We start from the raw sequence: 144179 nt of genomic DNA, 5'->3' as shown, positions 1-144179 counted from the left end.
CGACAACGCACGAAATTTGGCTCCTTTTTCTTAGACTGCCACCGCTACTGAGAACCAGAAGCCCAGATCCAGGCGGGCCTCAGGGCCTCTTTAGCGCCCCCTAAGTCATTGTGATTTTGGCCTCCCGCATAAAGGTGCCTGGTTGCCATGTAGTTTGTAGTAGTGGCATGCCATTTGGTACGCATATGTATCTCACTAAGCCGGACAAAAATGTAGTGCCAATGCATTAGCCACGCCCAACGGGATGTGAGGTAATTTCACTTTTGTGCGAAATGCATGGCCACGAAGACGGCGCAACTCCTCCTAGGCCGTTCATAGGAATGTCACCAAAATTGATAGACATCATCTACAGACATGGCTGACAAAAGTTCCTAAATACGTTTCACGTAGGATAAGCCGTTCAGAAGTTATACGTCAATCAATTTTCAATGCAAAATTTTACATGCTTAAAAATTCATAACAAATCTCCTAATTGCTCAAAGCTGCTCATACTTCACACGCAAATCACTCATTGGGCTTCTGACATGCTACCCAAATTCTGTGATATTTCGCCACTGGGGGCGCTATTTTTGGGCAAAAAATCCAATCTTTCCTCAAATTTGGTCAAACTTCACGGCCACCCTCTTACTACCTCCCATGTCATGTATACCCCATTTTGGGAATTTTCGTCCATGGGGGGCGCTGTTTTTGGCCGACGCAATTGCTCCAAAACGGGTTTTTGGTAAATAATTCCTTAATGCTTTTCCTTCACACCACTACCTTGTGATAGTACGTTGCTGTTGTAGACACTTATTTTTCCAACTCATAATCGCTCATGTACAGCATAGCGCCACCTACTGACATGGGAAAAACCAGAACATTTTTTCTTCAAAAATCAATATCTCATCTTCTATTTACTCAATCTTGATCAAACTTGATACGCACACTCTTAACAGGTCACCTGACATATCTCCCAAATTTTGTAAACTTTTGCCACTGGGGGCGCTGTTTTCAGGCAACATTTTATATCTCGGCTTCTGATTGGTCAAACTTGATCAAACTTGACACAACAACTCTTCATAGGTCCCTTGACATGTCTACCAAATTTGGTGAACTTTCACCACTGGGGGCGCTCATTGCGCTGTATCAGTTGCAGGAGAGGTGTTTACAATCATGAGGCACCAGGAGTATGTTGTTTTGGTTGCCTTAAACACACATGACTTGTGGGGAATGGGTAGGCAGTCGGGAGCAAGTGTTGTAGCGTTACATACAGACTAATAGATGTCTAACAGAAGACAATCCTATGTAGCTATAGCTTGGTGACTGATGAGGTAAATACATTAATTTGGTTCGGAAGCCATGGCATAAAATTTTCTGTCCATGACAACATCTCAGCGCACCGTGTACTCTGTGTCCGATTCTGTGCTTTGTCGCCATTGTGGGAGTAATGTCTCTTGCCGAAGAAGCTGTGGAAGGTATTTCGCGGGGACGCATGCCCCCGCCCCCCTTGGCCGCTGGCGCGAGGGCCCGTCGAGGCCGCTTGCGGCTTTAATTAGGGCCCGAGCCCTATAGGGCGAAGGCCCTATTGTTCTTGTAAGAGTTCACTATTATTAGGGCCCGAGCCCTATGGGCGAAGGCCCTATTGTTCTTGTAAGAGTTCACTATTATTATTCTTCCGTCTTCCTCTTCTTCTTCTTCTTCCGTCTTCTTCTTCTTCTTTATTTTTCTCCGCTGTTGGGCCATTTTCGGGGCACTTGCCATGGGCGAAAACGCACGAAATTTGGCGCCAGTTCCGAGAATTGCCACCGCTACTCAGAACCAGAATCCCAAACTTGGCCGGGGCTCAGGGCCTCTATAGCGCCCCCTAAGTTGTTGTGATTTTGGCCTCCCGCATTAAGGTGCCTGGGTGCCATGTAGTTTGTAGTAGTGGCATGCCATTTGGTACGCATATGTATCTGTCTAAGCCGGACAAAAATCTAATGCCAATGCATTAGCCACGCCCAACAGGAAGTGAGGTAATTTCACTTTTGTGCGAAATGCATGGCCACGAAGACGGCACAACTCCTCCTAGACCGTTCATAGGAATGTCACCAAAATTGATACACATCATCTACAGACATGGCTGACAAAAGTTACTAAATAAGTTTCACGTAGGATAAACCGTTCAGAAGTTATACGTCAATCAATTTTCGATGCAAAATTTTACATGCTTTAAAATTCATAACAAATCTTCTGATTGATCAAAACTGCTCATACTTGACAAGCAAATCACTCATTGGGCTTCTGACATGTTACCCAATTTCTGTGATTTTTCGCCACTGGGGGCGCTATTTTTGGGCAAAAATTCCAATCTTTCCTCAAATTTGGTCAAACTTCACGGCCACCCTCTTACTACCTCCCATGTCATGTACACCACGTTTTGGAAATTTTCGTCCATGGGGGGCGCTGTTTTTGGCCGACGCAATTGCTCCAAAATGGGTTTTTGGTAAATAATTCCATAATGCTTTTCCTTCACACCACTACCTTGTGAGAGTGCATTGCTGTTGTAGACACTTATTTTTCCAACTCATAATCGCTCGTGTACAGCATAGCGCCACCTACTGACATGGGAAAAACCAAAAAATTTATTCTTCAAAAATCTATATCTCATCTTCTATTTACTCAATTGTCATCAAACTTCATAGGCAAACTCTTCATAGCTCACCTGACATCTACGCCAAATTTTGTGCACTTTCGCCCCTGGGGGTGCTGGTTATGGCAAAAATGATATTGCAGCTTCTGATTTGTCAAACTTGCCAAGCAAACTCTTTACAAGACCCTTATTGGGGCGCTTGCCATGGTCGACAACGCACGAAATTTGGCTCCTTTTTCTTGGACTGCCACCGCTACTGAGAACCAGAAGCCCAGATCCAGGCGGGCCTCAGGGCCCCTATAGCGCCCCCTAACTCGTTGTGATTTTGGCCTCCCGCATTAAGGTGCCTGGTTGCCATGTAGTTTGTAGTAGTGGCATGCCATTTGGTACGCATATGTATCTCACTAAGCCGGACAAAAATGTAATGCCAATGCATTAGCCACGCCCAACAGGAAGTGAGGTAATTTCACTTTTGTGCGAAATGCATGGCCACGAAGACGGCGCAACTCCTCCTAGACCGTTCATAGGAATGTCACCAAAATTGATACACATCATCTACAAACATGGCTGACAAAAGTTTCTAAATACCTTTCACGTAGCATAAACCGTTCAGAAGTTATAAGTCAATCAATTTTCAATGCAAAATTTTACATGCTTAAAAATTCATAGCAAATCTTCTACTTGCTCAAAACTGCTCATACTTCACACGCAGATCACTCATTGGGCTTCTGACATGTTTTCCACTTTCTGTGATATTTCGCCACTGGGGGCGCTATTTTTGGACAAAATTTCCAATCTTTCCTCAAATTTGGTCAAACTTCACGGCCCCCCTCTTTCTACCTCCCATGTCTAATGTCTCTTGCCGAAGAAGCTGTGGAAGGTTTTTCGCGGGGACGCATGCCCCCGCCCCCCTTGGCCGCTGGCGCGAGGGCCCGTCGAGGCCGCTTGCGGCTTTAATTAGGGCCCGAGCCCTATGGGCGAAGGCCCTATTGTTCTTGTAAGAGTTCACTATTATTAGGGCCCGAGCCCTATGGGCGAAGGCCCTATTGTTCTTGTAAGAGTTCACTATTATTATTCTTCCGTCTTCTTCTTTATTTTTCTCCGCTGTTGGGCCATTTTCGGGGCGCTTGCCATGGGCGAAAACGCACGAAATTTGGCACCAGTTCCGAGAATTGCCACCGCTACTCAGAACCAAAAGCTCAAACTTGGCCGGGGCTCAGGGCCTCTATAGCGCCCCCTAAGTCGTTGTGATTTTGGCCTCCCGCATTATGGTGCCTGGGTGCCATGTAGTTTGTAGTAGTGGCATGCCCTTTGGTACGCATATGTATCTCACTAAGCCGGACAAAAATGTAATGCCAATGCATTAGCCACGCCCAACAGGAAGTGAGGTAATTTCACTTTTGTGCGAAATGCATGGCCCCGAAGACGGCGCAACTCCTCCTAGACCGTTCATAGGAATGTCACCAAAATTGATACACTTCATCTACAGACATGGCTGACAAAAGTTACTAAATACGTTTCACGCAGGATAAACCGTTCAGAAGTTATACGTCAATCAATTTTCGATGCAAAATTTTACTTGCTTAAAAATTCATAACAAATCTTCTGATTGCTCAAAACGGCTCATACTTCACACGCAAATCACTCTTTGGGCTTCTGACATGTTACCCAATTTCTGTGATATTTCGCCACTGGGGGCGCTATTTTTGGGCAAAAAATCCAATCTTTCCTCAAATTTGGTCAAACTTCACGGCCACCCTCTTACTACCTCCCATGTCATGTGTGCCACGTTTTGGGAATTTTCGTCCATGGGGGGCGCTGTTTTTGGCCGACGCAATTGCTCCAAAACGGGTTTTTGGTAAATAATTCCATAATGCTTTTCCTTCACACCACTACCTTGTGATAGTACGTTGCCGTTGTAGACACTTATTTTTCCAACTCATCATCGCTCATGTACAGCATAGCGCCACCTACTGACATGGGAAAAACCAAAAAATTTATTCTTCAAAAATCTATATCTCATCTTATATTTACTCAATTGTCATCAAACTTCATACGCAAACTCTTCATAGCTCACCTGACGTCTACGCCAAATTTTGTGCACTTTCGCCCCTGGGGGTGCTGGTTATGGCGAAAATGATATTGCAGCTTCTGATTTGTCAAACTTGCCAAGCAAAGTCTTTACAAGACCCTTATTGGGGCGCTTGCCATGGTCGACAACGCACGAAATTTGGCTCCTTTTTCTTAGACTGGCACCGCTACTGAGAACCAGAAGCCCAGATCCAGGCGGGCCTCAGGGCCTCTACAGCGCCCCCTAACTCGTTGTGATTTTGGCCTCCCGCATTAAGGTGCCTGGTTGCCATGTAGTTTGTAGTAGTGGTATGCCATTTGGTACGCATATGTATCTCACTAAGCCAGACAAAAATGTAATGCCAATGCATTAGCCACGCCCAACAGGACGTGAGGTAATTTCACTTTTGTGCGAAATGCATGGCCACGAAGACGGCGCAACTCCTCCTAGACCGTTCATAGGAATGTCACCAAAATTGATACACATCATCTACAGACATGGCTGACAAAAGTTCCTAAATACGTTTGACGTAGCATAAAACGTTCAGAAGTTATACGTCAATCAATTTTCAATGCAAAATTTTACATGCTTAAAAATTCATAACAAATCTTCTACTTGCTCAAAACTGCTCATACTTCACCCGCAGATCACTCATTGGGCTTCTGACATGTTACCCACTTTCTGTGATATTTCGCCACTGGGGGCGCTATTTTTGGGCAAAAATTCCAATCTTTCCTCAAATTTGGTCAAGCTTCACGGCCACCCTCTTACTACCTCCCATGTCATGTATACCACATTTTGGGAATTTTCGTCCATGGGGGGCGCTGTTTTTTGGCCGTCGCAATTGCTCCAAAACGGGTTTTTGGTAAATAATTCCATAATGCTTTTCCTTCACACCACTAATCTCATCTTCTATTTACTCAATTGTCATCAAACTTCATACGCAAACTCTTCATAGCTCACCTGACATGTACGCCAAATTTTGTGCACTTTCGCCCCTGGGGGTGCTGGTTATGGCAGAAATGATATTGCAGCTTCTGATTTGTCAAACTTGGCAAGCAAACTCTTTACAAGACCCTTATTGGGGCGCTATTATTATTAGGGCCCGAGCACCGTACAGTGCGAGACCCTATCGTTGCCATGTGTCCAATTCTGTGCTTTGTCGCCATTGCGGGAGTAATGTCTCTTGCCGAAGAAGCTGTGGAAGGTGTTTCGCGGGGACGCATGCCCCCGCCCCCCTTGGCCGCTGGCGCGAGGGCCCGTCGAGGCCGCTTGCGGCTTTAATTATTCTTCCGTCTTCTTCTTCTTCTTTATTTTTCTCCGCTGTTGGGCCATTTTCGGGGCACTTGCCATGGGCGAAAACGCACGAAATTTGGCAGCCCTTCCGAGAATTGCCACCGCTACTCAGAACCAAAAGCCCAAACTTGTCCGGGTCTCGGGGCCTATATAGCGCCCCCTAAGTTGTTGTGATTTTGGCCTCCCGCATTAAGGTGCCTGGTTGCCATATAGTTTGTAGTACTGGCATGCCATTTGGTACGCATATGTATCTCACTAAGCCGGACAAAAATGTATTGCCAATGCATTAGCCACGCCCAACAGAAAGTGAGGTAATTTCACTTTTGTGCGAAATGCATGGCCACGAAGACGGCGCAACTCCTCCTAGACCGTTCATAGGAATGTCACCAAAATTGATTCACATCATCTACAGACATGGCTGACAAAAGTTACTAAATACGTTTCACGTAGGATAAACCGTTCAGAAGTTATACGTCAATCAATTTTCACTTCAAAATTTTACATGCTAAAAAATTCATTACAAATCTGCTAATTGCTCAAAACTGCTCATACTTCACACGCTAATCACTCATTGGGCTTCTGACATGTTACCCAATTTCTGTGATATTTCGCCACTGGGGGCGCTATTTTTGGGCAAAAAATCCAATCTTTCCTCAAATTTGGTCAAACTTCACGGCCACCCTCTTACTACCTCCCATGTCATGTATACCACATTTTGGGAATTTTCGTCCATGGGGGGCGCTGTTTTTGGCCGACGCAATTTCTCCAAAATGGGTTTTTGGTTAATAATTCCATAATGCTTTTCCTTCACACCACTACCTTGTGATAGTACATTGCTGTTGTAGACACTTATTTTTCCAACTCATAATCGCTCATGTACAGCATAGCGCCACCTACTGACATGGGAAAAACCAAAAAATTTATTCTTCAAAAATCTATATCTCATCTTCTATTTACTCAATTGTCATCAAACTTCATAGGCAAACTCTTCATAGCTCACCTGACATGTACGCCAAATTTTGTGCACTTTTGCCCCTGGGGGTGCTGGTTATGGCAGAAATGATATTGCAGCTTCTGATTTGTCAAACTTGGCAAGGTAACTCTTTACAAGACCCTTATTGGGGCGCTTGCCATGGTCGACAACGCACGAAATTTGGCTCCTTTTTCTTAGACTGCCACCGCTACTGAGAACCAGAAGCCCAGATCCAGGCGGGCCTCAGGGCCTCTATAGCGCCCCCGAACTCGTTGTGATTTTGACCTACTGACATGGGAGAAACCAAAAAATTTATTCTTCAAAAATCAATATCTCATCTTCTATTTGCTCAATCTTGATCAAACTTGATACGCACACTCTTAACAGGTCACCTGACATATGTGCCAAATTTTGTGAACTTTTGCCACTGGGGGCGCTGTTTTCAGGCAACAATTTATATCTCGGCTTCTGATTGGTCAAACTTGATCAAACTTTACAAAACAACTCTTCATAGGTCCCTTGACATGTATACCAAATTTGGTGAACTTACACCACTGGGGGCGCTCATTGCACTGTAGCAGTTGCAGGAGAGGTGTTTACAATCATGAGGCACCAGGAGTATGTTGTTTTGGTTGCCTTAAACACACATGACTTGTGGACCACTGGGGGCGCTCATTGCACTGTAGCAGTTGCAGGAGAGGTGTTTACAATCATGAGGCACCAGGAGTATGTTGTTTTGGTTGCCTTACACACACATGACTTGTGGGGAATGGGTAGGCAGTCGGGAGCAAGTGTTGTAGCGTTACATACAGACTAATAGATGTCTAACAGAAGACAATCCTATGTAGCTATAGCTTGGTGACTGATGAGGTAAATACATTAATTTGGTTGGGAAGCCATGGCATAAAATGTTCTGTCCATGACAACATCTCAGCGCACCGTGTACTCTGTGTCCAATTCTGTGCTTTGTCACCATTGTGGGAGTAATGTCTCTTGCCAAAGAAGCTGTGGAAGGTATTTCGCGGGGACGCATGCCCCCGCCCCCCTTGGCCTCTGGCGCGAGGGCCCGTCGAGGCCGCTTGCGGCTTTAATTAGGGCCCGAGCCCTATAAGGCGAAGGCCCTATTGTTCTTGTAAGAGTTCACGATTATTATTCTTCCGTCTTCTTTTTCTCCGCTGTTGGGCCATTTTCGGGGCACTTGCCATGGGCGAAAACGCACGAAATTTGGAGCCAGTTCCGAGAATTGCCACCGCTACTCAGAACCAAAAGCCCAAACTTGGCCGGGGCTCAGGGCCTCTATAGCGCCCCCTAAGTCGTTGTGATTTTGGTCTCCCGCATTAAGGTGCCTGGTTGCCATGTAGTTTGTAGTAGTCGGATGCCATTTGGTACGCATATGTATCTCACTTAGCCGGACAAAAATGTAATGCCAATGCATTAGCCACGCCCAACAGGAAGTGAGGTAATTTCACTTTTGTGCGAAATGCATGGCCACGAACACGGCGCAACTCCTCCTAGACCGTTCATAGGAATGTCACCAAAATTGATACACATCATCTCCAGACATGGCTGACAAAAGTTACTAAATACGTTTCACGTAGGATAAACCGTTCAGAAGTTATACGTCAATCAATTTTCGATGCAAAATTTTACATGCTTAAAAATTCATAACAAATCTTCTGCTTGCTCAAAACTGCTCATACTTCACACGCAAATCACTCATTGGGCTTCTGACATGTTACCCAATTTCTGTGATATTTCGCCACTGGGGGCGCTATTTTGGGGCAAAAATTCCAATCTTTCCTCAAATTTGGTCAAACTTCACGGCCACCCTCTTACTACCTCCCATGTCATGTATACCACGTTTTGGAAATTTTCGTCCATGGGGGGCGCTGTTTTTGGCCAACGCAATTGCTCCAAAACGGGTTTTTGGTAAATAATTCCATAATGCTTTTCCTTCACACCACTACCTTGTGATAGTACGTTGCTGTTGTAGACACTTATTTTTCCAACTCATAATCGCTCATGTACAGCATAGCGCCACCTACTGACATGGGAAAAACCAAAAAATTTATTCTTCATAAATCTATATCTCATCTTCTATTTACTCAATTGTCATCAAACTTCATAAGCAAACTATTCATAGCTCACCTGACGTCTACGCCAAATTTTGTGCACTTTCGCCCCTGGGGGTGCTGGTTATGGTGGAAATGATATTGCAGCTTCGGATTTGTCAAAATAGGCAAGCAAACTCTTTACAAGACCCTTTTTGGGGCGCTTGCCATGGTCGACAACGCACGCAATTTGGCTCCTTTTTCTTAGACTCCCGCCGCTACTGAGAACCAGAAGCCCAGATCCAGGCGGGCCTCAGGGCCTCTATAGCGCCCCCTAACTCGTTGTGATTTTGGCCTCCCGCATTAAGGTGCCTGGTTGCCATGTAGTTTGTAGTAGTGGCATGCCATTCGGTACGCATATGTATCTCACTAAGCTGGACAAAAATGTAATGCCAATGCATTAGCCACGCCCAACAGGAAGTGAGGTAATTTCACTTTTGTGCGAAATGCATGGCCACGAAGACGGCGCAACTCCTCCTAGACCGTTCATAGGAATGTCACCAAAATTGATACACATCCTCTACTGACATGGCTGACAAAAGTTCCTAAATACTTTTCATGCAGCATAAACCGTTCAGAAGTTATACGTCAATCAATTTTCAATGCAAAATTTTACATGCTTAAAAATTCATAACAAATCTTCTGCTTGCTCAAAACTGCTCATACTTCACACGCAAATCCCTCATTGGGCTTCTGACATGTTACCCAATTTCTGTGATATTTTGCCACTGGGGGCGCTATTTTTGGGCAAAAATTCCAATCTTTCCTCAAATTTGGTCAAACTTCACGGCCACCCTCTTACTACCTCCCATGTCATGTATTCCACATTTTGGGAATTTTCGTCCATGGGGGGCGCTGTTTTTGGCCGACACAATTGCTCCAAAATGGGTTTTTGGTAAATAATTCCATAATGGTTTTCCTTCACACCACTACCTTCTGATAGTGCGTTGCTGTTGTAGTCACTTATTTCTCCAACTCATAATCGCTCATGTACAGCATTGCGCCACCTACTGACATGGGAAAAACCAAAAAATTTATTCTTCAAAAATCTATGTCTCATCTTCTATTTACTCAATTGTCATCAAACTTCATACGCAACCTCTTCATAGCTCACCTGACATATACGCCAAATTTTGTGCACTTTCGCCCCTGGGGGTGCTGGTTATGGCAAAAATGATATTGCAGCTTCTGATTTGTCAAACTTGGCAAGCAAACTCTTTACGGTATTTCGCGGGGACGCATGCCCCCGCCCCCCTTGGCCGCTGGCGCGAGGGCCCGCCGAGGCCGCTTGCGGCTTTAATTAGGGCCCGAGCCCTATAGGGCGAAGGCCCTATTGTTCTTGTAAGAGTTCACTATTATTATTCTTCCGTCTTCTTCTTCTTCTTCTTCTTCTTCCGTCTTCTTCTTCTTCTTTATTTTTCTCCGCTGTTGGGCCATTTTCGGGGCGCTTGCCATGGGCGAAAACGCACGACATTTAGCACCAGTTCCGAGAATTGCCACCGCTACTCAGACCCAGAAGCCCAAACTTGGCCGGGGCTCCGGGCCTCTATAGCGCCCCCTAAGTCGTTGTGATTTTGGCCTCCCGCATTAAGGTGCCTGCGTGCCATGTAGTTTGTAGTAGTGGCGTGCCATTTGGTACGCATATGTATCTCACTAAGCCGGACAAAAATGTAATGCCAATGCATTAGCCACGCCCAACAGGAAGTGAGGTAATTTCACTTTTGTGCGAAATGCATGGCCACGAAGACGGCGCAACTCCTCCTAGACCGTTCATAGGAATGTCACCAGAATTGATACACATCATCTACAGACATGGCTGACAAAAGTTACTAAATACGTTTCACGTAGGATTAACCGTTCAGAAGTTATACGTCAATCAATTTTCGATGCAAAATTTTACATGCTTAAAAATTCATAACAAATCTTCTGATTGCTCAAAACTGCTCATACTTCACACGCAACTCACTCATTGGGCTTCTGACATGTTACCCAATTTCTGTGATATTTCGCCACTGGGGGCGCTATTTTTGGGCAAAATTTCCAATCTTTCCTCAAATTTGGTCAAACTTCACGGCCACCCTCTTACTACCTCCCATATCATGTATACCACATTTTGGAAATTTTCGTCCATGGGGGGCGCTGTTTTTGGCCGACGCAATTGCTCCAAAACGGGTTTTTGGTAAATAATTCCATAATGCTTTTCCTTCACACCACTACCTTGTGATAGTACGTTGCTGTTGTAGACACTTATTTTTCCAACTCATAATCGCTCATGTACAGCATAGCGCCACCTACTGACATGGGAAAAACCAAAAAATTTATTCTTCAAAAATCTATATCTCATCTTCTATTTACTCAATTGTCATCAAACTTCATACTCAAACTCTTCATAGCTCACCTGACATCTACACCAAATTTTGTGCACTTTCGCCCCTGGGGGTGCTGGTTATGGCAAAAATGATATTGCAGCTTCTGATCTGTCAAACTTGCCAAGCAAACTCTTTACAAGACCCTTATTGGGGCGCTTGCCATGGTCGACAACGCACGAAATTTGGCTCCTTTTTCTTAGACTGCCACCGCTACTGAGAACCAGAAGCCCAGATCCAGGCGGGCCTCAGGGCCTCTATAGCGCCCCCTAACTCGTTGTGATTTTGGCCTCCCGCAATAAGGTGCCTGGTTGCCATGTAGTTTGTAGTAGTGGCATGCCATTTGGTACGCATATGTATCTCACTAAGCCGGACAACTATGTAATGCCAATGCATTAGCCACGCCCAGCAGGAAGTGAGGTAATTTCACTTTTGTGCGAAATGCATGGCCACGAAGACGGCGCAACTCCTCCTAGACAGTTCATAGGAATGTCACCAAAATTGATACACATGATCTACACACATGGCTGACAAAAGTTTCTAAATACGTTTCACGTAGCATAAACCGTTCAGAAGTTATACGTCAATCAATTTTCACTGCAAAATTTTACATGCTTAAAAATTCATAACAAATCTTCTAATTGCTCATAACTGCTCATACTTCACACGCAAATCACTCATTGGGCTTCTGACATGTTACCCAATTTCTGTGATATTTCGCCACTGGGGGCGCTATTTTTGGGCAAAAAATCCAATCTTTCCTCAAATTTGGTCAAACTTTACGGCCACCCTCTTACTACCTCCCATGTCATGTATACCACATTTTGGGAATTTTCGTCCATGGGGGGCGCTGTTTTTGGCCGACGCATTTGCTCCAACACGGGTTTTTGGTAAATAATTCCATTATGCTTTTCCTTCACACCACTACCTTGTGGTTATGTCTCTTGCCGAAGAAGCTGTGGAAGGTATTTCGCGGGGACGCATGCCCCCGCCCCCCTTGGCCGCTGGCGCGAGGGCCCGTCGAGGCCGCTTGCGGCTTTAATTAGGGCCCGAGCCCTATGGGCGAAGGCCCTATTGTTCTTGTAAGAGTTCACTATTATTATTCTTCCGTCGTCTTCTTCTTCTTCTTCTTTATTTTTCTCCGCTGTTGGGCCATTTTCGGGGCGCTTGCCATGGGCGAAAACGCACGAAATTTGGCACCACTTCCGAGAATTGCCACCGCTACTCAGAACCAAAAGCCCAAACTTGGCCGGGGCTCAGGGCCTCTATAGCGCCCCCTAAGTCGTTGTGATTTTGTCCTCCCGCATTAAGGTGCCTGGTTGCCATATAGTTTGTAGTACTGGCATGCCATTTGGTACGCATATGTATCTCACTAAGCCGGACAAAAATATAATGCCAATGCATTAGCCACGCCCAACAGGAAGTGAGGTAATTTCACTTCTGTGCGAAATGCATGGCCACGAAGACGGCGCAACTCCTCCTACACCGTTCATAGGAATGTCACCAAAATTGATACACATCATCTACAGACATGGCTGACAAAAGTTACTAAATAAGTTTCACGTAGGATAAACCGTTCAGAAGTTATACGTCAATCAATTTTCACTTCAAAATTTTACATGCTAAAAAATTCATAACAAATCTTCTAATTGCTCAAAACTGCTCATACTTCACACGCTAATCACTCATTGGGCTTCTGACATGTTACCCAATTTCTGTGATATTTCGCCACTGGGGGCGCTATTTTTGGGCAAAAAATCCAATCTTTCCTCAAATTCGGTCAAACTTCACGGCCACCCTCTTACTACCTCCCATGTCATGTATACCACATTTTGGGAATTTTCGTACATGGGGGGCGCTGTTTTTGGCCGACGCAATTTCTCCAAAATGGGTTTTTGGTTAATAATTCCATAATGCTTTTCCTTCACACCACTACCTTGTGAAAGTACGTTGCTGTTGTAGACACTTATTTTTCCAACTCATAATCGCTCATGTACAGCATAGCGCCACCTACTGACATGGGAAAAACCAAAAAATTTATTCATCAAAAATCTATATCTCATCTTCTATTTACTCAATTTTCATCACACTTCATACGCAAACTCTTCATAGCTCACCTGACATATACGCCAAATTTTGTGCACTTTCGCCCCTGGGGGTGCTGGTTATGGTAGAAATGATATTGCAGCTTCTGATTTGTCAACCTTGGCAAGCAAACTCTTTACAAGACCCTTATTGGGGCGCTTGCCTTGGTCGACAACGCTCGAAATTTGGCTCCTTTTTCTTAGACTGCCACCGCTTCTGAGACCCAGAAGCCCAGATCCAGGCGGGCCTCAGGGCCTCTATAGCGCCCCCTAACGTGTTGTGATTTTTGCCTCTCGCATTAAGGTGCCTGGTTGCCATGTAGTTTGTAGTAGTGGCCTGCCCTTTGGTACGCATATGTATCTCACCAAGCCGGACAAAAATGTAATGCCAATGCATTAGCCACGCCCTACAGGAAGTGAGGTAATTTCACTTTTGTGCGAAATGCATGGCCACGAAGACGGCGCAACTCCTCCTAGACCGTTCATTGGAACGTCACCATAATTGATACACATCATCTACAGACATGGCTGACAAAAGCAGCTAAATACGTTTCACGTAGCCTAAACCGTTCAGACGTTATACGTCTATCATTTTTCAATGCAGAATTTTACATGCTTAAAAATTCATAACAAATCTTCTAATTGCTCAACACTGCTCATACTTCACACGCAGATCACGCATGGGGCTTCTGACATGTTACCCAATTTCTGTGATGTTTCGCCACTGGGGGCGCTATTTTTGGGCTAAAACTCCAATCTTTCCTCAAATTTGGTCAAACTTCACGGCCACCCTCTTACTACCTCCCATGTCATGTATACCACATTTTGGGAATTTTCGTCCATGGGGGGGCGCTGTTTTTGGCCCACGCAATTGCTCCAAAACGGGTTTTTGGTAAATAATTCCATAATGCTTTTCCTTCACACCACTACCTTGTGATTGTACGTTGCTGTTGTAGACACTTATTTTTCCAACTCATAATCGCTCATGTACAGCATAGCGCCACCTACTGACATGGGAAAAACCAAAAAATTTATTCTTCAAAAATCTATATCTCATCTTCTATTTACTCAATTGTCATCAAACTTCATACGCAAACTCTTCATAGCTCACCTGACATATACGCCAAATTTTGTGCACTTTCGCCCCTGGGGGTGCTGATTATGGCAAAAATGATATTGCAGCTTCTGATTTGTCAAACTTGGCAAGCAAACTCTTTTCAAGACCCTTATTGAGTCGCTTGCCATCGTCGACGTCGCACGAAGTGCGAGACCCTATTGTTGCCATGTGTCCAATTCTGTGCTTTGTCGCCATTGTGAGAGTAATGTCTCTTGCCGCAGAAGCTGTGGAAGGTTTTTCGCAGGGACGCATGCCCCCGCCCCCCTTGGCCGCTGGCGCGAGGGCCCGTCGAGGCCGCTTGCGGCTTTAATTATTCTTCTTCTTTATTTTTCTCCGCTGTTGGGCCATTTTCGGGGCGCTTGCCATGGGCGAAAACGCGCGAAATTTGGCGCCACTTCCGAGAATTGCCACCGCTACTCAGAACCAAAAGCCCACACTTGGCCGGGGCTCAGGGCCTCTATAGCGCCCCCTAAGTCGTTGTGATTTTGGCCTCCCGCATTAAGGTGCCTGGTTGCCATATAGTTTGTAGTAGTGGCATGCCATTTGGTATGCATATGTATCTCACTAAGCCGGACAAAAATGTAATGCCAATGCATTAGCCACGCCCAACAGGAAGTGAGGTAATTTCACTTTTGTGTGAAATGCATGGCCACGAAGACGGCGCAACTCCTCCTAGACCGTTCATAGAAATGTCACCAAAATTGATACACATCATCTACAGACATGGCTGACAAAAGTTACTAAATACGTTTCACGTAGGATAAACCGTTCAGAAGTTATACGTCAATCAATTTTCACTTCAAAATTTTACATGCTAAAAAATTCATAACAAATCTTCTAATTGCTCAACACTGCTCATACTTCACACGCTAATCACTCATTGGGCTTCTGACATGTTACCCAATTTCTGTGATATTTCGCCACTGGGGGCGCTATTTTTGGGCAAAAAATCCAATCTTTCCTCAAATTTGGTCAAACTTCACGGCCACCCTCTTACTACCTCCCATGTGATGTATACCACATTTTGGGAATTTTCGTCCATGGGGGGCGCTGTTTTTGGCCGACGCAATTTCTCCAAAACGGGTTTTTGGTAAATTATTCCATAATGCTTTTCCTTTACACCACTACCTTGTGACAGTGCGTTGCTGTTGTGGACACTTATTTTTCCATCTCATAATCACTCATGTACAGCATAGCGCCACCTACTGACATGGGAAAAAACAAAAAATTTATTCTTCAAAAATCTATATCTCATCTTCTGTTTACTCAATTGTCATCAAACTTGATACGCAAACTCTTCATAGCTCACCTGACATGTACGCCAAATTTTGTGCACTTTTGCCCCTGGGGGTGCGGGTTATGGCAGAAATGATATTGCAGCTTCTGATTTGTCAAACTTGGCAAGCAAACTCTTTACAAGACCCTTTTTGGCGCGCTTGCCATGGTCGACATTGCACGAAATTTGGCTCCTTTTTCTTAGACTCCCACCGCTACTGAGAACCAGAAGCCCAGATCCAGGCGGGCCTCAGGGCCTCTATAGCGCCCCCTAACTCATTGTGATTTTGGCCTCCCGCATTAAGGTGCCTGGTTGCCATGTAGTTTGTAGTAGTGGCATGCCATTTGGTACGCATATGTATCTCACTAAGCCGGACAAAAATGTAATGCCAATGCATTAGCCACGCCCAACAGGAAGTAAGGTAATTTCACTTTTGTGCGAAATGCATGGCCACGAAAACGGCGCAACTCCTCCTAGACCGTTCATAGGAATGTCACCAAAATTGATACTCATCATCTACAGACATGGCTGACAAAAGTTCCTAAATACGTTTCACGTAGAATTAACCGTTCAGAAGTTATACGTCAATCAATTTTCAATGCAAAATTTTACATGCTTAAAAATTCATAACATATCTTCAAATTGCTCAAAACTGCTCATACTTCACACGCTAATCACTCATTGGGCATCTGACATGTTACCCAATATCTGTGATATTTCGCCACTGGGGGCGCTATTTTTGGGCAAAAAATCCAATCTTTCCTCAAATTTGGTCAAACTTCACGGCCACCCTCTTACTACCTCCCATGTCATGTACACCTCATTTTGGGAATTTTCGTCCATGGGGGGTGCTGTTTTTGGCCATCGCAATTGCTCCAAAACAGGTTTTTGGTAAATAATTCCATAATGCTTCTCCTTCACACCACTACCTTGTGATAGTACGTTGCTGTTGTAGACACTTATTTTTCCAACTCATAATCGCTCATGTGCAGCATAGCGCCACCTACTGACATGGGAGAAACCAAAAAATTTATTCTTCAAAAATCAATATCTCATCTTCTATTTTCTCAATCTTGATCAAACTTGATATGCACACTCTTAACCGGTCACCTGACATATGTGCCAAATTTTGTGAACTTTTGCCACTGGGGGCGCTGTTTTCAGGCAACAATTTATATCTCGGCTTCTGATTGGTCAAACTTGATCAAACTTTACAAAACAACTCTTCATAGGTCCCTTGACATGTATACCAAATTTGGTGAACTTTCACCACTGGGGGCGCTCATTGCGCTGTAGCAGTTGCAGGAGAGGTGTTTACAATCATGAGGCACCAGGAGTATGTTGTTTTGGTTGCCTTAAACACACATGACTTGTGGGGAATGGGTAGGCAGTCGGGAGCAAGTGTTGTAGCATAGCGCCACCTACTGACATGGGAGAAACCAAAAAATTTATTCTTCAAAAATCAATATCTCATCTTCTATTTTCTCAATCTTGATCAAACTTGATACGCACACTCTTAACAGGTCACCTGACATATGTCCCAAATTTTGTGAACTTTTGCCACTGGGGGCGCTGTTTTCAGGCAACAATTTATATCTCGGCTTCTGATTGGTCAAACTTGATCAAACTTTACAAAACAACTCTTCATAGGTCCCTTGACATGTATACCAAATTTGGTGAACTTTCACCACTGGGGGCGCTCATTGCGCTGTAGCAGTTGCAGGAGAGGTGTTTACAATCATGAGGCACCAGGAGTATGTTGTTTTGGATGCCTTAAACACACATGACTTGTGGGGAATGGGTAGGTAGTCGGGAGCAAGTGTTGTAGGATAGCGCCACCTACTGACATGGGAGAAACCAAAAAATTTATTCTTCAAAAATCAATATCTCATCTTCTATTTTCTCAATCTTGATCAAACTTGATACGCACACTCTTAACAGGTCACCTGACATATGTCCCAAATTTTGTGAACTTTTGCCACTGGGGGCGCTGTTTTCAGGCAACAATTTATATCTCGGCTTCTGATTGGTCAAACTTTACAAAACAACTCTTCATAGGTCCCTTGACATGTATACCAAATTTGGTGAACTTTCACCACTGGGGGCGCTCATTGCGCTGTAGCAGTTGCAGGAGAGGTGTTTACAATCATGAGGCACCAGGAGTATGTTGTTTTGGTTGCCTTAAACACACATGACTTGTGGACCACTGGGGGCACTCATTGCACTGTAGCAGTTGCAGGAGAGGTGTTTACAATCATGAGGCGCCAGGAGTATGTTGTTTTGGTTGCCTTAAACACACATGACTTGTGGGGAATGGGTAGGCAGTCGGGAGCAAGTGTTGTAGCATAGCGCCACCTACTGACATGGGAGAAACCAAAAAATTTATTCTTCAAAAATCAATATCTCATCTTCTATTTTCTCAATCTTGATCAAACTTGATACGCACACTCTTAACAGGTCACCTGACATATGTCCCAAATTTTGTGAACTTTTGCCACTGGGGGCGCTGTTTTCAGGCAACAATTTATATCTCGGCTTCTGAATGGTCAAACTTGATCAAACTTTACAAAACAACTCTTCATAGGTCCCTTGACATGTGTACCAAATTTGGTGAACTTTCACCACTGGGGGCGCTCATTGCGCTGTAGCAGTTGCAGGAGAGGTGTTTACAATCATGAGGCACCAGGAGTATGTTGTTTTGGTTGCCTTAAACACACATGACTTGTGGACCACTGGGGGCGCTCATTGCACTGTAGCAGTTGCAGGAGAGGTGTTTACAATCATGAGGCACCAGGAGTATGTTGTTTTGGTTGCCTTAAACACACATGACTTGTGGAGCACTGGGGGCGCTCATTGCACTGTAGCAGTTGCAGGAGAGCTCTTTACAATCATGAGGCACCAGGAGTATGTTGTTTTGGTTGCCTTAAACACACATGACTTGTGGGGAATGGGTAGGCAGTCGGGAGCAAGTGTTGTAGCGTTACATACAGACTAATAGATGTCTAACAGAAGACAATCCTATGTAGCTATAGCTTGGTGACTGATGAGGTAAATACATTAATTTGGTTGGGAAGCCATGGCATAAAATGTTCTGTCCATGACAACATCTCAGCGCACCGTGTACTCTGTGTCCAATTCTGTGCTTTGTCACCATTGTGGGAGTAATGTCTCTTGCCAAAGAAGCTGTGGAAGGTATTTCGCGGGGACGCATGCCCCCGCCCCCCTTGGCCGCTGGCGCGAGGGCCCGTCGAGGCCGCTTGCGGCTTTAATTATTCTTCCGTCTTCTTCTTCTTCTTCCGTCTTCTTCTTCTTCTTTATTTTTCTCCGCTGTTGGGCCACTTTCGGGGCGCTTGCCATGGGCGAAAACGCACGAAATTTGGCACCAGTTCCGAGAATTGCCACCGCTACTCAGAACCAGAAGCCCAAACTTGGCCGGGGCTCAGGGCCTCTATAGCGCCCCCTAAGTCGTTGTGATTTTGGCCTCCCGCATTAAGGTGCCTGGGTGCCATGTAGTTTGTAGTAGTGGCATGCCATTTGGTACGCATATGTATCTCACTAACCAGGACAAAAATGTAATGCCAATGCATTAGCCACGCCCAACAGGAAGTGAGGTAATTTCACTTTTGTGCGAAATGCATGGCCACGAAGACGGCGCAACTCCTCCTAGACCGTTCATAGGAATGTCACCAAAATTGATACTCATCATCTACAGACATGGCTGACAAAAGTTACTAAATACGTTTCACGTAGGATAAACCGTTCACAAGTTATACGTCAATCAATTTTCGATGCAAAATTTTACATGCTTAAAAATTCATAACAAATCTTCTGATTGCTCAAAACTGCTCATACTTCACATGCAAGTCACTCATTGGGCTTCTGACATGTTACCCCCTTTCTGTGATATTTCGCCACTGGGGGCGCTATTTTTGGGCAAAAAATCCAATCTTTCCTCAAATTTGGTCAAACTTCACGGCCACCCTCTTACTACCTCCCATGTCATGTATACCACATTTTGGGAATTTTCGTCCATGGGGGGCGCTGTTTTTGGCCGACGCAATTGCTCCAAAACGGGTCTTTGGTAAATAATTCCATTAATGCTTTTCCTTCACACCACTACCTTGTGATAGTACGTTGCTGTTGTCGACACTTATTTTTCCAACTCATTATCGCTCATGTACAGCATAGCGCCACCTACTGACATGGGAAAAACCAAAAAATTTATTCTTCAAAAATCTATATCTCATCTTCTATTTACTCAATTGTCATCAAACTTCATACGCAAACTCTTCATAGCTCACCTGACATGTACGCCAAATTTTGTGCACTTTCGCCCCTGGGGGTGCTGGTTATGGCAGAAATGATATTGCAGCTTCTGATTTGTCAAACTTGGCAAGCAAACTCTTTACAAGACCCTTATTGGGGCGCTTGCCATGGTCGACAACGCACGAAATTTGGCTCCTTTTTCTTAGACTGCCACCGCTACTGAGAACCAGAAGCCCAGATCCAGGCGAGCCTCAGGGCCTCTATAGCGCCCCCTAACTCGTTGTGATTTTGGCCTCCCGCATTACGGTGCCTGGTTGCCATGTAGTTTGTAGTAGTGGCATGCCATTTGGTACGCATATGTATCTCACTAAGCCGGACAAAAATGTAATGCCAATGCATTAGCCACGCCCAACAGGAAGTGAGGTAATTTCACTTTTGTGCAAAATGCATGGCCACGAAGACGGCGCAACTCCTCCTAGACCGTTCATAGGAATGTCACCAAAATTGATACACATCATCTACAGACATGGCTGACAAAAGTTACTAAATACGTTTCACGTAGCATACACCGTTCAGAAGTTATACGTCAATCAATTTTCAATGCAAAATTTTACCTGCTTAAAAATTCATAACAAATCTTCTATTTGCTCAAAACTGCTCATACTTCACACGCAAATCACTCATTGGGCTTCTGACATGTTACCCAATTTCTGTGATATTTCGCCACTGGGGGCGCTATTTTTGGGCAAAAAATCCAATCTTTCCTCAAATTTGGTCAAACTTCACGGCCACCCTCTTACTAGGTGCCTGCTTGGCATATAGTTTCTAGTTAGGGCCCGAGCCCTACTGGGCGAAGGCCCTATTGTTCTTGTAAGAGTTCACTATTCTTCTTCTTCTTCTTCTTTATTTTTCTCCGCTGTTGGGCCATTTTCGGGGCGCTTGCCATGGGCGAAAACGCGCGAAATTTGGCACCAGTTCCGAGAATTGCCACCGCTACTCAGAACCAAAAGCCCAAACTTGGCCGGGGCTCAGGGCCTCTATAGCGCCCCCTAAGTCGTTGTGATTTTGGCCTCCCGCTTTAAGGTGCCTGGTTGCCATATAGTTTGTAGTTGTGGCATGCCATTTGGTACGCATATGTATCTCACTAAGCCGGACAAAAATGTAATGCCAATGCATTAGCCACGCCCAACAGGAAGTGAGGTAATTTCACTTTTGTGCGAAATGCCTGGCCACGAAGAGGGCGCAACTCCTCCTAGACCGTTCATGGGAATGTCACCAAAATTGATACACATCATCTACAGACATGGCTGACAAAAGTTACTAAATACGTTTCACGTAGGATAAACCGTTCAGAAGTTGTACGTCAATCAATTTTCACTTCAAAATTTTACATGCTTAAAAATTCATAACAAATCTTCTAATTGCTCAAAACTGCTCATACTTCACACGCACATCACGCATTGGGCTTCTGACATGTTACCCAATTTCTCTGATATTTCGCCACTGGGGGCGCTATTTTTGGGCAAAAATTCCAGTCTTTCCTCAAATTTGATCAAACTTCACGGCCACCCTCTTTCTACCTCCCATGTCATGTATACCACATTTTGGGAATTTTCGTCCATGGGGGGCGCTGTTTTTGGCCGACGCAATTTCTCCAAAACGGGTTTTTGGTAAATTATTCCATAATCCTTTTCCTTCACACCACTACCTTGTGATAGTACGTTGCTGTTGTAGACACTTATTTTTGCATCTCATAATCGCTCATGTACAGCATAGCGCCACCTACTGACATGGGAAAAACCAAAAAATTTATTCTTCAAAAATCTATATCTCATCTTCTATTTACTCAATTGTCATCAAACTTCATACGCAAACTCTTCGTAGCTCACCTGACATATACGCCAAATTTTGTGCACTTTCGCCCCTGGGGGTGCTGGTTATGGCAGAAATGATATTGCAGCTTCTGATTTGTCAAGCTTGGCAAGCAAACTCTTTACAAGACCCTTATTGGGGCGCTTGCCATGGTCGACTACGCTCGAAATTTTGCCCCTTTTTCTTGGACTGCCACCGCTTCTGAGAACCATTATTATTAGGCCCCGAGCACCGTACAGTGCGAGACCCTATTGTTGCCATGTGTCCAATTCTGTGCTTTGTCGCCATTGTGGGTGTAATGTCTCTTGCCGAAGAAGCTGTGGAAGGTTTTTCGCGGGGACGCATGCCCCCGCCCCCCTTGGCCGCTGGCGCGAGGGCCCGTCGAGGCCGCTTGCGGCTTTAATTAATACATTTCTACTTTTTTTAATATTAATTTCAATTGTTAAACATTCTAATAAGTTATCAATCACCGTTGTCATGCCATCTATTAGCTTATAATTCAAATTACAGTCCACATACACCGCCACTCCTCCTCCACCTTTATTTTTCCTGTTTAATTAAATTCATATCCAGTCAGTTCGAAATCCACTCTTTTATCCATGTCAATCCAGGTCTCCGATATGGCAATTATGCTGAATGGATGGGTAAACTGACTTAAGTATTTCTTGATGTGTTTGAAGTTAGCATACATGCTTCTGCTGTTGAAGTGTATTATTGATAATTTTCCCGCAGCCTTAGTGGACTGATTGTACTGTTCCTCTGTGTAATAGTGGCAATTGTCATTAATGGTTGAGAAAAAGTTATTGTCCGGGTCTATGTCATTATCTATATCCAATAGTTTATGGTCAGTGAATTCATGTAGTTTCAGTTCCAGGTTTTCATAATCAACAAGCATTTGCATTAGCCGAGTAGCGTTCCGAGTAATGGATGAAAGAGTTATTTCGGTGTGTGTCATGGTTGAGTTTGGTGTAGTGTTACATCGGTATTGATTACCATACAGTCCTGATAGCAGTCACTGGTATTTGTCCAAGTCCTCAATGTTTTGTATGACCAGAACTCTCGCCTCCTCCGGTGTACCGTTCAGCTTAATGAATACTTTGCAGCTGGTGATCCATGTAGATTGAATTTTATTTTCTTTCTTGAGATGACTTGCTTTTCTGGCGATGTCCGCATTGCGTTTTGTCAGGTGCTCGTTGATAGACATTTGTACCTTTCAGTTTCCTTCCTTGTTTCAGCAATGCAGCTTTATGTTTCCGATTGATGGATCTCATGATGATGGCGGTGTTTTCCTTGTCTCTCCTGGGTAGAATGTAGCAGGCCTCGACGTTGCTGCAATCAATATCGATTCCCTTTGGGTGTAGGAATGCCGACACTTGTTGCTCCACAGAGTTGCCGCCCAGTGTGTCAGATTCTCCCTCCCTTATCACCGCTTTTGCATATGACCGGGGTTTAATCTGAACCCCAGTGACGATGACGTCGTTCATCCTGGTGTACTGTTCCAGTTCAGCAACTCTGCTTTCCAGGTGGGTGAGACACCAGTCCTTCTCAGCAATCTGCGGCCTGAGCGACTTCACTTCCGTCACCAGGTCCATGATGGTTTTCTGTTGTTGGTTAATAACAGAAACTTCTTCCGCCAGAAAGTCGAGTAACTTTTTAATGTCCTCGCCTTCTTCGGCTGTAAAGTTCCCTTTTGGGGTGGCATAATTAATCAATAAAGCCATCCAATTCGGTAAAATGTTTGGAGAGTCGTTTCCTCACCACACAATAACTGTAACTAAACATTTCTGGTAACTGTTGATCAGTCCTGCACACCGGCTTGGAGGAATTTTAGCCCATTCCTCCGTACAGAACAGCTTTCTGGGATGTTGGTGGGTTTCCTCACATGAACTGCTCGCTTCAGGTCCTTCCACAACATTTCCATTGGCTTAAGGTCAGGACTTTGACTTGGCCATTCCAAAACATTAACTTTATTCTTCTTTAACCATTCTTTGGTAGAACGACTTGTGTGCTTAGGGTCGTTGTCTTGCTGCATGACCCATCTTCTCTTGAGATTCAGTTCATGGACAGATGTCCTGACATTTTCCTTTAGAATTCACTGGTATAATTCAGAATTCATTGTTCCATCAATGATGGCAAGCTGTCCTGGCCCAGATGCAGCAAAACAGGCCCAAACCATGATATTACCACCACCATGTTTCACAGATGGAATAAGGTTCTTATGCTGGAATGCAGTGTTTTCCTTTCTCCAAACATAACGCTTCTCATTTAAACCAATAAGTTCTATTCTGGTCTCACCCATCCACAAAACATTTTTCCAATAGCCTTCTGGCTTGTCCACGCGAACTTTAGCAAACTGCAGACGAGCAGCAATGTTCTTTTTGGAGAGCAGTGGCTTTCTCCTTGCAACCCTGCCATGTACACCATTGTTGTTCAGTGTTCTCCTGATGGTGGACTCATGAACATTAATATTAGCCAATGTGAGAGAGGCCTTCAGTTGCTTAGAAGTTACCCTGGGGTCCTTTGTGACCTCGCCGACTATTACGCACCTTGTTCTTGGAGTGATCTTTGTTGGTCGACCACTCCTGGGGAGGGTAACAATGGTCTTGAATTTCCTCCATTTGTACACAATCTGTCTGACTGTGGATTGGTGGAGTCCAAACTCTTTAGAGATGGTTTTGTAACCTTTTCCAGCCTGATGAGCATCAGCAACGCTTTTTCTGAGGTCCTCAGAAATCTCCTTTGTTCGTGCCATGATACACTTCCACAAACATGTGTTGTGAAGATCAGACTTTAATAGATCCCTGTTCTTTAAATAAAACAGGGTGCCCACTCACACCTGATTGTCATCCCATTGATTGAAAACACCTGACTCTAATTTCACCTTCAAATTAACTGCTAGTCCTAGATGTTCACATACTTTTGCCACTCACAGATATGTAATATTGGATCATTTTCCTCAATATAGTATAATATTTTTGTCTCATTTGTTTAACTGGGTTCTCTTTATCTACTTTTAGGACTTGTGTGAAAATCTGATGATGTTTTAGGTCATATTTATGCAGAAATATAGAAAATTCTAAAGGGTTCACAAACTTTCAAGCACCACTGTACTAAAAAAAAGTTATGTCCATAATGAATCACACACACACACACACACACACACACACACACACACACAAAAAAATCCGGGCAACGCCTGGGTAACCTGCTAGTCCAAAAATAAAACCCTTCATGAAAATAAATAGTACTCATTCGCATTTATTTGATATTTTAGTAGTATTCAAAAATGTACATATTCAAACACAAAAGCCATGTTCCACAAATTAGCATAAAAATAAATGTCATGGAAAATCATATAACAATCATATAACATTTTTATGTGATTTCTTTATTGTGTTAAACTAGAACATTTTCTACTTGAAATCAGAAGAGTTTTTGAGTTATTTTTGCATTAGACATTTGAGAATGTGTTCTACATTCATATCTGAAAAGCATGCTCTTACAGTCTGCAACATTTTAAGGGGTTGTCAGTGTTGTAGGCAGCTAAAATGATTTATATTTGAAACACCCATTTTCTGAATATATATATGACATTCAGTATTTTTTACATAAATAACTTAAAATTAAACAACTGACAACACTGATCAATGAAAATCCAAAAGGCAAAATAGTATAACAAGACGTTTGCAAGAAAAAAAGATCGACATCATAAGAAAGTAAATGCATGATTAAAACTTTGTGCTTTTAAAGTTTTCCCTGTAATTTTGATGTTTATTTATTCTGTGTTGAAACAAAAGTATGTCGCTGCTATTACAGTTAGTCTCTCAGTTCAGAGATTACATTAGTAACAGAGATCATAATGTGAGCAGTAAAGTTTCTGTAAGTGTAAAAGACATTCAAAAGTCTGGAGGAAGACAAGTACTTATAGTATCAGACATATCATTTTGAAATAACTTTATGTATAATCACATAACAAAATGGTTAATCATATCGCCACATTCATTATCTTTAAAGTAACTAGTCATAATTATTATTTTGAAAATTATTATTCATAGGAAGAGTATTAACACTGCCCTCTAAGGGATAAACATGGCACTACAATTTAGTGAGTATTAAACTGAAAAGAACTAGGAAAGAGCAAAGGACAAGTTTTTTTGATTGTGTGTGTGTGTGTGTGTGTGTGTGTGTGTGTGTGTGTGTGTGTGTGTGTGTGTACTTTATTCCAACCCTCTGCCCCTCTACTACATACAATCAGTCCAAATTTTAACGATGATGTTGAAGGAAACCACAGAGAGCAAGATTTGTGCAAATTGAATGAAATTGACACAAAAATGCTCAAACAGTGGACTTAATATGCAGTGGCTTTAGATTGGCTGGAGGGAGACAGTTCTAACACCTGGTCCAAAACATGGTTATATGGTTGGGGAAATGTTGCAGTATTTCCTAGATGGCTATAAGATACCGAAAGTGTTTTAAGGGTGTTATAGGCACAGATTTCATCACAGGGTTATCAAGGGTTAAAAGCTGTTACCCTAGATCCTCTCTTTTTCTCTAGCATTTATCTTACACTACAGTAACTATACATTATTTTAAAAAAGTAATGTGAATAACCAGAGAGAGTTTGAACAGTTAGAGACATTTTGTACGCCTCCACTGATATTTTGCCATAAGACAGTTTATGACAACAGGCTGACAGCGTAATTGGAGTCTTGATAAAATACTGTCCAATGTTGAAATGTAAGGATTTATAAGGATAAATGGAACATAAAATGGGTTTATATTTACTGTATAAAAGTCACAAATATTTCTTTGGGTTTTCTTTTTTTAATTTACAAAGAAAACTGAATTGACTCTGAAACACCTAAGTTTAAAAAATAGGATTAAATCTATGATGCAACAAATCTAATTTGAGTTTTAGCTATGTACATTTAAATATACCTTTCAGCATTTAGCATGTACTAGTACATAACCGGTTTTGAGTAATCAGGCCCTATATTCGGTAATGTGTTTTTGAAAATGATTCAGGAATATGTAAACTAAGTATCAACTGTGACAGATACTGGGATGTTACAGACTTTGTCACCTGTTTTTCTTTTAATATCTGTATTTTTCAGCATGCCTGGATTGAAATCATCTTTGCAAGAGTATCATACAGGTGCCGCAGCACAATCACCAGAGAAATGGAAAGTCCTTAAAAATATTGTTAGCGTTAGATATGCAAATGACTTGACTACAAAGAAGCAGCTCTGCTCAATGCTAGATACCCTCCAAGAATATTCTTATTTTTTCAATTGGGTGGAAAATCATCTGTGCTAAAGATACAAAAATGAGTAAATACTGAATTGCCAAAAAAAAAACCTCATACAAATGCATGAATTACCATGCACATGAATTCACATTACATACCTGATTAAAACCACAGACTACAAATTATTTTGAACTCACAGCCTTCATTTTTAACCCTTCCTTGGAAAATGTTCCATTTTAAATGGAAGACATTGTAGGATGCTGAAATGCTTCCATTTTTTACACGTTGTCTATAAGATCTCAAAGGCTCAGATCAATAACAATGTGCTCAAATATCTGTGTGCTCCCCTTGAAGCTGGAAGCAAAGATGAAGTCCCTGCGGGATGTGGAGACCACGGTAAAAGAGCGTGGGGCCTGAATATAGACCTCTTTGAAGCGCTCAAACACCTTGTCCTCTGCATTCCACAGGTAGACCTGTGAGAATGTGTAGTCACTACCTAAAGCTAGATAATACCAATCTTTAAAGGAAAATGGCTGAAGGATCATGGAACCTCTTGAAGGAAGGGCCTGAACCTCAGAGAAATGTTTGGCAGTCCAGTGTAGGACTTTGGAGTCACCGATATATCGCGTCATAGCCAGATACAGGTCCTCTTGAATCCAGAACGTTTTGACAGCGACTACATCCTCCATATTGGGGATTTCGCCCTGCAACACAAACTTCTGTGCAGCCTTGCTCCATTGGTAGATGACTGGAACTTGGGAACGACTGGCCAGAATGAGGTGAGCCTTACCATCCAGGTTCACAAACTCTGCATCAGTATCACGGAACCACTCATGCAGTGATTGATAGGAATAGAAGCCTTTGTCATTCCACTTATAAAGGGTTGAAAGACCAGCTTTTGAGCTGTCAGCAATGATAAAGAACCATTCATCACCAATTTGGAAGGTCTCTATGTCATTGGGCTTGGAGATCTTGGAAACTTCAATGTCCTGAAACTTGGTGAATTTGCTTTGGTCTTCATCAAACTTATAGATGTGAGAACCACCAAACAGCTGGGCAACAATCATAAATACCAGGTTCTGGATTATCACTGACTTGCAGCCAACGATGGACTGACCTGAGGATTGATAGAGGCATAAAGTTATGACTTTACGACAGACCTCAAATGCTCAAAAAGTTTGGAAACAAAAGTATAGCTCTTTGAGGAAAGGTCTACCCTGAAGCACAATAAATATGTTTATACTGACAAATGTGTGATGTGTTTAGAGATTCTGCCACTAGTATGTTAGTTGGTGCTATATTTTCCTTATTCTTCCGGGATGTTAGCATGTCGATGTTACATTGCATGCTCGGGTACAATGGCTTTTAATAGGAGAAAAAATTTCAGTGATCACAAACATAAGTGATAACAGTCAGGTTTTGCTGTTAGCTCTTCAAGAAAGTACAATTTTTTTCTCGCACCTCATTTTATCAATATTCAATGTCAATGCGAAATCCAATGGAGAAATAGTGGCAAACATTAGCAAACACTGGACTCCAGGTACCAGAATGCATTGCAGCTATACAACACAATTGTGCTGAGGTTACAGCAGACACTCAGCTTGACTAGTTAACATTCTTTATGATAGTAGCAAGATGGTGTTGACGGCAGTCTTAGCATCATAGCTGATGCTTTGGAACCTGATCTGTTTGAGTAGAGTGTGCAGATAAGGAGGTGAGAGAGCTGGACAGGCCAAAGAACTATAGCTCTGCTGATGGACTGGTTGTTTTAGGTAGAGAGGATATGCGAGGGCCAACTCCCTTTGATACCACAGTGGGCAGTTGATTGGCAGTGTGGTTAATGTAGGATATCATTCGCCAAAGTGAAAACAGACTAACTTGTTGATTTAAATAGTAAAAAAAAATCTTGTGAAACACTATCACATATTGACAGCTGCAAAAATATTATGTCACATGTTTGCTCCTTAAAATTTTAGTGCCCCCAGTGTAAAAGTCCTTGCATATTGATTCCAAATATTGACATACAAGACATTCAGGGAGATTTTTTTTTTCTTTTAGTCTGTTACACACTGTTGTGTTTGCAGTATACTTTAGAACACTTTTGTGGGGGTGGAGTTGAGATGAGGTCAGATACAGAATGATAGGTTGTATTAATGGAAATACAAATTTAGGTTTTTTGAAATATTAGTGCTCTTAATTGCTAAGGTTAAAGGGGCCAGCTCACCCTTCCCAGAACCTTCTGCACCAAGAAGCGAGTTTCCATTTTCTATGCAAGCAATATTCCAAAAACAATCTGCAACAATCCGGCAACATTCTAGGCCGGTCATCCATCCATTCATTATCTGTAGCCGCTTTATCCTGTCCTACAGGGTCGCAGGCAAGCTGGAGCCTATCCCAGCTGACTATGGGCGAGAGGCAGGGTACACCCTGGACAAGTCACCAGGTCATCACAGGGCTGACATAGACAACCATTCACGCTCACATTCACACCTACGGACAATTTAGAGCCACCAATTAGCCTAACCTGCATGTCTTTGGACTGTGGGGGAAACCTACACGGACACAGGGAGAACATGTAAACTCCACACAGAAAGGCCCTCGTCGGCCACTGGGCTCGAACCCAGTACCTTCTTGCTGTGAGGCGACAGTGCTAACCATTACACCACTGTGCTGCCCCGATTCTAGGCCATGAATCTTAAATTGTAATGTGAAATTGAAGATATTTTGTCAAAGTATCTATATTTAAATTCTTTTGACCGATCCATTCTGTTTTCATATGGCTATTCTTTTGTAATGGACCCCATTTGGCTTCGGCTGTCTCGCACATGGCTGTGAAGGACAGCAAAGATAAGGAATATTTTGTGCAAAGCTTCCATATATGAAACATAGATAAAGAAAAAGTTTGAGATGGGTTTCAAAGAGATAATTAACAGTCAATTTGAATGGTTTTTTTTTTTTTTTGGACTGTGCTTATTTAACTTCTCCCACCTGTAATGTTGTCATAACTCCTGAAGTTCATTTCGATGTGGTCCCACTGAAGCACCATGCAGCTCTCTATATTAGGAGCAGCGATGGTCACATAAACATCATTCTTATGGGAGAACGTGTCCACAGAAAGAGACTCGGTGGTCACAGACTGAAGTGGAATGAAATCTGTATAAACAATGTTAGCACAGGATGGGAGATGTTAGCTTAAAATGGGATTTCCAGTGCTTAGCATATTAGAAAGTTTGCATTTTTCAGTAAATCTGATTAAAACTCCTTGCACCTGAATGTGGGTCAGTGGTCAAGACACTCAGCTACAGATTTGAGGTTGTGAGAGCAAATGCTAGCATCTCTACATGCCACTTTTGGGCCCTTGAACAAGGTCCTAAACCTTTTCTAAACTGTAAATCACTTTGAATGAAAGAATCGGCGAAATGCGTCCAATAAAAATGTGAATCAATGTCAGTCAAACAACAGAATTGAGATCTCAGTGTATGTATCAAAACTCAAGCAAGATATCTATTGTTCCAGCTAAATTTGGAAATCTCTCTTTTCCATAAGCACAAACACAACACAACCTGTGGAGATGCACTCATCATGGAGGCTCGTCATGTCATTGAGCCGCTTGCCCTTCATCTCCTCTGGGCCGGCACACAGGATATCTGATACTGAGGCGTTGGTGTTTTTCAGCCATGTCATCAGCCATTTAGCTCGGCAGTCACACTCAAACGCATTGCCCCTCAGGTCTCTGTTGAAGAAGACAGTTAACCAGAGGTGATTCTGAAAGGACGAACGAAAGGGTTGGGACTAAAACCCTTTTTTGAACCAGCAATATCAAAAATGCTAACAAAGCACTGAATGCACACTTTCTTAAAAATTGATCACGATGTGAGAGGAATAATTTTAAGAAAATCCTTTCATGTAGAATTATACTTTGGCCTCAGAAGGTTCATGTAAAAGTTCTCACACGTCGTCTCAGCTGCAAAACCCAGCTTTAAATGCTGTGTAGAAATTTGACCTTTCGAAGCAATTACACACATAAACTATTTACTTAAAAACCAATTTCTTTCATCCAGATCCAAACACTGTATCTAGAGGCAAGAAGATTTATGACACACAATAAATTTCAAAAATTAAAAAAAATTGAAATGTACGCTCACAGCTCTATTAGCGAGTCCAGATCACTGAAGAGATCTCTGGGCAAGGCTTTTATGTTGTTGTTTGCCAAAGACCTGTGGGGGATACGGGCATACGTAGTAACATCAGAATCAGATCGATAACCATGTAAATAGGAAAATAAGATAAGTAATGATATAAACTTACAGATGGGTCAGATCCCTGAGTCCTCTGAAGGAATATTTTGATGTGGTCTCAATCTTATTGTTTTCAATAAACCTAGAAGATTACAGATTTAGACAGATTGTACAGTATAAGTAAGGACAGCACAAATAGGAAAAGAAAATGTATGTGTAAAATTGTGGTCGAATGTAATATCTTAAAAATTCTGTACATTAGCAGTAATATGATACTGTGGCTGTTTAAAGCAATAATCGGATAGGAGGTATATTATTATACTAGGAGAGGAAGAGGAGGATGGACTGACATCATGAAAAAAGGAAATGTATTTCCTGCAACCTCAGCAGTGATGTTTCACTGTGGTATAGCTGTTGAATGACATAAAGATGATTTGACTTACAAATATTCAAGGTGTGGTAGACCAGAGAATGCATCATCTTTAATTGTGGTAAGAGCATTTGAATTAAGTAATCTGTAGAACACAATAGAGAGCATAAAGAACATAAAGCACTGCATCAGTAATAGATAACTGAAGTGACCTCAGACTGCATCATAATTTCAGTGAATCAGTTGCACTGTACTGTCCAGAACTGACGCAGAAATATGAGTTATAATTGTATCCCTTTAATAAATTATTTATTAAATACAAGAACGTATGAGTGAACATATCTCCTAACCAGTGCAAGATATGATATTAATGCAGATTCTATGTTATCCTTTATACAGTAAGTCAAAGCTGGCATCATGTCTCCAGCTGACAGTCAACAATGGCATCGTCCTCCATAAGTCACAGACAGATCGTATCACTTTTCAAGCGAGAAAGGGACAGTTACGCTGATTGTCCCTTCACCCGGACCCCTGTTCTACAGGTTTAGTGCAAGTTATTAACCTGCCCCGAAATGACATCCTTATTTCCATTGTACATCAGTTCATTTGAACACAATAATATTCTCTGGCCACTTTATGAGACTAATGCAAAAATAAGGAGCAATGCTTTAAAAATGTAATCAGATACAGTACCACATCCATCAGCGATATATGGTCGAGGTGGATGACTCCCTGAGCAAGTTCACTTTATTCTCTTGATGTTCAAAGCACACATTTAGAGATTTTTTTTGAGAATCTTGGCTCTGGTTTGCACATCCTATACTATAATGATTATCAACAGTGTACACTATGCCCCCATTACTACAAATGATCAGCAATTTATTCCCTTGACAGGCTACATCTCTAATACTTTTCAACTAACAGAAAGCAGATGAGAGGTGGTTGAAGATTCAGAGTTTGGACTTACAGCAGCTGGAGAGATGGCATGTGTGCGAACATGGCTTCCCTGACCTCAGAGAAAGTCCCATTCACGATGCTCCTGGAAAACGGAGGACATGAGGGACACGTGAAACTGACACATATGATGACTAACAACGTGAAACAGGCTATCTCTTCCAGTTGCAGCATGGAGAAATGACAGATCATGGCTGTGTGTACCTGTGATTATTACTCCTGTATTAGTCTCCCAAAAATGCATTATGCTGTACGCTGTGTTCTTTGTAACAGCATCACACAGGTAGTCTATTAATGGATTTCTAATGTGCAGATCTCAAGTGGAAATCTTGTTTTTATCTTGCGATAAATGGAAACACTTACAGTGAGTTGACATCGTTCGGTGTGATCCGCGGCACATATGAAGAGCCGACGCAGATGATGGACTCCTTGGAGCAGCTGCAGGATGAAGGGCACTTCACTGCCTTTTTGCCAGTGTGACCCAATGGCACTAAGCACAGCAACACGGTGTACACTATCACAGCGTAGTGCTTGATAACGACCAGCATGTTGATGTTTTCGGGGCAGTTTGCATGTGTGAGTGAGTGAGTGAGTGAGTGAGAGAGAGAGCAGATGGAGCTGAAGTGAGGAGGCTGAGAGCGGTCCGCCCTGCACCAGGAGAATGCAGCAGTGAACCAAAGCTACTGACATCAGCAGTTCAGCTGCAGCGCTCTCTCTCTCTCTCTCTCTCTCTGCTTTATTACTGATCATCAACGCACCCAGTGCTGGAGACTATACAGCTCACATGAAACAACTGAGCTCACACTGAATTATTTAAGACTTATTATAGTCTTTATCCAATAAGTGCATAATATGTGATGCTCATGTACTGCTTTAATGAATTATGCAACATAGCAATGCTAGCTAACTTTTCTAACTTGTTTTCCTGAGAAGCCAGTAGTAACATATTTAGGTTATGTACAGTCTTAGAAAAACAACAACAACAACAACAACAGGGTACTAAACTGGAGCTTTCCCTATAGCTGGGGTGGAACTCTTATCTTTTGTCATATGTATCTTTCACCTGAGAATACACATACAGTAGATGAAGTGCACCTTTAAAGCTAGACTGCCTTTCACATTTTTCAAGTGTAGGTAATAAAAAGAATTTTCCCTGACACCTGTTTAGTGGACCAAAAGCTACTGAATTCAAAACGCAGACTTCCAATTTTATTAGTTTTTTTAATTTATTTTAAATGTATTTATTTTTTAAAGAGAGCAATTAATGAATTTAGGGCCACATGGCACTAAATTCTCCAATTTTTTTTCCTGCTTCACCATGACGCAATTCAAGATACTATGTCATGCATCACATGGTGGGCTTTCCTCATTCGTGCAAGGCATTGTGGGATACACATTTGAAACAGGAGAGAAAAATGGAGGCGGTGAGTGTGCGAATGAAACGCGAAATACCGGCTACAGTAACGAAAGTGAGAAGAAAAGATGTTATGCTGCGAAGGAAAGGAAACACAGGACCAAACTAATAAATATCGGTGGTCAGCGAGCACCTCGGTGTGATCAGCTGTTCGTTTAATGGCAAAATGATGGAACTGTCAGTGCACGGTCAAAGGTAAACCTGCGCATGCGCACACGGACTTCCTCTGTCTGCTTGACTGCACGCAGCAAGCGATTTCATGCACATTATTTGCTAGGGAATCCCCTCAAATTATATAACTTCCCAGCCACAGAATGGCCTGATATTTTGTGAGATATTACAGAAATAAACATATATCAGAATGACCAAATTTCGGAGGAAACTAAATTTCACCGATTTTATGAAATCGAAAGGCTGTCTCGCTTGAAATATGAAAGAAGATAACAGAATGCACCTTTCTATAGAAACGATACATACAAAAATGGTGCTCTATGTATATGGCCAAAAGTATTTTGACACCTGACTATCATAGCCATATAATTAAAATAGGTCCTACCTTTGCTGTTATAATAACCTCCATTCTTCTGGGAAGGCTTTCCAATAGATTTTGGAGTGTGGCTCTGGGGATTTGTGCTCATTCAGCAACAAGAGTATTAGTGAGATCAGGTACTGATGTTGGGTGAAAAGGCCTGGGACATAGTCAATATTCCAGTTCACCTCAAAGGTGTTTTGTGCAGGACATTCCAGTTCTCCCAGTCCAAACTTGGCAAACCATGTCTTCATGGAACTCGTTTTGTGAGCAGAATCATTGTCATGGTGGAACAGTTTTGGGCCTCTTGGTTCCACTGAAGGAACTTTAATACAGCTACAGTATGCAAAGACATTGTGAATAATCATGTGATTTCAATTTTACATAAATAAGTACATAAGTACAATTACATAAGTCGTCTCCACCTCTTGAGAAGACTGAGGTCTTTTGGTGTGTGCAGGACACTGCTTAGGACTTTTTATGACTCTGTGGTAGCATCAGCGGTTTTCTACGCTGTGGTCTGCTGGGGCTGTGGAAGTTCAGAGAGGGACAGGAAGAAACTTAATAAACTGGTCAGAAGGGCTGGCTCAGTCTTGGACTGTCCTCTGGACTCCATTGAGGTGGTGGGTGAGAGGAGGATGTTAGCCAAGCTGACATTAATCATGGATAACCCGTCTCACCCCCTACATGAGGTTGTGGGGGCTTTAAGCAGCTCTTTTAGTAGTAGACTGCTACACCCACGGTGTAAGGAGAGATACCGCAGGTCATTCATACCTGCTGCTGTCAGACTGTATAACACCCACAACTTGGAACGTAGCACCAATAACCTGTTTGTCGTTATATTTGCACTACTTCACCACTACTACTTCTGCCATCTCTCATCGATGCAATTATGTGCAATAATATAGGCCTTAAACTATTTTTATGCATACTTTTATATATATATATATATATATATATATATATATATATGGGCGGCACGGTGGTGTAGTGGTTAGCGCTGTCGCCTCACAGCAAGAAGGTCCTGGGTTCGAGCCCCGGGGCCGGCGAGGGCCCTTCTGTGTGGAGTTTGCATGTTCTCCCCGTGTCCGCGTGGGTTTCCTCCGGGTGCTCCGGTTTCCCCCACAGTCCAAAGACATGCAGGTTAGGTTAACTGGTGACTCTAAATTGACCGTAGGTGTGAATGTGAGTGTGAATGGTTGTCTGTGTCTATGTGTCAGCCCTGTGATGACCTGGCGACTTGTCCAGGGTGTACCCCGCCTTTCGCCCGTAGTCAGCTGGGATAGGCTCCAGCTTGCCTGCGACCCTGTAGAAGGATAAAGCGGCTAGAGATAATGAGATGAGATGATATATATATATATATATAAATATTATTATGTATATATGTGTGTATATATACAGAGTCTACCTGTAATGTGCAATTTTTCCGAGCCTCTCAATAAGGCAATTTTTCTATACTTTTTCACGGTAGATAATGCAAATAGCCCCCTGTATTTAATCCTTCGTTTGTCTAATTTTTATTTCAGTTTTATTTGTTATCTGCATGAAATTTTCTTGTGACTGTAACACGTGAATTTCCCCAATGTGGGATGAATAAAGTGAATCTAATCTAATCTAATCTAATCTAATCTAATCTAATCTAATCTAATCTAATCTAATCTGTACAATAGGTATACTTTTGAGTGTACCACTCCAACAACAAGGACTGGTGAGTGTTGCAGTAAAACTGTGAAGGTATGATGTATTTAATATTGAGTTTCAGAACATAAACTCTCAGTGCTTATTAACTTTAGTCAGAAAGTTTTGTTTAGTGATTCACTTCAATATTCAATGTGGGGATTGAAAACAGAAGCAAGTTAAATCTACTGAGCTAAAATAATTTGATTAGAATATGTGTGTGGATAAAGTATATGAAATAAATCTGTCATCCAAATCAAGCAAAGCAGCACACAGAATGGATGGGGTTTGATAAGAGAGAGAGAACATTTTTGTGACGTGAGATGGGGAGCCAGTTTTGCAAAAGCATCAAACATCTTTTGAGAGAGTGTGTGTGTGTGCGCATTATGATACTTACTACCAGAGGTGGACAGTAACGAAGTACATTTACTTGAGTACTGTACTTAAGTACACTTTCAGTATCTGTACTTTACTTGAGTGTTTTTTTTTTAAACTTATGACTAACTTCACTACATTTGAAAGGCAAATATCATACTTTTCACTCCACTACATTTTTATCAAGGTCCTCGTTACTTGTTACTCTGAAGCAGCTTTGAAAGTGGATGTTTTTTATTTTATTTTCTAAAACGTGATTGGTTTTTTCGCAGGTGACACTGAGACAGTCTATCAGTAATCACTAGGGTCACGTCACATCCATAGACTGGATAAAATCAAGTTCAATGATTTCTCAGCAGCGTTATTTGAACACAGTCAGTTGATGGCAGAATAAAAGGAGGTAGTTCTTCTGGGGAATGCACACACTCATGGAACCTGGAACCCATGTTTCAGTTTTCTGAAAGGATGCATTTCATTTTAAACATGTTTGCCGAAAACGAACCACAGCACAGCCTACAAAAACTTGCCATCCAACCTATGGAAGCATACTGAGGGATATAAACGGTTTATTCCAAGAGAAAGTATATGGTATATACTTAGTATATGGTATATATTTATTTATGGGGATAGTTTATATCTTCATATTTACAGGGATAGGTATGTAGTAGATATTTATTTTTGTAATTATATATTTATATAGATATTTGTGAAGTGTATATATATATATATATATATATATATATATATATATATATGGTATGTAGTATATATTTTTGTAATTATATATTTATATAGATATTAATGAAGTGTATATATGGTATATATTTGTATAGGTGTATTAATGTAGTTTGGATTTCGGGGTAGTTAAAAAGGGGTGGGAAATTAAAAAAGTATTGTACTTCTTCCCACTCCTTTTTCGAACAATGTGCGGTGTTTTGTAATGTCTTAGCTCTTTATGCATTTTATTTATTTATTTTGTCACTTTCTCGTTTTCTTTCTTTTGTATGTACAAATAGTTACATACATTTTTTATACATGTTCGAAATAAAATAAATTCATTCATCCATTCATTCATTCATTCAAAGCTTGCAATGAAGTTGTCTGTGCCCACAGTCCAAAGACATGCAGGTTAGGTTAACTGGTGACTCTAAATTGACCGTAGGTGTGAATGTGAGTGTGAATGGTTGTCTGTGTCTATGTGTCAGCCCTGTGATGACCTGGCGACTTGTCCAGGGTGTACCCCACCTCTCGCCCGTAGTCAGCTGGGATAGGCTCCAGCTTGCCTGCGACCCTGTAGAAGGATAAAGCGGCTAGAGAGAGATAATGAGAACTTTCACTTGTATCGGAGTAACATTTGACCAGTGGGATCTGTACTTTGACTTAAGTAATGAAGTTGGGTACTTTATCCACCTTTGCTTACTACCATTCAACAATCATTATTGTACAGCAATGCTTCTAGGAAAGTCAGCCAAGATTGATCAAAACATAAATCTTTTATTCAGTCATTATTAAAACACCACATTTAGGTTAAGTCTACCTGGTTATCTTGGAAGCACAGAAAAAGGCAATATGTCCTTATTACATTCAAATGTAAGCTGGGTTTTAAATGTTTAACCACAGTTCAGTACCTTGGAGAAAGACAATGTTCTTACTGCCAATCCGCTGATTAATTGATTCACATACTGAGACCATTAATAAATTGTAATTAATAAATGTAAAACCACAGTAAGTACTGTGATGAGCAGTTTCACTCATGAAATCAGTCCTGGTGCCATCATAAGACTTGAGCACTGCAGTGTGAACTGGTCAATATTCCATAATCATCAAGCACAAGTTTATGCCCAGCTCTTGGTCTCTTTTAGGCCTGTATAAAATGCTATGGTGCAAAGTCAGCAGCAGGCGAGAGAGCAAAGAGTGAGAAGGGACATAAAAGTGTGCACAGAGAGTGGAAATGAATAAACTGTTGACTCAGCAGAGGGGGAGTGAAACAATTCTGGCACTGCAGCAGCAAAGATAAAGCAAGTCAGAAAGAAAAAAGTATATTTAAAGTAAAACTGGAACAAATATGGGAGAGAAGAGTAAGCAAAAGAGAGAGTTTAAGATCATCATCTATGAATTATTAATAGCAGTGTTGCTGTGCTGAACATAAAAACCATTTTCCAGTGCTGGGAACAGGCTGACTCAACACCTAGAAACAGGCTTTGTACATCTCCACAGCTTGACCAGCAAATACAAAACTTCTACAATAAGTATACTATTTCTCAAACTTGGTTTTCCTTATAATGAGCATGATTAAACCAAATTCCTTCAGTTTTCATCTCCTACACTCACTGGAACCTTGGACAGATTACATGACATGGCATTTAGCAGATGCTCTTATCCAGAGTGATGTATTATAACAAGTGCAAAAGTCAGGTACAAGAAGTGCTGAATTTCTAGACAAGAAAGTTTGAGTGCCAACTGAACTAATGACAGAATAACACTTCGTGTAATATTCTGCAGAAGTACCAACACTCAGCAAACAGCCAAGGAAACAATTCAACTATACAGATGAGTAGAACCTCACTTCCACTACATGACCAGACTTGCAGAATGTTGGAAAAAAAATCAGGAACCAATGAGAGTACCATGTAACACCATCTCTACACTCTCATCCAATATTAATGCTATTTTTACCTGTCAGGAAAAATATAGATGGTGCTTGAAAGTTTGTGAACCCTTTAGAATTTTCTATATTTCTGCATAAATATGACCTAAAATACCATCAGATTTTCACACAAGTCCTAAAAGTAGATAAAGAGAACCCAGTTAAACAAATGAGACAAAAATAGTATACTTGGTCATTTATTTATTGAGGAAAATGGTCCAATATTACATATGTGAGTGGCAAATGTATGTGAACCTCTAGGACTAGCAGTTAATTTGAAGGTGAAATTAGAGTCAGGTGTTTTCAATCAATGAGATGACAATCAGGTGTGAGTGGGCACCCTGTTTTATTTAAAGAACAGGGATCTATCAAAGTCTGATCTTCACAACACTTGTTTGTGGAAGTGTATCATGGCACGAACAAAGGAGATTTCTGAGGACCTCAGAAAAAGCGTTGCTGATGCTCATCAGGTTGGAAAAGGTTACAAAACCATCTCTAAAGAGTTTGGACTCCTCCAATCCACAGTCAGACAGATTGTGTACAAATGGAGGAAATTCAAGACCATTGTTACCCTCCCCAGGAGTGGTCAACCAACAAAGATCACTCCAAGAGCAAGGCGTGTAATAGTCGGCAAGGTCACAAAGGACCCCAGGGTAACTTCTAAGCAACTGAAGGCCTCTCTCACATTGGCTAATATTAATGTTCATGAGTCCACCATCAGGAGAACACTGAACAACAATGGTGTGCATGGCAGGGTTGCAAGGAGAAAGCCACTGCTCTCCAAAAAGAACATTGTTGCTCGTCTGCAGTTTGCTAAAGATCATGTGGACAAGCCAGAAGGCTATTGGAAAAATGTTTTGTGGGCGGATGAAACCAAAATAGAACTTTCTGGTTTAAATGAGAAGCGTTAGGTTTGGAGAAAGGAAAACACTGAATTCCAGCATAAGAACCTTATCCCATCTGTGAAACATGGTGGTGGTAGTATCATGGTTTGGGCCTGTTTTGCTGCATCTGGACCAGGACGGCTTGCCATCATTGATGAAACAATGAATTCTGAATTATACCAGCGAATTCTAAAGGAAAATGTCAGGACATCTGTCCATGAACTGAATCTCAAGAGAAGGTGGGTCATGCAGCAAGACAATGACCCTAAGCACACAAGTTGTTCTACCAAAGAATGGTTAAAGAAGAATAAAGTTAATATTTTGGAATGGCCAAGTCAAAGTCCTGACCTTAATCCAATGGAAATGTTGTGGAAGGACCTGAAGCGAGCAGTTCATGTGAGGAAACCCACCAACATCCCAGAGTTGAAGCTGTTCTGTATGGAGGAATGGGCTAAAATTCCGCCAAGCCAGTGTGCAGGACTGATCAACAGTTATCGGAAACGTTTAGCTGCAGTTATTGCTGCACAAGGGGGTCACACCAGATACTGAAAGCAAAGGTTCACATACTTTTGCCACTCACAGATATGTAATATTGGATCATTTTCCTCAATAAATAAATGACCAAGGATAATATTTTTGTCTCATTTGTTTAACTGGGTTCTCTTTATCTACTTTTAGGACTTGTGTGAAAATCTGATGATGTTTTAGGTCATATTTATGCAGAAATATAGAAAATTCTAAAGGGCTCACAAACTTTCAAGCACCATTGTATGCATATAAAAATAAGTGTAAAAAAATAAGTAAATAAACAATAAATACAAAATTACAGACATAGTTTAAACTCCACTGGTTTTTGACTTTTCAGAAACCTGTAGTTACTGCCCAATAAGGCTATAAAGGTTCTGTCGTGGCTCTCTGGATAGCAAAAGGGCCCAAAACAAAACCTTTTGTTATAGAGTGCAACATACTGTTGAATCATTATTATTCTGTCCACATTCACTGGATATGAGCAATTGTGTGCTCTGATTGACTACTCTACTACTAGGCTATCAGGTCATATACTATGAGTAGAGAAAAACAAAATGGTGGCGCATCTTGCTGAAACAACCAAGGATTATACTCAATCTCATCGTACATGGCTTATAGCCGACTCGGTGCTACGCGCCTCATCGGCTATCAGCTCATGTACGACTCGATTTTGTGAAATAATGGTTAAATAGTTCCCTCAGGGAGACAAACTGAAGATCCTGGCATCAGTGCAGGGTTTGAAAACTGAGAAAGTTGGTTCAGTAATCTAGCTGCACATAAATACCTTTCGTTCAATACAGAAAAAAAGAAAAATTCCTTTAGAGTGACACAGTGGTTAGCACTGCTGTCTCACAGCTCCAAGGTTCCTGATTCGATCCTGAGCTTGGATTACTGTCTGTGTGGTATTTTATATGTTCTCCCCTTATCCATGTGGGTTTTCTCTGGGTATCCTGGTTTCTTCCTACTTCCCAAAAACAGAACAAATGGAATTATGTTACATTGCTTGTAGTTGTGTGTGTGTGTGCATGGTGCTCTGAAATGGGCTGGTGTCCCATCCGTGATTGCATGTGTAATATGTAATGCAGTGAAACAGAAAAAAAAAATGCGACAACATTGTATGTGTAATGCAAATGCATGGATTAGCGATCAGTTATTGTATACCAGATAATTAACTTGTGCAAGTCCATTCAAGTGCAATGAATCTGTTCCTGTTTCATTCATCATACTGAAATTAGAGAAAAGGCTTAAAATCTAAATATTTTCAACCTATGTTTTGCAAAAGCTTGTTTAGTTAAGGAAAATGGCACTCGCTGGAACAACAAGATCAACTGTGAGCTACTGCTCACTTACGTATCACCCCCCGCTATCACTTATATCAGAATGCAAGCAATTGAAGGAATAGGACACTTATTATTAATGTTGACTTCAACAAATAATTAACCCTGAAACAAGTAAGTAAAGAGCAGTGTTCTCCCCAGGGATTTCAAATAGCATCCTGGTAAACTGTCATTTTGAAATAGCATTTTGCTTCTTGAAATAGCGTCAAAATCCATGCTATATGTTTTATAAATGCATTCAATCGATAAACAGGAAGTCGATGTGCAACAGACCTGAAAACGGTACAAACGGTATAGAACCCCAAGCTGAAGCTCGGTACCAAATATCAAGCAGTTGTGATTTTTAGTTGCTGAGAAAAGTGTTACGAAAATTTTGTAAATCCATGCTATACGTTTCATAAATACATTCAGTCAGTAAACAGGAAGTTGATGTACAACAGACCTGAAAACAGTATATATGGTATAGAACCCCCAAGCTGAAGTTTGGTACCAAATGGCTATGACTTGTGGTTGCTGAGAAAAAGGGTGTTGTTTCAGACGGACTGAGATACGGACAGAGGTAAACACCAGTATACCCCCCTCCTTTGGAGTGGGGGTATAATAATTAAAGTTTGTAGCACAGATTGCATATTGTGCCATTCGAAACAAACCTGATTTCTCCACTGCATTTTTAATTCATAATTCTAAAAAAAAAAGAAAAAAGAAAAATAACTGGCTATTTTAAATGTCTACTGCTAAACGTCCCCTCCTGAGGCCCAGAGCACATGCACTCTTCTACAGTGTAAATGGATTCGTATAGTTGATTGTGCATTTCAGTTCTAGTGGCTTCTATTCAGGTCTTCTATATAAATCAGGTACACTACCGTTCAAAAGTTTGGGGTCACCCAGACAATTTTGTTTTTTCCATGAAAAGTCACACTTTTATTTACCACCATAAGTTGTAAAATGAATAGAAAATATAGTCAAGACATGTTTCTGGCCATTTTGAGCATTTAATCGACCCCACAAATGTGATGCTCCAGAAACTCAATCTGCTCAAAGGAAGGTCAGTTTTATAGCTTCTCTAAAGAGCTCAACTGTTTTCAGCTGTGCTAACATGATTGTACAAGGGTTTTCTAATCCTCCATTAGCCTTCTGAGGCAATGAGCAAACACATTGTACCATTAGAACACTGGAGTGAGAGTTGCTGGAAATGGGCCTCTATACACCTATGGAGATATTGCACCAAAAACCACACATTTGCAGCTAGAATAGTCATTTACCACATTAGCAATGTATAGAGTGGATTTCTGATTAGTTTAAAGTGATCTTCATTGAAAAGAACAGTGCTTTTCTTTCAAAAATAAGGAAATTTCAAAGTGACCCCAAACTTTTGAACGGTAGTGTATATGCTTCATAACCTTTCATCTGTTTCCCTGTAGGCTTCCCATTTGTATTCCTAATGCATTCTTATCCTTGGCAGCAGCACACTTATATTTAGTGCTACTGATCCACAGCCTAGGGAGCAAGCATACACTTCACTACTAGCTCCCTTATTATATCCATCATCGACTACAGATGTGGAACAGTAATATCAGCTGGGTATGTGCATATAGCTTACCAGAAATAGGGGTTAATGAATTGCAATGGCATTAGGACTGGTGTAGTTCCCATTGAGCAAACTCTCATCTTTCCGTGATGCATATTGTGTTTCATAGGAAGATCTTCAAGTATCATAATATTATATTTCTGTCACCCCTAGCACACATTACCATTAAAGAGCTTCTGTAAATAGTAATAATGCTGACTATTTAACGGGATTAACAAATAGTTTTATTAATACATTTCTTCAGTCATATTCTGGGCCAAATATTTTGGCTTGTGAGAGAACATTAGCAACTCAAAACTCTGCAGGTGATGCTTTTTAAAGCTACTTTCCAGTTTCAATAAAGTAAAAAAATAAAAAAAAATTAAATAAATAAATAAAAAAACAAGTGGGAAACTTTTCTCTTTTATTCTGCTTTGTCCAGAAGAGAAATGCAATACAGACTGATCTCATACACACAAAATACATTTTAAAAGGCAGTATTTGGTTCAGGGAACAGTTTGGTTAGCAGGACCTGAAGACAATACATCTGACTCACACTTTTCTCTCTCTGTGTCTTTCTTAAGAGCTCTGAGGCATTTGTCCAGCCTTTTGATAGAGAGCTCCACGTCTTTTTTGGTGATGCCAATCGCAGAAGCAGCATTAAGGTACGGGCATGGGTAGGCATCCGAATGTGACATGAAGCCACGAAATGTGTGTCCGCTCACAGTTTGTTCAGCGCCCAGTGGCACGACTCTGAAACAACAAAGTAGAAACTAATTCAGAAACAATTTTAGAATCTATTAAAATACTTCCTCTACCACTCTTAAATGAATGTCAAAATGTGATTGTGAAATCAATCTGCAAAAGGAACAGGGTGGAAGAAATTTTCCTGAAAATGACAAGCAAATAAAATGTACAGCATCGAGAAGACACACTCCAAGCTTTTGAGGATGAGGGGCCTTGCTCAAGATTCAAACAGCCACTCTGGTAGTCCAAATGTACATCACTAGCTCAGACCTTTAAAGCTAGACTGCCTTTCAGATTTTTCAAGTGTAGGTCATAAAAAGAATTTTCCCTGACACCCAATTATTTTTGTTTAGTGGACCAAAAGCTACTGAATTCAAATCACAGATTTCCAATTTTATTATTTTTTTTAAAATATAACAATTAATGAATTATTCTCCGCTATTTTTTCCTGCTTCACCATGACCCAATTCAATATACTACGTCATGCATCACATGGTGGGCATTCCCCATTCACGCAAGGTATTGTGGGATACAAATTTGAAACAGGAGAGAAAAATGGACACGAGTATGCGAACGAAACATGAAAGACTGACGACAGTAACGGAAAGTGAGAAGAAAAGACATTATGTTGCGAAGGAAAGGAAACACAGGACCAAACTAATAAATATCGGCGGTCAGCGAGCACCTCGGTGTGATCAGCTGTTCATTTAGCGACAGAATTATGTAACAGTCAGTGCACGGTCAAGGTAAACCTGTAGATGGCAGTAATGCAACACTGTGGATGCCAACTGCCATAAAACCCAAAAGATGAAGAAAAAGGTAAACCTGTAGATGCGCACACGGACTTCCTCTCTCTGCTTGACTGCACAAAGTGAGCAATTTCATGCACATTATTTACTCAGGAATCCCCTCAAATTAAATAACTTCCCAGCCACAGAATGGCCTTTTTTTTTTTTTTTAGATATTACAGAAACACATCACAATGACCAAATTTCGGAGGAAACTAAATTTCACCGATTTTATGAAATCAAAATTCCATATAGCTTTAATTAGCACGAGTTAGCATGTGCAATTAAAATGGCTATGGTAATGACAAAGCTGGATAGACATTCTCGCCAAATTGACCTTTTATAACCTTTTAGCTGTTTTAGGACACTGGCAGTACTAGCTACTCTCTAAAGCTCAAAGAAAGAAAAAAAAAAGACAGTATTTCACAGTACAGTGACCTTTATTTAAATTAAGTTGGGACTCTGATCAACAGTGTTTAAATTTAGGACATCTCATCATGGATGGCAGCTCATGAGTTGAAACTAAATCATATGCAACCTGAGCTGCTGTATATCCATGGAGATACATCCCGTGTGTTCATTCCACTGGCTCCAGTTGCAGCCTGCATCAGATTTAAAACACTGATGTTTGCCTACAAACTCAAAAATGCACCACTGCCCACCCTGAAGCACTCAATTATATCCCACACTGCACCACAATCCATTCGAGCCTCTAAGGCTACGTTCACACTGCAGGCTGAAGTGACTCAAATCCGATCTTTTCGCCCATATGTGACCTGTATCCGATCTTTTATTGACAATATGAACGACACAGATCCGATTTTTTCAAATCCGACCCAGGCCGTTTGGATATGTGGTCCTAATTCCGATTCCTATCCGCTCTTTTCATATGCGACTTCAGTCTGAACCGCCAGGTCGCATTCATCCGACTTACACGTCATCAACAAGCCACAAACGTCACTATTCTGCGCTGAAGTAGGCGGCGGGTCTCTCAAAAAAAGTTACAACAACATGGCGCATAATCACGGGCGCAGATAGGGGGTGGGACTCGTCCCACCCAGATTTAAATTCACCTCGCTCGGTCCCCCCCGCTTATAGGGAGGAAAAAACGTCTATGCTGTCTTTCTTTGCATAACGCAAACCTCACGGAAAAATCAAAAGACTAATTACCATTCGGTTTATTGAGGTGCACAGCAGTACATACATAGTTGCAACAACTCACATAAAACAAAGACTGATATTCGGTTAGTTGAGCTGCGCAGACTGCACAGGTTGCGAGCTCGAGCTTGGTTGCTATAGTAACCCACAACAAGTTTGACAGGCATATCGGGGTTGGGGTTGGTTTGCTGGCAGCTTTGTCCCCCCACAGTTCCAAAAACGTATCTGCGCCCCTGCGCATGACATCAATGCGAGGGACGCTTCGGGCTGTGAAGGTTCTGAATCTTCTCAATGGAAGGACGCAGAGGTTAGGGAGCTGATTTCCGTTTGGGGGGATACAGCTATTCAAGCTAGATTGGATGGGTCATACCGCATCCGGGCGGTTTTACTTCCGTAAACACTGGCCATGCTCACTGCGTGTGACGTCGTCGTATCCTGCAATGCGCATGCGGAACACTTTTAGGTCACTTTTCGTTCATACTGAGGATCACATACGAGTCGCATGTATTTGTTAATGTGAACGACCTCACAAAAAAATCGGATTTCACAAAAAAATCGGAATTGAGCATTAAGCCTTGCAGTGTGAATGTAGCGTAAAACGGCTTGACCCACCATCCCGGTTTAAGTAAGACGTACATCAAGACTCTTCACTGTCCTGGCACTGAGGTGGTGAAATGCACTTCCCCTGCCTGTCAAACAGCTGAGTCACTGGTTGACTTCAAATGAAGACTAAAGGACTTCTATACATCTTTTTAAAAATAAAAAAAATCCCTTGTCTGGTGTTCTCCTTTCATGCTGTATAACCTCCCCCAGCAGGGTTTTAGCTCAATGGTATTCTTAGTTCCGGACCTCATGAACTAGCATGAAGATTTTTATAAAGGCTATAAGGCACTTCGAGAAGTCGCTCTGGTTAAGGGTGCCTGCAAGATGCTGTAAATAAATGTTTTTACGATTAAGTCCTTTTGAACAAATTAACATGAGTGAGTGGACTGGTCAAAGTGTGTAAACTGTCAAAGATGAGCTGAAACCAGGCAAACTGCAGGTCTATAACATTACTTTAAGAAACAGGGGGAGCTGAAAAGCTTGATCCAAGTTAATACTGAATGTGGTGAGACAGGTTACTGCGCCATAAAATATTATAGCCTACCGCATTCTAATAAGCAAATGCAGTCATGCAGCACCAGCTGACCAGAGGAAGAGGGTGGAGGCATTCCCAATTTGTGTATTCATAATGTTAATTTCTTGATAAGCTAAAGCTTTAGGTGCTTCTGTGCTGTATACCGTTATCTACAGACATTTTTAGGGACAACTGCAATTCCAAAAAAAGTTGGAATGCTGTGTAAAATGTCAATAAGAACATAATGCAATGATTTGCAAATCATGGAAACCATATATTCCACTGAAAGATAGTACAAAGACAACATATCAAATGTTGAATCTGAGAAATCTTCTTGTTTTTTTTATTTTTAAATATATGCTTATTTTGAATTTAATGCCAGCAACATGTTTCAGAAAAGTCAGGACGGGGCAGTAGAAGACTGGAAAAGGTGTGTAATGTTTAAAAATTCAGTTCATTGGCAACAGGTCAGTAACATGATTGGGTATAAAAAGAGCATCCCAGAGAGGCTGAGTATCTCAGAAGTAAAGATGAGGAGGGGTTCACCACTCTGTGAAAGACTGTGTGGGAAAACAGTGCAACAATTTAAGAATAACGTCCCTCAATGTAAAATTGCAAAGAATTTGGGGATCACATCATCTATGGTACATAATATGATAAAAAGATTCAGAGAATCTGGAGAAATCTCTGTATGCAAGAGACAAGGCTGAAAACTGACATGGGATGCCTGTGATCTTCAGGCCCTCAGGTGACACTGCATTAAAAGCAGACACGTGTCTGTCATGGCAATCGCTGCATGGGCTCAGGAACACTTCAGAAAATCATCATCTGTGAACTCAGTTCGTCACTGCATCCACAAATGCAAGTTAAAACCAGATATAAACAATATCCAGAAACACCGCCACCTTCTCTGGGCCCGAGATCTTTTACGATGGATGGAGGCAAAGTGAAAAATTGTCCCAAGGTCTGACGAATCAAAAGTAGAAATTATTTTTAGAAATCATGGACACCATGTCCTCCAGGCTAAAGAGGAGAGGGACCATCTGGCTTATCAGTGCACAGTTCAAAAGCCAGCATCTCTGATGGTATGAGGGTGCATTAGTGCACAGGACATGGATAGCTTGTATATTTGGGAAGCATCTGCAATGCTGAATGATATATACATGTTTTGGAGCAAAATGCTGCCATCCAGACATCTTTTTTTTTCAGGGAAGGCCTTCCTTCTTTCAGCAAGACAATGACAAACTGCTTTCTGCTCATATTACAACTCCATGACTTCATAGTAAAGGAGTCCAGGTGCTAAACTGGCCTGCCTGCAGTCCAGACCTGTCTCCCATTCAAATCATTTGGTGCATTATGAAGCGCAAAATGTGGTAAAGGAGCCCCCAAACTGCTGAACAACTGAAACTGTATATCAGGCAAGAACGGGACAACATTTCTCTTTCAAAACTACAGCAATTGGTCTCCTCAGTTCCCAAATGTTTACAGAGTGTTGTTAAAAGTGGAGGTGATGCAACACAGTGGTAAACATGCCCCTGTCCCAACTTTTTAGAAACATGTTGCTGGCACCAAATTCAAATTGAGCATATTTTTCATAAAATGATAAAAATTTCTCAGTTTCAACATTTGATACGTTGTCTTTGTCCTATTTTCAATGAAATACAGGGTTTCCATGATTTGCAAATCAGGGTATTCTGGTTTTATTTATAGTTTATACAGCGTCCCAACTTCTTCGGAATTGGGGTTGTCAATTAATTAAACAGTTTATTCTTCAAAAGAGAATAAGATATATGGTCAGGCTAACACAAGAACACACAATTATATTCATAGAAAAAAAAGTCAAATTCTAGTCTTGCATAATTAGTGTTAAATATTACAATTTTGAAAACTCACTCATATAATGGCTTTACATAATCTTTGAAACAATCATTACTAACAAAGCCCAGAACATATTACTATATCTATTAGACGTTCACTAAAAGCCTGTTGGACCATGTTTCCATCAGCTCAGTGAAACAGAAAAATCAATAGAAAGGTCTTGACTACACATGCTGAAACTCATTAGACAACTCGAGAACGCTGTGGACATGCAGTACTATGTTACTCTGTTTTGCTTCATGCTTTTCAGGAGATCCAAAATATTGACCTGAGCCTCACTTTCAGTGTACATTGGGCGATTTTTAATTTGATTCTAAATTTGGTTCAAGGATGTTTGCATGCAGTGTCTATCATGAAACTGATTTATTTCACACAGAGCAAAGACACATTAAAAAAAATTACTAGTCCAACCTCTCTCAATTTATTAAATTAGTTGCACTATAAAAAGCTAACTTTTATCGATAAGAAAAAAACAGTGTAGAAATTTAAAGACAGCAGAAATTGCTTAACCTATGATAACCTATAAAATATGTAATGTATCACCATCACTGCTGCAGGGAAAAATATAATAAAGAGAGCTCCGTTTACAGTTATGAGACTGGGCAGTAATACTAAATCGCCTTGTTAATACGAAATTAAGCCTCACATTAAACTGCAATTCCACACTATCTATTCTGTATCTGCAGTGAACTGAAACTGGTTCTTCTGTGGGAAACTAAGGTGGAAAAACACCTTTGGAAACGTAACCCTTTAATCTCCCAGGCTCCGTCAACACTGCTCACTGATATAATGGCATACCTTTTCCTATAAGTTGAACTGTAGATATACTATAGTATTATATACTATCCGTCCATCCATCATCTGTAGCTGCTTATCCTGTTCTACAGGGTCGCAGGCAAGCTGGAGCCTATCCCAGCTGACTATGGGTGAGAGGCGGGGTACACCCTGGACAAGTCAACAGGTCATCACAGGGCTGACACATAGACACAGACAACCATTCACACTCACATTCACACCTACGGTCAATTTAGAGCCACCAATTAGTCTAACCTGCATGTCTTTGGACTGCAGGGGAAACCGGAGCACCCGGAGGAAACCCACGCGGACACGGGGAGAACATGCAAACTCCACACAGAAAGGCCCTCGCCAGCCGCTGGGCTCGAACCCAGGACCTTCTTGTTGTGAGGCAACAGCGCTAACCATTACACCACTGTGCCGTCCCTATATATTATACAAATAATATATAATACTATAGCATTAGTACTAAATAATACAATTTGTTAAAATGAATAACTTTAAAAAAAAAAAAAAAAAAAGATGGAACCTTCATGGGTTGATGTGAATGAAGAGGTTGAAACATTAATATTCAGATTAAGAGCTTGTAGAAAGAACAGTGCAACTTGGGCATAAAAACAAGGGTATAATTAGGATAATACAGGAATATTGTGTATAATGTAGTATATACATATATATGGTGCTGCAGTGGAGAGGGTGAGCAGCACCAAATTCCTAGGGGTGTACATCGCTGAGGACCTCTCCTGGTCCAACAACACCGCATCGCTGGCCAAGAAGGCTCAAACTCGCCTCTACTTCCTCCGCAAACTGAGGAGTGCATGAGTCCCACCCCCCCATCATGTGCTCATTCTACAGGGGCACTATTGAATGTGTCCTCACTGGCTGCATCACTGCGTGGTATGGAGGCTGCAGTGCCTCCTGCCAGAAGACTCTGTAATGCATAGTGAACACGGCCAGCAAGATCATTGGTACCCCTCAGCCCTCCCTTACGGACATCTATCACTCCCGTCTCACCCGCAGAGCCATCAGCATCGCTCCTACCCTTCACACTCACTCTTCAGCCTCCTGCCCTCAGGGAAAAGGTACCGGAGCCTCTGGGCGCGCTCCACAAGACTGCTGAACAGGTTCATCCACCAAGCTGTCAGGATGTTGAACTCTGTCCACTACCTACCCCCTACCCTTGGTCTGTAACACATTCATTCACACAAGAAACTCTGTCTCATCAGTTTGCACATCACACCACAATCATTAGCATCACTGCTGTATCTGCTGCTATTGCTCATTTGCACTACTGTTCATATACACCTCATAAGCTGTTCTTCTAGCACCTTCTCCGTTAGATATTGTACTGTACTTGCACTCCTGATATTTTGTACATTGTTTGATTTTAGAGTGTATTTTCTATCTATCTATCTATCTATCTATCTATCTATCTATCTATCTATCTATCTATCTATCTATCTATCTAGTGCATCTCAAAAAATTTGAATACCATGAAAAAGTTCCTTTTTTTTCATAATTTAATTCAAAAAGGTAAACTTTCATACATTCTATATTCATTACATGTAAAGTGAAATATTTAAAGCCTTTTTTGTTTTAATTTTGATGATTATGGCTTATAGCTCATGAAAATCAGAAATCCAGTATCTCAAATTATTAGAATATTCCCTAAGATCAATCAAAAAAGGATTTACAATACAGAAATGTCCAACTTCTGAAAAGTATATTAATTTATACACTCAATACTTGGTTGGGGCTCCTTTACCATGAATTACTGTATCAGTGCGGTGTGGCATGGAGGTGATCAGTCTGTGGCACTGCTGAGGTGTTATTGAAGCTCAGGTTGCTTTGATAGTGGCCTTCAGCGTATCTGTATTTTTGGGTCGGGTGTTTCTCATCTTCCTCTCGACAATACCCCATAGATTCTCTATGGGGTTCAGGTCAGGCAAGTTGGCTGGCCAATCAAACAGTAATATCATGGTCAGCAAACCATTTGGTAGTAGTTTTGGCACTGTGGGTAGGTGCCAAATCCTGCTGGAAAAGGAAATCAGCATCTCCAAAAAGCTCGTCAGTAGATGGAAGCATGAAGTGCTCTAAAATCTCCTGGTAGATGGCTGTGTTGACTTTGGACTTGATAAAATACAGTGGACCAACACCAGCAGATGGCATGGCACCCCAAATCGTCATAGACTGTGGAAACTTCACACTGGGCTTCAAACACCTTGGATTCTGTGCCTCTCCACTCTTCCACCAGACTCTAGAACCGTGATTTCCAAATTAAATGCAAAATGTACTTTCATCTGAAAAGAGGACTTTGGACCACTGAGCAACAGTCCATTTCTTTCTCCCCTTAGCCCAGATAAGACACTTCTGACATTGTCTCTGGCTCAAGAGTAGCTTGATATTAGGAATGCGAAAGTTGTATCCCCTTTCTTGAAGATGTCTGTTCGTGATGGGTCTTGATACACTGACACCAGCCTCAGTCCACTCCTTGTGAAGCTCTCTCAAGTTCTTGAATCGACTTTTCTTGACAATCCTCTCAAGACTGCGGCCATCCCTGTTGCTTGTGCACCTTTTCCAGCCACCCTTTTCAGCAATGACCTTTTGTGGTTTACCCTCCTTGTGGAGGGCATCAGTGATCATCTTCTGGACAACAGTCAAGTCAGCAGTCTTCCCCATGATTGTGGTTGTGTGTACTGAACTAGACCGAGAGATACGCTGTGTTCATACTGTTTTACTCAAACTCGAAATGAAATATTCTAATATTTTGAGATGTTTTTTTTTTTATGTTTTTGTACTGTATGCCATACTGATTAAAATTAAAATAGAAAAATGTTTGAAACATTTTAGTTTATGTGTAATGAGTCTATAATATATAACTTTCACTTTCTTAAATAACTGATGGAAAATATTGAACTTTTTCACAATATTATTTTTTGAGATGAACTAGTGTATGTATGTATGTATGTATGTATGTATGTAGATAGATAGATAGATAGATAGATAGATAGATAGATAGATAGATAGATAGATAGATAGATAGATAGTTTTTCTTTTTTGTAATCTTTATCTGTTTTTACAAGTAAGGTGAGAGAGAAACAGCATTTCGACTCTCCTATATGTCCTGGATATATAGTGAAATTGACAAAGAATCTTTGAATATACTGTCTGATACTCCATTTGAGATAAAAGGCTGAGTACAGTGGGCATGAAAATATTCAGCATATTTTGGCCAGGACTGCTGAGTGGATAGAAAAAGCTCACCTGGCTCCCGACACCTGTCTGGTGAAGAGCATAGAGCCCAGCTGGGTAACAGCTTTATTACAGCTAGCCTGTAGACCATCCAGGGACATAGCTGAGGAGGACAAAACGGCAAAAACCTTTTAGCACAAAAATGCATGTGTCGTCAGTTCACTAATTTAACTGACATACAATAACTTTCGTATGGAAATAAGTGAAACAGTGTTTGCTGCTTCACACTCTGTAATGTTTAACACTTTTATGGAATTCCCCTGGTGTCGTCGAACTTAACCCCTTTTTACTTTAACCTACGAGTCTGTGTCCTTTCACCTATGAGACAGCAGCTCAGAAAACATAAATACCCTTCATAAAAATAGGCAAGAATAAAATCAGTAGAATCATTTCAGTTCATTTATCCTCTGACTCCCAGCTCTCAGATTCCTGCAGTCTCTCAGCCCGATGTGCTGTAGCCAATCAGCAATGAGCGTGTGATGTTCAGTAATGACCTCCCCTTTTGTTTTGAGTTAATGCATTTTTTTGGTTTTGCTGTTGCATTTTCTGATTTGCTCGTGTTTTTGGTTTGCTCATGTGTTTTGCACTTACAGGTCTGTCCTTTCATTGTCATAAGACATGCTGTGCCATCTGTTTTGATGGCAATGATATTATATTATATTGATTCCTAAGAAGAGCACTGGTCATGAATTTTAAAACAAACATAGAAAGAACTGTGTCGGATAGGAGAAGAAGTGCCTGACAGCATTGTGTTTATATTTGACTTGGTTATGTACTATGATGGTCTAATCCAGTGAGAATTGAAGGTAATGTGATTTAGATCTGTGCGTGTGTGTGTATACACGCAACTCACCCAGTGATATGGGATTATGTGGTGTGTGCAGCAGTCTCTCTCCATGCCTGTCAGCCAGTGTCTTCAGCTCCTGAGTCAGGTAGGTGTACAGCTCCTTCAGGGAGTGCAAACTCGGTTATAAATAGCCCCACAATGATCAGCCTTTTTGCTGCACATACTGTTTACTGCTCATGTTGCAATTTTCCATCTGCGGCCAACTCCCTCCATCTGCTTCACTGTTCCTCACTCCTGCTCTCTCTCTCTCTCTTGCTCTCTTTATCCTTTCTCTCTTCCTCCACATGCCTTTATTAGCATCCCATTAGCTCTCCTCATACTTTAATGGCAGTAGTGTACTATGAATAGCAGTGCTGGTGATATTACAGTTCAACTCTATTACAGAGGACCAAAATGAGACGATGCAGCAGCACATGATAAATCCTGTGTGAGCATCGTACATCAAGGGCTGTTTTATTTTTGTCCTGAAGATGCTGCCATTGAAAGACCTTTACATGGTGAAATGCTCTAACAACAGAATTAGGTTTATAATTCAGAATACCGTTATTTTATTCATACAGTATTGCGGTCATCAAAAAAAACAAATGCTTTATTATTTATATTTCATAAACTTTATAATTTTAAAATGACAACTGACATTTACATATATTACGTTCCATGAAGAAAGGACCAATAAAAATTGTGCAAAATTAAATCAAAACGCACTGGCAATACAATCTGCCTCAAACCTCCTACCCCAAGGGCTGAATTCAAACAAACAAACAATTTTACGCAAGCAAGATTATCTTTTATTTCATTTTGTTCATTAAAATCATATGTAAGATAAAGGAAAATAGAAACAAATCTAGTTAGCCAGTTGCATTTTCACATACACACAACTTTACAGAATTTGTAGAAACTTGATTTCTTTCCCAGTCTGACTAAAGCACCAGTCTCTTATGGTTAACATGACATAACTGTAACTATATTTTTCAGCAAAGCAAAAGTATGAGCGTTGGAGGAGTTATGTACCATGGTGAATGGTACAGACAAGAATGTACGGAAACAAGAACATAAAACATCACAAAAGTGAAAACCCCTTAAGATGAAACCTATATAAAAACTATGTACATTATATACTTTCATGTTGCTGCAGAAAACGTCCATCTCCACAAGTGTCCAGAGTTTACATGTTATTTTTGCCATAAAAATTATATTGGCTTTCGTAACTTTAGTAACTATTAATCATAATTTATCCTTAATAACTGAGCTAGAGGTGATGGCGGCGAGGAAAAACTCCCTGAAACAGCATGAAGAAACCTTGAGAGGAACCAGACAAGGTGGCACCATACAGTGCTGTTATAAATAATTCCTGTTCTATAACTGTATGCTATACAATCAAAAAGCACATCTGTGGACCTTATGAGCATGATCTCAAACGCATTACGAAGGCAAGAAATTGTACGAATTAACTTTTGACAAGTCACACCTGTTAAGTGAAAAGCATTCCAGGTGACTACCTCATGAAGCTGGTTAAGATGATGCCAGTAGTGTGCAAAGCACCATCAAGGTAAACGGTGGCTATTTTGAACGATCTAAAATATGAAAAATATTGTGTTTAACACGTTTTTGTTCCTGCATAATTCCATACATGTTGCATTGGTTATTTCATAGTTTTGATGTCTTCAGTATTGTTCTGCAATGGAGAAAATAGCCAAAATACAGAAAAAACTATGAATGAGTAGGGGTGTACAAACTTTCAACTGGTACTGTATTTTATATTTATATATATGATATTACACAGTGGCGTGAAGATATGAAGCTGATCTTTGAGTGGTGAAATATTTTTCAATACGAGACGATAAACTTCCTGTCTTCGCACCACCATGTAAATGTTCTTTGTATTATATGGACACATCAACAAAAAAAAAACTACTCAAGCTAATCAAAAGAATTTTCATTTTGAACTGGTTCGCCATTTTGACGATGCGCGTCAAGTCAGCGGGAAAACACTGGAGTGACATCATCGGAGTGAAATATCAGGATATGAGGTCACTCATATTTGCGATATATTTCAGATGAAAAATCCAAGTTTTTCAACATGAGAAGATAAAATTCATGTCTTCAAGCCAACGTGTGATTTTCTTTTTATTATAGAGACACATTCACAAACAAAAAGTACCGACATTTATCAAAACAATTCATCGATTTCAAAGAGATTTTATGTGTGTGTGTGTTATTTACCAGCTGGGAGGTTTGTATCGTGAAATACCGTGACTGGGATCTTGAAAAGTACTGAGCGAGGCCCTCTGGGCCGAGGTCAGTATTCAAGGCCGAGGTCACAGTATTTCACCATACGGACCGACCTTAAGCTGGTAAATAACATATTAATTTTTTTCTTTACCAAATTCTAACAGAAAACGAGAGCGCCCGAAAGGGAAAACCGAGCCAAGCCGCCATTTTGAATCCTCATTCACGGCTGTAATGCAAATTGCTTTCTCCTCGGTATACAAGTGCACTTCCATGGCAGGGAAAAAACTACATTTTGCCGCCTATGTAGTCCCCTATTTATACAAAATTGAGTCATTCAGGATTCAGCCATGTTTTTGCTCGGCGTTAGCAACAGTTAGAGGTTTTTAGCTTTCTCCTGAAGTGTTTTCTTTTATTTCTTCTTCCTCAGGGTAGTAAAACTCGCTTTCGCTGTGCACACTGTCATTATTGCTATCCATGATGTAAAATTAATGCTATTCTCCTGAGAAATGCTGGCAAAAAATTATAAGAATTTTGATAATCTTATAAATAAATCTTATTTAAAAAAAAAAAAGATAAATGTTGTTTGTTGTTGTGAACGAGCGAGTCGCCAGAGGTCCATAACCAGGGTCTGTACCGTGGGATACGGACCCGCTCGCCAGCCAATCAGAGCGCAGGATTTGATGGAAACCAGACCGCGAAAAAAATAATGAACAATGTGTCATGGTCGTAGTTCGTATGAAAAATCCGAGTGGCGTATTTCCCAGTAAAACACTTGTGTCTGTATTTTCCTTTGCATCATATGAGGTCATTATAATTTTCATTTGCTCCTGTTTAAAAGCCTGAAGAGGAATTACTGCAGCTATTCCTTTGTGACATGGCCATTTATCCACAAACACTTCAGTACACGCAGGTGGCTGGTGCACTAAAACACTGCACACAACTACCACTGTCTGTCTGTCCTCCTCAATCAATATTAACAAGAGAGAGCTGGTAGGAAATGTTAGCAGGTACTGCATAGAAAGGAACATTCCATCATATTCAGCATTGAATGCATCGGTGCAGTGTGTTTACCTTTCTCTCAGACAGGAGTTTCTTATAGCCACTGGCCCCGAGGCTGAGCAGAGTGATGAGCACATCCAGAGACGGAGAAGCTGATGCACGACCTGGTGGAGGGAAATGAATCAAGATAAATTCCGGCAAGGGCAAAAAAAATTGATAATAAGAAAGCTACAGGTGTGTAATAAAATAATTATTTTTCACATTTATAAAATATCTGTGCTAACAGTTCTGACAGAAAAGAATGTGTATCTGTTAAAACTATTCCACTAGGAATTGTACATGATGTGGAAGACTCAACATACTAAAAACTTGTCCTGAACTAAAGGAGTGCACAATCAATATTACAGCATTTGGTATTCACACTGCAGTAAGAGGCTGGGAATGACGAAGGTAAGAAAGGATAGTTTGAGACACCAGAGAAAAAACAAAACAGGCAGAGAGAAATAATATCTCAAGTCTAACAACCGTGACTTCAGAAGTGGTGCATTGTGTGTTTGCAGAAAATAGCAAATAAACTGAAAAGGACCCTTTATATGAACTGAAATTTTGATAAAATTGTTCAAACTGAGTCTGTCATTTACAAAACACGTTCACAGAGACAAACGGGAAGTGATTTACACACTAACCAGGGTACATTTTACTGATCTCTTTAATGAAGTCCTCATCAAAGCCTGCAATGATGGCACCTCCAACGGGAACCATGAAATTTTTGTCCAAGCTTTGAACAAAGGCATCAATTCTGCCCACTCGTGCACCCTGTAAATACACTCTATTAACTCACATGTCTGAACAGCTTAACCTCAGCAAAACAACAGCAAAATGTTTCAGCTAGAGAAGCATGTGCGCTTTACCTGTTGTATGAGGTGCATGCATTTAGATGACTGCACTCCATAGGCATTGTTGACGATATGAGGGATGTTATATTTGGCACACATAACAGCGAGCTCTTCCAACCTGGACAGTAAGAGGCAGAGAAGTGATCTGCATATCTCATCTCATCTCATTATCTCTAGCTGCTTTATCCTGTTCTACAGAGTCTCAGGCAAGCTGGAGCCTATCCCAGCTGACTACGGGCGAAAGGCGGGGTACACCCTGGACAAGTCGCCAGGTCATCACAGGGCTGACACATAGACACAGACAACCATTCACACTCACATTCACACCTACGGTCAATTTAGAGTCACCAGTTAACCTAACCTGCATGTCTTTGGACTGTGGAGGAAACCGGAGCACCCGGAGGAAACCCACGCGGACACGGGGAGAACATGCAAACTCTACACAGAAAGGCCCTCGCCGGCCACGGGGCTCGAACCTGGACCTTCTTGCTGTGAGGTGACAGCGCTAACCACTACACCACCGTGCCAATCTGCATATCTGTGATGTATTTATCTCAGTTCTACACAGGTTCGTTCTTAAAACTTAAATATAAAAAAAAGTGTTCGCCGTCCAGAGTAACATCTGATTGCAAGCTCGAATCCCGATGATGCCTCAGCCATCTGTGGACAGGAGCCCAAGAAGTGCGGGCATGGCATACTCTCTCTCCCATCAATCACAGAGTCACTCGCTAATCATGTGCTTCTGTGACAGGGCTCCCACTCAAATTCAGATGTCAAGTTCTGTGACTTTTCCCTGACTTTCACTGACGAAATAGATGAATTTCTATGACTATACATAATGCACAGAAAAACAGGCTGTCTTTATGCTGAATAGACAAAAAACAGCCACAGTATTTTAAATCCATCAAGCTTTGTTTACTAATTCACAGACGTTTTCAATACAAAAATTAGTTTTCATGGCTTAAACCGAGTGAAATACAGCATGGAAAATATTGCCATTTTGCCAAAATGGCAACTTAAATTTAAACATCAGGGTTCTCCAGAAAATCTGAAGTAGCAGGCTTAAAATAAATAAATAAATAAATAAATAAATAAAATAATAGTAGGCAGCTCTGGAATTTGCAGTGGTGAAGCCGCCGTGGCATGCCAAAGGTGTGCTATTGCTAGGAGGGTCTGTGGGCATGCCCCCCCCCCACACCCCAAAAATTGTTTAATTTACATGCTTTCAGGTGGCTCCTGCTACATTCTCAGCTAATAAACTATCAATCATTTCCCTGTAAAATTCTTGCAAAATATGTATGAAATTTCCCCCCAGATGTGTGTGTGTGTGCTTGGCTTTCTCAGTTACCCTCTGTAGTACGCTGCCTGGCTCTGTAACATAACTACATGGTGAGCTTATTTGGCGCATGTGTAATGTACTTGATGTGCTTCTGGTGTGGTATTGTGTAGTTTTAATTTCAGCATAAATATTTGCACACAATTAGTTATTTGCACTTGCACTTTATAAGTATGAAGCCTTAGCTATGGGACCAGACCTCTCTACAGGAACTTAGGCACTCCGGGTAGCTTTTGGATATGAAAATAATTTTTAAATAGAGAATGATGAATCTTCTAATTATTTTCTTTAAGTTTACTTATCATTCATCCCTACTAATCTAATAAATTGAGGAAAACAAAACTGAATTCACACAACTTTACTTACATTTTAAATTTTGCTTGTTGTACCTCCAAATAAAATATACTGATAATACTTGACAGTCTTTGGATCTCAGCACACAATATTCAAGTCGTCTGCTACAGCATGGTCAGGTGGTCCGGCTCAGCCGATCAGAGCATGAGAATCGATCAACAAATATGGCAGCACTTCTGGTCATGCTAGACCCGAATCGAAGACAATTTTGTGGTGAAATTATTGGATTTGCAGCAAATTATGGGCAGCAGAGATGCTATAAATCGCTTGAATATTGAAAGGCAAGTTTTAATTTTTGTCTTAGATCAAGTAGCCGACCCAGACCGTCTGTGTAGGTGGAGAAAACCGCCAGTTACTGGCGCTTGTGGACATCTCTGAACATGCTACAAACAAAATTCCCTGACATTCCATGACTTGGCCCAAAATATAACCAAATCCCCTGACTTTCCATGTCTGAAATAGACATTTTAAAATTCCACGATATTCCCAAAATTCCATGATCCATGGGAATCCTGCTGTGAGCTCATGCATGCAGCAGGCGGATAGCACTTTCCTCCGAGGTTACGCCAGACGGTGCATGAGCAGCAGTTCAAAAAGACGCGGTCAGCTGGCTTCACATACCTCAGAGGAAGCACCTGATAGCCCTCACCCTTCCTGACTGGTAACCTTAATTATTCTACCTACATTCATTGGATATGAGCAATCGGACGCTCTAATTGGCTACTCTACTACTAGGATATCAGCTCATATACTGAGAGTAGAGAAAAACAAAATGGCGGAGTGCGTTGCTGAACCAACTGAGGACGAAAAAAAAAATCTACTCAAAAACAAAACCCTCCCAAAAAATGCAAAAAGAAAGCAACAAAATATGGCCTAAAAGTATTTGGTGGTAAGAACATATGCAGGGGTGATAGCATTCCGGCGCGCTGCGCCGGATTTCCGGCGCGCCGTAGCTGGGGAAAAAAAAAAAAATCTAGTTCGCCCATTGTCCTGTGTCATTCTGAGATGCGCAGATAGACAGTAAAGGGAATTCGGAATTCCCTTTACTGTCTATCTGCGCATCTCAGAATGACACAGGACAATGGGCGAACTAGATTTTTTTTTTCCCCCAGCCACGGCGCGCCGGAAATCCGGCGCGGCGCCGGAACGCTATCACCCCTGCATATGTTTTTATTTTTCAAGAATTATTATTATTATTATAGCAGGCGAAGCTCTCAATTTACCGGTCGATCTACGTTCCGACTCTCACCTATGGTCATGAGCTTTGGGTAATGACAGAAAGAACAAGATCGCGGATACAAGCGGCCGAAATGAGTTTCCTTCGCAGGATGGCTGGGCGCTCCCTTAGAGATAGGGTGAGAAGCACAGTCACTCGAGAGGAGCTCGGAGTAGAGCCGCTGCTCCTCCACATCGAGAGGAATCAGCTGGGGTGGCTCGGGAATCTTTTTCGGATGCCTCCTGGACGCCTCCCTGGGGAGGTGTTCCAGGCATGTCCCCCCGGGAGGAGGCCCTGGGGAAGACCCAGGACACGCTGGAGGGACTATGTCTCTCGGCTGGCCTGGGAACGCCTCGGTGTTCTTCCCGAGGAGCTGGCCGAGGTGTCTGGGGAAAGGGAAGTTTGGGCTTCCATGCTTAGACTGCTGCCTCCGCGACCCGGCCCCGGATAAAGCGGAAGAAGACGAGACGAGATTATAGCAGCATTTTTCCGGTTTCTTTACATTCTTCACCTTTAAGCATTAAAATGCGTTGAATTTTTTTAGACTGGTTCAAAAGCTCAAAGAAGTTTGAAAATTACATAACTGAAATGTCCAAGGAAGAATTAAATAAATGTTTATAGCTATTCTATACCTCGGCACGACAGCACGACAACACTTTCTACAAAAAACCAACACTAAAGTCAATTTGTGCAGCCATCGATAGGTTTTTAAGAAGTCTGCCTAAGCAGAAATGATTTTGTCAGACGTTTTGTATAATGTTTCTATTTATCAAATTTGCAAAAAATAAAAATGCTCCGTTTCTCAAAATCCAGTGAATGTGGATAGAATAAAACAGTTATTCCACTCAATCTCATTGTACATGGCTAATAGCCAACTCGGGGCTACACACCTCATCAGCTCATGTACGGCTTGATTTTGTGGAATAACTGTTAATTATAGTTGATTGCAAAATGTTTTATTCTCTTTATTGTTGATTGCAAAACCTTTCATTTTATATCCCATTTCATTCCATGGGAAGTTTTTCCAAATAAAAGTCTTCAAGTTAGAAGAACTATGTTTGAGACAGACCATAACTGGCCAGCTGACTTGCCTGTCAGGGACACGAGGAGCAAAACAGGAAGTAGTAGAATGAATACAGAGGATATTCTCAGCTCCAAGTTCCTCAATCTTCTTCTCCATGGCCTCCAGATCTGTCCTCAACTCATCTCCTTCCAGAACACTCTCAATGACCACCGGCTCAAACCCTGCTCATATTCACACCAGACAATACAGGCATTTCAAATCTTATTTGACATAAAATAAACACACTGTTTACAGGCATCTCTCCACCACAAGTGAACAATGCTGACTATGCATTTTTTGTGCACAAGATCAACCGAAAAAATCAATCATAAAGCAGTTTCTAAATATGGTAGAATGTAGCTAACTCAAGCTGCCTATCTGCAATTAAAGTATAATATTGACTGTACTGTCTGATTGGCTTTTCTTTAATTAATTAGTTTAATTATGTTTAACGTCATACTACAGATGCCAGTGTCGTACCAGCAGTCACCATGGATTTGAAACAGGACTTCTGGTCAATGCGAGGCCAAAGAATGTAGCGTGCCGACGGCCTCCTGTGTCGGAGTGTCAGGAAACACAACGTCAAACTCATTCCAGTTGCCATGGGTACCACAAAGCATGAAGACACACTTCTAACACCTGTGTGAAGGAAAAAAAAAAGTTTCATCCAATAATTTCATGAAGACAAAATAGCAAATTTCTCAATGTGTCTCAGTTAATCATGGGACATTCACCACTAAATCTGAGAACATCCAGCACTACTGAATTGGTGATCTTGTTGAGGAGACTGGAGCCAGCGGCCTTGGGCTGAACAGCAGCGATATCCCCAGAGCGGCCGATGCCATGGATCAATCTAAGACAGAGAACAGAATTCGAGCTTCTTCTAAGTTTGCAATGTGAATGGAGCTTTACACAATTCTGCAACACTTTTCTAGTTTTTGTTTTCTTTTAAAAAGATGACATATGTTCTCATATCGATATAGAAGGAAATGTCGGCAAACACAGCATTCTGCCGTGCTACACCAACATTTTAACCATTATTATTGGTTGAGGGATTCTGATTTGAGCTTTTATTTTGTTGTAGAAAACAGTAATTGTGTTATAATTTGATGAGTATTGCAGTTGCCCTGTAAACTACTTGTGTATTATAGTAAGAGGCTGTATATATTTAAGGCAAGACACTGCAGGTAGAAATGCAGATTTTAGGGAAATCATGGGGAAGCCATGGCCTAATGGTGAGAGAAGCTAGTCTGGCTAACGCGACTTCAAAGCTCTACGAGCTATTGGTCTGGCCAAGATATTAAGCCCAACCGTTTCCCAGAGCCCGTGGTTGACCCATCTCCCCGAAATGCCTCAGTTTGCTACTGGTCGAAGCCAGAAAAGGCTGTGACGAAGCTTAAACCAATCACATCACTCTTTCCTCTGACGTATGTGACGCGACGGGGCTAACTGGTAGATTAAACCATAGACATCCTATTATTAAACTCTTACCGAAGCCGGTCGGGAGCAAGGCGAAAACGTCCTTCCTTTCAATAAATGCCTCCAGGGCTGCTCTTTGCTCCGTTTTCAATGAGAACTTCCCGTTGAATGCTTTCAATACAGCATTCGTGAATGAAGCGCTTCCGGCATAGATTCTGTAAACAATCTATGGCTTCCGGTCGCAGTTCTACTACGTCAGTGCCTTGAACACGCCTCTACCCAGGGCTGTTGGAGATGCTCAAAGTTGATTGGTTCCCGATTTTTAGGGAGCTTGGAAGAGCTGTAGATAGCTTGCCTGGCCAGACTAAGCTCGCAACAGGCCCTCGTGTTGCGTCACGCTTAGGATGGACGGGCCCAGGCTAGAGAGAAGCAGCTTTGGGACCAAAAGGTTGGTGGTTTGATTTCCTGGACCAGCAGGAATGGCTGAAATGCCTTTGAGCAAAGCACCAAACCCCCATCTGCTCCCCAAGCTGCTCTGGGTATGTTGTATGTTGCTCTGGATAAGAGCGTCTGCTAAATATATAATGTTATGTAATGAAATTTTGGTCACACCATTTTCCCCCAGCTTTTGGGATATTTATTGTGTGTGTGTGTGTGTGTGTGTGTGAGTGAGATATATGATGTCTATAACATATCTTCACTTAAACTGTTGTATTAAAAATACTCAGCGGATATACAGTACTGTGTAAAAGTCTAAGCCACTTTATTATTTTTTTTTTTTAAGTACAAACTTTGTTATAGACTTTTATGTTATGTTATGACTTCTACATTATGGAACCAGTACAAAAGCATTTTAGATTTCCGAACATTAGTTTTCCAGCACAAAATTAAATGTTACAGAAAAATGTTTGTACGTCAGTAAAGAAAGCATCACGTTACATAAGAGAGCATTTTTCAGACTAAAAACATAATGAAGGCTGCTGGGTTTTGCTGAAAAATTAAGAAACAAGTGTGACAGTCAAAGTGTCCAGAAGAACTGTGGCTGCTTCTGTAAGATGCTCAGTAAAACCTACTTCCTTATAAAACTGCACTCACTGTACCTGAGACTACTATTTTATTCTTTTTTTTTTTTTTTTTAAGCAAAGGGTCATCTCACACCAAACAGTGACTTTTTTCATGCGTCACTGCTTACTGATCTTTGTTTTTTTAAGTAAAAGCATTTAATTTCATTATTTTTGAAGACATATCTGCTCGACAGCATTTCATTGCATGTGCCTAAGACTTTTGCACAATACTGTATGTCTATTTCATTGTAATTTCCCCCACTTGTGATGTGTAAATGATCATCTTTAGAACGTTTAGCATCTCCCCACATAGCACTCACCATGTTTTTATCCTTGAGAAGCTTGTTTCTTGCAATATACAAAAGTTAAAAAATTAAAGGAAAACATATTGTGTGAGGGAAATTTTACCGGCATGGTGAGAGTCCGCTTGTCCACATGATCGCCTTTTATCTGTTAACACCATCATCATTCACAAACTTTCAAGCACCACTGTATTTAACAGCTCTTCATAAGGTGTATGTACACATTTACCCATCTGTTATGTATGGAAGCATATTGCTGCCACACCAAAGCATGACTAGTTTGAGGAGTATGAAAATGATATAAAGCACATGTTATGGCATACAATGGTAGAGAGCGCTCCCTACTACCATCATGAAAAAAAAAAAAATCAATCAAGGGAATTTCTTTGCCATCAACCACAGTTCCAGAAACATATAGAATCTGTGCCAAAGTGCACTGAAGCCGTTCTTGTGGCTCATGCTGGTCCAACACCTTCTTACTCAGACAATTTCAGTCTTTTCCTTTAATTTGCCACCTGTCTGTATGTGAATATACATGTTATCACCACATGTCAATTTCCATAGAGTAGAAACAAATGAACTGCTGAAATCTTATTATATTCAGAATAAAAAATTCAGTTTCTCGAAGAATGATCCAAAGACTAGAGTTCCTATTTTACTAAGGAAGCAAATGCTTTTATCTCATCTCATCTCATTATCTCTAGCCGCTTTATCCTTCTACAGGGTCGCAGGCAAGCTGGAGCCTATCCCAGCTGACTACGGGCGAAAGGCGGGGTACACCCTGGACAAGTCGCCAGGTCATCACAGGGCTGACACATAGACACAGACAACCATTCACACTCACATTCACACCTACGGTCAATTTAGAGTCACCAGTTAACCTAACCTGCATGTCTTTGGACTGTGGGGGAAACCGGAGCACCCGGAGGAAACCCACGTGGACACGGGGAGAACATGCAAACTCCACACAGAAAGGCCCTCGCCGGCCCCGGGGCTCGAACCCAGGACCTTCTTGCTGTGAGGCGACAGCGCTAACCACTACACCACCGTGCCACCCCAAATGCTTTTATTTTTAATTAAATAAAGTACCATTTGGGGCGGCACGGTGGTGTAGTGGTTAGCGCTGTCGCCTCACAGCAAGAAGGTCCGTGTTTGAGCCCCGTGGCCGGCGAGGGCCTTTCTGTGTGGAGTTTGCATGTTCTCCCCGTGTCCGCGTGGGTTTCCTCCGGGTGCTCCGGTTTCCCCCACAGTCCAAAGACATGCAGGTTAGGTTAACTGGTGACTCTAAATTGACCGTAGGTGTGAATGTGAGTGTGAATGGTTGTCTGTGTCTATGTGTCAGCCCTGTGATGACCTGGCGACTTGTCCAGGGTGTACCCCGCCTTTCGCCCGTAGTCAGCTGGGATAGGCTCCAGCTTGCCTGCGACCCTGTAGAACAGGATAAAGCGGCTAGAGATAATGAGATGAGAAGTACCATTTGCAAATGTAAAATTTCTGAAAATGTTTCAAAATAAAACATACTTGTATATACTTGATTGACTACTGGCAGCCAACTGGCAAAGGTTAATTGTAGTATCCATCGTTTTAAAAAAATGACCTTATTCTCAACTTTTTTACAGTCTAAAACATAGTCAGAAATTGTATTTACTTCCATTTTTAATGCTGATACAGTGATGCTTGAAAGTTAACTTTCTCCAAGGTTCTCAGAAATCTTTCTTCATGCCATGATACATGTGTTGTGAAGATCAGACTTTGATAGATCCCTGTTCTTTAATTAATACTGGGCACCCACTCACATCTGATTATTGCTCCATTTTCACCTTCAAACCAACTATGGATCCTAGAGGTTCACATACTTTCGTCACTCACAAATATGTAATATTGGATCATTTTCCTTAATAAATAAATAACCAAGTAGAATATTTTTGTCTCATTTGTTTAATTTGATTGTCTATCTAATTTTAGGATGTGTCTGGTCATAATTGTGGACAAATATAGAAAATTCTAAAGGGTTCACAAACTTTCAAGCACCACTGTATTTAACAGCTCTTCATAAGGTGTATGTACACATTTACCCATCTGTTATGTATGGAAGCATATTGCTGCCACACCAAAGCATGAAACAGCACTTGATTAAATCATGTAAATGATATTACCCAGTTTATTCTCCGCACACCTCATTCATTCAAACCATTAAACTCATGTTTGAATCTATCATGTTATAACGTGAAAAGTTTCACGTTTTAACAATACAACCCCGATTCCAAAAAAGTTGGGACAAAGTACAAATTGTAAATAAAAACGGAATGCAATAATTTACAAATCTCAAAAACTGATATTGTATTCACAATAGAACATAGACAACATATCAAATGTCGAAAGTGAGACATTTTGAAATTTCATGCCAAATATTGGCTCATTTGAAATTTCATGACAGCAACACATCTCAAAAAAGTTGGGACAGGGGCAATAAGAGGCTGGAAAAGTTAAAGGTACAAAAAAGGAACAAATTGCAACTCATTAGGTCAATTGGCAATAGGTCATTAACATGACTGGGTATAAAAAGAGCATCTTGGAGTGGCAGCGGCTCTCAGAAGTAAAGATGGGAAGAGGATCACCAATCCCCCTAATTCTGCACCGACAAATAGTGGAGCAATATCAGAAAGGAGTTCGACAGTGTAAAATTGCAAAGAGTTTGAACATATCATCATCTATAGTGCATAATATCATCAAAAGATTCAGAGAATCTGGAAGAATCTCTGTGCGTAAGGGTCAAGGCCGGAAAACCATACTGGGTGCCCGTGATCTTCAGGCCCTTAGACGGCACTGCATCACATACAGGCATGCTTCTGTATTGGAAATCACAAAATGGGCTCAGGAATATTTCCAGAGAACATTATCTGTGAACACAATTCACCGTGCCATCCACCGTTGCCAGCTAAAACTCTATAGTTCAAAGAAGAAGCCGTATCTAAACACGATCCAGAAGCGCAGACGTCTTCTCTGGGCCAAGGCTCATTTAAAATGGACTGTGGCAAAGTGGAAAACTGTTCTGTGGTCAGACGAATCAAAATTTGAAGTTCTTTATGGAAATCAGGGACGCCGTGTCATTCGGACTAAAGAGGAGAAGGACGACCCAAGTTGTTATCAGCGCTCAGTTCAGAAGCCTGCATCTCTGATGGTATGGGGTTGCATTAGTGCATGTGGCATGGGCAGCTTACGCATCTGGAAAGACACCATCAATGCTGAAAGGTATATCCAGGTTCTAGAGCAGCATATGCTCCCATCCAGACGACGTCTCTTTCAGGGAAGACCTTGCATTTTCCAACATGACAATGCCAAACCACATACTGCATCAATTACAGCATCATGGCTGCGTAGAAGAAGGGTCCGGGTACTGAACTGGCCAGCCTGCAGTCCAGATCTTTCACCCATAGAAAACATTTGGCGCATCATAAAACGGAAGATACGACAAAAAAGACCTAAGACAGTTGAGCAACTAGAATCCTACATTAGACAAGAATGGGTTAACATTCCTATCCCTAAACTTGAGCAACTTGTCTCCTCAGTCCCCAGACGTTTACAGACTGTTGTAAAGAGAAAAGGGGATGTCTCACAGTGGGAAACATGGCCTTGTCCCAACTTTTTTGAGATGTGTTGTTGTCATGAAATTTAAAATCACCTAATTTTTCTCTTTAAATGATACATTTTCTCAGTTTAAACATTTGATATGTCATCTATGTTCTATTCTGAATAAAATATGGAATTTTGAAACTTCCACATCATTGCATTCCGTTTTTATTTACAATTTGTACTTTGTCCCAACTTTTTTGGAATCGGGGTTATATAATCACGTTATAACGTGAAACCATAACACGAAACATTTGACGCAATAATGTGAAAATGTATTGTTATAACAAACTTTTCATGTTATTATAGGACACTGACTTTTTTTTCTTTTATCTGATGTGGCAACAATACTCTTCTGAAGTTATGCTTATTATTATAAAAGTGGCATAAAAATACACTTTGCATGACTGCTTTTACAACAATTAATCATCAGTCAAAATGTAATATTTGTGACCGGCGTACCCAGATGCGATGATTTTTCCCCCACTGAGCTCATAAAAGCGGCTAGAGATAATGAGATGAGATGTTGTCATAGATTTCTATTCATTGTTACCCAAGACAATAGGAAACACGTATGGCTCTTGGACAGACACTGAATGCATGGCAACTGCTTTACTACAAAACCTCTGAACTACTAACGCAATAAAAGTAATATTTCCATTCCTGCTCTTTTTACACAAAGCCGTGCCGTTGCTCACCAGGCCACCACTTCCAACAGTGTAATTCCCCCCCCAAAAAACCATGCAAGTTACCTGTAATGTCTTCGGGCCACCAGGTCAGAGGCGACTCGTCCCTCTCTCTCTCCAACGCCGCAGTTCCCCAAGAAATTATTACTATCCATGACTGCGAGCTCATTCAGAAAGAGCTCTATGGTGCTTTCGCTCCATCCCTCCTCTGGACATTTGCCCTGGGAAGACAGGGAAACATCTCACAACTCGCACCTTTACCTATTTAGAAGAAAGCAAGTGTTAAGTAATAAGGTACAATGATACTGTAGAGTCGAGCCACTACAATTACAGTAGTCTACAGTGACAGACAAGCAAGAGATTAACTGGGAGGGCTAAAATCTAAACCTATCACAGGGTTTCCCATACATAGGCCAGCTGTTGCACATATACCCGAACTGCAAGTAGGCCTGTTAGGCTAATTAAAAATAACACAGCCTTCCCGATTCGCCTTCCAACCCCTTATTTTAAAAGGTAGCCGACGTCATGCTCGTGATGAGCTTTATCATACTGGGCTCACGCTAGCCGCTCGCACGTCCGCAAATTGCGAAGTTTTATTCCAATTTGCGAAAAGAAAATCATCTGTATTTGCATTTTATGCGAAAAAGTCATTTAAAGTTTAAGCAAAATCCATCAAACAATTGCGATTTCTCAAGATAAACAGTACCTTTCAGGGCCTGAATTTGGGCGCGGGATTGCGGGTATCGCGCATATATTTTTTTTAAATTCCCGCATCTTTAACGATTCTAATGCGAGAGATTCCCGCACACATTACTGCATTGCCTGACAACGTCAATCTAATAATGGATCAGTGTGAATGCGCGACTACCTTCTGTTCTCAAGGTTACTTGAATTGAACCCTCCTTTTACTGACTGACCCCCCCTCCCCCCATAGCCTACTCAGAACAAACACAGCAGACACAGACAGTTCACTCACACACAGATACAGCGCGCGCACTCTTCCTCTCTCGGACTTTCGCTGTAAAACATATGGACCGCTGGCTAAAACGTACAAGTGCAGTGGCAGAAGTTTCCCCTGCTAAGAGGAAAACTCCTGAATCCGATGGTGGTAATAGCAGTGTGAGTGATATCGTTGAGAATACACAGGACGAGACAGCTAACGTTAACGTCGACGTTGCGAAGGGGATTAGATCAGAGCATGGCTATAAGAAAAAAGTATTTACAAGGAAAAGCAAAGGAAGCTGATGCTGACAAAAGGGATGACCACTAGGAGAAAGAGTAGGAAAGACTACATATGTACAAGAATCCTGCACTCAGCAAAGATGAATTGTTCAGTGTTGAGAACAATTTGATTTTTTTTTTTAAAGATGGCATATGACACAGGAGACAGGGCTATATGGTATAAGAGAATCCTGAAAAGTCAACAAAGACTGTTGTCATGTTAACGTTCTATATGTGGACTGAAACAAAGTTTGTAAATTCATTCAGTGTTAAGAACAGTTTGATAGTGTTTTCTTATTTTAATTGTAGACATTAAACAGAGGACAGGGATGATCAGATCAGACATGAGAATAGAAAAATGATATAAAAGTTGATAAAAAAAAGATGATATAAAAATGTTATAAAAGGAAAAAGCAAAAGGTCACTGATTAAAGAGATGGCCACTAAAAGAAGAGACAAATAACACAAACATAGTTAAGAGAATCCTGAAAAGTCAGCAGACTGGTTTAAGTTAGATTTTAAGTTAGACTTGTTGTGTCAATAAATTCATTGAGTGCTATTAAGAACGGACTGATTTTTTTTTCTTTTTTATAATTAAACAAAGCAGTGACACTTAAAGAATAGTGCATGAAGATGAGGAAGAAGCAGCTGTGTAAAGCAACACTAAGGAGGTTGTAAAATTAGCTTCACTAAAAGGCACACAACCTTCCAAACTCTTCCTAGAGCCTTACTCGCACTGCTAGAAAAAGGCTATTGGTGTTTGATGGCATAATACAGTCGTTCAGCAATGTCATGCTGTAAAGGATCTCTTTCATTTTGTGGTGGTTTTCTACCCTCCACCCGAAACTGAACAGTCCATATCTTAGACGGCTGGTGGGAATAATACTCGCGTTTATCCACCCGGCCTTTGTCTGACAATGCTATCCAAATTTGGAGATATCAAAATGAAAAGTCTACTAAAAAGGATACCTCAAATGGTGACAAAAGGTTACGTACTGTAGAGATCTTCAATCTGAGTAGTGGCAGAAGGTAAGACCTAAGCTATTTAAGCCCACAAGTAGCGTTCCCCACAAACTGTATAAATCCCCCCCAAACTGTGTAAATCCCCCCCATTTGAGTCACTGAGGGGGGGAATTCCCCCCCCCATTCTGAAAAATGAAATTCAGGCCCTGCCTTTCGTGTCCATCTTCGATGTTTTGATTTATAACCAACGCCCCCGAGTTTCGAAGCTTCTTATTGGTTGACCCAAATTACGTCTTCCAATAGCATCGGACCTTACATATAAAATGATCAATTTCCGAGTTGCGCTGATAATGTCGGCAATTCTCGCTCATTAGTGAACAAGATTATAGCGAGGTTTGTTTAAAATAAATTATCCGACTTTACGTATGACAAAAACTTATCTAAAAAGTGAGATAACATTAGAATATTCTGTTAGCTTTCTCAGTTAGGGATAAAAACACGATATAACCATTCTAAAGATGTATTTTCTACATAATATCAACCCTGACAGAACTTTGGAAGAACTCACAGATGAACCAGGATATATCGACCAAGTGTACCTTGTTTTCAGAGCGTTTTGACCCACATGGTTCAAAGTTTTGACTGCAAGTGTTTCATTTGAGAAATTAATGGTGAATATCATTATATTTGGGTTATGAGATTAATTTATAAGAAACAACCATTGATTTTAACTCCCTGAGCTCCCTTCATCCTACCCATAAAGACACCCCCCTCCCCCTAAACACACACACACACACACACACACACACACAGATCCCAATTACACACACACAGGCCAGTCAGCATACTACAGAGGGTGACTAAGGGCTAAAAGGTGCATAGATAGCAAAGAATGCAAAACACATCACACCAGATGTTAGATATAATTATAATGAAAAATATGGACTCCGTAAACCAGTTTAAGCGGGTTAAATTAAACACACAATTTCATTACATACAGTTGATGAAATGATCAAAATAAGAGGATTCACCAACAAACTACAATAACAATTCATTTTTCAATATTATGTCAGTGCAAGAAACATTTAGAAGTATAACATATCTTGCTAAAAAAATTACTTTGCTAAAAAGAAAATTGTTCTTTTAGCATTTCTTGCTAAGCAAAATTGCAAATTGCTAAAGAAAAATTTGAGTCTTTAGCACTTTTCGCTAAAACAATTTGGGTCCTAGAGTGAGCATAGTCATAGCCTTCTTGGCTTACAGGAAACGGACATCCCTGAGTCAGGCTATAAACCAATTTTGATGCATACAGTAGCAGCTTGACGCGAGGAACCGGCCTTATTGCATTATCCCGTTTATCCCGCTTCAGCAATGACTTCCCTTATGATAGGGCACTTGAGTTTTTTTCAGGAAGCCACGGAGAATTAAATGTTCTGATAGGGCATGCAGGCTTTGCACCAATTAGGGTAATGCTTTTTCATTATTGTTAGTTGCCTTGGTATTACCTTAAGTGGTTTCTTACACCTAATTATGATATTTTATTTTATTATTATTTTGTTGTTACATTATACTATTTATTTCATTTTAGTATTGGTTGAGGTAAGTGTTGAGTTCAATATTTAAAATAAAAACCTCCAGCTAGTTTTTTGCAATTTATTCCTTGAATGTCAACTAAAGAATGATTGAAAGATTGCCACCAAAAAGGCAAAAAACTAAGGTCAAAACCAGAGATGCACTGATTGACCAGCTGCCGATCGGAATCGGCCAATTTTCATGAGATCGGCCACGACCGGTGACCGGCCGGTCAAAATTAAAACATGCCGATTTTCTGCCGATCAAAGCTTGTGTATCACATAGAGATGAAAGTGAAAATACTCGTAATTCACAACTAAAAAGACTGCAGCTACACTGGCAGCTTGAACATGCTTTCTAGTGCGATTGTGTTGCGCTTGCGCAGAACAGTGTCAGTCCTACGCACCTAACGAGCTCCAGCGCGCCGTTAACAAAAAAAAAAATTCACTATATTTGGATATATTATATATCCAAATATAGTGAATTTTTTTTTGTGCCAGATATTGGATGTGAAAAGAAGAAAATGTTTGTGGTTGTGTGAATTTCCCATAACAGGAATTAATACGTTAGCCTCTTACCAAACATCTAGTTAGATTTGTACAAAGAGAGAGAAAAAAAATGTATTTTTGTTTGTTTTACGACCTTGGTTGCACTTGATTCCATTGGAAATTACTCCACAAATACACATTTGACAAAGATGATAGAATGGCTATGGTATAAGTATGACTGGAAATTATTTTTGTATTTTGATACTGAATGAAGAAAATGGGTTGTTCTATAAGGCATAAGTTTTCAGATCTAAATAGGCTTATGAAAGTGTGTTCCATAGCAGAAGGCAAATAATATATAAGGGGGAAGTTGTTTTTATGCCAGATATTGGATGGGAAAAGAAAAATGTTTGTGTGAATTTCCTATTGCAGGAACTAATATGTTAATACCAAACATGAAGAAAGATTTTACAAAGAACAATGTCTGTTTGTTTTCAACCTTTGAGGTGTTGAAAATTTATTACTGAAAATCTGGCAGAATGTTCTATTAAAGAAAAGATAAAAAGAAAATAGTCTTTGTGTGCGCTGTGAAGTGGTTTGAAAAAATGAAATCGGAATCGGCCAAAATCGGTATCGGCAGGTCACACTCCATGGAAAATCAGAATCGGCCCAAAAAATTGCAATCGGTGCATCTCAAGTAAAAACTAAACTTTAACTTAAATTTTGGTGAGTAATTTTCATAAATTTAAAAGACAGGTTTTCCACCAACATCAAGCCCAGCAAACTAATGGCCTGCCCTGTAATGTAAAGTTGGGTCGAGGAATAAAACCAGGCAGGGTTCTGGTAAAAATTGTTTTAGCTGTCTTCTCTTAAAGAACTTAAAAGAATTTAGATTGAACTGAATAATCTCAAATGCTTCTTGTAGCTTTAAAATAGTCCCAGCAGGTGACTCTGAAGAAAAATACTGTGCATTTGAACACTGCCCGCTGTAAACACTTTGCATACACCCCAATGACCGACTCCACCGACCGCCACGACTCCACCGCGCACGATTCCCTCATCGGCACAGTGGAGCACCACAAATTGCTACCTGGTCTGTGGGAAACACTGCTATCAGTAGCTCAACAATGAAACTATTAGGGCTGATCGATGAACTATTTCATGATGTCTCATCAATGGCATGATAAGAATTATGTGAGACAAACTATTACACACACACTTAAGGGCAGACGAGCAGCTGCATTCATGATTTGTACGTTGTCTCTAATACTCGACTGGGTTTATGCCGTGTTTCCTCCAAATTTCAAACATGGCTAACAGAAACGCTCTAACCGTTTTGTTGAAACACAATGCCATATTTATACAGTCGTGCTTGAAAGTTTGTGAACCCTTTAGAATATTCTATATTTCTGCATAAATATGACCTAAAACAACATCAGATTTTCAGACAAGTCCTAAAAGTAGATAAAGAAAACCCAGTTAAACAAATGAGACAAAAATATTATACTTGGTCATTTATTTATGGAGGAAAACAATCCAATATGACATATCTGTGAGTGGCAAAAGTATGTGAACCTCTAGGATTAGCAGTTAATTTGAAGGTGAAATTAGAGTCAGGTGTTTTCAATCAATGGGATGACAATCAGGTGTGAGTGGGCACCCTGTTTTATTTAAAGAACAGGGATCTATCAAAGTCTGAGCTTCACAACACGTTTGTGGAAGTGTATCATGGCATGAACAAAGGAGATTTCTGAGGACCTCAGAAAAAGCGTTGTTGATGCTCATCAGGCTGGAAAAGGTTATAAAACCATCTCTAAAGAGTTTGGACTCCACCAATCCACAGTCAGACAGATTGTGTACAAATGGAGGGAATTCAAGACCATTGTTACCCTCCCCAGGAGTGGTCAACCAACAAAGATCACTCCAAGAGCAAGGTGTGTAATAGTCGGCGAGGTCACAAAGGACCCCAGGGTAACTTCTAAGCAACTGAAGGCCTCTCTCACATTGGCTAATGTTCACAAGTCCACCATCAGGAGAACATTGAACAACAAATGGTGTGCATGGCAGGGTTGCAAGGAGAAAGCCACTGCTCTCCAAAAAGAACATTGCTGCTTGTCTGCAGTTTGCTAAAGATCATGTGGACAAGCCAGAAGGCTATTGGAAAAATGTTTTGTGGATGGATGAGACCAAAATAGGACTTTTTGGTTTAAATGAGACGCATTATGTTTGGAGAAAGGAAAACACTGCATTCCAGCATAAGAACCTTATCCCATCTGTGAAACATGGTGGTGGGAGTATCATGGTTTGGGCCTGTTTTGCTGCATCTGGGCCAGAACGGCTTGCCATCGTTGATGGAACAATAAATTCTGAATTATACCAGAGAATTCTAAAGGAAAATGTCAGGACATCTGTCCATGAACTGAATCTCAAGTAAAGGTGGGTCATGCAGCAAGACAACGACCCTAAGCACACAAGTCGTTCTACCAAAGAATGGTTAAAGAAGAATAAAAAGTTAATGTTTTGGAATGGCCAAGTCAAAGTCCTGACCTTAAGCCAATCAAAATGTTGTGGAAGGACCTGAAGCGAGCAGTTCATGTGAGGAAACCCACCAACATCCCAGACTTGAAGCTGTTCTGTACGGAGGAATGGGCTAAAATTCCTCCAAGCCGGTGTGCAGGACTGATCAAAAGTTACTGGAAACGTTTAGTTGCAGTTATTGCTGCACAAGGGGGGTCACACCAGATACTGAAAGCAAAGGTTCACTAGTCTGGCTAACGCGACTGCAAAGCTCTACGAGCTATTAGTCTGGCCAAGATATTAAGCCCAACCGTTTCCCAGAGCCCGTGGTTGACCCGCCTCCCTGAAATGCCTCAGTTTGCTACTGGTCAAAGCCAGAAAAGGCTGTGACGAAGCTTAAACCAAATCACATCACTCTTTCCTCTGACGTATGTGACGCGACGGGGCTAACTGGTAGATTAAACTCTTACCGAAGCCGGTCGGGAGCAAGGTGAAAACGTCCTTCCTTTCAATAAATACCTCCAGGGCTGCTCTTTGCTTCGTTTTCAATGAGAATTTGCTCCATTTTCGTAATGTTTCTAGTGAATGAAGCGCTTCCGGCATAGATTCTGTAAACAATCTATGGCTTCCGGTCGCAGTTCTACTACGTCACTGCCTTGAACATGCCTCTACCCAGGGCCGTTGGAGATGCTCAAAGTTGATTGGTTCCCGATTTTTCGGGAGCTTGGAAGAGCTGTAGATAGCTTGCCTGGCCAGACTAAGCTCGCAACAGGCCCTCATGGTGCGTCACGCTTAGGATGGGCAGGCCCAGGCTAAAGGTTCACATACTTTTGCCACTCATAGATATGTACTATTGGATCATTTTCCTCAATAAATAAATGACCAAGTATAATATTTTTGTCTCATTTGTTTAACTGGGTTCTCTTTATCTACTTTTAAGACTTGTGTGAAAATCTGATGTTGTTTTAGGTCATATTTATGCAGAAATATAGAAAATTCTAAAGGGTTCACAAACTTTCAAGCACCACTGTAGTTCGGTCATCTGTCCTTTTGTGTAGTTTGTACCCTGATGAGGCAATATATGCTTAGTCTATCTACTTTTTGTTCCTGATCCAAAGGCATTTTGTGAAGAAATAATGACAGAGTAAATAATTCACCTTGTCCCGGCTGTATTTCACATGTGCTTTCTCAGTCATGATGTTTAACTGATGTGTAGGCAGTGGCGTAGCCAGGATTTTTTACATGGGGTGGCCAAAGGGGGGCCAAGGATATACAAGGGGTGGCCATGCTGTGACTAAATAAGGGGGGAGGGGTGTCCAGGGGTCCTCCCCTGAGAAATTTTGAATTAGCTAGATTTGATTTCCTGTATTCTGATGTATCTGGTGGCATATCTGGTGCCTAACTCATGAACAAAACCCATCTGAGCCAAGAGGTCAGAAATTAATGTATGAATTTATGTAACAAAGCATCTGCAAAACAAAGAAACCATCCAACTTGTTTACTCTAGTTAAGTATCAGGATTTTAACGATCACTACTAAACTGCAAAAGTAAAAACTAAAAGATCACCTGTCCCAGGCACCTGGGAAGTAGTAAGGATATTAGTCAGGCTTGAATAAAGAGTGCTTTGCTCAGGAAAAGGAAAATACTTGTATACTTAACTCATACATACAACATATGTAAACACTTACAACATGTTGTGATATTGTCCATTTTAAGTACTGTACAAACTAAATGTGTTGAGTTACAAAATGTGTGCACGCGCGCGAGTGAGTGAGTGAAAGTGTTACACTGATGTAACACATGACACAGATGAGGTGTAGTGCATGAGTGGTGTGTGTGTGTGTGAGGGGGAAGTATGTGCACTGCATGTAGATATAGATGAGCTGTAGTATACGAATTGTGTGTGTGTGTGTGTGTGTGTGTGTGTGTGTGAAGATATATTACATGTAAATACAAAAATGAAGTGCATAAGTTGTGTGTGTGTGAGAGTGTACGTTCAGAGTGCATGAGTGTTGTGTGTGTTATATGTGAATATAGAAATGTAGTGCATGGGTGGTGTGTGGGTGAGTGTGTGTTCAGAGTGCATGAGTGGTGTGTGTGTTGAGAGTGCACGAGTGTTGTGTATACCAGTGAGTGTGTTACATGTAAATATAGAAATGTAGTGCATCATGTATGAGTGGTGTGTGTGTGTGTGTGTGTGTGTGTGTAAGAGAGGGTGTGTGTTGAGAGTGCATGAGTTGTATCTTATAGTGAGTGAGAGAAAAACATAGTGTGTGTTAAGAGAGTGAAGTATGTGTTCATATATGAGAGAGAGAGTTAAGACAGTGCATGAGTGTTACATTTAAATATAAAAATTTAGTGCATGAGTTGTGTGTCTGTGTTGAGAGTGTATGAATGTTACATGTAGAAATGTAGTGCACAAATTGTGTGCGTGTGTGAGAGTGAGATAGACAGTGTGTTAAGAGAGTGCATAAGTGTTGTGTATGAGTGAGTGTGTTACATATAAATATAGAAATGTGGTGCATGAAAGGGGTGGGGGGTAGTCTGGCTAACGCGACTTCAAAGCTCTGCGAGCATTTGGTCTGGCACAGATATTAAGCCCAACCGTTTCCCAAAGCGCGTGGTTGATCTGCCTCCCTGAAATGCCTCAGTTTGCTACTGGTCGAAGCCAGAAAAGGCTGTGACGAAGCTTAAACCAATCACATCACTCTTTCCTCTGACGTATGTGATGCGACGGGGCTAACTGGTAGATTAAACTCTTACCGAAGCCGGTCGGGAGCAAGGCGAAAACGTCCTTCCTTTCAATAAATACCTCCAGGGCTGCTCTTTGCTCCGTTTTCAATGAGAACTTCCCGTTGAATGCTTTCAATACAGCATCTACCGCTGTGTCAAAGGCTTGCCGCTGCTCCATGTTCGTAATGTTTCTAGTGAATGAAGCGCTTCCGGCATAGATTCTGTAAACAATCTATGGCTTCCGGTTGCAGTTCTACTACGTCACTGCCTTGAACACGCCTCTACCCAGGGCCGTTGGAGATGCTCAAAGTTGATTGGCTCCTGATTTTTTGGGAGCTTGGAAGAGCTGTAGATAGCTTGCCTGGCCAGACTAAGCTCGCAACAGGCCCTCGTGTTGCGTCACACTTAGGATGGGCGGGCCCAGGCTAGGTGGGGGGGAGAGTGTGTGTTGAGAGAATGCATGAGTGTTGTGTATGTATGAGTATGACAATTATTAATCAATGTGTACTCCCACCAGTAACACACAACATCTCACACACATTAATATAAACATCACACAACATCTCTACATTTTCTCGATATCTATCTCATATCTATCTGTGTGCACACAGCACAAATCCCACTGTAGCCGGATAGCTATAAAAGACGCATATTTAGGGGCGTCGTGGCTCAGGTGGATAAGGCGCCATACCATAAATCAGGGGACCCGGGTTCGATTCTGACCCGAGGTCATTTCCCGATCCCTTCCCGTCTCTCTCTCCCACTCATTTCCTGTCCTGTCTCTACACTGTCCTATCCAATAAAGGTGCAACAAGCCCAAAAAATATCTTTAAAAAAAAAAAGACGCATATTTATCTATACGGTTGCATTTACATGTAAACGAAGGTTTCAGTCACTGAAAACGGATACTTTCAAAAACCCCGGGCAAAGTGGAGATTTCTGGAAACTCTGAATTGTCTGAGGACAGAATTGTAACTGGATGTCCACAAAGTGAGAAAACTTTAAGAGAGTATAAGAGATGAATAACTTGCATCCCAAATTAATCGCATGTTCACGTAGTTCGTAGGTTGTTGTGTTGTCGGACTAGACCATGACTATCTGATACCACCACCGTCACGACAACCTGCTCATCCACCTGCTGCTTGAACGCGCGAAATGTTTGTGCGCTACGTAGGGTTGGGCGGTATTACGGTAAGAAGGTATCCCGAGGTATCCAAAAGTACCAACGGTATCGGTCTCATTACCGTCATTTAAAAAAATATATATAATATCTAAATAAATATGGAGTACATGAGGTCATAATATAAAATAATAAATTGAAGATCATCCCGAATAACTGTGTGATCGTATTTTCACTAATTCTATCAATTTCCTAAAGAAGTTCTCATCGCGTGCAGGGTTGTTTATATCGTTACCATGGCAACCCTGCGTGACATTTGGAGTCTGACAGAAAGCTTCGCAAGAGACTGAGGCCGGGGGTGTCATGGCTCAGATGGCTAAGGCACCGTACCATAAATCCGGGGACCCGGGTTCGATTCCGACCCGAGGTTATTTCCCGATCCCGTCTCTCTCTCCCCCGCTCATTTCCTGTCTCTCTATACTGTCCTATCTAAAAAAAAAAGAGACTGAGACTGCGGTTGAAAGATGGCAAGTCAAAATAACGAGTTAGTGGCGCAAAAAAAAAAAAACATCGGCAGTGTGGCAGTATTTTGGTTTCAAACCAAACGAAAAATCTAATATGTCCCCTAAGGCACACCATAGCCTGGGGTACTCCACTTCCACGAGATCTCTCCAATGAGTTGTGTTTTGAGTAGGTTACATGAGTAACAACAAGGTAAAATAATATAACGTATGACATTTGGGATGTGGGTAATAAACGTTTGAAATGTCATCTACTGAAGAAACGGAAGAAAACATCGTAGCATAAACTGTTAGGTTTCTGGTGGGAATTAGCAATGCGCTTGCTATCTTTGTTGGGTGTGTTAAACCGTATGGATTTAAGTGGAATAACTGTAAGGAGTTATGTGATCAAGACAACGTTTTAAGCAAGGTAAGGCCATTTGATTATTAATTTCCCCGCCATGGCATGACGTGGGCCCATATGATTTTGCCTTGTGCAGCTATCACGCATTTGAATTAGGTTCGCCTCATTTGCGCTGAAGAATATGGTTTATCGCGCAGTCTAAACGGACTTGGGTGTTGGTTGATTCTTTTTCTTTTCTTTATTTCCCATGCTTGAAAGGGTATGATCCTGCTCATCGTGTACTTTTTTTTGATGGAGTAGGTGAAATAGTGCTGCAAATGGCGTTTCAATGCAGACATGTGTAAACGACAGTTGAATGCTATTTTCAAGATGAAGGAAGAGTTGCGTGATGCTTTGAAATATCTCTTAATCCATTCATCAATGCACACAATTTGCTATGCTGCTTTTAAATAGTACATTTGAGGCATAGGCGCACGTTACACAGTAGGCCGAAACAAAATATTATTTTTTTCTCGGTAATACCGTATACCCCGGGAAAACACAGAGACAGTTTAAAGGTATCAAAATTTGGATACCGCCCAACCCTAGTGCTACGGTAATATGCATCCCCGCAGAAACCAAATAGGCGGAACAAAAATCCAGCGGGCGGAACTAACATTTCATGGGACATATCAGTTTTATAAATTTTATTGTCCGGCCCTGGGGTGGCCACGGCTCCCCTGGCCACCCCTTAGCTCCGCCCCCGTGTGTAGGAAAGTATCAGACCAAATGGAGATCAAACCTAAGATGGGTTTCACACTGTGTAGTCACCTGACATGCCGATCACTGACTGGCTGCATTAATCTACAGTCTGGGCTGGAAAGAAATGAGCCCCTTGCTTCTTCTACCATTCTGTACATTTTTCTTCCAATCACTGATGTTTTCACAAAAATTCAAAATAAAACTGCTTTAAGACATTTGTTAACAGCAAATAATCTCATTCCAAAAACCGAGTGCACAGTCACAAAAAATGTAATATTTTTCGAGTGCACACCGTCACAAAAGCAAACATGATTTGAATAATTCAAATACTCAGAAATTCTGAAATTCATGTAAATATTTCAAAAGATACTACTTTTCACTCAAGTTGTTGTCAGTAATATAACCTGGAACGACTGTAGGCTATTAAATTCGAAAAGAATGTACAATAGAAGCATTTTCACTCGTGTTCTCAGATCTTTGGACCCCACTGTATAATTATACAGTTGTGCGGTTTCTTCTTCTTCTTTCGGCTGTTCCTGTTAGGGATCACCACAGCGGATAACGTCCCGCCATCTCCTCTGTATCTTTTTCTGTCACACCAACCGTCCCCTTCACCACATCCATAAATCTCATCGTTGGTTTTCCTCTTTTCCTTCGACCTGGCAACCCCATCTCCAGCATTTTTTTCCCAATAGACCCTGGATCTCTCGTCTGTACAAGTCCAAACAATCTCAATCTCTCACCCTCTCTCACTTTGTCTCCAAGCTGTCCTACATGTCCTGTCCCTTTAATATTCTTGTGTCTAGGGGTCGACCGATAATCGGCCTGGCCGATATATCGGGCGGATATTCTGCATTTTTAGGGTTATCGGTATCAGCCATAATTTCCACCGATATGCCGATTACATGCCTTTTTGCAGCCGTTTCGTTCCTAACGCGACTGTCACTGCACGTCCTTTCCTGCACTCGCCTCTCTGAGTTTAAGAACACCGTCCCGCCCACCACAACATCTGATTTGTTTGACACAAGAGATACAGCCAATCAACACGCGTAGCTAAACGCTGTGAACTGTTTCAAGGCGGCCGTATGGGCACTCGGGCAGAAGCAGATCCCACTTCAAGGTAAGGACACGCTGCTTTTGCCACAATAAGTCACAAACACACAAGTTGCAAAAGCACAACATCATTATATGTTTACATTCTTCATCTACTACTCGTTAAAATTGTCCATTTGCATCTGTGTAGCCAGACAAACTTAGCTTACGGAAGGAAGCACTTGAATTAGCCTACAACCAACTAGTCTCGCTGAAACTACATGTAATGTTGTCCATAGTAAGCAGTCCCCAGCATAACGTAGGCTGCAGTCATTTTTAAATCCCCGTCTGGAAGCGTTGTGAATGTGTCAGTAGTTCTACTCGAACAGCAGAATGACAGCCATACAGAGAGGTGGTCAAGGGAAGACGTGTGATACGGTGCTAGTAGGCTGTAATACTGTAGGGAGTTTGTCAGGACGCTTGTTGTGGGCTCAGTAATGAATTGCGTCGTGGATGCACACTTGCTTGGATAAACGGTAATGAACGAAATACATCAATTAAACTCTTGACTTAAATGTTCTTATGCTACTTCACATTGCGCTGTAATGTACTCCACTAGCATTTATAATTCTTGCGCAAGTGATTCTCCTCGCTAGAGCTTCTGATTCGGAAAGCGATATACTCTTAAAGGAGCAGAGCCGCGGCCGCCCCTTCACTCCGACTTCCGTTCTCTGAACAGACTCTTAAAGGAGCAGCCGCTCCTTTTAACCAGAGCTTTTAACATGCAGAGCAACTGTGCTTCCTTCACTACAATATAATCCTCCTACATTGGGAATATAGGCTTGGGCATTAAAAGCATTAGAATGTAGATGGTTACTTGTTAAGTTGTTACATAATAGGGAGTGATCGCCTACTTTATGTTTGATTTTACTTTTTAAAAAATGCTGCAGGCAGCTCCCTACACTTGATTTGTTATTTAAAAACTACTTGAAGTTGGTAAGTCTTACTTAGTTCTTAGTGTAAAAGAATCCAGAGTGTATTTTCATTTATTTTCCACTGAAAATGGTGAGCTGTAATATAGTAGGGAGTGATTTATTTTTTTTATTGGTGAATATTTATTTTATTATTTTATTTCTCATTTTATTCTAACTAATGTTTGACTTTATTGTACAAATGCTGCTGGCATCTCCCTGCACAAAATTTCATGTTCAATTTTACAATTAAACATACATTTCATGGATATGAAGGTCTGTGTCAGTGTGTGCTATGTTTAATTTCATGTGAATTATAATGTTTACATTTATCGGTTGCACATATCGGTTATCGGCATCCCAATTCCATAATAATCGGTATCGGCCCTGAAAAAAACATATCGGTCGATCCCTACTTGTGTCTAATCCTGTCCAACTTTGCCACTCCTAATGAAAATCTCAGCATCTTCAGCTCTGCTCCCTCCAGTTCAGCCTCCTGGTTTTTTTTTGTCAGTGCCACTGTCTCCAAACCATACAACATAGCTGCTCTGACTACTGTCTTGGACACTTTCCCTTTCATTCCTGCTGGTACCCTTCTGTCACAAATCACTCCTGACACTCTCCTCCATCCATTCCAACCTGCTTGCACGCTCTTCCACACTCGCCTTTATTTTGTACAGCTGACCCCAGATATTTGAACTCGTCTGCTTTGACCACCTCCCGGACAGCTTTCTTTCATCTCAGAAATATTGCTAAGACAGACCTGGGCATTTTACGGCCCGCAGGCCGCATCCGGCCCTTTGGTTCATTCTGACCGGCCCGCATAAGGTTAATTAGAAATTACAAAATAAACGTATTTTCTAATTTTACCTCATGCATGGACTGAATATGCATTGCTTTTATTTTGAAGTTGTGTTCAACAAAAACGCAATGCGCGCGACATGAAATCCCACGAAACCTAATCCCGCGATAACTACTTCCGTAATTTGTCCAGACCAACCACAAACTTGTACGCCATCCTTCAAACGGTCCAGCCAATCACATAGTGTGACGTCACCAGCAGGCGCCGGAGCCCAAGCCGATCTGTAGATCTGATTCCTACACCGAATCGACTGATCATCTGTCAGCTGTGCTTCGCATCTCCACCTCAGACATTCAACCTGACTTTGATGCACTCGTTAAAGACCAACAGAGACTAGAGCTCTCTCACTGAACAAATAAAAAACTGAAAAACACCAAATGAGGTGATTAGACTACAAATGTGGGCATCATTATTATAATATGATGTATCTTAATTGATATTTGGAGTAGAAAGACAATATTGTGATGTCTTTACTGTGTTTTGGGGTGAATGTGACTAAAAAAAAAAAAAAAAAAGGTACAAATGTTCACATTTTGTTAACCATTATTTTGGGAAATTTGACTGAATAAATGACATTTTTTGTAAGGCAACCTCGTTTTTTCCATACTCTTACCAGCTTGTAAAAACAATGATATTTATTGCTTTATATAAAGAAATACAATTAATATTATGCAGAATTTAGTTCAGCCTTTTGGTCCGGCCCTCCACAAAATTTTCTGTTTCTCATGTGGCCGCATGGAAAAAATAATTGACCACCCCTGTGCTAAGATAAGAAATTTAATGTCACTACATGACACAGAAAACCTAGTTCATGCTTTCGTTACCTCCAGGTTGGATTATTGTAATGCCTTACTGTCTGGATGTTCCAATAAGTGCATAAACAAGCTCCAGTTAGTTCAAAATGCAGCAGCAAGAGTCCTTACTAGAACTAGAAAATATGACCACATCACCCCTGTCTTATCCACACTGCACTGGCTCCCAATCAAATTTCGTATTGATTATAAAATACTACTATTGACCGGGGCGGCACGGTGGTGTAGTGGTTAGCGCTGTCGCCTCACAGCAAGAAGGTCCGGGTTCGAGCCCCGTGGCCGGCGAGGGCCTTTCTGTGCGGAGTTTGCATGTTCTCCCCGTGTCCGCGTGGGTTTCCTCCGGGTACTCCGGTTTCCCCCACAGTCCAAAGACATGCAGGTTAGGTTAACTGGTGACTCTAAAGTGAGCGTAGGTGTGAATGTGAGTGTGAATGGTTGTCTGTGTCTATGTGTCAGCCCTGTGATGACCTGGCGACTTGTCCAGGGTGTACCTCGCCTTTCGCCCGTAGTCAGCTGGGATCGGCTCCAGCTTGCCTGCGACCCTGTAGAACAGGATAAAGCGGCTAGAGATAATGAGATTATATATATATATATATATATATACATACACACACACACACATAAATTGGAGCAAAAGGACATAAAATAAACAGTCAAGGGTACTTGAGGTATAGCAGGTAAACATGAAATAAGCAGTATAAACAATAAACTAATAGCTGTTAAGGTGAGCTAGTGTGGAATAGTGCAAATGTAATTACTGCAGCTCTGTACATCTCCTTTATTCTTGTATATTGGGACTAGCACACTCTTTCTCCATTCATTTGGCATCTTCTCATTCTCTAGGATCTTATTAAACAAACAATCTCATTAGGAACTCCACAGCCGTCTCACCCAAACATCTCCAAGCCTCAATCGGGATACTATCCGGTCCAACTGCTTTCCCAATCTTCATTCTTTTCATGGCTGCCCTCACGTCATCCTTACTAACCAACTCTGCTTCCTGCAATGAATCTGACTTTTTCTCATGTTTTAATTCGTTCAAATTCTGTAAAGCTTTTATTTACTCCAAATGACTAAAATTTACAGACATCGTGGATTATCAAACAGCTCAAATAATGTTCAAAGCTAAAAATAATCTATTACCAATAAATATACAAAAATTATTCAGTATCCATGAGGGGAGTTATAATTTAAGGGGAAAAATGAACTTTATTTCATACAAACAGGAAAAGTTTTTGTGTTTCAGTTAGTGGGGTGGAACAGGTTCACCATGGAGTTGAAGCAGTGTCCAAACATGAAACAGTTTAAAATGAGGTTCAAAGGTACTATTTTCAAGAGGTACAGGGATGAGGGAGGTGATAGGTAGCACTAAGTGTTATGAGAACACTTTTCTGTTACTTTTCGTGTCTGTGTGAGTGGGTTGTGCATGCGTACTGTATGTGGTGTATGCTTATAATAGATTTTATATGGGTATATGTATGGAGAGGTGTGTGTATATAGGGATGTGCGTGTGTATATGTACAACCCTGATTCCAAAAAAGTTGGGACAAAGTACAAATTGTAAATAAAAACGGAATGCAATAATTTACAAATCTCAAAAACTGATATTGTATTCACAATAGAACATAGACAACATATCAAATGTCGAAAGTGAGACATTTTGAAATTTCATGCCAAATATTGGCTCATTTGAAATTTCATGACAGCAACACATCTCAAAAAAGTTGGGACAGGGGCAATAAGAGGCTGGAAAAGTTAAAGGTACAAAAAAGGAACAGCTGGAGGACCAAATTGCAGCTCATTAGGTCAATTGGCAATAGGTCATTAACATGACTGGGTATAAAAAGAGCATCTTGGAGTGGCAGTGGCTCTCAGAAGTAAAGATGGGAAGAGGATCACCAATCCCCATAATTCTGCGCCAACAAATAGTGGAGCAATATCAGAAAGGAGTTCGACAGTGTAAAATTGCAAAGAGTTTGAACATATCATCATCTACAGTGCATAATATCATCAAAAGATTCAGAGAATCTGGAAGAATCTCTGTGTGTAAGGGTCAAGGCCGGAAAACCATACTGGGTGCCCGTGATCTTCGGGCCCTTAGACGGCACTGCATCACATACAGGCATGCTTCTGTATTGGAAATCACAAAATGGGCTCAGGAATATTTCCAGAGAACATTACCTGTGAACACAATTCACCGTGCCATCCGCCGTTGCCAGCTAAAACTCTATAGTTCAAAGAAGAAGCCGTATCTAAACACGATCCAGAAGCGCAAACGTCTTTTCTGGGCCAAGGCTCATTTAAAATGGACTGTGGCAAAGTGGAAAACTGTTCTGTGGTCAGACGAATCAAAATTTGAAGTTCTTTATGGAAATCAGGGACGCCGTGTCATTCGGACTAAAGAGGAGAAGGACGACCCAAGTTGTTATCAGCGCTCAGTTCAGAAGCCTGCATCTCTGATGGTATGGGGTTGCATTAGTGCGTGTGGCATGGGCAGCTTACACATCTGGAAAGACACCATCAATGCTGAAAGGTATATCCAGGTTCTAGAGCAACATATGCTCCCATCCAGACGACGTCTCTTTCAGGGAAGACCTTGCATTTTCCAACATGACAATGCCAAACCACATACTGCATCAATTACAGCATCATGGCTGCGTAGAAGAAGGGTCCGGGTACTGAACTGGCCAGCCTGCAGTCCAGATCTTTCACCCACAGAAAACATTTGGCGCATCATACAACGGAAGATACGACAAAAAAGACCTAAGACAGTTGAGCAACTAGAATCCTACATTAGACAAGAATGGGTTAACATTCCTATCCCTAAACTTGAGCAACTTGTCTCCTCAGTCCCCAGACGTTTACAGACTGTCGTAAAGAGAAAAGGGGATGTCTCACAGTGGTAAACATGGCCTTGTCCCAACTTTTTTGTTAAAAAGTTTATTTATTGTTAAAAGCACTATAGAAATAAACTTGATTTGACCTCTATTCCTTGTAGCTGTTTAATGTTTTAAAATCTAAAGTGCTTGATATTGTTGCTGTGTGCAGTGCAGGGAGAGGTGTACCTGCTCCAGCAGAGTCCTGAGGAGCTGCTCATGACTGCGCCGAGCCTGAACACCCTGCCGCACATAGGAAGCAGACACCAGCTTCTCACTCAGCCTGAAGTTCTCCTCATTCATTCCTCCAGCTGGATAATAAACTGACTGTTTGTTTATTCTTCCTGTTTTCTTTAACTCACTCGCTGTTTCGTAATGTGCTCCGGAGCACCTTTTCTTCCTTAACAGAATCACTAGTCAGCATGGGTGAATCCTAAACACTACTTATTTGGATATATAATAGACTAGATATGGTGTATAACCCATTATTTCACACCCTAGACAGGGCGCGTTTCTAGGGAGTAAGGAGCCGCTTTGGGTTCCAACCACGATACACTTCCTGTTTACGCGTCTCTTAAACTCCGCCTACCAACTGATCTTTGTTTCAAAATAAAGGTCCTGTCTGTCTGCTTCTGTCAGAGAGATTGGGTAGAGAAGGAAATTCTCGTTCACTCAGATGAAAGAAAGCAGGCATTTCCGGAAACATTGATTTTTATTTTCTATAGAACACTCACTGAGCTCTATATAAAACCTAGAGAGCTCATAGGCTCGTCGGAGTGAAGCCAATTGGCCGCCATCTTACCACTCCCATCCCAGAGCAGGCCTGTCATTTGGAAGCTACACAAAATTCATCTCATCTCATTATCTCTAGCCGCTTTATCCTGTTCTACAGGGTCGCAGGCAAGCTGGAGCCTATCCCAGCTGACTACGGGTGAAAGGCAGGGTACACCCTGGACAAGTCGCCAGGTCATCACAGGGCTGACACATAGACACAGACAACCATTCACACTCACACCTCTGGTCAATTTAGAGTCACCAGTTAACCTAACCTGCATGTCTTTGGACTGTGGGGGAAACCGGAGCACCCGGAGGAAACCCACCCAGCCACGGGGCTCGAACCTTCTTGCTGTGAGGCGACAGTGCTAACCACTACACCATCGTGCTGCCCCGCTACACAAAATTGGACAAGTTATTTATGTAGCTGGTGAGAAAAATTAGAAGAAAAATGCTTACATGTGCAGCAGTGAACTGTACAAATCATCAGGTCAAAGGACATTCCACCAAATGGGTGCCATTTGCTTGTTGTACCACTCCCAAATTAAACTTAATTTGTTATGTCTTTTCAACACTGATTATAATAACACACATATTTAACTATTCAAAATGTGTATTGGTCAACCTCCGGCTACGTTATTATTATTATTTTTTTTTTTACAAGGTTTGGAAGTCAAAGGTGGCTGCATACTCTTTATATGAGTAACAGGACTGAAAGTAACAGGACTGAGGTTTTAGCCTAGGATTAGCTAATACATGGAATTAAGCCATATGGCGTCATGGCTAATAGCATGACCACACTTAGCACATTCTAGTGATTTACCAAAAATCTGTATTTTTAAAATAAACAAATATCTCAAATAATTTAAGTAACAGGACAGTATGTTGACATTGACCTTATCAAAGTTAAAAAATCATCAAATATACAGAAAAGTTAATGAGAGAACTAACTTTTGATCTTCCCATGGCCTTCAGAAGACACAACTGATATAACTTCCTGTTCAGCATGTGATTTATGGAACATTCCAAATTTGTCAGATGGGGTAATATGTCTGGGTAACAGGACTGAGTGAAAACCCAGGGACACAACTAAAATGTGTATTTTAACTAAGATATTGTGGATTTCTTATGAAAAAAATATATTTAAACCATGGATAGGATATGGAGTCACACAACAGTGCAAAAGAAATACTGTTTCTGAAGGATTTTAATCATAATATTTCATAGTTAAGTATAGAGTGCAGGGACAGGTAACATGCTATTTTTCAGTGTTTTAGGTAGTTTTTATTGATCCTTACAATTATATATCTTAAATTTGAAATCAGATCAATGTGCAGGACATTCTGCATAATAAGAAAATGTATTTTAAAGTACATTTTATGTGCATTTATACATATAATTTTCTAGGGATATTGGAAGAAGAAATATATGACAGAGAAAGGTACGCTGTATAAGAGAAAAACTGAAATAATCGCCGTAAAAATAATTATCGTGGTTAAAAAAAAAAGATCAGAGACTAACTGGAAAAGGGAAAAACAGTAACAGTGAAGGAGAGTGCTACAAAGATCTATAAGGAATGTCGGTAAAGTGGAGAAAATAAGAGAAGGTAATAAGGGGGGGGGGTCAAGAGATACTTTTCTTGGAGCAAATTTGATCGGATACCATGGTTTCACACATAAGCCAAATACACGCGGTGGGAGTGGTAATATGGCGGCCAGATGGCTTCACTTCTCTCTACAGCGGAAATAGGCCAAGAGCTCTCCAGATTTTATATAGAGCTCAGCAGAAGTTGCACTTTGTTCGCTTGCAGTTCGTTTTTCCGAATCATTCATTTTATCTGGTTGTCAAACTGAAGATTACAAAATAGTAGCCCACTAGTTATGTTTTAAATGGACCATTACAGTCCTGTAAAACTTGCTCTTTACTCAAATTATTGGTCAAAATGTTAAAGACAACATGAAAATAGCCTCCAAACAGTCTGGAGTTTCAAGAACTACAAAAGACACCATGTCTATGCTGTTTTTCTGAAAACATTTGAATTAGTCTTATTACATGGTTGTTTCACGTTAGATTTTTTTAAAATAAACAAGGGGATTTATGTAAACGGCACACTGTTTCCCCCATAGTAGTTCTAGTATGTTTGATCATTCATTTGGGTCATTCGTTTGTTCAACTGCCATCTCTAGTTACTAGATTTGTGTATGATTTAAAAAAAAAAAAAAAAACCCCACTACAACCATAAGTCATCTGAAAAAAAAAAAGATTTTTATTTAAGTCATGAGACACAGAAGAGCATTACATCAGACCAGTCAAGAGAAGTGAAACTGTATTGCTGTTTCTATCCACAATTATTTATTGAATTTGTTTTGAAAATGTTAAACTCCTCAGAGCAGTGTGATGTGAAATATTTATATAACCAGTAACTTCCAGAGGAATTTAGAAATCATGAAGTGGTACACAATAAAGTTAATAAAGTAATGATGATACTCTAAGGCATAACCTCTCAGATTCCATGTTTCTCCAAAACAACACACTTTAAATCAATAACAGTAAAGTGCATAGCTACTTGTACGGCTGAATGGCTCACATAACTGTTTCGTCACCAACAAAGCAAAACAAAAGTACACATGTACATCTGGTTTGACCAAGATGACTAAACTTCTTTGAACAGACATATAGTGCCCTCCATGATTACTGGCACCCCTTGTAAAGATTAGTAAAAAGGGATAGAAAAAAAAAAATCCACCTTTTGGTGAAGTAACTTCATCTCACACTGAAAAAAAAAATCCAACCTTTAATTGAAATAAATGTATTCAGAGAAAAATCCCTCATCAAGAAATAAATTATTTTCAACAAAAACACAATGTAACTGAAGCGTGTTTCCCATTTAAAAATTGTACATTTTGAGTTGGTTGGTGTGTGTAGAAGCTTTCAAGCTGTAATCCATGACTTCCTGATTAACTAGAGGACAAATACGAGGTGACAGAGGCCAGATTCCCTTAGTCATCCATCAAAACGAGAAAGATAAGAGAACACACAAACCAAATGAGGGAGAAGTGTGTTGACCTCGATAAGTCAGGGAATAGTTATTTAAAAAAAATATAAAATATATTCAAGAGTTACTGTTGGTGAATTACGAGAAAAAGTAAAATCTTGGGGTTTCCAAGTCTCCCAAACCACCATCAGACGTCACCTCCACGCCAACAGATTATTTGGAAGGCTTTTCAGGAAAAAAAAAAAAAAAAGCCTTTTCTGCCAGTTAACCACAAATGTAAGTGCTTGAAGTTTGCAAAACGCTAACACAACTGTGTCTGGAACCATGTTCTATGGTCTGATGTAATAAAAATGGAGCTTTCTGGCAATAAACACTCAAGGTGGGTTTGGCGTAAAAAGAAGGATGGCTGTAATGAAAAGAACCCGATCCTAACTGTACAATCTGGTGGAAGTTCTGTGATGTTTTGGGGCTGTTTTTCCTCCAAAGGCCCTGGAAACCTTGTTAGGGTACATGGCATCATGGACTCCATGAAACACCAGGACATTTTAAAATCAATCAATCTGGCTGCCTCTTGCAGGAAACTAAAACTGGGTCGTCATTGGATCTTCCAGCAGGACACTGATCCGAAGCATGTGTCCAAATCAATACTAAAATGATTCACTAACCACAGAATCAAGCTTCTGCCCTGGCCATCTCAGTCCCCTGACCTGAACCCCATTGAAACCTGTGGGCTGAGCTGAAGAGGAAAGAGCACAAGAGAGGGTCGAGGCCCCTGGATGATGTGGGGAGATTGTGTCAAGAGGAACGGTCTCAGATGCCCTGCTCTGTACCTCCAACCTTATAAAAATGTTATAGGAGACTCCGTGCTAATTTACTGGCAAAGGAAGGGTGTACAAAGTATTAAATGGAGAGGTACCAATAACTATAGCACACGTGTTTTTGTTGAAAATATTTCTTAATGAGGGATTTGTTTTTCTCTAAATGTATTTCTATTAAAGATTGGATTTTTCTCATTTTTTCAGTGCAAGATGAAACTACTTTACCCAAAGGTGGATTATTTTCCCCTCACCTGTTTAATCTTTACAAGTGGGGCCAGTAATCATGGACGGCGCTGTATATAAGCATCACAGTATATTATAGGCACTTACAGGAATCTCGCACACTAAGATAATTAGCATACAAATATGAACACACTACAATATAAAGATTTATACAAAATTATATGGATAGATTTGTCATCAAAAGAAAAATTCTGCATCTCAGTCAGCAGTTAGTCATAAGCACCAGTTACTCTGACGTGATGTATTACTTGATAGCTGAGGAAGCTGGAGGGCAAAGATGGTCCAAGAATGGAAAGATAATGCTGTGATACTCACCAGCGTTTAGCATTTCATAGTTAATTTGGATGGACAAAGCTTTTATGTAGCAAGAAAATCATAGCAACACAGTGAGTCATGTTTGTTTAGTGTCTTTGTGATGATTATTTTCCTTGAAAAATAACAATGATTTTGAATTAATGCAAAAAAGATTGAGAGACAGAGTGAAGGTTATTGTTTGGCAAGACTGAGGTAGGGCTAGAAACCAGACCACTAGTGGATCTGTACACACCTGTGGCCAGTGCCTATAGTTATTCACTCAAATTCCCTCCATCTCTGATTCACCTCTTACGATATAGTCATTAACTGTGCTCAGGAGCTCGAACATTATTAAGGTCAGAGGATGAGGGACCATACACAGTGATGGTAAAGTACTTTGTCAGCCAGATGTCATTTGACCTTCACAGATACAGTGATATCAACCACCACTGCTAACTTCTAATACTTTTCTATACTGTATTCCAAGCTGATGTGTTCTACTCAAACATGAACCTAAACAGTAAATTTACTACTGACTCACAAAAAAAGGACTACTTCTTAAACATGGCCAAAACAAAAAGTTTACACTTCCAAAACAAGAGACAGATGAAAAAAAAAATGATGCTTGTGCACCATCAGCTACACTGGAGGGTGACGAGACAACCTCTACTTTTCTGTCATCTTGCGGATCATGTAATTCAGGATGCCGCCATGGTGGAAGTAGGTGAGCTCCACGTCAGTGTCGAACCGCATCCGAGCCTGGAACATCTTTCCGTTGTCCAACTGCAGACAGCACCATGAAAGCAATGAGGGGGAAAGAGGTGGGGGGGGGGGGGGGGGGGGGGGGGAACGACATCAATTTGAATCTACGGCCTTGTTTTTGATTTATTAACAAAGCATTCCCATTTATGGTGTACTTCAGTTCAGTCGAGGACAGAACTCTTTATATGCTTAGAAAAAGTAGTAGCTGGATCCCACACTAGTAGAATACATGTCAGTTAGAGACAATTAGACTTTCATGAGATAACTCGAGAGAGGAGTGCTAATATCTTTTTGCTCTCTACCTTGATCTTGGGCCAAGTGCATGTAGCTTGGAGGAAACTCATATAAAGACTGAAAAAAGTATCTTCTGCTGTATAAATTTGGGCCTTCAGACTTTTCTCTCCCTCTCACTTTTTTTTTTTTAAAGGTCCCATGGCATGAAATTTTCACTTTCTGAGGTTTTTTTAACGTTAAAATGAGTTCCTCTGACCTTCTTAAGTCACCCCAGTGGCTAGAAATTTCATAATGTGTAAACCAAACTATGCCCAACATTTGAGAATGGCGCGTCAAAACGGCGCGTTGATAAGCTCTTCCCTTTACTACGTCAGCAAGGGAGATGATCCCCACGCCCCCCCTCTGGATTCCCACCCACTGTATGGATTGCCCCGCCCAGTTGTAGTGAGGAGACCATAGAGGACACAACAACAGGGCATCACCTAAGCGAGCGAAACATGGAAATTGCGCTGTACATGGACGTGACAACACAGAAAAGAGTCTGTTTTTACTGCCGACGGGAGAGCCCCTGAAGACGCAGTGGCTTAATTTTATTTACTTCAATAATACGCCGTCGAGTCTACCTAAGACGGTGTATGTTTGTCGGAAGCATTTTCCTGAGGAATGTTTCCACAACTTGGGACAGTACAGGGCAGGTTTTGCACATCAACTGTCACTGAAGCCTGGGTCCGTACCAAGCATCCCTGCCGCATCAGCAACAAACACCGAACAAGTAAGTGTAGAACTGTTAAGTCGTTTTGCCGTGTTTTAAAATCGGTGCGTTAGCCTAGCAATGGCTACATTAGCTGTGCAGCTAACCGCTTCCTGCAGTTAGCCAGGTACTCTGCGCTACAAAACTAAAGAGCATGCAGCATGCTCTGTTAAACTGAGTTTAGTCTGGAAATTGACTAACTTATGAGCTTATGTTTGACTATTGCTCCGCAATGCACGTCTTCTGTTGGATAAGCGATATGTTGCTGTAGTGGCTGCTTCTATCCTCTTTGGTTATGGAGTGCGTGTTCAAGCCTAGGGTATTATACGTTCGTAAACTACCACTCCGAACACTCTCACTCTCTGTGTCACGTTGAGTTTACGAAAGGAGTCCGAGGGAGAACGGGGTTTTGTCTTAGCAGCGTGGCTACAGGCACTGATAGCAGCGAGTATGTGTGCGCAGCTTGGTCAAGCCCCTCCCCCATGGCCCGCCCCCACCCTCTACCCTTCCCCACCTCCTGCTTCTCATTAGCAAAACGATGCACTGGGAAAAGCGCTGAAATGGGGCTTTCTCCCAGGAGGCTATATTTACGTGCCGAGGGTTCATTTCGAGAAAGGCTGCGGATATAACATCCGGAAACCTCCACGAGCCCATTTAAAGCATCAACAAACCACCATGCCATGGGACCTTTAAAAAAAGTCAGGCAATATTTTGATAAATCATTATGATATGACTATTCATATTGTCAGACAACTGAATATTATTTCTAATTAAGAAATTAGAATAAAAAAAATACAGAAAACTAGAAAAGCACTCGGAGAGCGCAGACCTCCGCCAAGAATCCTTTAAAAAAAAAATCCAGGATCCAGAAGGTGATCCGGATCACCACCAAAATGTAATGGATTGTTACTTGTGCCCAGTCACATCTCTGGAAAAAATTTCGGAGCAATCCGTTCATTACTTTTTCCGTAATGTTGCTAACAGACAAACCAACCAACGCTACCGAAAACATAACCTCCTTGGCAGAGGTAACAAAGCCAAAACACCAGGAACAAAAGCAAAGCAAATACAAGTAGTGTTCCACAGCGAAACACAGCAGGCCAGCACAGCACTGAAGCGCATGAACGAGCCCCCTGTATTGGGAGCGGCACACATTTACGACAGGAGTCCGAACCAGCCACAAGTGTGCACAAGAGCATATAAGCGTTCCCTTGCTTCCTGGTGTTTGTATACGCAGTCATGTTCATTTGTCTCTGAACATTAGTTTCATAGCATGATATAAATCATAATAAATATCGTTACTGTAAAAAAAATGTCAGAAAATATATCACAATATAACTTTTAGGTCATATTGAGGTATTTCACCTGACATCACAGGGTCACGTGATGCCCCGGTGTCCGCCATTTTGAAGGTCAAGCTAGCTAACGTCAACAACATGGTAGCTAGTATGTTACTGTAGCAATGTTTACGTTCAGTCATTTGGATGACTGTTAAAACCTTTCAGTCTCAAGTTTTTCCTTTACTGGATTTACTAGTTTACTGTAATTATGATCCGGCAGCTATTTACACCGGATCCAGTGTAAATGGCTGCCGGAGCGCGCTCCGGCTTGCTCCCCCTCAAATTAAGCAGCACGCTCCGGCTTGCTCCCGGAGTGTTCCGGCCGAGGTTCCAGAGCGCGCTCCGGCTTGCTCCCCCTCAAATTAAGCAGCGCGCTCTGGCTTGCTCCCGGAGTGCTCCGGGAGCAAGCCGGAGCGCGCTGCTTAATTTGAGGGGGAGCAAGCCGGAGCGCGCTCCGGCAGCTATTTACACTGGATCCGGTGTAAATAGCTGCTGGATCATAATTACAGTAAACTAGTAAATACAGTAAAGGAAAAACTTGAGACTGAAAGGTTTTAACAGTCATCCAAATGACTGAACGTAAACATTGCTACAGTAACATACTAGCTACTATGTTGTTGACATTAGCTAGTGCTAACAGCTAGCTGCTAGTACACTGCTACAACACAGACACCGACCCTAATAATACAGTTCTTGGTCATTGCCTGGTAACAGCAAATTTATAACGGGCCATGTCTCAACAGACTAAGAAGTTATTTCAATGACATTTAATAACATTTTGTTTATCCTGAGGACCGAAAGTAAATGAAAATGTGAACAAACCTTAGCTGTAATAAGATGGCGACCACCGGCTCCAGGGACGACCCACTGATGTAGGCATGTCACCCAGCCTGACACAAAATATTTGTAGGCATCCAAACTCTTATACGCTTTCAGATCAATACCTGTGTATGGCGATGGGTTTTTAACGACATAGGTATACAGATCATGTGGGCCGAAGTCAGGTAAAGACGAGGGCTTCGTGTACTTCCGTACGTCAGTGAACAATCCTGGTGGAAGCAGGTAAACGTCGTTCTCCAAGCCTGCTAACCTCAATTTTTGCAAATACCTCTCCCTCTGCTCGCCCTGTAAATGCCCTACGTCGCTGGATAGTGAAGGTGTTTTCTGCATCTCGCTCCTTTTTCTTTTATGTTTTTCGTTTGTCGCCTTCCTCGCATTCAAACTGATTCGAGCCGTGACGTCCAAAATGGCAGCCTAACGATGCATCACATGACTTGGTCACGTGGGTGAAAAACCTCAATTGCCAAGCTTCTAACGTCAGTCTACTGAGCAGCTTGTCTGTTTTTTTTCGTGAATAATTAGCCTTGCTGAAATAAAGGTGATTTGAATTGTCAGCTGAGCACTCCCTCTTTAAGATTTTCTCTCTCTCTCACACACGCTGTTGACCACAGTCAAGAAGTTTATCATAATTACTGACTTAATGCAGTTACTGTGTCAAAAAAAAAAGAGGACAGTAGAAACTTAATAGAATTGCAAATTTTAAATAATGAAGCGATTTTTAAAAGCCAAACTGCTGAAAATAATTTACTGCAGTAAAATGGAGCAGTAAATACAATATATAAACAAAGATGTACCTTAATTTCAACAATCATTCTGGGTGTGAGCTGTTCAGGGATGACCACAGTGTAGCGCTCTCGGCCTGTCAGCCCCAGGCTCTCAGCTGTTTCTCCAGGCAGATACTCCAGAGGAATGATCCCCATACCCACCAGGTTACTGCGGTGGATCCGCTCATAGCTCTCCGCCAATACAGCTTTGATACCCTGAGGGCATCAAAGCACAACTGTTTGTTTATTTTTACTCACAGGAAGACATGCAGACAATTTTCCTCTTCTAATCACTGATTCATTGCTGTAAGAAAATACAAGTACAACCTCAAATCGTTAACACGAGGTAAATGTGCACATGACGCTCACCAGCAGGAACGGTCCTTTGGCTGCCCAGTCTCTAGAGCTGCCGGAACCATACTCCTTCCCAGCCAGCACCAGCAGTGGGTAACCTGCCTCCTGGTACTTCTCTGCAGCATCATACACATCCAGCTGTGGGAGAGAACGCCATTTAAAGGAGAAGTTTGTACATTTTCAAGCTTATTGCAACATAGCAGACAAACTGCAACTGCACTGAGAATATCATCAAAACCTAAACCACTTCACCTCCCTCTGTCAAAACTGCAATGACTTGTGAACTCTGTTAGTTCAGGTCAGAAAAATATAAAACAAAAACAAAACAATGGATGGGTGACGTCTTTAAAATGAAATGATTATATAATCTAAATTATCAGGGCTATAGAACAACTATTGGTACATTGCGGAACAATTGAATGCATGTAGAGGAATAAGCCCACTACTCAAATGTTTATGTGATCAAAGAAATGCTTAGAAATTACTAACACACACACACACACACACACACACAAGAGACTATTGCTCTGCAGACAACTGTACTCTTGGACTCTCTTGGGCCACTGCAAATAACCTTTTTTTCTGAGTCCTTCAGCTAACACACCAGTAGGGTTCGCCAAGACTACTCTTGGTCACGCAATGTCAAGAAATAAAGGTCTTCGGAAAAAACTCTTATGTGGCAGCATATATTTTTAAAAAGTGTTGGTGTTGCACACTTTTTTTTTTTTTGTGCTGCCACTGCACGTTACATAGTACGAGGTTAGATCAGATGACCTGTGAGGAGTCCTACCGTCTCCCCTGTAGGCAGGTAGATGGTGCAAGGTGCCTGCTTGCTGAGGAACTTGTTTAAAAGGCGGATGTTAGCGAACGTTCCCCGAGCCATGACGGCATCATTACCACGCCTAGAGCCATACGAGTTAAACTCTCGAGGTGTTAGTCTGCAGGGAGGAGCGAAACAAGCAATTATTTCTAATCTTTTAAAACTCCATGGAAAGAGACATTCCAGAGAACAACTGGTGAAGATCAAAAATCATCATCTCACCCACGACTGGTCAGGTAGCGAGCAGCAGGACTGCTACGAGCAATGTTTCCGGCTGGAGAGATGTGGTCCGTGGTCACTGAATCCCCCAAATTGAGGAGCACATATGCGTCTACAACAGACTTAGGCTTTGGAAGCTCTCTGGTCTAAAACACAAAACACATAATTTATATTTTGGCCGAGCTCTAAATGCAAGTACTGTAATTGTTTGAAAAACTTCTACTCGTGTTCTATGAGCCACAGTGCGTCTTTACTTTCATGGTGTGATTGTGTAGCATGAAACTTGAAACTAATTTATGAATCGTTCCTCTGAGACGGTAGTGAGGAAATTATATTACCAGTCCATCAAAGAAAGGTGGAGACTTGATGTAAGTGGACTTCGGGTCCCAGGTGTAGAGCTTGTCAGAAGGTGCATTTAGAGAGTTCCAGCGCTCATTTACTTTCTTCAAAAAAAAAAAAAGAGCCAAATACATGATGATAACCTATACACTTAAGAGCAGACTGAACAAGTCAATCACTGCTTAAGCCTAGTTTGCTAACCTCGACTTTCTCATAAACCTCTTTGAACATGGCGGGGATAACAAACTGCCTTTCCACAGCCTGGATCTCCTCTCGCGTGGGCCAGATATCCCTTAGAAAAATCTTCTTCCCCTCTGTATTCACCCCTATTCCAACACACACCAAACAGAACCTTAACTGCACATGCTGAACCGAAGGACTCATGTAAGCAAACTTGATATTAAAATACAAAAGATAAGACAAGACATGTTCCCATTTCACTCACCAATGGGCTCCTTTTCAAAGTCAACTCTTACTGTTCCTGCAAGTGCATAAGCAATGACCAGTGGAGGAGATGCTAAGTAGTTGGCACGTGTGTTAGGGTGTACACGACCTTCGAAGTTCCTGTTGCCAGACAGAACACCTGCCGCTACCAGATCTCCCTGAGAAGAGAAATTCTCATAGCATGGTATTCGATAAACACTTCCAGACTTACAGCATGCATAGTTATAGAAAAGACGGTCAGTATTTACCTGAGTGATGGCCTCTACAACCGGCTCTGGAAGAGGACCGCTGTTTCCTATGCAGGTCATGCAGCCATAACCGACCACTTCAAAACTAACAAGAGACAAATAATGCTTCAAAATACTCCTTCAAGTGCAAATTATAATGCTGTCATTTCCCCGGAGGCTTAAAAATTAATAATTTGCTTGAAAGATGATCAATCGCTGTGTCAAAAATATGTTTTATCGGTCATAAAACTATACATCCGATTGCATTTCAACTTGTATCTCCTGTATTAGTCATAAATACAAAACATTTACGTTGCAAAAACTCATCTTGGCAAGTGAAAATATAATCAAATTTATTAGTGCTGTCAAAGTTAACGCGATAATAACGCGTTAACGCGATCTCAATTTAACGCGATTAAAAAAAATAGTGCCGTTAACGCAAATTCTAATTTGGCCCTGCGAGTCACCCGTAGTTCCTGTTGAGGTTTGTCGCGCACTGCTTCAATAAGAGTACATGTGAGTGATGGAGAAAGGCATAGACATATAAACATCCTCGCCGCCATATTGGATGGGGCAAAGTGGAGATTCTTCAACCGTCTAATAAAAAGATGCCTCATTCATGTGCTGCGTTTAACTGTACCAACAGGTTTACCGTCCAAACGAGATCACATGGGATTACCTTTCACAGGTGAGACTGGAAAAATACTTTTCAATACTGTTCCTTCAGTCTTCAGTTTCCCAGCTCATCTCCACCGGGGAGGTGTAGAGTTATAAGCAGTGAGAATTAGATAATACAGTGCCACACTATGATGAACGTTTTTGAACGTATGATGAATGTTTTTATTTTTCTTATCTGTTTTTTTCTTTTATGGCAAATACTTCTCTTCAAAAGAAACTAATGAAGAGTAAAATAATTTTTTTTAATTTTCACAGTGATATGCACTTTATTTTTCATCCCTTGGTTTTCTCATCTAATATGGAAGTTATGGATGTCAGTGGCTGTGACAAGACGTGTTATGCTCTGCAATTAAAAACAAAAAACAAACAAAAAAAACCCACCACATTGGTACAAAGCAAGCCCATTCACTTTATGCTAAGAGAATTACAACGGTTTTTCATGTGACAATGTGCGATTAAATGCGAGTTAACTATGACAGTCGCGACATTAATCGCGATTAAATATTTTAAATCGCTTGACAGCACTAAAATTTATCCATTTCCTATTATAAAATTACAATAATCCAAATACATGATTTGGATTATTGTATTGGATTTTGAAATATCTATTTCTAGACATCTTACTCTTTTTAAGCTTTACATTTTCTTATTCTATTGGCAGATAATTTAAAACCCCAATCCCAAAAAAAAAGTTGGGGCACTGTGTAAATTGTAAATAAAAAAAAAACAATGTGATCATTTGCAAACCTTAGAAACTCTATATTTCTTTCATTCATTCATTCATTCATTCATTCATACATTCATACATACATATTACAAAGACAACACATCAAATGTTGAAACATTTTTTTTCCTGAAAAATATGCTCATTTTGAATTTGATGTCAGCAACAAATTTTAAAAAAGTTGGGACAGGGGCATGTTTATCACTGTGTTGCATCACTTCTACTTTTAAAAACACTCTGTAAACGTTTGGGAACTGAGGAGACCAATTACTGTAGTTTTAAAAGAGAAATGTTGTCCCATTCTTGCCTGATATACAATTTCAGTTGCTCAACAGTTCGGGGTCTCCTTTGTCGTATTCTGCGCTTCATAATGCACCAAATATTTTAAAAACAGGAGACAGGTCTGGACTGCAGGCAGGCCAGTTTAGCACCTGGGCTCTTTTACTACAGACCCATGCAGTTTTAATATGTGTGGAAAGCAGTTTGGCATTGTCTTGCTGAAAGAAGGAAGGCTTTCCCTGTAAAAGATTTTGTTTTGATGGCAGCATATTGCTCTGAAACGTGTATACATCATTGTTGCACTGTTTGCCCACGCAGTCTTTCACAGAGTAGTGAACCCCTCCTCATCTCTACTTATGAGAAACTCAGCCTCTCTCTGGGATGTGCTTTTTATACCCAGTCATGTTACTGACCCATTGCCAATTAACCTAATTACAGTAGTTTTTGCTTTGTTTGTTTTTTAGCATTCCACAACTTTTTCAGCCTTTTGTTGCCCCGTCCCAACTTTTCTGAAAGGTGTTGCAGACATCAAATTCAAAATGAGCTTTTATTTTTCAAAAACAATACATTTCTCAATTTCAACATTTGAAATGTTGTCTTTCTACTATTTTCAATGAAATATTGGGTTTGCAAGATTTGCAAATCGTCATATTCTTATTTACATTTTACAGTGTCCCAAATTTACGGAATTAAGGTTGTAAATTTTTTCTAGAAATAAATACTTCAAATTAGCAAGATTATCTAACAGGGAAAAAAAAGCCTAGAAATAGTTTTAAAAGTCTTACATTTGGTTTCTTTTAATATAATAATAGGAAATACTAGATCATTGTGACTATATTCAAGATATTTTAACTGCCAAGATGTCACTTTTTGCAGTATACAGATCCTGTTTCTACATTTTTCATAGCATTAAATACTTTACGTCTAACATGAAGTTAATCTCTTTCATTAAATGCCTTGAAATCATCATACCCCAATTGTGAGAGGTACTCCATTACACCACTTTCCTTCAGATAATAGGTGACCACTCCACTACCGGGAGACAGACTAGTCTTAATGTAAGGCTTCACACTTAAGCCACATTCGATGGCCTTCTTTGCCAGGAGACCTGTGGAGGTAAAATAAAGCATTTATCATTTATTTGGCTAAACGGGCATCTTTTTAGAGATACTAGTTTAATTACCATATTACACACTCACTAAAAACACAGTGCCCCAAATCTGACTTTAAGAGTTGCCACTGGGTTACAGACAAATTACATTGGTGTATTCATTTGTACCTGCACCCAGCATAACAGAAGGGTTGCTGGTGTTTGTGCAGCTGGTGATGGCAGCGATAACCACAGAGCCGTGAGAGAGAGAATAGTCCACCCCATTATACTGGAATGGCATGCTGACATGATGGCGTTCAGGAGGCACCTGAAACCCCTTAAAGCCTTGCTACAAAAGAAAAGGGGGGGAAGCCACAAACAACCTTAATAAAACAGAATTAATTGATCACAAATTAAAGATGATGAAAACTCGAGGCAGGAGTGTCAAAATACAGATTTATATCGACATTACTGAAGGTAAAAAGAAAGGCTCAGTATGGTTTGTACTGAAATGGATCATCATGTACCTTGGCTCCTAAACAAGTCTCAAAGTCCTGCTTCATTTCTGATACGGCCACTTTGTCCTGTGGCCGCTTCGGCCCACTGCAGCAAGGGTCAACTGTGCTGAGATCAAGTTCAACAACCTGAACAAAAAGAGAAGACAGAAATAAAACAAATGAGCTATGTAAAGATGACAATAAGAGGATCTCAATGGATGCCACCAAATGAACACACCATGAAGGCAAGGCACATATGTATAGCAAAAAAGACAGTTTGAGGTGATTTACAAATAGAATTTAAAAAAAAAAGGCATTAAAGTATTAAAAAGTAGGGCTGTCGAAGTTAACGCGATAACGCATTAATGCGATCTCAATTTATCGCGATAAAAAAAAAAATGGTGCAGTTAACGCAAATTCTAATTTGGCTCTGTGAGTTACCCGTAGTTCATGTTGAGGCTTGTCGCGCGCTGCTGCAATAAGAGTAAGTGATGGAGAGAGGTCTGTTAAACGGGAAGTTTCATTTCAAAAGAAGAGTGTGATTGAGTTGGTTTTGGTATGCACTTTGCAGTTCTAAAATACTTTTGTAAAGTGAGATTTCAGTATGCTGTAGCACTGTGATAGGACACTAAATGTCTTTATTGAAGTCCAACTGCCCCTCCTAGAACTGCCACCTTATTGTGGTGGAGGGGTTTGTGTGCTTGAATGATCCTAGGAGCTATGTTGTCGGGGGCATTATGCCCCTGTCAGGGTTTCCCAAGGCAGACAGGTCCTAGGTGACAGGCCAGACCAAGAGCAGTTCACCAAAAACCCCTATGGAGAAAAAAGCAAGGACCGTGACATCGCCCGGTATGATGCAGCCGGGGCCCCACCCTGGAGCCAGGCCCGGGGTTGGGGCTCGTATGCGAGCGCTTGGTGGCCGGGCCTTTGCCCATGGGGCCCGGCCGGGCTCAGCCCGAAGAGGTGACGTGGGCCCGACCTCCTGTGGGTTCACCACCCACAGAGGTAGCAGTAGGGGATTGGTGCAGTGTGGATTGGGTGGCAGTCGAAGGCAGGGGCCTCGACGACCTGATCCCCGGACACAGCGGCTGGCTGTTGGGACATGGAATGTCACTTCGCTGGGGGGGAAAGAGCCTGAGCTTGTGCGGGAGGTTGAGAGGTACCGGCTAGAGATAGTCGGGCTCACCTCCACGCACAGCTTGGGCTCTGGAACCCAGCTCCTCGAGAGGGGCTGGACTCTCCACTTCTCTGGAGTCGCCCGTGGTGAGCGGCGGCGGGCTGGTGTGGGCTTGCTTATAGCTCCCCAGCTCAGCCACCATGTGTTGGAGTTTACCCCAGTGAACGAGAGGGTCGCCTCTCTGCGCCTTCGGATTGGGGAGAGGGCTCTTGCTGTTGTTTGTGCCTACGGGCCAAATAGCAGTATAGAGTATCCGGCCTTCTTGGAGTCCCTGGGAGAGGTACTGAGGGGTGCTCAGACTGGGGACTCCATTGTGCTACTGGGGGACTTCAATGCTCACGTGGGCGACGACAGTGACACCTGGAGGGGCGTGGTTGGGAGGAACGGCCTCCCCGATCTGAACCCGAGTGGTGTTTTGTTATTGGACTTCTGTGCTAGTCACGGTTTGTCCATAATGAACACCATGCTCGAGCATAGGGGTGTCCATAAGTGCACGTGGCACCAGGACACCTTAGGTCGGAGGTCGATGATCAACTTTGTAGTCGTTTCATCTGATCTCCGGCCCTATGTCTTGGACACTCGGGCGAAGAGAGGGGCTGAGCTGTCAGCTGATCACCACCTGGTGGTGAGTTGGATCCGCTGGCGGAGGAGGAAGCTGGACAGACCTGGCAGGCCCAAACGTATGGTGAGGGTCTGCTGGGAACGTCTGGCCGAGCACTCTGTTGGGGAGGTCTTTAACTCCCACCTCCGGGAGAGCTTTTCCCAGCTTCCGAGGGAGGCGGGGGACATTGAGTCCGAGTGGACCATGTTCTCTGCCTCCATTGTGGACGCAGCTGTTCGGAGCTGTGGCCGCAAGGTCTCCGGTGCCTGTCGTGGTGGCAATCCCTGAACCCGGTGGTGGACACCGGAAGACATCAAGTGGTGGTGGACATCAAGCTGAAGAAGGAGTCCTATCGGGCCATGTTGACCTCCGGGACTCCTGAGGCAGCTGACGGGTATCGGCAGGCCAGGCGTGCTGCAGCTCGGGCAGTTGCGGAGGCAAAAACTCGGAACTGGGAGGAGTTCGGGGAGGCCATGGAGAAGGACTATCGGTCGGCCTCGAAGAAATTCTGGCAAACTGTCCGGCGCCTCAGGAGGGGGAAGCAGTACTCCGCCAACACTGTTTACAGTGCGGGTGGGGAGCTGTTGACCTCGACTGGGGACATTGTCAGGCGGTGGAAGGAACACTTTGAGGATTTCCTCAATCCCACCGTCATGTCTTCCACTGAGGAGACTGAGGCTGATGACTCAGAGGTGGACTCGTCCATTACCCAAGCCGAAGTCACTGAGGTGGTTTGCAAGCTCCTTGGTGGCAAGGCACCGGGGGTGGATGAGATCCGCCCTGAGTATCTCAAGTTTCTGGATGTTGTGGGGCTGTCTTGGTTGACACGCCTCTGCAACATTGCGTGGCGGTCGGGGACAGTGCCTCTGGAGTGGCAGACTGGGGTGGTGGTCCCTCTTTTTAAGAAAGGGGACCGGAGAGTGTGCTCCAATTATAGGGGAATCACACTTCTCAGCCTCCCAGGGAAAGTTTACTCCAGGGTACTGGAGAGGAGAATTCGACCAATAGTCGAACCTCGGATCCAGGAGGAACAATGCGGTTTTCGTTCTGGTCGCGGAACACTGGACCAGCTCTATACCCTTCATAGGGTGTTCGAGGGTTCATGGGAGTTTGCCCAACCAGTCCACATGTGCTTTGTGGATCTGGAGAAGGCATTCGACCGTGTCCCCCGTGGTATTCTGTGGGGGGGTGCTTCGGGAGTATGGGGTTCGGGGCTCTTTGCTAAGGGCTGTCCGGTCCCTGTACGAACGGAGCAGGAGTCTGGTTCGCATTGCCGGCAGTAAGTCAGACCTGTTCCCAGTGCATGTTGGACTCTGGCAGGGCTGCCCTTTGTCACCGGTTCTGTTCATAATTTTTATGGACAGAATTTCTAGGCGCAGCCAGGGGCCGGAAGGAATCCTGTTTGGGAACCACAGGATTTCATCTCTGCTTTCTGCGGATGATGTTGTCCTGTTGGCTTCTTCAAACCAGGACCTTCAGCATGCACTGGGGCGGTTTGCAGTCGAGTGTGAAGCGGCTGGGATGAGAATCAGCACCTCCAAGTCCGAGGCCATGGTTCTCGACCGGAAAAGGGTGGCTTGCCCTCTCCAGGTTGGTGGAGAAGTCCTGCCTCAAGTGGAGGAGTTTAAGTATCTCGGGATCTTGTTCACGAGTGAGGGAAGGATGGAGCGTGAGATCGACAGGCAGATCGGTGCAGCCTCCGCAGTGATGCGGTCGCTTTACCGGTCCGCCGTGGTGAAGAAGGAGCCGAGCCAAAAGGCGAAGCTCTCAATTTACCGGTCGATCTACGTTCCGACTCTCACCTATGGTCATGAGCTTTGGGTAATGACCGAAAGAACAAGATCGCGGATACAAGCGGCCGAAATGAGTTTCCTTCGCAGGGTGGCTGGGCGCTCCCTTAGAGATAGGGTGAGAAGCACAGTCACTCGGGAGGAGCTTGGAGTAGAGCCGCTGCTCCTCCACATCGAGAGGAATCAGCTGAGGTGGCTCGGGCATCTTTTTCGGATGCCTCCTGGATGCCTCCCTGGGGAGGTGTTCCAAGCATGTCCCCCCGGGAAGAGGCCCCGGGGAAGACCCAGGACACGCTGGAGGGACTATGTCTCTCGGCTGGCCTGGGAACGCCTCGGTGTTCTTCCCGAGGAGCTGGCCGAGGTGTCTGGGGAAAGGGAAGTTTGGGCTTCCATGCTTAGACTGCTGCCTCCGCGACCCGGTCCCGGATAAGCGGAAGAAGACGAGACGTGAAGTCCAACTGCAATTTATTTTTGTTTGCAGAGTACTGTTAAGTCCTATAGGCTGTGACTGAATACAACTCCAGCACAATTGAAGTTTTATTTCATTTTTATTTTCTTTTGTCACACATGTCTGAACTGAGACACAGTACTATGTGACTACGTTTTATATTTGAGACTACAGCTCCCTAATCCATCACAAAATCCAATTTTGTGTTTTGTATGTTCAGTACTGCCTAGTATGTAAGTGAATAAACTCCCTTACCATTTTCTCTTGTCCCAGCAGTTTTTAACAAGTACTTTTAGCATAAAATGTGTTCACCATTTTAATTATAACATTTCACTTTAAAAGCCTTATTCATTTACATAGATTTAAAAAAAAAAATGCAATTAATCACGATTAACTATATGAAATTCTGAGATTAATCGCTTGACAGCCCTAAAAGGCAACTGAAGAGAGAAAATAAAAACAAACATTTAAATTACAGAAATTAAGGTAAATACAAGTATTTAAGAAGTAGGCAAGTTCAGCGTAAGGGAGTAGCAGTAAATATTGCAGAAAATGTCTTCTGTTGTGGCACTTCCAGGGCACCGTGACGACCGATTCCATCTAAAAACAATAAAAACTAAAACCTGGGGGCATCGTGGCTCAGTTGGATAAGGTGCCATACCATAAATCCGGGGACCCGGGTTCGATTCCGACCTGAGGTCATTTCCCGATCCCTCCCCATCTCTCTCTCCCGCTCATTTCCTGTCTCTACACTGTCCTATCCAATCCAATAAAAAGGTGAAAAAAGCCCCCCCCCAAAAAAAAAAAAACTAAAAGCTGCTTCTCCATCCTTTGCATTTTGTTTCAGCTGAACTAACCGATGAGTTACTAACAACCTGAGTCTTGCTAGGCTTATATTGCTTGAGCACATCGAGTAGGTACATGTTGGTCTTCATAAAAAATAACAGTGTATGCGCGCGCTTGCACGTGTGTGCACACCTTAGTAAATTCTGGATCCTGAGCCTCATTGGTGTAGTCCCTAAACATGCCAGCTGCTTTCAGGTACTGTGTAATGTAACTCAGCTTCTCAGCATCTCGCCCTAATCATACACAAAAAGCCATTACATCTCTCATTTAGAAAGTAGAAACAATTATATCATGTATATGGCCAAAAGTAAGTGGACACCTGACCAATAACACTCATACATGCTTGTTGAATGTCCCGTTCCAGATTTATTCCCCCTTTGCGGTTATAACCACCTCCACTCTTTTGGAAAAGTTTTCTACTAGATTTTGGAGTGCGGCTGCAGGGATTTGTCCATTCAACCACAAACATCAGTGAGGTCAAGCACTGAACTTCTGGCCATATATTGTATGAATTTGACAGAAAAATACATACGTTTGAACAGATGATCTGAAATCAATGCCAGTCTACCTGTTTGCTCAAGATACTGGACACTGATGTGGTCAACAGGAAAGAAGGCGGCTGTAGCACCATACTCTGGGCACATGTTGGCAATAGTGGCACGGTCTGCGATGGAAAGTTGAGCTACACCAGGCCCAAAGAACTCCACAAACTTTCCGACCACACCAACCTGACGCAAATGCTAGAGGAACAGGTTAAGAGACAAGCCACGTTTACTTTACAAATGAATCGTCATATTCTAACAATGGACCTCGTTTATCAAGATGGATACAAACAGATTTATGCATAAATCAATCAATCATTCGCATGAGCATTTACACAAGAAATTTGGTATTTATGAAAAACTTGTAAATTTGCAAAAAAAAAAAGTGCTTGTATCCTTCTTGTGCACCTGAGTGTTTGCCAATTTACGTCCAAGACGACTGATATAAACCTTAACTCGATCAACTTCAAATCGTATAATTTACATGGATTACTGCACTTATGTAAATGCAATATATGGTCAAGATTAAATTGTTCATTTTTTATGATGTTTACAGCATGTAGCAGATACCCTGATGCAGAGCAACTTATAGAAGTGCTTTGGAGTCTTAAACACACATCCTCATGCTAGCTCTCTAAGACAGGGAATAAGAATACAATCGAGACCATTTTGGGAAAACCAGTTATTTTATATTATTGGCATTAATTCACGAACATAAAAAATAAAGAAAGTGAACCAACGAAAACCCATAAATTAAGACAAATAAAAATCATTTAATTGTGACAAAAGAAATGCTGCCATATACAGTAAATGGAGTACAGCTGTAAACAAACAAATGCCTCAGCTTTAGATTTGAGGCTCTCTTATTATCCATTCCATCCATCCATTATCTGTAACCGCTTATCCTGTGCAGGGTCACGGGCAAGCTGGAGCCTATCCCAGCTGACTATGAGCGAGAGACGGGGTACACCCTGGACAAGTCACCAGGGTGTATGCATCAGGGCTGACACAGAGACAACCAACCATTCACACCTACGGTCAATTTAGAGCCACCAATTAACCTAACCTGCATGTCTTTGGACTGTCGGGGAAACCGGAACACCCGGAGGAAACCCATGCTGACACAGGAAGAACATGCAAACTCAACACAAAAAGGCCCCTGTCGGCCACTGGGCTTGAATCCAGAACCTTCTTGCTGTGAGATGACAGTGCTAACCATGGCATCACCATGCCGCCCTCCCTCGTAGTAATATAATGTACAGTTCCCTCCTAAAGTATTGAAATGGCAAGGCCAGTTCTTTTGTTTTTGCTACACACTGAATACATTTGGGTTTGAGATAATGAAACAGGGTTTCCTCAAAAGTATCGTAGCACAAAGATCATTTAATGGTAGAGCGAGCAGCACAATGAACACACTCTCCTAGTTAAGATGCTTTTGGGAAACCCACCGCAGAACATCAGCTTTCATTTCCTGATAATTAGATCTACACTACCGTTCAAAAGTTTGGGGTCACCCAGACAATTTTGTGTTTTCCATGAAAAGTCACACTTTTATTTACCACCATAAGTTGTAAAATGAATAGAAAATATAGTCAAGACCTTTTTCTGGCCATTTTGAGCATTTAATCGACCCCACAAATGTGATGCTCCAGAAACTCAATCTGCTCAAAGGAAGGTCAGTTTTATAGCTTCTCTAAAGAGCTCAACTGTTTTCAGCTGTGCTAACATGATTGTACAAGGGTTTTCTAATCCTCCATTAGCCTTCTGAGGCAATGAGCAAACACATTGTACCATTAGAACACTGGAGTGAGAGTTGCTGGAAATGGGCCTCTATACACCTCTATTGCACCAAAAACCACACATTTGCAGCTAGAATAGTCATTTACCACATTAGCAATGTATAGAGTGGATTTCTGATTAGTTTAAAGTGACCTTCATTGAAAAGAACAGTGCTTTTCTTTTAAAAATAAGCACATTTCAAAGTGACCCCAAACTTTTGAACAGTAGTGTACATGTGTTAAACAACTTAGAACATGGCACCTTTTGTTTGAACCCATCCATTCTTCAAGTGATCAAAAATACTGGAACTTGCCTGTCACATGTTCATTGTTACTCAGGTGTGCCCTGTTAGCATCACAAAGTAAGAATGCAACAGTTTGATGTCAGGCTGTCGCTGGCTTGATGCAAGTGTTGCAAGAAAGTGTCATTCACGTCAACACCATCTGTTCCAATACTTTTGCTCAACTAAAGGCTGAGTGCCACGTTTTAAATTGTTGAACACATCTAGAGTTAAATATCAAGAAATGAAAGTTGAAATTCTGATCCATCATCTCACTCATCTTTTGAATTCAAAACCAAATGTCTATTATAGAGGACTGAGCAATGAAATATTTTTATTGGCATACAAGTGAGTTGAAATAACTTTCACTTGTTTTTTTTTGGGCTTCACTCTGCTCAACTGTTTCGTGCTTACAACGGTGTCTGGACTCGAACTTCTACGGAGGTTTGTGGGTGTCACTAAATATAAATCAGTTGTTGCATGTACACACTTGGTAATTTATGGGTGATTGGCATCAAAATCGACACACTCAAGCACTGAGAAAATGAGCGTTTATTTTATACAAACTTTCACTTTACCAAAATATTGATAAATGAAGCCTAATATTCTTATACTCTCTGAACACTTTAAATAAAATTTAAAAAAAAATAATAATAGTACCTTTGTGACAGTTAGAACAATATCAGTGGAGGTGATGTACTTGTTGGGCGTGCCCTGGAGTTTGTACCCAATGACCTCTGGGAGGACCAAACTGATTGGTTGACCCAACATAACCGCCTCAGCTTCAATACCTCCCACACCTGCTCAGACACAGTGACAGTACACCTTGCTAGAATTCATTGCTCTTCATAAGTATTTGTACACAGAAATGTTAAGATACTCTCAAGCAAAAAACCAAACTGCATAGTTTAAACATCTACACTATATGGCCAAACATGGACATATGACCATACACCAACAGGTGCTTTTTGAACATCCCATTTCAGATTTATTCCTTTGCTGTGATAATTCCATTCTTCTGGGAAGGCCTTCCACTAAATTTTGGAATGTGGCCATGGGGACGTAGGGACTTTTTCCATTCAGCCACAAGAGAATTAGGGAGGTCAGGCACTGATTTTAGGCGAGGAGGACTGTTCTGCAGTCAGCATCCCAGTTCATCCAAAAAGTATTCAGTATGGTTGAGGTCAGGACTCTGTGCAGGCCACTTGAGTTCTTCCACTCCAACCATAGCGAAAGATGTATGCATGGAATTATTTTGTGCACAGGAGCATCATCATGCAGGTTTGGGCCTCTTAGCTCTAGTGAAGAGAAATCTTAAAAGGTTAAATACAATGACATTCTATACAAGTGTGTGCTTCCAACTTGGTAGCAACAGTTTGGCAAAGACCTACATATTGGATGTGATGGTTAAGTGTCCATTTTCGGCCATGTAGTGTACTGTACTGTGTAAAAGTCTGAGGCATGTGTAAAGAAATGCTGTAGAACAAATATGCCTTCAAAAATAATTAAATGTTAGCATTTATATACATTTAAAAAAAACTATAAAGAGCAGTAAACAGTAATAAATGAAACGGTCAATATGTGGTGTGACGACCCTTTGTTTAAAAGTCAATTTTTTTTATATTTTCAGGTACAGTTAGTGCGGTTTTATGAGAAATGAGCTAGAAAGTTTTACTGAGCATCCTGCAGAACCAGTCACAGTTCTTATGGACACTTTGTCGAACTTGCTTCTTATTTCTGCAGCAAAACCCAGCAGCCTTCATTACTTTTTTTTTTTGGTCTGAAATGTGTTCTCTTACATAATCTGCTGTCTTCTTTAACATCTAACTTCTCATCTCTGTAGCCGCTTTATCCTGTTCTACAGGGTCGCAGGCAAGCTGGAGCCTATCCCAGCTGACTACGGGCGAAAGGCGGGGTACACCCTGGACAAGTCGCCAGGTCATCACAGGGCTGACACATAGACACAGACAACCATTCACACTCACATTCACACCTACGCTCAATTTAGAGTCACCAGTTAACCTAACCTGCATGTCTTTGGACTGTGGGGGAAACCGGAGCACCCGGAGGAAACCCACGCGGACACGGGGAGAACATGCAAACTCCACACAGAAAGGCCCTCACCAGCCACGGGGCTCAAACACGGACCTTCTTGCTGTGAGGCGACAGCGCTAACCACTACACCACCGTGCCGCCCACATCTAACATTTTTCTCTAAAATTTAATTTTGTGCTGGAAAACTACAATTTTTTTTTCCTGACTCAATTATGTAGAAGTCACAAAATAAAAAAATCTATAACAAAGTCTGTACTCAAAAATGGTGAGTAAGACTTTTGCACAGAACTGTATCTGAGGTTATTCTACATAATATTCATTTAACAAGATACATTCCTAGTGGTGATGTTTAAAATGTATTGTTACAACTAAACTATCAGCCCTAAAGACTGCAGCTGTCCACCTTCAGTGAAACACTCACCCCAGCCCAACACTCCCAGGCCATCAATCATGGTGGTGTGTGAATCAGTGCCCACTAGGCTGTCAGGGTAATAGTAGCCATCCTGCTGAAACACGACCCGGGCTAGATATTCCAGGTTCACCTGATGCACTATTCCCGACCCTGGAGGAATGATGCGCATATTCTGGAATGCCTTTGAACCCCACTGTGGACAAAAGGGTAAAAGTTATCACTCCTTGTTAAGATACGTAGGAATAACTGCCTGCAAGTATTTTAACGTCATCTCAAAAAGTTAAAATAGAATGTGGGGTTACCTTTAAAAACTCAAAACGTTCCTTGTTTCTTTCAAATTCAAGTTCTTGGTTTTTCTGGAGACTATCAGACCTGGAATTAGTTTTAACAAAAAAAAAAAAGTCAACGTGTGGGTCAATAAAAACAGGTACCCTATCAGATTGGAACTGGTGTCATACACATCAACAGTGCTTCTATTGCAGGGGTTTTCAAAAAGTGTGGGAGAGTCAGCCCCCCCTCAGAGAGCAAATAAACAACAGCGCCCCCCCCCCTACAATTTTTCTTGTTGCTATATTTAATGTTCCATTCGTATTTTAAAAAATGGTTGTTGTACACTTTTTTCTTTTACACATTTTAAACATCTCATCTCATCTCATTATCTCTAGCCGCTTTATCCTTCTACAGGGTCACAGGCAAGCTGGAGCCTATCCCAGCTGACTACGGGCGAAAGGTGGGGTACACCCTGGACAAGTCGCCAGGTCATCACAGGGCTGACACATAGACACAGACAACCATTCACACTCACATTCACACCTACGGTCAATTTAGAGTCACCAGTTAACCTAACCTGCATGTCTTTGGACTGTGGGGGAAACCGGAGCACCCGGAGGAAACCCACGCGGACACGGGGAGAACATGCAAACTCCACACAGAAAGGCCCTCGCCGGACCCGGGGCTCGAACCCAGGACCTTCTTGCTGTGAGGCGACAGCGCTAACCACTACACCACCGTGCCGCCCATTTTAAACATCTGTGCTTTTTAAAAAAACATCTTGTTTTACACATTTTAAACATCTCATAGCATCGTTAGCTAGCACCTCTTGGCAGACAACACACTGTGGCAGTGGAGCATCTTCAGATCCAGTCCATGAAAATCCAAACTTTAAATAATCGTGGTCATACTTCCTGCTTTTTTTGCTTGGCCCAGACTCTGTCTCCTCACTCACTGTAGCTTGAGGTACTAAAAATCGATCCATTTTGTCTCTGGCAAAGGCTAGCTGAAGTTTGCTAAATGTCCGCAATAGTAACTTATTCTGGTTTATTTTTCCTCACTTTGCATCCCCCCCGAAGAACTCTGGCACCCCCTAAGGGAGGCGCACCCCACACTTTGAAAAGCCCTGTTCTAATGAATATAAAGCTGCTTCTTCTCGTATGTCAGCTGTAGTTGACGGTTTACTGCAGATTTGTTAGCTAGTTCAGGAGAGCTACCCAAAGTGGGCATCGAGCAGTTCCTACCCAACCATTCACACACATTCACACCTACGGTCAATTTAGAGTCACCAGTTAACCTAACCGCAGGTCTTTGAACTGTGGGAGAAACCGGAGCACCCGGAGGAAACCCACACGGACACGGGGAGAACATGCAAACTCCACACAGAAAGAGCCCCCGCCAGCCGTGAGGTTTGAACCCGGAGCCTTCTTGCTGCAAGGTGACAGTGCTAACCACTGCACCACTGTGCCACCAATACAAAGCTTACATAATATGGACATAACTTTGAAATATACACTGCCTGGCCAAAAAAAAGTCATGCAGTCTCATTTCATTGGACTGCCTTTAGCTTTGATTATGGTGAGCATTTACCATAGCATTGTTTCAACAACCTTAATGTCACAACATTTATTTCCATCCAGGACTGGATTAATATTTCGCCAAGACCTTGTACTGAAGACGGGAGACTCAAACCACTCTACAATCTTCTCCAGCACTGCCCAAAGAGTTTCAATGGGGTTAAGGTCAGGACTCTATGGTGGCCAATTAATGCGTGAAAATGATTCCTCATGTTTCCTGAACCATTCTTTCATTATTTGATCCAAATGAATCCTGGCACTGTCATCCTAGAATATACCCGTGCCATCAGGGAAGGAAAAAATAAATAAATAAAATTAAAAAATCCATTGATGGGATAACCTGGTTATTCAGTATATTCAGGTCATCCGCTGACTTCATTTTGACTCATCTGTACTCAGACATGACGTTTTCTGTTGCTCCAGTGACCAGTCTTTATGCTCCATAGCACATTTAAGCCTGACAAACAAGCGACTTTATTATGGCCACACAGCTGTTTAGTCCCAATCTTGTAAGTTCCCATCATATTGTACATGTGGAAATGCTCTTGATTTCATTATTAAACCTAGCTATGAGTTCAACTGTCGATTTTTTATGATTCGACTTCACCAAGCAGTTGAGGTGATCTCTGATCACGTCAAGAGATTTTTTTATTTTCCTGACCACGTTTCTTCCACACATACCCCTTTTCCACCAAATCAGTTCCAGGGCTGGTTCGGGGCCGGTGCTGGTTCACACAACTCGTTCAACTTGCGAGCCAGCTGAGAACCAGTTTGCTTTTCCATAGCTCGCGGTGCTAAGGGGAGTCACGTCATTACGTCGCTGTGTACATCAGTTACGTCGCTGTATACGTCAGTTACATCGCTACGTTTGCATAAACCTTGGCGCGAATATCGAAGCAAAAACAGCACGGAAGAAACAGCAGCAACAACAACAATAATAAATGACTTCACGTTTGTACAGCTGCTGCTTCTCGGCGCTTAAAAATGGCAATCTTTCGCGGTCTTATTGTTGTTGGTCTTAACAACTCCGCCCCCCCGCTGACGTAAGCAGTTCTTTCCTCTGGCCCAGCAGAGAGTTGTTGCTAGCCTGGAACCGGTTTTTCTGGCCCCAGAGCCAGTTCTTTGTCAGTGGAAACAGAAAACCCGGTTCCAAACTAAGCACTGGCCCCGAACCAGCCCTGGAACTGCTTTGGTGGAAAAGGGGCAAAAGTCAACAGTTCTCCATTATCCTTCCAGGTTTTAATAATGCGTTGGTCAGTTCTTAACTAGGCCTGTGTTCAAAAAAATCGATTTTCCGATTCTGGATCGATTCGCATATTAATTACTTAGGATCGATTCGTACGTTCAAAGATCGATTTTTTTATTTTAATTTTTATTTTTAGTACATTTCCCCCCGTGACCCCCGTCACGTCATCGAATTCTCGCAGGCGCACTCGGTGTGCGACCTCAAACAAACATGGCGTCGGAGAGTAGTGATCGAGTTAGCGAAAACTTTCTGAAAACACCACCGCCTCTCAAGGCTCCAGTCTGGAGATATTTCGGGTTCCGAAAAGAAAAAAAGACACAGATGCGCTCGACAAAACCAACGCCGTTTGCAAGTTGTGTCAAATCGAAGTGAAGTATTTTGGAAATACGACGAACTTGAACAAGCACTTGCAACGACATCACCCGGGGATCAAGCCGTCCACAGGACAAACAGGACAGCAAATGAAGCTGAAAGAAAGTTTAACACTGCCAGCCAATTCAGCACGATCTCATAGCATAAAAGGTGAAAAAGTGTTATACTTTGTTTACAGGCTCTTATGTTCTTATTTATGTTATGTTCTTTTGTATTTACAGGTTATTTATGTTCTTATTTACAGTTTATGTTTCATGTTACATTGATTGAGAGGTCTTTTTTATATCGATTAATAAAAATAATGCATTTGGTTGCAACAGCTTTTGGGTGAATTCTTATTGTCAAATAATGCATTGGTTGGTGTCCCAGCTGGAGGTGGATTGACCCTTACCATTTTAACCAGTCTTACAGCCATCAGTAAATACAAAGACTTATGATTTGCTGTTAAAATTTTTGCGTTCCTCGTCCATTCTGATTATGTAGGTTGGCAACAATATTGTTTGAAGTCACAATGCATTCGTTCATCCCCTGAATGTTTAAAAGTTAAAAGTAGTTAACAAAAATAGAAAATAGATAGTTCTTTATTTCTGGCTTCCCTGAAAAAAAAAAACCTGGCTGCACGCCACTGCGACATAGTCATGAAATTAAAGATTTTTTTTTTTTAAAGAACACTAACCTGAATCGGATCGGATAGAATTTTAAAGAATCGAAAAGAATCGATTCTTAATCCAAAAAAAATCGAAAAGAATTGATTCTTAATCTTCGGAATCGGATCGATTCTTGAAATTTGAATCGATTCCCAGCTCTATTCTTAACCCAATTCCAGTCATTTCAGAAATCTCCCTAGTTGTTTGCTTTGCTTGATGCAGGCCAATAATTTGACCTTCTGAAACACAGCAACATCTTTTCCATGACCACAGGACACGTCTTCCGATATGGCTGTTTAAGAAATGAGAAGCTACTCACTGCATCAGTTAGGGTTAAAATAATTGTTGCCAGCTGAAACACATTAAATCACTACAGTAAATATCCAATCAAAGGCTCTAAAGTATTTGCTTATTTAAATCCAAATGGTGACTTTTTTTGGCCTAGGCAGTGTATTTTGTGACTTCTAGTGATCTACTAATGTCCCCTTATAGTAGTGCTTCAAATGTGAATAATTTATGATAAATGTGCAATTTATAATAATAAAATTTACACAGGAAACTTGTAACAGCCATGTTTTAAACTGCTATTTCAGGTGAGATTTACAACCCCGATTCCAAAAAAGTTGGGACAAAGTACAAATTGTAAATAAAAACGGAATGCAATAATTTACAAATCTCAAAAACTGATATTGTATTCACAATAGAACATAGACAACATATCAAATGTCGAAAGTGAGACATTTTGAAATTTCATGCCAAATATTGGCTCATTTGAAATTTCATGACAGCAACACATCTCAAAAAAGTTGGGACAGGGGCAATAAGAGGCTGGAAAAGTTAAAGGTACAAAAAAGGAACAGCTGGAGGACCAAATTGCAACTCATTAGGTCAATTGGCAATAGGTCATTAACATGACTGGGTATAAAAAGAGCATTTTGGAGTGGCAGCGGCTCTCAGAAGTAAAGATGGGAAGAGGATCACCAATCCCCCTAATTCTGCACCGACAAATAGTGGAGCAATATCAGAAAGGAGTTCGACAGTGTAAAATTGCAAAGAGTTTGAACATATCATCATCTACAGTGCATAATATCATCAAAAGATTCAGAGAATCTGGAAGAATCTCTGTGCGTAAGGGTCAAGGCCGGAAAACCATACTGGGTGCCCATGATCTTCGGGCCCTTAGACGGCACTGCATCACATACAGGCATGCTTCTGTATTGGAAATCACAAAATGGGCTCAGAAATATTTCCAGAGAACATTATCTGTGAACACAATTCACCGTGCCATCCGCCGTTGCCAGCTAAAACTCTATAGTTCAAAGAAGAAGCCGTATCTAAACATGATCCAGAAGCGCAGACGTCTTCTCTGGGCCAAGGCTCATTTAAAATGGACTGTGGCAAAGTGGAAAACTGTTCTGTGGTCAGACGAATCAAAATTTGAAGTTCTTTATGGAAATCAGGGACGCCGTGTCATTCGGACTAAAGAGGAGAAGGACGACCCAAGTTGTTATCAGCGCTCAGTTCAGAAGCCTGCATCTCTGATGGTATGGGGTTGCATTAGTGCGTGTGGCATGGGCAGCTTACACATCTGGAAAGACACCATCAATGCTGAAAGGTATATCCAGGTTCTAGAGCAACATATGCTCCCATCCAGACGACGTCGCTTTCAGGGAAGACCTTGAATTTTCCAACATGACAATGCCAAACCACATACTGCATTAATTACAGCATCATGGCTGCGTAGAAGAAGGGTCCGGGTACTGAACTAGCCAGCCTGCAGTCCAGATCTTTCACCCATAGAAAACATTTGGCGCATCATAAAACGGAAGATACGACAAAAAAGACCTAAGACAGTTGAGCAACTAGAATCCTACATTAGACAAGAATGGGTTAACATTCCTATCCCTAAACTTGAGCAACTTGTCTCCTCAGTCCCCAGACGTTTACAGACTGTTGTAAAGAGAAAAGGGGATGTCTCACAGTGGTAAACATGGCCTTGTCCCAACTTTTTTGAGATATTTGTTGTCATGAAATTTAAAATCACCTAATTTTTCTCTTTAAATGATACATTTTCTCAGTTTAAACATTTGCTCTGTCATCTATGTTCTATTCTGAATAAAATATGGAATTTTGAAACTTCTACATCATTGCATCCCGTTTTTAATTTACAATTTGTACTTTGTCCCAACTTTTTTGGAATCGGGGTTGTAGTTGAACACGGAGTGTGCCACATGATCAGTGTGGTCAAAGGTAACCCTTCAAAACATGTTTCACTTGGCAAACACTCACTGTATAAAGTTCACAATGCAAGTGCTTTGTTAACTTGAGCTTGACACTACAGATAAAGCAAGGATTCAAACCTCCCATTAAACATACAATATTGATATTTAAATGGTACTGGTAATGAAGGGCTGCATTTTGTGTAAACAACTTATGACAAATTAATGTTTTCCTATATATTTTTAAACAGCATACAAGCCTGTAAAAATCTCATTACAATCTCTGCTCACTCATTTAGACCTTGAATAGAAGAATCTCTCATAACTGCATTTGATAAATTAACTTTATATTATTCTGACACTAGAAAGCTACCCCATAGGCAGCTAATCCCTTAAGTGATGTGGAAATTGATGCAGCGAATACAAACAAACACACATCACACAGCCAACATTACTCAATAACAAGTACAGCATGTTTGTGTTGCAGTCAGTGCCACAGTCATCTATGGGTAGTATCTCACTGGGCTGCGACAGCCTGCGACTAGTTGGAGACACAACAATTGCAATAAAATATGCAAATTAGTGACAATTTTCACTTGGAATCACGCCGAATTGATATTCGCATATTTTATTGCAATTGTGTCTCCAACTAGTCGCAGGCTGTTGCAGCCCAGTGAGATACACTCACACTTCCCGTCTCACGGAAACTGACTTGAGAAGGGTTCGTGACGGCTTTGCGACACCAGCGACGCATTTGCGGCTATTTTGAGAGAAAATTTTGTCGTACAAATTTCAGCGACGAAGGAGCGACACTTTGTGACTCATGCAAGGAAATTGAGAAGCCCCGCGAATGTTTCAAGACACTTTTGAAACTCTCTAGCGAATGACGCTCGCAATTTGTTGCAAGCTGTCGCAGCCCAGTGAGAGACTGGCTTAAGCTTTTCAAAGGTCTTCCTGGAGGGTGCTTAAAGGAAACTCAGTGTGGCAGCGGGGCTGTGGTCAAGTGGCGGTTTGTCAATGGAGGACGAGGTCAGGAAAGGCGAGTGGCAAATTGATCACACCCGTGGGTAATTTATGTTGTCCGTATTTGCAGTAATGGCTAAGAACTGAGTGGAGAGGTGGCGTTCCCCCCCCCGAACAGAGCATTTGTGTGCGCTTGTGGAGTAACACACAGTAGTAATAGCTGAAAAGCTGGTAAAAAGAATAAAACAAGCTAATTTACCACCACTACCTGCCTACCTCTGCTTCAATGTTCCACCCACTCCCAGGGATATTTACACTCATTAAATACATCTCGTCTTCTCTAGCTGCTTTATCCTGTTCTACAGGGTCGCAGGCAAGCTGGAGCCTATCCCAGCTGACTACGGGCGAAAGGCGGGGTACACCCTGGACAAGTCGCCAGGTCATCACAGGGCTGACACAGACAACCATTCACACTCACATTCACACCTACGGTCAATTTAGAGTCACCAGTTAACCTAACCTGCATGTCTTTGGACTGTGGGGGAAACCAGAGCACCCGGAGGAAACCCACGCGGACACGGGGAGAACATGCAAACCCCGCACAGAAAGGCCCTCGCCGGCCACAGGGCTTGAACCTGGACCTTCTTGCTGTGAGGCGACAGCACTAACCACTACACCACCGTGCCGCCCTCATTAAATACATGTGAAATAAATTACTTTTATGTAACTTCAATCCAACACATGGGAAATAACTTACTTCCTGTTGAAGTCCACCTGAATGGAATGGTCAATGACTAGGTCAGCAGGACACACAGGGTTGATCATCTCAGGATCTCCACCCAGCTTCTTTACTGCGTCACGCATTGCAGCAAAATCCACCACTGCAGGAACCCCACTGTCAACAATAAAGATATCCACTCATTGCAGAGCAACACTCAGAGGCACCAAATAACTACCTTTTCATGTTTATGGTCTTATGCATGTTGTCTTGCAGTCTCCTTTACCTCATACCCAATTTATACTGCCAGTATAGTTTGTTATGCACAATCCTTGGAGCTGCAACATCTCATTTCACTGCACAAGTTGGCAGCGTGTCCGCCTCTCAATCGGGGCATCGCGAGTTCTACTTACGGTCGGGTCATACCAAAGACCATCATAAAAATGGTACCTACTGCCATCTGGCAAGGCACATTGCAATACAGATGCGAGTGGGGAGTCAAACTCTCGTGGTGATCAGAGGATGAACCCCCCCACTGTAACTCTAGCTGTATAGGCAAGAGGCCAAGGGCTGTGGAAACTGAGATCGGCACCGCCCAATAGCATGGCGCAGGAAGGACTTTAGACTTATTATACCAGCAATGAAAATGCATTTGACAAAGCTTTGAATTTTGAATCTCGTACATTAACCCTTTGATGCAAAACATATGCACACCCCTTCTAATGCACAACATGGGTCAAAAATGACCCGCATTCATTTTCCAGGTTATTTCATGCTGACTGAGCTTTTCTTTGCTCTATCTTTTGAAATCATTTTATTTTATGATTGAATATTCCAAGTATTCTTTAAATATCTTGTTTTTAATTACCACAAATCATTAATTTTTTTTCTTTCCTACTTTATGAACAAAAATACTTTTTATATTACTACACATGGGTCATCCAAGTGTGATTTAAAATTAAATGTCTTAATACTATAATAATAATTTCTTCCAAGTAATTACTTTAGCAGTGAATGGGGCCAGTTATTTATTTATTAACTATGTAGTTAGCTAAGCCAACTACATTAAAATTAGCTAACTAAAGTAGAATATGTCAACAGCTCGGTAGCTAATAGTAATTACTTGTAACTTTCTGACAAGTAATCTACTCACTCTCAAGGGAACCTAAACATCATCAATTTTTTTCTAAGGTAATGTTAGAACAATTGAAAAACATTACTTGCATGTATGAGATGGGCAAAGGGCGCTGTGCTGAGCTGTGAAATGTCTGACACAAGCACAATTCACAGTTCCCACCAAACGCTGGAGTAAATGCATGCGGGTCGGTTCTGACCCATGTGTGTAAACTTGATGTAGAATTACAAAAGCTGTGCTTGTTCATAACTTAAGAAAGGAAAAATAAAAATGATGATTTGTGCGAAACAAAAACAAGATATTTACTGCATATTTGGAAAAGTAAATGACAAAATGAATTGATTTCAAAAGTATATCATAGAAACACTCAGCCATACATGAAACAACCTGGAAAATGAATGCAGGTTGTTTTTGACCCATGTTGTGCATTAGAAGGGTAGTGATACAAAAAGGGTTTTTATTCAAAAAGTACGAAAGGAAAAAATAAAATAAGGATGTATGGTGATCAAAAACAAGTTAATTGAGGAATACCTTGAATACTGAATGATGGAATTAATTTATTGCTAAGATATAGAAGATAAAAACTCAGCCGGGTCACTTTTGACCCATGTTTTGCATCAAAGGGTTAAATAGTACCAGCATGACCTGTAAGGAATAAAACACAATAGGGAGTGCTGTTGGAAGAAAATCAGCAGAGTGTTGCGATACCACTACAAAGCGGTTTCTTTTCCTATAACAGCACATCCCAAAGTCACGTTACCAAGGAATCCCAGAGCCCTCTGTGCTAAAGACACCTATTAAAGGAACAGCCTTACCGTTACTGTTACAAAGCACTGGAGACTACTTCCAAAAATGCCACAATGTTTTCTGACAGAAATCTTCACCATATCATATGGCGCGCCTGCCATGCAAGTCCCCAGTTACTATCAAATATTAGTATAAATACACAGGTGATTATAGAAAATCGGGTGTGCCGACTGGTCTAGAAATTCAAACTATTTCTCAAATCACCTCAAGCAAATCGGTGGCCAATCACCATCATCGTAAGTGAGGAAGAATTACAAATTATCAAAGAAAATGCTGTTCTTAAAAGCACTAATGATGCTACGAAGTTTGGTTTAAAACTATTCAAAGATATGGCAGGATTGGGATTTATTGTATCTATTTCAAAAAGTATTTTATACGAGTCGGCATAGATAAATGACAACTCTGTGCCGTGTCTTTAATTACAATTGCACACTAGTTTTCAAGTTTGAAATAATTTTTTTTAAATAAATCACCTGTGTATTTATACTAAAACAATTATCCACCTCAGGCTCAGTGAATATCAGTAAAAAATAACTTTGAATTTGTCTCTGTTATTATTCACCGATATTCACTTCGCCTCGAGCAAATAACATACTAGAAAAATAGTGCATTAATATAAACCTACACTTGGCCTTGCAGCCCCATTACTGTCTGAGCCATGCTATTATTTAACAATTATTCGCTGAAGGTGAAGTGAATATCCGTGAATAATAACCAATACAAAGTCAAGGTTATTTTTCACAAATATTCACTGAGCCTGAGGCAGACAATTGTTTTACTATAAATACACAGGTGATTAATTTTTTTTTTGAAAAATTGTATTAAAAGATATTCAAGCTTCAAACGCAGGGCTCGACATTAACGGTTGTCCGGGACAAGTGATCCTTTATGTCGGACAAGTTCATCGTCTCAGTTACTTATCCGATCGGACAAGTGCCAAAATACGCCGATATTCGGGTTACATATCAAATTTATCAGTTTATTCACATGATTTCCGAAGCATCTCACTCGACATATTGTTTTGATGAATCGCCGGATGTTTCTCTTCGGAAAGAGCGATGTGCGCATGCGCAATATTCCACTCGCAAAACCGTCCAGTTTCATGTATTTGAGCTGAAAAGTAAACGGTCGTTGACCAGACCCTCCAGGATTTCGCAGTGTTGCGATTTGCAACATCAATGCAAATTCAACCAATCCCTGTGAATTCAGGGCGGTGTTGCAATTATATCCAATCACCGCAACTTTCCCGCAAATTTGACCAATCGTTGGCGTCATCTTGAGGTGACGTCGACAAACTACCTTCCGCCTTACTTCCGTGTATACGTTCAAGAGAAGCAGCACGTGCGAGTCAGTGTTTATAGGCTTAAATTCTGTTACTGAAAGTGTGTTATGTTTACAGTGAAGCACTGTGTGCACTTTACATTATTTTTTACTTAATACAAGAAATTATTGGATGCCAACATTTTTGCCAAAATGGTATTTTATTTTCCATTGTTTAGGCAGCTTCAGCATCATACTGTGAGATTCTGTTCAAATTGTTTTTTTCCATCTATGAAGCCTGAGCCATTTATTTTATTAGTTTATAATTATTGTTTAATTTAGTCTTCAGGAGAGACTGCCTGCACACAGTACTAGTATTAATAGGTTTTTTTCTTACATGAAAGCTGAGGCATTTATATTATATTTTAAGGTAACTTCATGTTGTGCTGTGAGGTTCTCTGCGCTTTAACTTTTGAACCAACAGGTGCATTTGGATAAGTAAAGCCTATTTTTCTGCATTTTTGTAGTCCTGGTAATCTTTTATATTGGTAAAGTTGTTTATAGGACCATTTCTCAGTGTCTGTTTTTTTAATCAATAGTTTTTCAGTAATAACTTAATATTTAACATACGTATCACTCAATTTTAATCACAAAAAGAGAAAATCGCAACAATTTCTCACAACTTTCACTTCCTCCCGCAATGTAATCGCAACAAGAACCTAAAAAACACCGCAACTTTCATCACAACCATTAAATACCATACAGGAGCCACAATGAATAATTAGACAACAACAATTAATCAGTGGAGGATATATATTCAAAGTTAATAATTTAAAAATGAAAATATACTGTATAATTTTAATTTTCTAGTTTTCAATTTCTCATAAATTAATGATTGATGGAGTCCAATTTTTTTCTGCAGTGAATAGATTGTGTTCAAGTAATTCTGGTGAAATTAGTTTATTACAAATAGTTTTTGTGGGTTTTTTTTCTCAAATTTTTCTTCGGACAAGTACATTTCCTTTCAACTTGCCCGCCAGGACAAGTGGTTTCAAAAGTTAATGTGGAGCCCTGAAACGCACCATGCAAATGTAACGTGCGCAGACTTACGTTATTTATCTATGCCAACTCATAAAATACTTTGTTTTGAAACATAAAATAAATCCGAATTCTACCTTACCTTCGAATAGTCTTTTTCATTTACTGTGAAAGCGATTGGCCACCATTTTGCCGAGTCGCTCGAGGTGATTATCGAGAAATGGTCCAAATCTCTCAGCCAATCAGCACACGCGATTTCCTACAATCACCTGCGTATTTGCATATACTAAAGAAAATTAATCTGTTTAAAGCGAGTAAACACACCACAGGACAGTGCTCCTTGTCTGTAATTAATTTGCAATTAAATCTTGGATTAGGTATACCATTGATATAAATATTATAAGGAGGGTCAAATAATACGAATAGCAACACTTTTACAAAACAGGAAACTTTACAAAAGCCAAGATGACAAGCAGTCAAATCTAAGGCTGTTTAAAGGCCAAGGTGTAATTAAAATTAACCCTACGTGAAATCCTGCAGGATGACGCGAGCAGGCCTGAAGGGCACCTCCACCGTCTGAGTCTGGGTCTGCTTCCAGTCAAGTATACGCTCCACGTCATCTTTCTTTACCAGGAACTCATCACAGTTCCTTACCGCCGACTCCAACAGCACACGGATGGAGAAAGGTAGGTGTTCTGGATTTAAAAAAAGAAAATAAATGAAAATGTTGTTAATAGCTCTGTCCAGCTCCAATCAGAGTGTTTTCAGGTCTCCTCAGTTTACAAATTCTGGCAGAATATGCAACAAGCTTCATTGGCAGACACTGGCATTAACATATGAATGATTTGCTCTTCTCCAGCTACTTTTGGTTAAATTCTCTCACATCATCTCGGTGTATGCTAGTTGCATCAAATGCACATAACATTTATGAATTAGACTATCACTAAAATAAATGAGTATATGGCATCAACACTAAAGTCACTATTAGATCACGATTTGGGGGGGGGGGGATTTATGGCCCTTTTCCACTACCCTTTTTCAGCTCACTTCAGCTCGCTTCAGCCCGACACGGCTCGCGTTTCGACTACCAAAAACCAGCACGACTCAGCTCGCTTCAGCCCTGCTTAGCCCCTAAAACTCGCACCATTTTGGAGTGGGGCTGAAGCGAGCCAAACCGTGCCGAGTGAGGTTGGGGGCGTGAGCAGACACTCCCCTGTGCACTGATTGGTGAGGAGGCGTGTCCTCACATGCCCACACACGCCCCGCGAGCGCGCTGGGATCTGTAAACACCGCAAACCCGGAAGGAGAATAATTACGAATTACGAGAATTTCTGAAGCCTTATGCGCCTCGCCTCATCTATACGCTCTTGCCAGTATCTGTCCGCGTTGTCGGTGACAACAAGCCACAGCACCAAGACCAGCAACACTAACGACTCCATGTCCTCCATGTTTATTGTTTACTCTCCGGGTCGTGAGACTACCGCTTAAAAGATCACTGAATCAGTGACATACAGAGCATCGTGGACGAGTTCGCGGAGCGCAAGGCTCGTCGTATGCCCTTCAAATAATGCGCGCAGTAGGCTATTGATGTTTTATTATGAGCCGTGTACAGTATGTCGCCGAATGTTTTTTTGTTTCTGAGTTACATGTTCGTTTGAAGGACTTAATGTACAAAATAACATAGTTGCACCCTGTAGTGTTGAAATTGGTAAACACAGTGCATTCAGTGAGGTTTGCACCGCCCTCCTTTTATTTCTGACTCTTCCTGTCACCGTTGCAACCTCTGAGCGCTCATTCGTATGCCCTTCAAATAATGTGCGCAGTATAGGCTATTGATGTTTTATTATGAGCCATGTACAGTATCCTAATGTTTTTTGTTTCTGAGTTACATGTTCGTTTGAAGGACTTGATGTACTAAACAACATAGTTGCACCCGGTAGTGTTGAAATTGGTAAACACCGCAGTTGCGGACATTTTGTAGCCTAAAATGATGTTATGATAAGCTTTAATAAAGGGCCCGGTCATTTGCCCCGCCCCCGGCCCGGCTCTGACTTGTTCCGCCACTGTCACTGATGTCACTGTTTGCGCTGCTTAACGACATCACCTGACGTCCACCCACTTTCGCTAACTCCACCCAATGTGTCCACCCACTTCCAGCCAGCACGGTTCAGCGCGGTTGTAGTCGAAATGCAACCCCAACAGCCCCGCTCAGCCCGACTCAGCACGGCACGGCTCAGCCGCGTTTGTAGTGGAAAAGCGGCATTAGTGACACTGCAGCAATTTTCTTACCATAGCGGGGGTCTCCAAGCTTTCTGAGATTGAAAAACTTGTATTCAGGCTTCTGGGAGTTCAGAGGCTCAATGATGTGTGCATAAGGGTTAGTCATAGCTGAAGACTCTCTCCTTACACACAAGCTTCCTTTGAGTTATCTGAAAAAGTAACAAGACATGCCATGGAACACATGCATCAAGAGCACGTCATTTAACCACAATAAACAGTTACACCAAAGATCTTGTTTAAAACATGCTGTGATTAGCTAAACACACCCAATTAAAACTTCCAAACCTGCCACTTCGACTTGAGCATTTTAGCTTTTGATGCCCCTTTTATCAGTAAAAACCTGAAGCACAGCCCAGTTTTGAGAGGTTTGGACACGACTTGCAGGATTACACCATCCGAGACAGGACAAGCCACAGAGGAAGGGCAACGTGAAACTTATCTGCTCAGACTTCATACAGAGACCGAGATGCTGGTTGAATAATCTAGTGCTTGCGTCAAAACCTTCATATCAGACAGATCCAAAGCCGATAAGTTAAATCTCCAAAATATGTTCCCATAAACCATGAAGCACAAAAAAAAAAAAGGGACTAAATGTTTGAGGTTGTATGAATTTCAGCAGGTATGCAATCATTAGAAGTTTAGCAAAAACAAATACAGACAGGCAGTTGTGTATATTGTGAAACCTCGCATAAAAGATTATGAAACTGGAGGGAGGGACTGAACAAGTGTTCAGGTGATGGGTCACACGATGATGTCAGAGATTTTGGAACACAGCCATTCGAGAGAATATCTAGTTTACCCATATTTCATTTTAACTTAAAACTTCAAGGACTAGAGCTGGTGAAACTAATGCTCATTGGACAGAACGGTTAAAGAGAAAATCACTGACCCAGAGGAAATGGCAAACATGACTAGTATAGTGTGCAAAGTAGTAATTTTACTGCAGTAATGCACCTATGCTTTGAGACAATGGTTCAGGAAACCCCCCCCCCAAAAAAAAGCAGTGCAGTTCACTCGATCCCACAAGTGAACTGACCAGTAAATTCCAAAATCAGCAAGCTCACTCCTCATTTCAAAGAGACAAAAAGACATGGCAATGACAAAGTAGGCTAATCGTGACATGTTGAGTCTTTGGGGGTTTTTTTTGTTTGTTCGTTCGTTTTAAATTGCAGACAAAACCAGCCTTTCACCACCATAGACACAGAGCAACACACAGTTAAGTTACAACCTTAATTCCAACAAGAGTGCTCTGAGAGCACAATATCCCCCACTGGCAACTATACCATAACTCTGGTAAAATGTGACTGAATTGAACGAAATTACAATGAGTATTACTGACAAAGAATCCTGTCAAGTTTCATGAAATTCCTCCAAAAATTGAGAGAGGAGTTGATTTCAGAATGTGAGCACCCTTCCTGGGACGGACGGACATCGCCATGACATAATCCCCCTTCGGGCCTTTCGACCAGCAGGGGATAAAAATTGAGAGAAGTTGATTTCAGAAAGCAAGCTTGATGAAATTGCCAAAAGTGCAAGTTTGTTAATAAGGCCATTATTAAAAAATGTTCTGTTTCCGGTCCACCGGCCGGGTGAGTGCTGTTTGTGTGGTTAAAATTTTTTTTTTAACGCCGGTCTTTCGACATTTTTTTCGGGTTCGTAAATCTAAACTCGAACTTGACATTTACGCATTCCCAGAGCTTTCCACTAAGGCTCATACTAGCCAGCCATGACAAATAAGTAGCCAGCCGGGGGGAGTAAACACAAAATAAACTCCTGTGCACACAGTTCCCAGGATTAAATGTATTTTCCACAGAACATTTATTTATTCACTTTACTCAAATACAAAGTAAAATGGCAGTAAATCATCTTTCTTTTCTTGCGTATTGCATCATGAGGCGTTCCTGGCTTGTAAATCTCTTATTTTCGGTGCGTGACACATTCACGCAGCTGAGCATGCTATGAATTAACAACGACAACGGTCTGCAGTGGTGGCTACACAATTAAACACTCAGCTAACATTTCTCCATTTGTGTATGAAAATACACTCCAACGGCTCAGTTTGGTTTCATTTACAACCAATGGTGTCTTTTGATGCCAGCACGTAATTGAACGAGAGAAGACCGGTTTACTGGAGACAAAATAAGCGTCATCTCTGCTTCTGTTCCCTCCAATGTCGCCTCCGACACACTAGGCTACTGCCTCCACCGAGTGCGTGCACACACACACCGCATGTCGGGGCCGCGGATGAGTTACTCTCCCTTGATCAACGAAGTCGGCAGGGAATTTGTGGTTATTATCGGTACAAACAGCGCGAATCACAACTTAAATAAGTGCGGTTCAGTTTGACATTATTGTCAGTCCGTTAGATAAACATTTAATTTTATTAAAATCGAAAATTAATATTTAGAGCCTGTGGGCTACAAAAATAAGTCATTAAAGTAGCCAGCTGGACTTAATTGTGTAGTCGGCTGTACGGCCGGCAGCCAGCGCTTGTGGAAAGCCCTGCATTCCGCGCAGAATATAGAATTGAATCAGCTCTGCGCATGCGCCGTGCGGCACAAAAAAATGGCAGCCACCATGAAGGAAGGAGATCCGGAGTTTTCAAACATTTGCTTAAGTGTGAAATCGCAAAATGGTATTCTAGCGAACAACAAAATAGTAAAGATTCAGAAAAACAAATCATTCAGTGATCATTTTAATAGTGTAATTTCATCCGAACTAGGCCTAATGGTCGATTTAGAACTACAAAAAGTCCGTGTGTCGGACATTTTAAGTATCTTTGTACAAGTTTTGCAAATGTTGCAGTCAGCATTTAAAATGCTAACTTAAAGTTTTTGTACAAGTTTCAGTTGATTAAACTGTCATATTTTATTAAATGTGTCTGCTTTTGTAATAAAGTACTGAAAGAAAAAGCAAAACACAGCATTGCGATTTCTTATCCATCCATATATTTAAAAAAAAAAATCCCTCCCTCCCAACTGAAAATTTTTTTGCTCACCCGGTGGACAGGAAACAGATTTTTTTTTTAAGGATGGCCTAATCAAGGGCATAATGCTGGTTATTTAAAAAAAAAAAATTTGCCCAAACTAAACGAAATTTCAATATGCATATAACGGTCATATAACAAAGCCTTTTGCCAAGTTTGGTTTAAGTCCTCCACAAATTGTGAGAGGAGTTGATTTCAGAAGAACGTACATCCTCATGAAATTGTCTGAGTACAAGTTATTTAATCAAGGCTCAAAACTCTGGTAAAATTTTCACAAACAAAGTTAGTAATACACATATTGTGATTTATCCTCTCACATGGCCTTTTGCCAAGCTTCGAGAAATTCATCCAAAAATTGAGAGAGGAGTTGATGTCAGAAAGCAAACACCTTCATGAAATTGTAAAAGTACAAGGTTGTTAAATCAAGGGTCAAAACTCTGGCAAAACGTGACCGAATTTAATGAAATTACAATATGCGTATTACCAACATATAACAAAGAATCCTGTCAAGTTTTGTGAAATTCCTCCAAAAATTGTTAGAGGATTTGATTTCAGAAGGTGAGCACCCTTCCCGGGACAGACGGACGAACAGAAATCGCCACAACAAAAAGTTGGGACACTGTGCAAAGCATAAATAAAATGTGAAGATTTGCAAATCATGGAAAACTTATATATAAGAACACTTCAGAAAACCATCGTCTGTGCAAACGGTTCATTACTGCATCCACAAATGCAAGTTAAAACCATATATAAACAATATCCAGAAACACTGCCACCTTCTCTGGGCCTGAGCTCTTTTACGAGGGACTGAGGTGAAGTGGAAAATTGTCCTGAGGTCTGACAAATCAAAAAGTAGAAATTCTTATTAGAAATCACGGACACCACGTCTTCCAGGCGAAAAGGGAGAGGGACCATCCGGCTTATCATCAGTGCACAGTTCAAAAGCCAGCATCTGTGATGGTATGAGGGGGCATTAGTGCACATGACATGGGTAGCTTGTACACTACCGTTCAAAAGTTTGGGGTCACTTTGAAATGTGCTTATTTTTGAAAGAAAAGCGCTGTTCTTTTCAATGAAGATCACTTTAAACTAATCAGAAATCCACTCTATACATTGCTAATGTGGTAAATGACTATTCTAGCTGCAAATGTGTGGTTTTTGGTGCAATAGAGGTGTATAGAGGCCCATTTCCAGCAACTCTCACTCCAGTGTTCTAATGGTACAATGTGTTTGCTCATTGCCTCAGAAGGCTAATGGAGGATTAGAAAACCCTTGTACAATCATGTTAGCACAGCTGAAAACAGTTGAGCTCTTTAGAGAAGCTATAAAACTGACCTTCCTTTGAGCAGATTGAGTTTCTGGAGCATCACATTTGTGGGGTCGATTAAATGCTCAAAATGGCCAGAAAAAGGGCTTGACTATATTTTCTATTCATTTTACAACTTATGGTGGTAAATAAAAGTGTGACTTTTCATGGAAAACACAAAATTGTCTGGGTGACCCCAAACTTTTGAACAGTAGTGTACATCTGGGAAGGCATCTGCAATGCTGAATGATAGATACATGTTTCAGAGCAATATGCTGCCATCCAGACAAAATCTTTTGCAGGGAAAGCCTTCCTTCTTTCAGCAAGACAATGCAAAACTGCTTTCTGCACATATTAAAACTACATGGCTCTGTAGTAAAAGAGTCCAGGTGCTAAACTGGCCTGCCTGCAATCCAGACCTGTCTCCCATTTAAAACATTTGGCACATTATGAAGTGCAAAATACGACAAAGGAGACTTCGAACTGTTGAGCAACTAAAATTGTATATCAGGCAAAAACGGGACAACATTTCTCTTTCAAAACTACAGCAATTGGTCTCCTCAATTCCCAAACATTTACAGTATTGTTAAAAGTAGAGGGGATTCAACACAGTGGTAAACATGCCCCCGTCCCAACTTTTTTGAACCATGTTGCTGGCACTAAATTCAAATTGAGCATGTTTTTCATAAAATGATAAAATTTCTCTAAAATGTCCTGGGATGGACTGGTGTCTCATACAGGGTCCATTCCTACCCCATATCCAGTATTCCCAGGATAGGGTACCACAATACACAGTTACACCCAAGATCTTGTTTTAAACATGCTGCGATTAGCGAAAGCACCCAATTAAATATGTCCAAACCTGCCACTCCAACTTGCATTTTAGCTTTTAATGCCCCATTTATCGGTAAACCTTGAGGCACTGCCAAATTTGAGAGGTTTGTACATGACATGCAGGATCACACCATCTGAGACAGGACAAGCCACAGAGGAAGGGCAATGTGAAATTTATCTGCTCAGACTTTATACAGAAGCTGAGATACTTGTCCAATAATCTAGTGCTTGCATCAAAAACTCATTTCCAATAAAGTCCATTCATAACAAAACAGTGTCATGCGTATTTTATATATATGGGGATCTACAGTAACTACTGCACTGTTGGACCAAAAGAATACATACGTTTAAAAAAAAAAAAAAAAAAAAATACACTGGCTTTGACTTTTTTCAGCTGAGATTTCTCAGTTGCATCCTTCATAAATATACTTTACTGATTCTATCCAGGGTTCATTCCTGCCTCACATCCAGTATTTCCGGGACAGGTTGTGGAGCTAAACCAACTCTGACCAGGATAAAGTGATTACTGAAGATGAATGAATCAATCTGTGTGTATGGATAAGATTAAGGTTAAGGAAATCAGATCCCATTCATGCAGACTGAATGAATTATATTAACTCAAAAACACATTTCTAATGCTAATAATCTCCCCAGTAGTAGGAACTATAAATCAACTGTAAAGCCAACATAGTAATGTCATTAGGCATCCATTCACCTAACAAATTAGATATTCTGCACAAGCAGCCTGTATCTAATTAAGAAGCACTGCTTCAACACTGCTCCTTTGGATCACTGCTACACTACAGTCAACAATGCCCATCACACCATCTCCCGTGCTGCACTGGACCACTCTGACTACGTCATGGTCCACCTGATTCCTGCATACAGGCAGAAACTAAAGCTGAGGAAACCTGTAGTGAGGACATTAAAGATGTGGAGCAATGAGGCTGTGGAGAACCTTCAGGCGTGCTTGGACTGTACAAACTGGGATGTGTTCAGGACTGCTACCAATAGTCTGGATGAGCGAGTACACAGAGGCTGTGATGTTCTACATCAGCTTCTGGGAGTACGGCTCCATTCCATCATGAACCAGGGCGAGTTACAATAATGACAAACTCTGGTTCACATAAGTTCAGACAGGTAAGGCTGCAAAAGGAAGAAGTATTCAGAAGTGGGGACAGGAACAAGTTTAAAGAGTCGAGGAACAGGTTAAGCAAAGCAGTGAGAAAAGCTAAATGACCATATTCTGAAAAACTCCAAAACCAGGTCTCAGCCAATGACTACATCTGTCTGGAAAGGGCTCAGACAGATCAACTACAAACCTTCAGCCCCCCACTCTGTTAACAACTTGCACCTGGCCAACCAACTGAATTAGTTCTACTGTCACTTTGAGAAACAATGGGACTGTCCTGATAACATCCCCCACGACTCCACACTCCAGCTCACCACCTCTACTGCTTCCAGGGCCTGTCTCCAACTTCACATCTGAGAGACCCATCCACCCACCACCACAGCCTCAACTCTCTCTACTGACAACTCTCTCCAGAATGAACGCTTTAAGAAGCTGAACTAGGGATGTTAACCGATGACCGTTTGACCGGTGGTTGACCGAATCAACGTCAACCGGTTAATTTTTTTTTGGTTGTCGGTTAAAAAAAAAAAAAAAATCAATCGTTTTGAAGCTGCCGATTTTGGAGCGGAGGACTTGGAATTCCATGTTGTAAACGCTTGGGGCATGCCATGCGGTGTAAGGACGACAGCTGACAAATCAGAAACACCCATTCAGTCATGTCCCGCCCTCCCGCCCCAGTTAAAGACAGCTGACAAATCAGAAACACCCATTCAGTCATGTCCCGCCCTCCCGCCCCAGTTAAAGACAGCTGACAAATCAGAAACACCCATTCAGTCATGTCCCGCCCCAGTTAAAGACAGCTGACAAATCAGAAACACCCATTCAGTCATGTCCCACCCTCCCGCCCCAGTTAAAGACAGCTGACAAATCAGAAACACCCATTCAGTCATGTCCTGCCCAGCTGCCACTCGGCGAAAGAAAAGTGTAGACAGGCTTTTTAGCTTACAAATTACTATTCTGTTTGTTTTTTTTAAATTATTATTAGAAGGCACATGGAGTTTAGTCCTGCCTTGGCCAGTGCATTCTGAAAGTATGTTTCGGTCCGTAGCCAACAATGCATGTTATTGCAGATCATATCTCTCCACACAAACTAAAGGCGCAGATGCCGACTTTTTTTTTTAATCGCGCAGATCCGTTTTTTTGTTTTTTTTGGGGGGGGGGGGGGGGGGCGTTGGAGTGTCTGATTGTAATTTCAAGGTGGATTCTGTATTAAAATTACTAAATAGGCGGGTGCCGTTGCAGTCCATGAGGCGTGGGGGGTGTGGGAGGAGGGCAGTGGATCGGGGGGTTGCGCGCGTTTGCACGGAAGCTGCGCACATTAAATTTTGCGCGGCTTCGGTGCGGCTTTCTGATTTGCTGTTTTCTTCTCGTGCTTGTACTTCCTGTGTTTCGTGGACTGTGGCGGCATGTTGCTTGCAGAATTTGCTTTGAAGAAGTTGTGGTCGGACGCTCCAACCCCCCCCCCCTTGGGAAAGGAAGGTCAGATCTGCGCGATTCAGCCGTGGAGAGGGCGGCATCCGCCAAAAGGCACGCTGTTTGCATCCCTGTAATAATTCCAATTCTAGAATTTTAAACTCATAGGTTAACCGACTTTAACCGGCTAATGAGGCTCGGTGGTCGGCCAAGATTTTTTTTTAGTTTTCGCCATCCCTAAGCTGAACCCCTGCAAAGCAGCAGGTCCCGACTCAGTATCACCATTTACCCTGAAGCATTGTGCTGATCAGCTGTCTCTGGTGTTCACAGACATCTTCAACACCTCAGTGGAGACATGCCATGTGCAAGCCTGCTTCAAGGCCTCCACCATTATCCCCATCCCCCAAAAGCCAAGGATCACAGGATTAAATGACTACAGACCCATCGCCCTGACTTCTATAGTTATGAAATCCTTCAAGCGCCTTGTGCTTTACCACTTTAAAGCCATCACTGACCTGCAGACAATGCTGTCAACATTGCTCTTCATTTCATCCTCCAGCACCTGAACTCCCCAGGAACCTATGCTAGGATCCTGTTTATGGATTTCAGTTCTGCCTTCAACACAATCAGCCCAGCTCTTCTACAGGCCAAGCTCTCCCAGCTAAGCGTGCCTGACTCCACCTGCAGGTGGATCACTGACTTCCCGTCTGACAGGGAGCAGCACATGAAGCTGGGGAAAATCCATCTCTGACTCCCAAACCATCACCACCAGATTCCTCCCCAAGGCTGTGTCCTTTCTCCTCTACTCTTCTCCCTGTACACCAACAGCTTCACCTCCAGTCATCGGTCTGTCAAGCTCTTAAAGTTCGCAGATAACAGCCCCCTCATCTCTGTTGAGGATGAGTCCGCCTACAGGTGGAAGATTGACCATCTGGTGTCCTGTTGCAGGCAGAACAACATAGAGCCTAATGCTCTAAAGACAGTGGAGATGATTGTAGACTTCAGGAGGAGCTCTGCCACACCCTCCCCAATCACCGTTTGACTCCCCAGTGACCTCTGTGGAGGCATTTCCACTTCCTGGGAACTATAATCATTCAGGACTAAGCGGGAGACGAATACCTGCTCTCTCACCAAATGGGCACAGCAGAGGATGTACTTCCTGCAGCAGTTGAAGAAGTTTGATCTGCCAAAGACACAGTGATGGTACACCACCATCATTGTGTCCATCCTCACCTCCTCCATCAGTGTCTGGTACGCTGCTGCCATTGCCAGGGACAAGGGCAGACTGCAGCACATCATTTGCTCTGCTGAGAAGACGATTGGCTGCAACTTTCAATCTCTTCAGGACCTGTACGAGTCCAGGACCCTGAGGAGAGCAGAAAGGATTGTGGCCGACCCCTCTCACCCCGGACACAAACTTTTTGAATCACTCCCCTACGGTAGGAGGTTGCAGTCCATTAGAACCAAAACTTCATGCCAGAAGGCTAGCTTTTTCCCCACTGCAGCTGGCTTCATCAATAAGGTCAGAGATCCTCACTGACTCCAACCTCACACTTCTAATCTGTAACATTAATGCACTTTGTCTCTTAACTGTAATTTTGCACATTCCAAGGTCATGTCATACATCTTCATTCTATGAACTTTTGTCGTACATTCTGGCACACACTGTACAGCTTGGCTATTTATTTAATCTATTGCACATATTTTCTTGGCAGCACGGTGGTGTAGTGGTCAGCACTGTCACCTCACAACAAGAAGGTCCGGGTTCAAGCCCAGTGACTGACGAGGGCCTTTCTGTGTGGAGTTTGCATGTTCTCCTCGTGTCTGCGTGGGTTTCCTCCACAGTCCAAAGACATGCAGGTTAGGTTAATTGGTGGTTCTAAATTGACTGTAGGTGTGAATGAGAGTGTGAATGGTTGGTTGTCTCTGTATCAACCCTGCAACGACCTGGCGACTTGTCCAGGGTGTATCCTGCCTCTTGCCCATAGTCAGCTGGGATAGGCTCCAGCTTGTCCACGACCCTGTACAGGATAAGCAGCTACAGATAACGGATGGATGGATATTCTCTTCCTCTCACACATTCCTATCATGATTCTTCTCCATCTTCAGCACGTGACCCATTTTTTGTAGATTCCAGACATACTGTACAGCTTGGACTTCAGCTCTTGCACATACTGTACTCCTTAAATATGTCCACGTTTCAAATTTGTATATTTCAGATCCTTCTATTTTTTAAATTCTATGTATATAGTTATGGGCGGCATGGTAGTGTAGTGGTTAGCGCTGTCGCCTCACAGCAAGAAGGTCTGGGCTCGATCCCTGTGGCCGGCGAGGGCCTTTCTGTGCAGAGTTTGCATGTTCTCCCCATGTCCGCGTGGGTTTCCTCCGGGTGCTCCGGTTTCCCCCACAGTCCAAAGACATGCAGGTTAGGTTAACTGGTGACTCTAAATTGACCGTAGGTGTGAATGTGAGTGTGAATGGTTGTCTGTGTCTATGTGTCAGCCCTGTGATGACCTGGCGACTTGTCCAGGGTGTACCCCGCCTTTCGCCCGTAGTCAGCTGGGATAGGCTCCAGCTTGCCTGCGACCCTGTAGAACAGGATAAAGCAGCTACAGATAATGAGATGAGATGTAGATAGTTACTTTTGTCTTTGCTAAATTCTTCTATCTATCTTAACTGTTCAAGCACCAATCACCAAAGCAAATCCCTTGTATGTGAGAACTGACTTAGCAATAAACTTGAATCTGATTCTTTGTTATACACTACCGTTCAAAAGTTTGGGGTCACCCAGATAATTTTGTGTTTTCCATGAAAAGTCACACTTTTATTTCCCACCATAAGTTGTAAAATGAATAGAAAATATAGTCAAGACATTGTTCTGGCCATTTTGAGCATTTAATCGACCCCACAAATGTGATGCTCCAGAAACTCAATCTGCTCAAAGGAAGGTCAGTTTTATAGCTTCTCTAAAGAGCTCAACTGTTTTCAGCTGTGCTAACATGATTGTACAAGGGTTTTCTAATCATCCATTAGCCTTCTGAGGCAATGAGCAAACACATTGTACCATTAGAACACTGGAGTGAGAGTTGCTGGAAATGGGCCTCTATACACCTATGGAGATATTGCACCAAAAACCACACATTTGCAGCTAGAATAGTCATTTACCACATTAGCAATGTATAGAGTGGATTTCTGATTAGTTTAAAGTGATCTTCATTGAAAAGAACAGTGCTTTTCTTTCAAAAATAAGCGCATTTCAAAGTGACCCCAAACTTTTGAACGGTAGTGTATACGATAGCAGCTTAAATACACTAGCTAGTGAGCAACCTGGGCTTCCAGAGACTGCTACAGCAGCTACATAACGGACTAATCAGGAACAGAATTTGTAAAATTGTGTGTAAAATGCAATTGCACTGTTAAAAGTCACATTATTATTATTTAAAACCTAACATGTTTCTCTCAACTCCAAACAAGTTAGGTTATTTTATTTCATATGACTTACCGAATTTAAGCACTAACAAATCCTTGGGAACTCACTGAACCCTACTGTCCTACCGTAATACACGTAGTACCACAGCCGCCTTCTTCTTCTTCTGATTAATGGCGTTTCACAATATTTAATTGTATATCGCCACCTACTGTATCGGAGTGTGTGAGTTGGTCAGGTCAAGTCTTCGGCATGAAAAAGAAAAAAAATTATATATAAGGGAATTAGGAAAGTGTAAGGAACTAAATTCTTCCCATTAGTCTAATGTCTGTCAGATATGTCATAAGGGCTTTAATACTCTTTCCCTGCATTCCCTCCTCTTTCAGAATGTTATGAATGTCTCCTTCTTTACCTACTTGTTCTAACCATTTTCCCTATGATCGTTATATTTCTTACAGTAGAAAAGAATGTGTTCTACGTCTTCCTTAATCTGACACTCAGCACAAAGTCCATCAGTTTTCCCCAATACATGTAGTGTGGCATTGAAGCCAGTGTGTCCTAGTCTCAGCCTTGTGTATGTAACTTCTACCTTCCTTCCCAGCCCCATTGAAGTGATTCTTTTCCCACCAATCTTTTGTTGCACATTAAAGTATTGCCTGCCCTTTGGGTCTGTCTCCCATTCATCCTGCCATCTACTCATAGTTATTGATTTGAGAAGAGATTTAGCTTCCCCTTTTCCTAACAGTACGTGAATTGCAATACAGTGATGACCTAAAGCTTCCTTAGCAGTTTTGTCTGCAACTATTACCCTTGAGGCCTGTATGAGCTGGTACCCAGCAAAACTGAACAGTGAGTCCAAGATTTCTGAGTTGAGCTAATAGCTGTTTCATTTCAAGAACTAGATCATCTCTTATTGCATTTCCAGAGACAAAGCTTTGCAAAACAGAGAGCGAGTCTGTGCATATGACTGATCTTAAAGGTTTAACTTCATCAATCCATCTCAAAGCAGTAATTATAGCAGTTAGTTCTACTGTATTGACAAGAGGTTATTCAGTCGATATCCATAGGTCTTCTTGAGTTCTGGTATGCAGATTCCTATGCCACACTGACCATTTTGAGGGTCTTTTGAACCATCTGTGAATATCTGTAGGTAATCATAGAAGGTAGAAATTAAATAATTTTTGCAATGTATTGCAAGGCTTTGTTCGTTGGAGTGGTCTTTCTTTGCTGTAAGTAATACTGTATTAACATCTGGAGCAGGGAGGATCCATGGGGAGACACTACTCATGGCCAATGCAGAGTTGAACTTAAGATTTTTAAGACCATACTGTCTAGCAGACTCATCAATATTCCATCCAAAGCCCGTAGCTTTTTTGGAGTATTCCCAACAGTCTGTAAGTACTGATATGACAGCCTTCTTCTTCTACTATCAGGTTTTATGGCAGTTTACAAGCAAAGTGTATTACCGCCATCTACTAGACTGAGGTGCAATCAAATGTCAAGTCAAGTCAAGTTTATTGTCAAATATGCTATACATGCTCGACATACAGCACAGATGAAATTTCAGTCCTCTCTGACCCACGGTGCAAACAGGCAATGCAATAAATAAAAATAGAATAACTGAAATAAACAATATAAACACTCTAGATATGAACTAGACTAAACACTCATATATATATATATATAAAAAAAATCTCCTTCTCACCCCCGGCGGGGGGGCGGTATCCATGTCATCCTCAAGCTCGGGTCCTCTACCAGAGGCCTGGGAGTTTGAGGGTTCTGCGCAGTATCTTCGATGTTCCTAGGACTGCGCTCTTCTGGACTGAGGCTTCAGATGTTGTTCCTGGGATTTGCTGGAGCCACTCTCCCAGTTTGGGGGTTACTGCCCCAAGTGCCCCCACTACCACGGGGACCACGCAACCCCTGACCTTCCACATCCATTCCAGCTGCTCTTTCAACCCTTGATACTTCTCAAGTTTCTCATGTTCCTTCTTCCTGATGTTGGCGTCAGCTGGGATCGCCACATCTATCACCACCACCACTATGTCCGGTTGGTTAGCCAGGATCTGTTTGTCAGTCTGGAAGCTGAAGTCCCACAGAACCTTGGCCCTGTTGTTCTCAGCCACCTTCTGTGGTATGGCCCATTGGGACTTGGGTACTTCTATTCCATACTGGTTGCAGATGTTCCTGTATACTATCCCAGCCACTTGGTTGTGCCTCTCCATGTACGCTGATCCAGCTAGCATCTTACACCCTGCTACTATGTGCTGGACTGTTTCAGGGGCTTCTTTGCACAGTCTGCATCTTGGGTCTGATCTACTCTGGTAGATCCTGGCCTCTATGGCTCTTGTGCTTATGGTCTGTTCTTGTGCTGCCATGATTAGTGCCTCTGTGCTGTCTGTCAGTCCTGCATTATCCAGCCACTGGTAGGATTTCTCGATATCAGCCACTTCATCTATCTGACGGTGGTACATGCCATGTAGGGGTTTGTCTCTCCAGGTTGTCTGTTCCTCCTCCTCCTCTGCACTCTCATCAGGGTTCTGCTGCCTGAGACATTCACTTAGCAGTTCATCCTTTGGGGCCATCTTTCTGATGTATTCTCGGATTTTCGATGTTTCATCCTGGACTGTGGTCTTGATGCTCACTAGCCCTCGGCCTCCCTCTTTCCGCTTAGTGTATAGTCTCAGGGTGCTGGACTTGGGGTGGAACCCTCCATGCAACGTGTGCATATATATATATATATATATATATATATATATATACACATGGCGGCACGGTGGTGTAGTGGTTAGCGCTGTTGCCTCACAGCAAGAAGGTCCTGGGTTCGAGCCCCGGGGCCGGCGAGGGCCTTTCTGTGCGGAGTTTGCATGTTCTCCCCGTGTCCGTGTGGGTTTCCTCCGGGTGCTCCGGTTTCCCCCACAGTCCAAAGACATGCAGGTTAGGTTAACTGGTGACTCTAAATTGACTGTAGGTGTGAATGTGAGTGTGAATGGTTGTCTGTGTCTATGTGTCAGCCCTGTGATGACCTGGCGACTTGTCCAGGGTGTACCCTGCCTTTCGCCCATAGTCAGCTGGGATAGGCTCCAGCTTGCCTGCGACCCTGTAGAAGGATAAAGCGGCTAGAGATAATGAGATGAATGAGATATATACACACACATAAATTGGTTCAAATAACCACAGTCAAGGGCACTTGAGGTATAGCAGGTAAACATGAAATAAGCAGTATAAACAAACTAGCAGCTGTTAAGGTGAGATAGTGCAGAATAGTGCAAATGAGCGAGGTAAAGTGAGATGTGCGGTCCCTGAGTTCAGTGTGTTAATGAACGATGAGATGTGTGTGTGTGTGTTGGAGGGGGACTGTGAGGATGACATGTCAGATACTGAAGAGGGGTGTGTGAGCAGAATCTGTGGCAGGGGGCAGAACAGGGAGAGAATTGAGCCTCCTGACTGCTTGGTGAAAGAAACTGTTCTTGAGCCTTCTTCTCCTTTTCTTTGAAATGGATGTCATTTCAAAGAAAAAATAAATAAAAAGAAAAACAACAAACTAAATCCTATTTGCTAATTTTGTTTCTTTGATAAATGTTATCATAGCACAAGTGATATTTTCTGATCTAGGCTCACCTAATAAGGTGTCTAAAGCAAAGGCTTTCTTGGCTGCGTTCACTTCCCTCTTCAGTTTTTCTCTTTGTCTGTGGAATTTTAAGCACCTTAAAAGAACATGCTCTACATCCTCTCTCACTCCACAAAGTTCACATTTTCCAGATGGATGTTTGTTTACAACGTATAAACTGTTATTTAATCCAGTAGTACCACAGCCGTCAAAAAATACACGTGACAAAGTCTTCTTCTTTTGGGTTTAATGGCGGTTGGAAAGTCAGTTTAAAGGTGCATTACCGCCACCTACTGGATTGGAGTGTTGACCAGAAGGTTGGCAGGAAAAAAAATAACACCTCATAAATTTTCAATATTGTCTCTTGTATTAATCTCTTAACAGCTGTAATTGTTGATATATGTACACTAGTGATAGAAATACAAACATATAGATGTGTAAATATGTTTTGCACTTTGGCTCTACGACAAATAAAGTTGATAAAACGACGATTTCTTGCTTTAATACGGTAATGATCTAAGGTGGATAAAGTACCCAACTTCATTACTTAAGTCAAAGTACAGATCCCACTGGTCAAATGTTACTCTGATACAAGTGAAAGTTGTACAGTCAAATTTTTACTTAAGTTAAAGTACTGAAGTACTTGCTTTTAAAAATACTTAAGTATTAAGTACATCTTCTATCAGTGCATTGTTGTATTATTGCCTCAACAGTTATAATACCGAATGCCTCTGAAGCAACCGACTGGCGTTACACAATGAACACATGCCGTGCCATCATGGTGGTTTAACGTTAAACTAGCTAGTCAGTGAAACTCCACCTGACATGCTAGCAAATGCTTTTCAAACTCAAAATCATATTGGGTAGCTAACGCTACTAGAAAAGAAAGATTTCTACATTCTGTTTATTTGGCAAGATTATGCTAAAACATATTTCTGAAAGGACTTCAGATAAGTTAACGTTATTCATGTTAGCGTAACTCTGTTTTCACATGCTAACTAACAGTGTCCAAGTTAACTAGCTATGTGTAAACATCAGCCATGGACAAGACTATGGCAACTTGGCGGGCAAATCCATAGAAAGTCATTTGACTAACCAGACTATATAGCTATTGCAACGTTATCGCTAGCTCTAAAAGCACAACTTCATTGCAAGCTTTC

The 144179-nt window shown here is 41.6% G+C and overlaps 3 protein-coding genes across 8 annotated transcripts; all 3 read right to left on the bottom strand.

The window, feature by feature from the left end:
• Positions 1-27590: 27590 nt before the first annotated feature.
• Positions 27591-33401, bottom strand: lgi2a (leucine-rich repeat LGI family, member 2a). The gene is made up of 8 exons (XM_060923851.1): positions 33217-33401; positions 32867-32938; positions 31973-32044; positions 31600-31671; positions 31437-31508; positions 30855-31024; positions 30280-30444; positions 27591-28408 (listed from the first exon to the last, which is right to left on the bottom strand). The coding sequence occupies exons 1-8, from the start codon at positions 33399-33401 to the stop codon at positions 27591-27593; spliced, it is 1626 nt and encodes a 541-aa protein (XP_060779834.1).
• A 10820-nt stretch (positions 33402-44221) lies between these two features.
• sepsecs (Sep (O-phosphoserine) tRNA:Sec (selenocysteine) tRNA synthase) lies at positions 44222-88892 on the bottom strand. 4 transcript variants are annotated; one of them, XR_009655683.1, is made up of 12 exons: positions 88553-88892; positions 69657-69811; positions 63224-63342; positions 62970-63128; positions 62518-62671; positions 58536-58638; positions 58311-58440; positions 57697-57788; positions 54400-54493; positions 53559-53649; positions 51349-51479; positions 44475-44564 (listed from the first exon to the last, which is right to left on the bottom strand). XR_009655683.1 is itself a non-coding variant. In XM_060935003.1 (11 exons), the coding sequence occupies exons 1-11, from the start codon at positions 88664-88666 to the stop codon at positions 44318-44320; spliced, it is 1458 nt and encodes a 485-aa protein (XP_060790986.1). In that variant the 5' UTR covers positions 88667-88891; the 3' UTR covers positions 44222-44317. The 4 variants fall into 4 exon arrangements, 1 of the variants encoding a protein (XP_060790986.1); XR_009655682.1 differs by having other exon boundaries at positions 44477-44564; positions 51309-51479; XR_009655686.1 differs by having other exon boundaries at positions 44503-44564; positions 51336-51479.
• A 2574-nt stretch (positions 88893-91466) lies between these two features.
• aco1 (aconitase 1, soluble) lies at positions 91467-139557 on the bottom strand. Of its 3 annotated transcripts, none has more exons than XM_060934984.1 (21): positions 139485-139557; positions 128321-128460; positions 126558-126726; positions 121831-121968; positions 114082-114151; positions 113789-113972; positions 111973-112112; positions 109280-109451; positions 108844-108944; positions 103880-103996; positions 103542-103701; positions 103235-103370; positions 100603-100687; positions 100356-100512; positions 100112-100236; positions 99910-100014; positions 99575-99717; positions 99323-99470; positions 98548-98670; positions 98209-98394; positions 91467-94270 (listed from the first exon to the last, which is right to left on the bottom strand). In XM_060934984.1, exons 2-21 carry the CDS (start codon positions 128415-128417, stop codon positions 94154-94156), a joined length of 2673 nt encoding a protein of 890 aa, XP_060790967.1. In that variant the 5' UTR covers positions 128418-128460; positions 139485-139557; the 3' UTR covers positions 91467-94153. The 3 variants fall into 3 exon arrangements, with proteins under 3 accessions (XP_060790967.1, XP_060790974.1, XP_060790961.1); XM_060934991.1 differs by lacking the exon at positions 139485-139557 and adding an exon at positions 128597-128825; XM_060934978.1 differs by lacking the exon at positions 139485-139557 and adding an exon at positions 128578-128596.
• Positions 139558-144179: the final 4622 nt, after the last annotated feature.

This window comes from Neoarius graeffei, chromosome 1 (assembly GCF_027579695.1).
Source record: "Neoarius graeffei isolate fNeoGra1 chromosome 1, fNeoGra1.pri, whole genome shotgun sequence".
Classification (NCBI taxonomy): domain Eukaryota; kingdom Metazoa; phylum Chordata; class Actinopteri; order Siluriformes; family Ariidae; genus Neoarius; species Neoarius graeffei.
The sequence above is the reverse complement of the archived record's forward strand: the minus strand, read 5'-3'. Positions and strand labels throughout refer to the sequence as shown.

Coding starts and splice junctions, on each gene's coding strand:
- lgi2a (XM_060923851.1), bottom strand. CDS start 33,401: ATGCTGGTCGTTATCAAGCACTACGCTGTGATAGTGTACACCGTGTTG. Junction 32,045..32,866: donor ATGCCATCTCTCCAGCTGCT/GTAAGTCCAAAC, acceptor TGTGTTCTACAG/ATTACTTAATTCAAATGCTC. Junction 28,409..30,279: donor GAGTTATGACAACATTACAG/GTGGGAGAAGTT, acceptor ATCAATCCTCAG/GTCAGTCCATCGTTGGCTGC.
- sepsecs (XM_060935003.1), bottom strand. CDS start 88,666: ATGAATGAGGAGAACTTCAGGCTGAGTGAGAAGCTGGTGTCTGCTTCC. Junction 63,343..69,656: donor GTGGCCCGAAGACATTACAG/GTAACTTGCATG, acceptor TCTCTGTCTTAG/ATTGATCCATGGCATCGGCC. Junction 57,789..58,310: donor GATCAGTAAAATGTACCCTG/GTTAGTGTGTAA, acceptor TCCCTCCACCAG/GTCGTGCATCAGCTTCTCCG.
- aco1 (XM_060934984.1), bottom strand. CDS start 128,417: ATGACTAACCCTTATGCACACATCATTGAGCCTCTGAACTCCCAGAAG. Junction 109,452..111,972: donor TTGTTCTAACTGTCACAAAG/GTACTATTATTA, acceptor CTGTTCCTCTAG/CATTTGCGTCAGGTTGGTGT. Junction 99,471..99,574: donor CGCTACCTGACCAGTCGTGG/GTGAGATGATGA, acceptor TCCTCCCTGCAG/ACTAACACCTCGAGAGTTTA.